The sequence below is a fragment of the Argiope bruennichi genome, chromosome 5, assembly GCF_947563725.1.
Source record: "Argiope bruennichi chromosome 5, qqArgBrue1.1, whole genome shotgun sequence".
Classification (NCBI taxonomy): domain Eukaryota; kingdom Metazoa; phylum Arthropoda; class Arachnida; order Araneae; family Araneidae; genus Argiope; species Argiope bruennichi.
The window spans coordinates 50401057-50545235 of NC_079155.1; positions in this window are offsets into that span (position 1 = coordinate 50401057).

Here is a 144179-nt window from a genome sequence, read left to right on the forward strand (position 1 = left end):
TCAGAACACTCATTTCAAAACGATAAATCTATGTATGTTGTTCTAAAAAAATATTCAAAAACTTTAAGAGTAGGCTTTGCATAGAAAACAAGTCATATTTACAAAAACAATAGTAACAAATTTAACAACAAAGGAATGACAAAGATCAAAAATGCAAATGGCGTCTACAAATTAAGTGAAAGCAAAGAATACACCAAACAAAATGTACATAATGGATTTAAATGAATATAAATTTATGACAGGACATTAACTCAGTTAATAATAACATTACATTATCGTTAATTACATTAATAAGTCATACATGGCACGACAAATGCAATATCAGAGGAAATTGATTTTTTTTTTTCTCAAACAGATTGGGACGAAAGCAATGGTTGAGTCCTAATGGCCATCACCGACTTCGGTACAATCCCTCCCGTAGGTGGTATGTCCTGTCATTGGAGTGAAGGTGACGCGACAAAACATCTTACTTCAATCATCAAGGAAGCGACAACTAATCACCTCCGGAAACTTATCGCCCCATTTTTGGTACCCCCTCCCTTCCGACGGTATATACGATAGCTGTAAGTAAGATTCATCATCAACATCACAGTTTTGGTGTATTTAAATCAAGTATTCAATGGACTTGATTTTAGCAACTGCACAAAATTCTTGCCTTCAGAAACTGTTCAATATTTTCTATAAAGTCTATGATATTTATTTATTTATTTTATACAATTTTATTTATATGGAATAATATAAACTTTTATTTAATTCCACATTAGTGCCTCTCTCCTCTCCTCAGATTTGATTGTAAAAATGAGCAGTTTTTGTATGACTGACCTACCCTAAAAATTTGTAAACGACCTTTTGAGATATCCTTCAGGCTAAAAATAATTGTACTACAAATCTTTTCAACAGATTCATAGATGTTAGCCACTGAATTAGAGAAATTAACATTCATTTTTTTTTCAGAACTCATCTTCTTTATTCTTCTTTTGCATATAAAAATGGAACAAATGAAACCCCATTTATGATCTTATCTTCACACGCACCTTAACCACTAAAATGAACAACTATAATCGCACTTTCGATCTTAAAACTGCGGATCTTCTGATCATCAAAGAGGAATCTTAATTGCGTGTACTTGACCGAGAGTTAGAGAGAGTGTTCATCGGTTATTAGTTCAAGAAATAGACATAAAGAACCTATAGAGAATGCAGGTGGATTTTCAACCATGGGATTAACATCAAAATATTTACGATGGCTTACACGAAACATTGCTTACATTCCTAAGAAAATTTGAGCCTTATAAGATCAACCACCTTATCGTAAATGGGTTGCTCTTTGATCGCAAATAGTATCTGTCAAGTTTTTATGGCATCGGAGATTTTTATGATTTTGGAAAGAAATCTTTTTTATAAATAGACGAAGGAGCAGAGTAGGCGATGATGTCGATAAAAAAGGCTTTTATTGATGGCTCTATTGGTTACTCTTAAAATTACTAGCTTTAAAGAGATTACGATCTTTTTTATGTATGTGGTTGAAAACAAGAAAGGACTCATTTCAAGAATGCTCAATAAAATTGAGCTCTGATTACTGCATTTCAAGAAAGATGTTAACCACTTTTAAGTTATCAGATCCAGATTAAGATATAAAAGTATTATTAGTCATCAAGATACAAAATTATTTTTAATCATATAATTATACCTAAATTGTTTTGCATATACAACGTTTTAATCTAATATGTTTGTTTCAAAATCATTAGACACTAATTAATATCCAATTGTATCCATAAACTGGATACAACCGGATATTAATTGGAATTGTGAATCATATCTATGTATTAAATATGCATAGATGTGATTCACGAATTCTATACATTAAATAAGGAATGATTTAACCCTGTAATTAGGCTTATGTCTATAAGAATATTCTTGCCTTTTTTTTTCTTGTATATGTAGTGTAGAGAAAGTTTAGTAATCGTAAAAAAAAAAAAAAAAAGAAAGAAAGAAAGAAAGAAGAAAAAAAAAAAGAATTCGGGATTTTCACGAATTTTTACGTTTTAGATTTTCCAGAGTTCAAAAAACACATTTTTGGAAAATGTCCATCCGTCTATCTGTCTATGATAAAAATAACTCAAAAAACTTTTAGCTAGATGGTTGAAATTTGGTATTCGGTCTTTACATCAAATTCGCTGGTTTCTGTCAAATTTTGAGTAAAATCTGCTCAGAGGAAGTCCGTCTGTCTGACTATTCGAATATAAGCTAACACGAAACGAAGGAAGTTACAAACAAAGAAAGTTAAATGAATTCGTGACACAGAATTAGCATTTATAGTTCAGGCACCTGTCAAATTTTGAGCCGAATACAACAACAGGTTGACTGTCTGTCGGTCTGTACTTTCAGAAATATGTAAATGCGATCATTCAAAAACGCACTGACTTAAACATATCACATTTGGTATGGGAGTTTATGACTGTAAGTACAGTTTTATATCCAAAACTTTTTTTAATTGGTTGCGAACAGAAATTCGCCTTTTGTAGTTGTTTCTTATAACAATTGTGGGCCGCGGTGGCCCGGTGGTAAGGTCTCGGCTTCGGAACCGGAGGGTTTCAGGTTCGTGACCCGATTCCACCGAAGAACCGTCGTGTAAGGGGGGCTGTTGCACGTTAAATCCGTCATGCCAAACGTCCTCCCGTTGGTGTGGTGTGGTGTGGTGTGGAGAGGGGGGTGCCAGCTCAGGTGTCGTCCTCGTCATCTGACCGGGGTTCAAAATTACGAGGTCCGTCCCAAAATAGCCCTAGTGTTGCTTCAAACGGGACGTTAATATAACCAAACCAAACAAACTTATAACAATTGTCATAAACAAGCCCACTGACGCAGTCAGTGATTTTAAGCCGAGAGAGCGTCTCTTGCTTTTCAGTAGCACCATCTAGGACCAAGAGTACGTCTTAGCTACTCATGCGTCATATTCGTTTGCACAACCCCTTTTTACAGGGGGGGGGGACATTGACAAATCTGACAGATAGAACACAGATGAACAACAACCATGCCCGAACCGGGATTCGAACCCGTGACGCCCAGATCACGAGGAAGACGCGCTACCCCTATGCCCCTGGACAAATTCAACTTTTGGATGCTATTAATACCCAGCAATGATTTAATGGCCAAATAAATCGCCAATAATAGCATGATAAATTCAGTAAAAATACTAAATTCACGCCAAAAGTTAATAATTTGAACCTATTGAACGCCAATGCCTTGTAAAATGTTCTCTGGCATAGTAAGAGTAAGCGAGAACGTTTTGGGGAGACTACGTTCCCCCGGTCTGTAAATACTTTTACTGAGAGAAAGATTTTTGCTATCCGGTTTTCACCTACAAAAATCCTGCTATCTTCAGGAGCAAAAAGAATTGATAATTAATAACGAAATAACAAGCCCATTTATATCAAATATATGCCATTTCTTTAACCATTTGATGAAGTTAGACAATTTTTAAATGATAATTCTTACCATTTTTGATCATAAGTATTCAATGTCTGATTTTGTATGTTCGTAATTAATATTTGTTTGCTGGTCAGTTTTATTTGTCGTGGTGTACACGACAATGTTGGCCTGGTAGCAAGATACTGATTTCAGAGCCAAAGTGTTCCAGGTTCGAAACCTGATTTTCATCAAGACCGCCGTGTAACCAGGTATAATGTGCTCTAAACCCTTCCGCTTCCATACATTCCGCATAAGCCTTGTTATATGACCACGGTTCAGAATTATATAGTACGTTTCAAATTATATCTAGTGTTCGTTCAACATCAGGCATTTACAGTCGCTACAAGCAAAATTCGGACACCGTAGGAAAAAAACTTGCTCTGTCAAAACATTTTAATTAAAGGAAATTAGAAAAAAACGTGAAAAAGTTTTTTTTTAACAGGGAATTTATTGTATTTATAAAAACAAAATCAAATAGTGCCAATTTATAAATTATAATTAAAAATGTAGACATAAAAGTAAAATTTGTGAAAAAGAGTCAAAAAGCCAAACTCGGACATCTCACCATTAAGCACCAAATAATTGCAACCCTGTGTAAAAATTGTTGCCATCTTTATGGTAAACATTATAATTGTTCATTGGAATTTCTTACTTGAGTTATTTTCATTTACTGTGGAATTAAATATCAATTTAATGAAAATATCAAGGCAGACGAGCCAAACGAGCATTGAGATAAGAAAATTGGTTATTAAGCATGCTGACGATGGAAAGTATGCCCCAGAAATATCAGAGACTGTCCACAAAAGTCATTCAACGGTTAATGACATCATAAAATGCTTCAAAACCAATAATCAGGTGGAAAATAAGCTTAAGACAAGCCAAAATAAGATTTTAAAAGAAGCAGATGATCGATATTTAATCAGAAAAGTAAAAGCAAATCCGTTCCTCAGAACACTAAACATATCTATTATTGCTGAAAGGGAATTAGGAAAAAAATTTAGCCCATCAACAACAAAAACAAAATGTGCTCCATAAAGCAGATATTAATGGAGGAAAAGCCGGATAAAAGCCTTTCATAAGTAAGAGAAATCATGCTAAGACTTAAATTCGCAAAATCAAGACTTTAATTCGCAAGAACGCGAAATCAATAATTTTTCTTTTTAGAAAAATGTCTTATTTACTGATGAGAACAAATTCGACATTTTTGGAACCGATGGCAAGCCTTACGTCTGGAGAAAATCAAAAAACGAATTTCATACAAAAAAAAAAAAAAAATGAAAGTAATTGTGAAGCATATAGGTGGATCAGTAATGACCAGTGGCTCTTTTTCAGTTATTGGCCCAAGAACCCTGCAATTTGTTGAAGGGAGAATGGATCAGAATGTATATATACCTCGACATCTTAAAGAAAAATTTTAAATAATGTGCGCTGAAACTTTCTCTTGGCAACAACAGACGATTTTATCTCGACAATGTTCCAGAAACAAAAAGTTTATCGAGTGCGCTCCTGACTTCTATATAATTGTCCTCACCTTATGGACACTCCAGCCAAAAGCCCTGATATAAATTCCATGGGAAATTTATTGGAATACCTTAAGGAAAAAGTCCGGGAATACGCCATTTCCTGTAAAGAATTTAAAAGAGTATTGTTGCAGGAATAAGAAAATATTCAAATTAATTTTTGTGAAAAATTTGTGCAATATATGCCTAAACGTCTTAAAATGGTTAAAAAAACAAGGACTTTCATACAAAATAATAATTCATTTAAAATATTACGTAGTTTTCAAAATCTTATTCGTCTGAATTTGGTTTGTGCAGTATTTTTTGTTTTGTTTTGTTCTTTGCCATAATTTCTGGTTAAAATGAAATAATTTATAATTTTTTGGTATTTGTTTTTATAATTTCAATAAATATACTATTGGAAATTCATTTAAGTATGTTTCTTATCATTTTTAGTTAACAAATTTTGACTATATTAGTATTCTTTTCTTTGGTGTCTCAGTTTGGCTTGGAGCGACTATATATAAGTAAACTAAATTAAACTTGGTATTGTGATCAGTCTTGCAAAGTATCTGGTTTAGTTTTTTTTAAATATGAATGAAATCATAATAAATTCTTAAAAGCTCTATAATTGTTTTTTATGCTTTTGTGATGCATATATGCATTATCTTTTCATTTCCTTCAAGCAATGAAATTTTTAAATTAATCTTTGACTGTTTACTTATTTTTTAATTTGTGTGTATGATAGTGCATTTTTTTAATATATGCATGAGATGCCAGAATGTAAGAAAAAAATTTAATAAAATTTCAATGAATGCAAAGGATTTAAAACAATTCCCTTTATTTAGTGTTCTTTCCAAAATATTACAAAGTCAATGACACCCGATTCCTGAGAATTCAACTACTTCAATACATAAAACTCTAGGGGGGGGAACTGTTTACGGACCAGAAACTACTTATTTGAGCCAATATAAGCAGAAGAGATTTGTGGAAATCCAATCGGCATTTTGTAAACAGCTATTTGTTATCGAGAAGTTCAACAGTCCACCATCAATTAAGTAAATTCGTTAATACATATTTAGTACCCTGATAATAACGAAAACTGCGAACACGAATTCAGTTGTTTCTCACATTCTTTGAAGTCAGTACCTCCTGAGTCAAAGAACTCTTGCTTTATTGATTTACCTAATCATCAGGCAAGTCGCCTCTGCCCCAAACACACTGACATACCGACATGGGTGTTCTATTCACCCTTCGATCATTGTTTTTCGAACTCATTAGCATTTTTTCGCCTCCTTTTTTTTTTTTTTTTTTTTTTTTTTTTTGCGTTATAAGCAGAGCAAAAGATGATTGAGGGTGAAGTGGAAAACAAGCGATTTTTGCCTCTGATGAAGCGTGCAGGGACAGCAGGGTCGATCGTCTGACCGCGTGGGGTGGACAAGAGGCGTGGGCCGCCTCGGTGGGAAGGAGATCAGCAACGTAGGCGCGGAAGTAAAAGAGCGTTGGACTTTACCCCTTGATGAATCTTCAGGAATCACCATCTACTCTGTTGATCGCGATTGCATAAACAATTTTAGATTTTGCTTTTTTTTTTTTTTTTTTCGGAACAGAATGCCAAAGATACCATTATCTAACTTAAGTGGGCATGCTTGTCTGAGAGAAATCGTAAAATAAATACCAAAAAAGATAGAATTTTTTAAAAAAATATTTGAGAACGCGGGATATATTTTGACAAGAAGAGAAAAGCTTAGCAAAGTTTAGTTATAAATATGGCCATTTATTGAACAAATTAAAGATATTGTCTTTAAATATAATCCATTATAATATAATCCATTTAATAATAATCCATTATATATAAATATGTCTATTATAATATAGACATCACAGTTTAAACACACAAAGTATGAATTCAATGCATGAATGCTATCAATAAATTCATAAAATCTACATGGGTTTTATATATTGCTTGGTGATATCATTATCCATATTTCTCTCTGATTTTGCCAACAAAATATTTTATGTCAAACGTTTCGAAAATATCTACAATTTCGTAAGATTTGAAGGAACATTTTACTGTATTAATTTTAATCATTATCTTTTTTGATGAAATTTCAAACACCTTGCTACTGACATATGATAACGGATGTTACAAACGCTTTTAAGCTTTATTCCATAGTCATCAGATAATAATTATTTTACATTGACAGAAAAACCTTCGCAAAGATTTTAGTAAAATATTCTGAATTATTGAAGTCCATAGATAAAGTCAGAATATCTACACAAAGTAATCAATGCAACTAACTACTCTCTAAAGGAAATGTTTTCCTCTCTATAGAATGATTATATTGGTAACATATTTTGGTACCATTCATTAACTAATGACATAGAATTTTAATGAGTTTTTTTCATAAAAGACATTAAGCCTTTTCTGAATGTCTTTTATTGAATACAGAAAAACCGTTGCAAAGATCTTAATAAAACATTCTGAAATCTTTAAAACCATAAATAAAGTCTTGAAATCTCAAACACAAATTAATCAATATAGCTAACTATTCTATAAAGGAAATGTTTCCCTCTCTATAAAATTATGATATTGGTAACATATTTGGTACCATTCATTAATTACTGACATAGAATTTTAAAATTCTATAATGGCTTTATTAATGGATTTTTTTCACAAATGACATTAAGCAGAATGTCTTTTATTGAATTCAGTCGCTAGAATTTGAAGATAAGTGAATTCCATTAGATTTTTTTAGGAATTCATTATTCTTATTTATATGCTAATGGCATATTAAAAATTATGAAGCATCAAGTTCAAAACAATACCAATACGAATATATTGTCTAAATATTAATATTGTAATATTCCAAACATTGCAATTACCATTAAACAATTTGTCATTTTAGTCTACATTAATAATGCATTAATGCAAGATGTGATTGCTTTTCTACTTAAAAAGTTACCACCATAGATATGGCATCTTATTGATTTAATTTGGCATTTGTCAACGAGGCATTTAAATACAACACAACCTTTAATCATAAGAATTGCCAATCACACTTTTCTGAGAATGAATGGCTAAAGAGTTTATGAAGAATATTAATTAATTCTATTGCAGTGTGAAACCAGATGAGCAGGTAGAATGAAAAACAAGTGACTAAAAGGAAGATAACATCCATCATGTTTGCTGATGCTTGGGGTCTCATTTCAAATATTTCAGCTAATAAATGAAGCTCTATTTAAAAAGAAAATAATTCTCAAAAATTCAAGTACCCGTTGATGCTTGTCGAGTAGATTTTTAATTGATGATATTAGGCTGGAAAAATATCGTTTGGTGAAAATTTTATATATTTAATAATCGTCTTTGTCATTCTTGGAATTCCTGCAAATGATGCATTCGATTTATTCTCGAACAGGGAATTTTTAATATTAACTTTCCATCTATTTAAAGATAATGGTTACCTAATGTAAAGGAAGCGATTTCATCATTAATCAAGTTTCATGTGAATCGGCCAATTTTGTTAGGCTTGTCTAATCCTTCAGCTACAATTATTTATTATAAAATAGTTTTAAAAGATCAATCTTACATTGACAGTGATTTATATTATCATTATCTTTTTCTAAAAAAAATGTTAAGCAATTTAGCAATTGATAAATGAAATTACTTACTTACTGTGTTTCAAGTTTAAATGAATAAAAGTACCTAAAAATAGAATTTTAATTCATTAATTAACTTTAATTAATTAATTTTATTTGAATATTAACTTCAAAAGCAAATTTCATAATTATTCTGTGTATTATTTACCTGCTGTGTGAATGTACGCATCTTTGTTGAAAAATTTAAACCTTTACTATCAGGTGAAAGGTGAAATTGGCTGGCTTGAAATTAAAGTTACCATGTAATTGCATGAATTGTGTTGAAAACATATTTTAGTTAAAATTTTGTTTACAACCCACGACGATTTCAAAATGTGGTATGAAACATAATTAATGAATTGTAATGAAACATGTCTTTATAAAGATATTTTAAGGTTTCGGGGTTTTTTTATCAAAGATAAAATACTTTTGTATAATTAATTACCTTACTTACGGATAATTACCTTACGAAATTACTTTTTTTATAAGGTAATGATCCGCAGGAAACACCTTCTCAAGTATCTTTAGTCATGTTAACTTTTTTATATATTTTTTTATTTGAAAATTACATCGAAGATTGTTTAGTACATTATGTAAAAGTGGACTTATAAAAAGCACATTTTCAAATTATTTTAAGGCATTATGATTATCAAAGCAATCTTATCTAATGGGCTAATTGGGCTGCAGCTCATTAGTGCTTCAAATCTTACAAATTTAAAAAAATTATTTTATTTTAACTTTGAACGGAAAAATTTATTTCATTATAAGTTTAAATACATTAAAAGTAAAAACATGATTAAGGTTTGGAATTAGAACATCAACAGGCACTTCGAACGTTAGGTTTGTTGTTTGTTTATTTAGTTAGTTATATTAACATCCCGTTTTAAAACAACACAGAGCTATTTTGGGACGGACCTCGTAATTTTGAACCACGGTCTGATGACGAGGACGACACCTGAGCTAGCATCCCCCTCTCGAACGTTAGGTAGACAAAAGAGTTATTAAAATCATCATTACAGCGATCTAAATTCAATGTTTTACGTATTTTATCAATAAAAAATAGCATTTAAGAAAATACAGATCAGGCAATTTTTACAGGCAGCTTTTCCACAAATAAATGCCATAAAACATTTAGAAATATCAATAAATTACTGATAAATCAACCAAATAAATAATTGGAAAAGTTTAACCTTGTTTTAAGATTCACATTTTTACATCCATAGATGAACTAATTATTATTTTAATTCATAATTTATATTATTGAAATATAAAAAAAATACTTTTATTTGAGTTATATTTTCCTAATGATGTAAACTGAAATGCATATCTTTGTATCAGTTAAATCGTTAATTTTAAAAATATTATTTAAAAATACAAAGTTCTTATATATATAATATTACATTAATTTAAATATTAAGTACTTTATTTTTTATATAAATTAAATATACCATGTAAAACCGAAAAAATATTTTTATAATGCTACATATATCGCATATACGATTAAGGATGACCGAAGTTGAATTGCAAAATCCAGTTTTGAGAGGATGTCTATATGTGAAATTATAAAGTTTTATTCAGTGAATATATGATTTTTTTTCGCTCTTGAATTATTTTGCTATTATGAAGGTATTTTCGTTTGGCTATAGGTCCTCAAATTCCCAGTTAGATTTTAATACTGTGCTAAGTTATTTCACTGCAGAGTACTCATTTTTTAAAAATAGAATTAAAAATAGAATTGAATGTTACAATGAAATTAAAATGCTAAATTAAGGTGTACGTACACACCAGAAGATTTTTTTTTTAAATTTTAACTTTAAAAATCCAGTTTTTTCACAGTAGGTCATTAATATATGTTTAAACTCATTGCAGTGAGAAAAAAAACCATACTATACTAATTATTAATTAATTAAATAATATTTAATGAGCTAATTAGCATAATTTTTTAAACAAGATATCTTAAATTCTAATTTCTACAGTCATACAATTCTAGTTGGAAATGATGCCTAATATTAGTCTTCATGTTGTCTGCCTCAATCAAGTTACAAAAATATATAGTTTTTTTAAAAAATAATTTTTTCATCAATGATGAATAGACAAAGCAAGATTTGTTTGGTAATTTTTACTTTTAAATAGCTATTAAAAATTTGTTTCTATAAATATAACTTTGATTGAGTCACAAAACATCTGCTATTTCATACATATTATTTTGATGCATAAATAATTGTATTTGGTTAATTCTTTGTTGAGTTATGATTGTTTGAATGATGCAACATAGTGGGAAAATATCATTCTTCATAAAATGAATTTTAAAAAATCCGTAACTAGAGTTTTTAATGAAAACACCTCAAGAAAAATAATTATAACTCGAGACATATTTCGAATATTGACAACATCTTGGCATCGTTTGAAAGCTAAAGGATCAGAGAACATTATTAAGCAATAAAAAAAAATATTCGATATTTTGAACGATTTTTGAAGTTTCAAGTGTGTACATACACCTTAAATAAATTTGAATCAATCAAAACAAAACTAAACATTCCCAATCCATATTTGGCATTCATGTGTTTTTCGTGTTAAAAAAAAATCTTTCAGAATCTGGCTTAAATAAAATCAGTGAAAACAGTGGATCTATTTTAAAAGAATTTCAAAATATTTCTCGTAACAAAAAATATCTTAAAAAAATATTTTTATCAAATAAAAACGAAAAATAAAAGCAGTTAGTAAACAACCTGAATAATTTAGTTTAGTTATATTAAAGTCCCGTTGTAAAGCAACACGAGGGCTATTTTGGGACGGACCTCGTCATTTTGAACCATGGTCAGATGACGAGGACGCCACTTGAGCTGGCACCCCCCTCTCCACACCACACCAGCGGGAGGACGTTTGGCATGACGGATTTAACGTGCCACAGACCCCCTTACACCACGGTTCTTCGGTCGAATCGGGTCTCGAACCTGAAACCCTACGGTTCACAAGCCGAGACCTTACCACCAGGCCACCGCGGCCCAAACAACCTGAATAAAACAAACTTTAAAAAAGATTTATGACATCATTTCTTGTTGGCGATCATTTTTACCCACATTGAAACCGTCGACCGTACTTGGAAATTAATGGCAGGTTTGCACTTAATAAAACAAAGATAGATTAAAAAATATATGTAAGAATGACAATGGCAGCTTTATCAAGCTGTATAAAAGCTAAGGCGACATGAAAGATCACAAATAACTTTCGGTTTGACATTTTTAAATTCAGAGACAGTTCATCTATCCTCCTCCACATAATTCTATTGTTTGCAATTGCCGATTTGTTTCTTGTTTCACTTCCAAATCTTTCCTCATAGAATGCTGAGCGGGAAGATGTCCTTTCTTTTATCTTCCGAGGTCTTTCGTGGGTCGCTCGACCCCGGCCCACCTCAATCTAAATCAAGTTAAAAGGGGAAAAAGTTATGGCATATCCGTGACCGCGACGCTTTGTCATAGGCAAGATTGTATAATATGAGTGTTACGTAATGGCTGGAATTAATTAAATGTAACGCACCATGGAATGTAGGGTCGTTTAGGGTGTTGCAAAGGGAAAAGGTGTGTTCGAATGGTGCCAAGATTACTGTTCGGGGAGGCCTTTTACTACCTGTTGTAGAAAACGAAAGTCTGCTTTCCTCAAGCAAAGGGAGTTGACGATGTAAAGAATATAACTGAAAAGAACAAAAAAGATTATAGAAAAAAAAATCCAGGGATATTTTGAAAATTTCGAATTAAAGTATTGGCTTCCTCTGTAATTTTATTCTTTTTCAAGATTTTTTTAATTATTATTTGATTAATAGGATTAAAATAAATTATTTTATACGATTTTTCAAAAAAAGTTAATTTATTAAATGAACAATTTTTTTTTTCAAGTTTCAAATATTTTTTTCAAGTTTCAAATATTTTTTTCAGTTTTGCAGAACGCGGATTAACAGTCAAGTTTATATTGGGCAATCAAAGTGAAACAAAGCTGTTTTCACGAAATTCTTAAAAAATTACAATTGAATGTGTAAGAAAATGAATGAAAAAGTAAAAAAAAAAAAAAAAAATTGATACACATACAAATCAATACCATCTGTATAGTCAATGTTTCCAACGTCTTTAAGCGCAGATAAAGCAATGAAGTTATTACCAACTATATTAGCCAATTTAAAAAAACAGAAACTAATAGATGTTTTTAGAGATAACCATGGTTAATCCTAATGCAAAAAGTATCCATATTAGATTGATTCTAAATTCCTTAAAATTCTTAAACGCTTTTTAAATAGAATTTAATATTATTTCTTTAATATTTACAACTAAGTTGATAAATATTAAATACGGAATTTAGAATTCTCTTGATTGTATTCCCGAATTGGTCTCCAAATTGGTGGCGAAATAAAGATAATACATGAAGATGGCGACCGTTTACTAAACGTTATAACTTTTCGTTAGATATCGATGATTTGGTTTGAAGCTTTTTGGCTCAAAAAATGGTCTCCAAATTGGAGGTCAAATAAAGATAATAATATCTGAAGATGACGACCGTTTGGTGAGCATTATAACTTTTTGTTAGATTATCGATGGTTTGGTTTGAGGATTTTTGGTGCAAGAGCCAACTTTAACGAAATTGAACCATAGGTTATTGATTATACCATAAAGTAATCTAAATCTTATCAATCATTGCGACATCAATAATTAGTTGAAAAATTTAAACAACTGGGCAAGAACTGACCGAGGGAGTCCTTAACAATAAAAACAGCGGGCGTCTTTGTCCTTCATATCACTAGCATATTTATCGATTTAGGCAAATTCTGTATTAATTTACAATAAAATGACAAAAAAGTTTAAAATCGTATACGAATTTTACATTTCTTTCTTTTAATCAGTTGGAAATTTATTATAGATCAACAAATTGGTCGTCAAGATAAATATCAAACTATTTATGTGGTCTTTTAAGTTTTGTTTCTTATGGCATTTGTCATAGACAAGCCCGCTGACGAAATCAGCGATTTTAAGCCAAGAGAGCGTCTTTTGTTTTCAGTAGCGCCATCTAGGGCCAAGAGTACGTCTTAGCTACTCATATGTCATAACCTTTTTTACGAGGCAGACTTGATTCCTGCATTTCATTCACTCATCCACAGGAAGATGACACACACACACACACACACACACATTCCCTTGCACAACCTCTTTTTATAGGGGGGGGGCTCTTTCACACACCTCACAGATAGAACACAGGGGAAGAACAACCATGCCCGAACCAGGATTCAATTCCGGGACGTCTAAATCACCGGGAAGACGCGCTACCCCTAGCCAGGAAGCCTTCTAAGTTTTAAAAGAGTTTATTAAATTCACACGCACACGAAGATAGGGAATCAGTCTTTCTTTCAGGATTTTAATTGGAATTTGTAATGCATTTACAATCGTTTATTAACATTTATTACAGGTTGATAAGACGTATGCCAAATTTCAGCCAGATTGCTCAATGCACTGTTGAAATATTGTGTTATCATATTCATGGGTAGAATTACAGAACAGAATTTCTGTAGATGGGTTTATTACAAAAATTGATTCAGGCTTACAGATTTCAGTGTTAAAACCTTAACCCGACTCAAACTATTTTCTATTATTTAGTTTGTCTAGTTAGACACACACATACACACACGCATATATAATTTCAAAAATTGTTTTTTTTTTTTTTCCCGGGGAGGTTTAAAATGTGAAGATTTATTAAGATCATGAGACTGAAATTTTTATGTCTTCAAAATTTGTTTCTTATATTCTTTGCATAAGTGAAAGAAAAGTGCCTGTAGCAAGAAGCGTAATTAGTTTGCAAATACAATTATATTACTATTACAGGACACACGTTTTAAGTATTGCCATTGAACTCGTGCAGACATGGCTTACGTGCATCTCTAATTTATACATTATAATATCTACAAGCTAGATTAAACGGCTTTCTAAATTATCGATACACATATAAATGGGATTATTGCATACAAAATGAACACGCATTTCAAAGATGCGAATCACAGAGCAGTCAGGAAGCGCAATTAAGTATAATGAGTCAAAGTTCACACTTGAATGGGAAGAAAGAAAAAAAAATGAAAATTTTCATCCCGCCATTTTTATTTCACTGCAGACCACACACATGAAACATTGTTGTAGACCGAAAAGCGAAAGGAATCATTTTGTTTTTTGATACATTGAAGTAGATATAGAAAAATTCATGCAAGACAATAATTCCAAATGTCTTTCCGCATTCAATTCCGAAAGAATAAATTGGGTAAATTTTTTGAGATTTTATTTATTATTTTTTTCGCATAATTATAAGCAGCCGCCTGCCCACCCAAGAATCTGCTATGGCAGTAAACAGTTTCGTCTTTTAATCTAGCTGCAGAAAACAATACTCGAGAATGAATGAATAAATGATTGAAAAAGGAAACAATGGCTTCTTCTGCCAGAGGATGGATTTCAATTTCAATTTCAAATTAACTCGGTAATGTCTCCCAAATAAACTTGACATTTTGCATCGCCTGCAGTAGTTCCCATCGAGCTATTGTACTCAAAACTGGAAAAACAGAGAAAAAATGTTGCAGCTCTTTTTGATAGCCGAGTTGGGAGTCTGGGACACAAATATTAATTATTATTTGGTAGATGAAATAAAATATTAAAAAAAATACGGGGTTCACGAACTGTAGAATATTTCTGATTCATTTGTATCTTTTGAATTTCAACATTTCATTGTTTGTAGCTTTGAAATAACATTATTAACATAATAATAAACATTATTAGATAATTTGTTTTAACGTGTTATATATATATATATATATATATATATATATCTATATATATATATAATAAGCTCCTAAGATGCTATATCATCTTAGCAATTCTTACAAACCTGGCTTTCTTTTTTATAAATATTAAGTATTGCAAATTCGTATGTTATATTTTTCAATTTATGATTGTACACAGTGGATATTTATTATATAATAGTTAGAGGATATCCTGTATATCTGTAGCTTTTAGAGAGAAATGTTTTGATAGATGTAATTTTTTTCTATGAAGACTGTTTTTTTTTTTGTTTTTTTTTTACTATTTTGAATGTATTTATATGTTTTGAAATGTTAATCAAATGCGAATTTTTTTTCTTTCATCATAAATTTCGACATATTATAGAATAAAAATAAGTTTCACATCATTTTGAATTATACATAATTATTTCTTTGTAAAAGCTTTTCCTATCCGATCAATTTCGAAGAAAAAATCCTTTAAATGACTGATGGAAAAATAACATTCTTTCTGAGGATATAAATATACGTTCAAACCAGCTGTAGTGATCTTCCCACAACTTTCTCTCATACTCTTTATTAAATATACAATCCCTGAGAACGCCTTGAGTGGTATTGACGTTCAATGCTTACGAAATATAACCTTTGGAATTAATTTAACAATTTTACTGAATCTATCGTGTCATCCTTGGCGAGTTATTTGGCGATTAATTTCTGTCATGTTATTAATAGTACCCAAAATTCGAATTTGTGTTTTAGATGCGTTTTTCCCAACTGATTGAAATAAAATTTTACACAGACCTACACTTGTAGTCACTAAATTAGATGCTAAATTAGATATATTTAAATCATTGCGACTTTGAGTTGCATATTTCTGAAAGTACAGACCGATAGACGGTCAATCCCTTGCTGGATTTGGCTCAAAATTTGTAAAATGTCAACACGATAGATATTAAATCGGTATGCCAAATTTTATTTATCTAATTCTCTTCATTTTGTAATTATCATGCTAAATTATATTCGAACAGCCAGACAGAAGACGGATTTCCTTTGAACGGATTTTATTCAAAATTTGATAGAAATCTACATATTTGACTTGGATAAAGATCATATACCAAATTTCATCCGTCTAGCTGAAAGCGCTTTTGAGTTATCGTTGTCACAGATCGACATTTTCCAAAAATATGTTTCCGAACTCAGGAAGGTCTAAAATGTGGAGATTCGTTAAATTTTTGACGATTACTACGTATACAAGAAATTAAAAATGCCTACATTGAGAATTTGCAGTAACATCGGCAAACTTATCATAATAATAAATGAATGAATAGATAAAATATAAATAAAGATAACAGATTCAAAAGGCTAAATTATAGATGAAAAGAAGAATATAGTGAGAAATTCTCAATTTTTTTAGAACACTTAGAATGCGTTGTCCAGATACAAAGCCTACAAAAGGCACGTGTGGTTCGAATGATATCAGATATACGACAACTACAAAATGGTTTGGACAAGCAACAATCACAATAATTTTTTTATTTAAAGAAGTATAGTTTAATTTAGTTGTATTAACGTCCCGTTTGTAGCAACACTAGGGCTATTTTGGGACGGACCTCGTAATTTTGAACTGCGGTCAGATGACGAGGACAAAATCTGAGCTGGAACCCCCCTCTCCACACCACATCACACCAACGAGAGGACGTTTGGTCTTGACGGACTTAACGTGCAACAGACCCCCTTACACGACGGTTCTTCGGTGGAATCGGGTCTCGAACCTGAAACCCTCCGGTTCCGAAGCCGAGACCTTACCACCGGGCCACCGCGGCCCCTTTATTTAAAGAAATATTACATTTACCTCAAAAAATTACTTTTCTTCCATCATCTCAAATTTTATAACATACACTGTTTTGATCTTAATGAAATCAAAATATTAAATAAGTATTCTACAGAATTAACCTTTAGATTTAACATTAAGAAGTATTGAAGATTTAATATTAACTGGCAACTGAACATTCTTCGCAAACGCTACTGTTTAGTAGATTTGTTGTAGGCAAGGTATCAATTAGATGGAATAAATCTAGCACTTTTAAGCCAAGATGAAAATCTACTTGCCTTTCCAAGCACGTGCATTCACACTGCGTTTAAAAAAAAGGGATAGCTTTAAAATTTATCTTTTGTTATACGATTGCATTTTCAACAACTTCTTTGGAAATATTTCTTTTTTTTTTTTTTGTCAGAAGCCCTTATAAATTGTTTATTTTTTTATCTTCATTCTAGAATGGATCTTGGACCTCCACGCTCTTGAACTATTTTATTTATAGCGATTTGTGACGATTGTTAAACTGCCTTTTATGTGCCGAAGAACCTCGACCCTCACTTCCGTAAATTTTCTTGGCGAAATTGCATCATATCGCCAAAACACTCGGTTTCCGTTAACACTTGCTGAGTCCATCAAGCCATCGTTAATCGCCATTGTGAAACCCTTTCAACGACAGCTGCATCACGCTCGGGCTTGCCACTGATTTACAAGGTTACTTACCCCTCTGACTCGGATCAATCCGAATGCGTCAATAGATGTCGTGAACTTGTAGAGTTAAGGCCAGAATTAATTGGGATTTTCTTCGGATTCTTATCTTCTAAATTAATAAACGTGATAGCTATACCGGGCTGCAGATTTAAAGTGCCGAATTTTATAGTAGTGAGTGGATATCAAGTGAGGAATAAAATAACAGAAAACTGATGCAACACCAAGTTATTTTTATGTTTCTAAGAATGAATTATAGAATTGCGGGTGTCCTTTATTATTGAAAAATAAAAATTCTTGCGTATTTGTATTTTGCAACAGAACTGAACTCGGAGTTTATGAACAAACCTAATGAATGTTGGATGAAATTCATTTAACCATGGATTATCGATGTTTAGCAAGCATATGACTAGTATCTCCTCCAGGGTTTTTTTTTTTTTTTTGCTACAGCGGGAAAATTTTCGGTATTGAAAAGGTCTAACAAAATTTGATTTCATAGGAACTAATATGTTAACCTTAAAAGATAAAGTTTTTACTGTACCAACAATTTTACACTTATAACCTTAAATTGACTACTCCAACCCACCTGAAGGCACACCTGAACTATGGTTGAGTCCTAAGGGCCGTCACCGGCCACGGTACTATCCTTCCCTAAGGAAATATATCCCGTCATCGATGGAAGGAGCCAGACCCAAACATTTTCAGCACCTACCAGAGTGGCGAGAAGCAACCATCATACCAGGACACCTCTCCATGCCCCTGCGACTATAATTTTTTTGATTATTTAAACAGTTGGGTGGAACAACCACCATACCAAAAGCTTCTCGTCCTCAATTATGAGGTGCCCCGCGGCGGAATTTTACACTTATAAAGTATTTAAATATTTTGGATCAGCTGTGACCGTCCCAATTTTAAATCTTTATTTCATTTTCAACTATGAACGATATTTTGATCCTTGACAATTTTGAAAAAAATAAAGCTTCTTTTTATGTAGATTCATATTAATTAAAGTAATAATGGAATTAATTTAATTTAATTTTGAAAATTAATTTCTGAAGAATTTTTCTTTTCAGTTTTCATGATATGTAAAAAATATAACCATCTTGCATTTGAACCTCACTCCCCCAAACCCCCATCCCAATTGCAATTCCTTCGATTATTATTATTAAATTCTACATAATATTAGTATCACCATTAAGGCAAACAGTAAAATAATAAGACCTCCCACTGTCTACATTGTCATAAACTAAAGTTCTCAAAATCTGGTCACTTTAAATAAGAAATTATTATTTTCATGTTTTTTGTCTTTAATTTATCAGATTATTGGACACATTTCTGGTAAAAAAACACCAAACAAAACTGTAAGATAAATGACAAAAAAAGTCTAGTTTACAACATTTAATTACAGGAAAAAATAAACAATTTTTCCGGGAAAAAAAAGATAACATTATAATAGCCATGAAGAATCGTAATTTGAATACAAAAAAGTTTCACTACTAATATTCCAGTACATGCGCAATTATTAAAATTTATTCAATTATCGTAAAATAGTAGGTCTAAATGAATTTGAATCACTATTAAAGGCAAATAGATCTTTCGATCAATATATTAAATTGAATATTTTGATGCGTGTCAAAATTTTTATTATGTAACAGCATATCAAGTATAGCAGATCTGAATATATACGTTTCCTTTTAAATAACTATATCTGCATATCTTTCATGCTATGCGTCAGTTATTAAAATGGCAATCATTAAAGTATTCATTTTAGTCGAAAGTATTGCGTTGATTAATTAGAAATACTTGTTATTCTTAAATTATGCAATCAGGCAGTAAAAATATACTTCTTACAACCGCACAATATTTACATTATGCATGGATCTTGAAGACCAAACCAAGAATACTTGGGAAATAGGAGATGATTCGAGAAATTCTCGGAATAATGCACAGCATTATTAGATGTTTTTGACTTCGCCTTATTAAGTTCAAAATCAGCTTCCTTGTTTTGTCGATTCTTAACAGATTTTCGTAATCTTGAAGGAAGTAAATTTCGGGAAACGTGACAAATCCATGTTACTACATCCTTTTTTTTTTTTTTTTTTACTTGCTTTAAGTATTTTTACGACTCTCAAACCCAATGACATCCGCAGCTATTTCCAAGAAACAAACTACATTTTAGGCACAATTTCTCTGTCGCCTGCGGGTTCTCTCCCATAAACACGAAACTCACTTTCAAAAACAAGCCAAGTCATTTTGTCCGAGATCCACAAACTTTTTATTAAAGGCAGGCACCCATGAGCAAAAAAAAAGAAAAAGGTGTGTTCACTTTCTCCGGACAGCCGTGAGGCGCGAATCATCTCACGTAGCCAATTTGGCGACATTTGAGAAGAAAAATGGCAAAAAGAATTCGCTGATTAAGCTTAAGTGACCAGGCCCATGTTCCCGGAAGGGATTCATGGCCAAGGTAATCGTTTTTTTTTAAAATGAGAAAAGCGCGCGTAAACGGCTTCTGTTCAAGGAGCAGAGGAATTCGACAGAACAATGAAGGTGGGTGCTGGCGAAACGCACGAGATTTCACGGTTGGCCAGATACTCATGACGGTAAACATTGTTGCAGAATCCTTTCTCCCCGTGCTCAGGAAAGGATAACACAGCCCCGAGTCTTTGTCGAGCGCAGGATTTCGACTTCAGAGTTATTTTAATTCTTCTGGGCAATGAACAAAGCAAGACTTTAAGAGAAAATGTTTAATTGGACAGGGATTAACTCTTAAACGAGGAATGGAATGCGAAGTAAAAAATTTGTTTCAGCTAAAGCAGCTGGATCTGGTTAACCCAAGACTAAGAGTCAGAAACTCGGATTATCCGGGTTCATTCATGATAGCTAAATTCTCTAAAATCAATTTTATTGAAACTCATAAGGAGGAAAAGGAATAGTAATTAACAGATTAATTTTGCAAAACTACAATCATTTCTTTAAAAAAAAAAGGGATTCTTGTGTAGTTTAGAAGGCGTATCAGATTTCTACAGTAATTTTTTTTAATAAATGTATTCTTATATTTCATTAAAATAAAATGATCAGGAGCCACGGAATAGCAAGAGCTGTTTTAATTCTGCCAGTCATTCCCTGTCCTATGAATTTTTATTAAAATTCCCATCTTGGTGAAATTTTACTTCAAATAATCAAGCCGACATTAACTAATATCAACTAAATTTAATTCTAAAAAAATTGGATGAAAAAACATAGATTTCAATTCCTAAAGTTTATTATGGGTTTAAACTGAGCAAATGTCTTGGACTGGTAGGGGACTAATATGCTGATGCTGATTTCGGCCTTTCGCCTTGCACTGGAATTTATTACGAGGGTTGCCATTTAAGTTTTTACAAAAAGATGGGAGAAAAAGAATTTTGGGGGAACAAACGTTTTATTGCTTTTCAAAATTTTTGCCTTTAAGATTTATACACTTTTTCATACATTCAAACCAATTCTTGAAACAGTTTTTCCACTCTGAAGTTGATATCTCAGAAACATGGTTTTGGAAGGCATCAACAGCTTCTTAAGGTGATGAAAATCGCTGCTCACAATTTTTTTGTTTGACAAAAGGGAACAAGAAAAAGTCGCTAGACGACAAATCAGGAGAATATGGGCTATGAGACATTCATTCGATATTTTTATCTTTCAAATAATCAGTTGTTTCACGTGCTGTGTGGGAGCTGGTGTTGTCGTGATGAAGTATGATGCGGCGATTTTTGTTGTTTTCCCTGATTTCGTTTTAGCAACCACCACCAACTGAAATGTGGTTATTAAGAATCATCATTAGTATAAAGTGCTTAAAAACTGCAGATTTCAGCTCTTTAACCTTTGCTAGAATCCAGCATTTGAAATGATAAATAAAATGTGAAGTTTACGATTCAATACTAATTTTTATTTATGTTTAATTTTATTCGCACATCCATATAACAGTCAATTTAAAAATATGACTATCTTAGTAGCTAGAAGCCGAAACAAAAATTGGAATTTCCCTTCCGATAACAACGCAAAACTAAAGGATGGGGGTATTTTTATCCCCCCCAGCATCACAAACAACGATTTCATATACAGACAATTTATACTAAAAATTTGGGGGGGGGGACTGTTCTCTTCTCGACATTCTCGTATGCTTAAATATTATATTATATTCATTTCAGTTCTCTTTATTAAAACCTGAATCCTCTGAATATATTGCGGAGATTTGAGAAGGCGGTAGTAAACCATCGAAAGTTGCAACAAGTTTCCAAATAAGAGTTGTCCCCCTTCCGACTTAGATTATACGCAATATATAGCATTTTATTTTGTAAGAAAAGGGGAGGGGCTGATCTATTATGAATTTAAATGTCTTCCCTCGGTACTTTTTTATTTTTATAGCCACCGGGTGTACTTAGCGATTTTCAGATTAAGCTGAGAACTTTTAAGATAATGGGTTTACGGAACGATTTTCAGATTACACCAAAATTGGCGAGTTCCATAATACATAAAACGCCGAGATGGCTGTGAACCGGGTTTACTTTGCGATTTTTAGTTTACGCCTAGAACGCCAATATTCCATTATATGTAAGATGGCAAGATTTCGCCAAAATAGTTATATTCTCTGGTTTATTTGGTGATATTTAGATAATGCCGAAATCGCCAAAGCCTTATCAATCACCAATCACTAAATTGACTTCACACACGCATATATATAAATTCATTAAAATGTCAAGGTCGAATTTTTCGATAATAGTTTATTTATATCGTATGCGAAGAAAATAAAATATAAACTCAATCAATTTTCTAAAAATTAGCTTCTAAAGAATTGTTGTTCTCACTATATAAATAATATGACTATTTCTATATGCACAGTGTAGGTGAATTAGCGACATTTACGTAGAAAAATATAAAAGCAATAGCAAGATATACTATTTAAGCTTTTTTTTAAAAAAATTCTATTCCTGTTTTTACGTTTTTTAATTACTTCATCGATTTATTAACTATTTTATTTTTTATTCAACTTTATTTTTATTCTCAGTTTATTAGTTTTTATTCTTGTATTTTATGAATTCTCTTATATTTTGAGTTTTGCTATTATCTCTTATACCACACTTTGGCCAGGGTTCCGGATTGAACTCCCAGATTTCAGAGACTTCCGTAAGAGCTTCAGAATACCCATTCACACTAGTTAAAATGCTCGTGTTATATATGTTATTATGTTTAAAAATATGACTAAACGGTAAATTTTATCCAATTCCAGAGGGGTGATGCTCTTTGTGTAAATCTTAGAAAATGCAGTGGGTGCGAAGCATTGGTGCATTTTTGCTGCTTTTTTATGTAAATTAGGATGGGGGGGGATATAAAAATAATACTGGGAGATGAAAAAATGATATATTCCCAGTAAACATTTACGATAGTTGAAATACTGATGGCGAATATGGGGGTAAAAATTATATGTCCTGGATGCCAATTTTCATCACTACGCCTCTGGTTAAAATTGGGACAACTTTTCAATCTTAGATGGACAAAATTCAAGATTGTCCAACACCCCCACATAAAATGGACAATTTATTTAAAAATTTTCTTCACATTCGTCTTTAAAATACATTTTCTTAAAAAGAAAACACTAAACGGATATCAACTAAAGCCATTTTGAGCATCGCGATGTGGGCGCCAGTGTATTTCCCAGTAAGTCGTTGCAATACAAGAACATTAAACACGATTATATCTTATCTCTTCCAAAAAATATGACATGCACTTTCTACAAAGGTATGCCGGGACCCGCCCACCACCTACTTCTCAAACAATCTGTTGGAAGTGAAAGTGAAAGTTATGAAAAGAGCTGCTCACAAAACGATGCGGCTTAAAATCACGATCATCATTTGGGGAAAACGAAAGTGGCAGAATAAATTGTTTCCAAAAGACGATCTTCAAACCTCTTCAATGGCGGAGTTGTCCATTTTTTTACATCAATTTTTTTTTCGTGAAAGTCATAAAGGGCTTATGGTGGCACATTAAATATCTATCTGCGAAGTCCAGCATATCTCATTTAAAGCTCGTGTGAGATAAGTGAATTCCAGCATATTTTCCCGCCAATGTGCAGTCATAATGCTCGGACTAAAGACACGTTTTACAGCAGATGTATCTCGAAAAAGACTTGGGAAAACGATAAGATTGAAATAAAAAGAATTAAAATTGTATCAGAAGTCTATTTCGAAGAGTATAAATGAAATAAAATGTTGATCGATGTGAAGAAATGGAAATATTCTTTATAAATCATCTGACATTTTGGATTAGATTTTTTTTGAATATTAAGGCGTTCTGTAAGATAAAAACAAGATTTTAATCTAACTACAGTTTAAACAAAATCACAGTCCTTTTTGATGTTAGACAGAACAACAAAGAATAATTCACAAAAGAGCAATGAACTAAATTTCTATTAATATTAAAAGCGAATGATCAACCTAAAATAGGACACAAATGTATTTTGGATGATGAAAATGCGTATCTCATAGCGATTCGTTTACAATTTTAATTAAAAATAAATGGAATTTATAAGTTTTCTGTGATAATTCACGACTACGCTGATTATTACATTCTTTTAAAATTTAAAAACTGTTCTTTTAATTATCAAGCTACTTTCCGTTCAGTTTCCTCCTTGTTTCTTTTTCTCCGATAAATTCAATAAAAGTAATTTTTTTAATAAAATTCAACCCCCTTTTTTGCATCAACAAATATTTAATCGCCGTATTTTCTTTCATTGTTGAGAGCTAAGAAATATTTGTGCTAAATACCTGCATAGTTTACATGAAGAATTATAAAATGAAGTTAGGTTACCGAAAGAGAAAACACGAGTTTGAAAACGATTACATAGTTACTTACGTTTCTAATAGCAATATGATTTCTCAGGATTCCATTGGGAAGATTCATGCATACAATAAATAAAGCATGCGTAAGTCCATTAAAATAACATGGCTTTAATGGCTATTACAATTTGATGTCAAAAATATTTTGCGGAGAAAATCCTGAACATTGAGTTATTTATAAGAGATTTAAGTGAAACTAAAAGCAACAATTTTATTGCACAAAAATAAATTATGCACCGGTTCAAAATTTTTAAAAATGAGTTTTTAATGCCCTAAATTTAATAATCTTGAAATTTTTATCTGAAATTAGGCAATTTTTTAAAAACATTTTTCTCTTAATTTAGAACAATAGATTACATTGTTGCCCCGAAATTGAAACCATTTTCACTGTTTCATCAAATATTTAATCATGTAATTTTCTTAAATTGTTGAAAGTTAAAGAACAAGTTTTCTCTTTAATACCTGTGTAGTTCACTAGACAAATAAGAAATTAATTTACAATACCGCAAAATTTAGATGAACCGGACATTTAAGTTTGTAATAGTGTTATGATGTCATGGGATCGATCTCCATTAGAAAGGTTCATGTACACAATAAACGGAGCATATGTTAGGTAATTGACTTTAATGTCGAATAATTAAGTGGAATCATAAATATAAAAAAATTTTTCTATACGAGTAAACTGAAATTAAATACAATCAATATTACCGGTGACACAGATGGTAGCCTAAGGCAACTAGTATATTTATAAAAAAAGAAACTCCATGAGTTATAAAATATTAGAATAATATTAATATTTTGTCAAATATAATTGTTTAGGACTCTATATATCCCATTACATTCACTTAATTGTTTTGATAAGCATTGAGATTCTTCTTCAAATATATTATGTAGAAAATTGATGCCAGGAAATCTGGAGGGATTATAGATAAATAAAAACTAATAAATTTTCACAAAATTAAGGGGACAGTGAACTTTAAAATAACCAAAAATGGACGAAAAAGTGAAATTTTATTTTTATCGTTTCGTTATCCAAATATATGTTTATATTAAACTAAAATAATATTATAAAATTTATTGTTAAATAAAATGAATATTTAAAGGGTTAAGAGGAGAAAAAAACTACACCTTAATGACTTCTCTCAAAGTGATATTGTAATTCGATTTAAATATCTTTGAAACGTTCCAGGTGTCTTAATTTGTAAAGAAATTAAATGAAGCGGATAATACAGATTTCGGTCAAACATTAAAAGAAAATAGGGTATGCATTTTATGTTTCGAGGCTTTTTAGATAGTTAAAAGTCAACTTTAGTTCAGAAAAACATAAAATTCCTAAGAAAACTCAGTTGACGTGCATAAAAATATTTCTAAAAAATTAGCATGTAATTGGAATTACAAAATCATATGTGACTTTGTTCCAGATAAAATTACACTGGTTAGTAATAAAAAAAAAGAAAAGAAAAAATTATGTCGCCTGGAATATTTTAAAATTTTTGAAAGTTATATATATAAGTTTAATTTTTTAAAAAATAATATATTTCATTTTAAATTTTCTTAAAAAATAAATTGGAATTATTTATGTTTTAATGCATATGCATAAAAAATTTCATAATCCTAAGTGAACAATTCGCATAAGTGTCTAATAGAGTCCACAGTTCCTCTTAATAAAATAAAAATAATTAATATTTAATTAATCATTAACATATTAAAAATGTTATGAAACTAAATTGTCTAAAATATTAAAAGAGGGGCCCTATAATATATATTTATAAAAGTGCCTAAGGCCACAAAATGCCTAATCCGTCGCTGGTAATGATAAACATTCCTACCGCAAAGAAGTTGTAATTTTTTTTTCACTAAACGTTCATTTTGTGGAGCAATTTCGGAATAATCTTAACTGAAGCTTGTTGCATTCGCTTCTCATCACTAAGGCATTCAACAATGGCGAGCGTGCGTGTCTCCTTAACAAAACCCTATTTTAAGAACCCTAATTTTGTTAAATCAGCCAAGAGAGGGAAACAACAGAAAGCGTGCGTGCTGCCTTCAGTTAGCACATTTCAATTTTACCATTCCATTTCTCAAAAACGCCACATTTAGCACGTTCTTAAGATAGCACCGGAGATATGCCTTTTGGAATGGAAAGAGAACGATGCTTGCAGATGCCACCCAACCGTGCTCCAAGAAAATTTGACAAGTACATCCGAAAAGTCATCGAACAGCCGTCACGAAAGGGAAACGCATCTTCCGTGCCCACCACAGGATTCTCACCCCTGTTTTGTGTCAAACCAAGGATGATGGATAAGCAAGGCAGTTACTTTGTTTCCTGATGATGGAAGAACAGAGGACCATGAAAATGCTCGCATTTCCAGAGTCATTTTTTTTTTCTCCTTCAGTCCATTTCAAGTGGACAGAAAAATTACACTTATCCATGCTGCAAGATGATGGTAAAAACAAAGAAAATATACGTTTTGGATCTGAAAAAGATTGGTTGAGGGTTGGAAAGGGGGCGGGAGGGAGAATCTCGTTAAAGCCTAGTGATCGGTCAGAAATGATCGATGAAGAAAACGATGCTATTCATTTCAGATCAAATTCTCGTGCACATGCGATCCTTTCTCGAATTTGACAATATAGATTTGAAAGGATGACAGCAAAGAAACAAAAACCCAAGATTATATTTTTTTGGTTCTGCAGGCGAAATTTTATTTCGCAGCCGACATATTTAATAAACAGCAATATGTCTAAAGAAGACGTTTGTTTCGAGATTTCTCTAATAAACTTGTCATACCAGAGATCGCCTTGCATGGCACTGGCGGGTAATAATTACGAAATATAAACCGATGGTGTGAATTTAGCATTCTTACCGAATCTTGCGTGATCCTTGGTGAGGTTTTGGCAATTAATCCATGGCATGTTGTCAATAGTATCCGAAAATCAATTTTATGTTTTAGATACGTTTTTCTTAACCGATTGGAACAAAGATTTGAAATAAAACTGCGCTTGTTGTCACAAATTCCCATACCAAATTTGATACATTTAAGCCATTGCATTTTTGAAATATTAAGTTTCTGAAAGTACAGATTGACAGACAATCAACCCGTTGTGGGATTTGGCTTAAAATTTGACAGGTGTCTACAGTATAGATGTTAAAAATGTGTACCGAATCTTATTTATCTAGCTGTCTTCGTTATTCAAATGAACAGATTTTACTCAAAATTTGATTGAAATCTGGAAATTTGGAGAAACATGCGTGTAAGGAATTTCATCAGTCTAGCTCAAAACGTTTCTGAGTTATCTTTGTGACAGACAGACGACGGACGGGCATTTTCCAAAAATGTTTTTTGAAGTTGTAGTTTCGTCAAAAGTACGCGTTCGAATTTTTTGACGATTACTGTATTTTCTCTATACTATGTACACGAGAAAGTGACAAAAAATTTAAAAAATTTGTCATATCCCCCTCAAAAATCTTTATAATATAAAAATAGAAGTAATGCAAAATAATACAGAAACGTAAAACAAAATGGCGTAGAGAAAGAAGTCAATTTTATTTGGTTCATTGAAGTTATATCTTAAAAATTATTTGGAAATTAAATTTCGTAGTTTTACACATTATAAAAGTTTTTTTTTTTTTTTTTTTTTTTTTTGGCGAAAAAAGAAAAGAAAGTTAAAAAGTTTACGAACTTTCTATGAGAAAGTTGTTTCAATGATTATTAAAAAAACATTGGTTTGCAATTCTTGATGGTAATGATGGAAAAGGTTCGATTTCTCGCGCTTCTGTTGCTTATATTTTTGATTTATTTCGTTCAATTATTTTTGCTGCTAATTTTTCTTGAAATTGTAAAGAGCTTTATCTTTATGAATAGTTTTGAAAATAACATAATTGCTCAAAACATTTAAAAATATTTTTTATGAATGTTTTTTCTGAGGGGGGGGGGAATGGAATTTACTAAGAATCTGATCTCACTTTGCATTTACTGTGTGCATGCGTGTTGTAGTTATGAGCACTAGTGTTTTGTAAAGTTAAAGTTAACTACATGTATTTTAGTGAGGATTTTGTTTAAATTTTTAATAAAAAAATGTTTGATTTATATTATTTGAATGATAAAAATTATTAGTTGTGTTTGAATTCCAAAAAGTTCATGCAACTTTAGTGAGTCTATTTTATACTTACTTATAAAACTATTGCAGGCCAAACTGTCAGGCATCCTTTTAACAGAAAATAATAATGTATTATAAACTTCTATCAAACATCAGAAAATTAATCAGAATTTCGGTGCTAAAAAGGCCGATCAAATCATTTAAAGTCAACATTCAAAACTATTGTTTAAAAAAATAACTAGAAACAGACGACAAATTTTAGAAAAATGTTTTAAAAAAATAAACATTTTATTTTTCTGAATGTAAATTTTGTAAATATGTCATTTGATAATACAATAATTTTTTATACATTTCATAGTCACGCTATTTAGAGCAAAAATTTATTTTTAGATTTTTTTTTTAAGGATGCGTGTGGAAAAACAGTAAAAATTTTATTCCTTCTTAGTCTAAAAGCATTAAAGTGTATCATTCAAGAAATGAACAAGTTTTTGTATATTTAATAGTCACGTGATTTTAAATAAAAGATTTTAAAATTGTTTCAAGATGAGCGATTTTAAAAGATGATTATTACAACTTCAGTCTAGCAAAAGAATTAAAAACTGAACGAAAAATTAGCTCTCAAATCGTTTCTGGCTTTTCTCTTGCTTTTAAGTTTTCAAATAACAAAATGCGAAACAGTTACCCATTTAAAATAACGCTGCGTTTTTGAAATAAGGTATCTTTGAAGATAGCTTATTTTAATTTCTGTTCAAATCGTAGACCGGGAAGACAATTGTATTAAATGAAGTCAATCTCTCCAAATCTTTCTTGTATACTCTTTGATAAATGTACTATAAATCATTAAAATTACTCCATTGGTGAGCAAAAACAATAATTCTAAACAAAGTGGTAAATTGTAAGGATCTGAACTAACTACCATTTAATTACAAAATCACATATTTTTTTACTTTTTTTGCATACGAAGTACAGAAGAAATATAATCGTCAAAAAAATTCGAACTCGGGATTTTCACTAATCTTCAAATTTCAGAGCTCCAAAAAACACGTTTCTCGCTTCGTTTTTCTGTGATGATTTCAGATGATTGAATATTGCTTTGAACAAGATGGTTAAAATTTGGTGCACGGAATTATGATGAAATTTGTAGATGTCTTTCAATTTTTTTACGAATCCATTCACATGAAGTTTGTCAGTCTGGCTGTTTGAATAAAAGTACTCTTCAGATTTCAGAGCTTCACAAAACACGTTTTTGGCTTCGTTTCTCTGTGAACACGATAACTGAATATTGCTTTGAACAAGATGGTTAAAATTTGGTACATGGAATTATAATGAAATTTGTAGATATCTTTCAATCGTTTTACGAATCCATTCACATGAAGTTTGTCCGTCTGGCTGTTTGAATAAAAGTACTCTTCAGATTTCAGAGCTTCACAAAACACATTTTTGGCTTCCTCTTTCTGTGAACACGATAACTGAATATTGCTTTGAATAAGATGGTTAAAATTTGGTACCTGGAATTATGAAGAAATTTGTAGATATCTTTCAATCGTTTTACGAATCCATTCACATGAAGTTTGCCTTCTGGCTGTTTGAATAAAAGTACTCTTCAGATTTCAGAGCTTCACAAAACACATTTTTGGCTTCGTTTCTCTGTGAACACGATAACTGAATATTGCTTTGAACAAGATGGTTAAAATTTGATGCACGGAATTATGATGAAATTTGTAGATATCTTCCAAATTTTTTACGAATCCATTCACATGAAGTTTGTCCGTCTTTTTTTTTTAATAAAACTGAACTCAATAATTATGAAAAGCAAAGAGCTAGGTAGAAAAAATTTAGCACCAAGTTACAGCATCTAAAATAGAATTACTTATGAAATTTTGAATCAGATTCGTCAAACGGTTGATGGTTTGTAATTTTGCATGCATGTAAACGAAATAATTCATAAATAATTCTTAAATCAATAAAATTCCGTTTGTTATCCTATGACTGCAACTTGTTACCTTACGATTAAATTTTCTATTAAATTTTGATGCCATTCGGCCGGTATAAAGTGTACAAAATACATATTCTCGCGACAGATTCTGAAAAAATGCTGGGTTCAAGCCAAAAAGTCTATGATTTTGTAACTATCATTCATCAGTGTCATGTACTGGCGAACAATAAACCGCTTTACATTTCGAGGTTTTTTTAAAGTTACGAAGTAGAAGAAGGATAAGATCTTCGTTAGAGAATATGCGAGAAAGTTTCCAGGAGATCACTCTCACGGATTTTAAATTATAAAGGAAAATTTCTTACAGATATTAAGCGATAAAATAGAAAATTTCTTAAAGAAAATCAATTAGGAATATTAAAATAATGCTCTAAAATTTAAATTTAATTCATTTAAACGACACTTGGTCTTGATCTTAAGGTTCGAATGCACGACCCTTGTAAACTGAGAGCATGAAATTAATATACTCAGAAAATATCATAACAAAAATATATCGAAATTTCGAATCCCCCTCATGTTACGTGCCACTTTCAGCAATTCCCTACTTTGCCGATTTTATAATCCGCTTCTAGGAATCAAATGATCTGTCAGAAGGGGAAAAATTACCTATTTGGGACACGCAGCTGTAACAACATTCATAGAAGCTTTTACGGAATAAACCAGTGGACTTATCGAAAAAACCACTTGAATAGATTCCCTCGTCTTCAAAGCTCTGATTTGGAAAGTATTTTCAAATATCTTTCAGCTGACAGCTGTCATAGCATCATCCTCTTAGAAAAAGAAATTGATTCAAATATCCATTCAACATTCCAACTTTACTTTTAGGTTGCGTAAGGGCATCTGATGAGATCCATGGAGAATTCTTCAATCAATGATATTGCGGCTGGAGATATTAATACAATATTCCATGTTGAAGAGCTTTTTTGACTATAATGACAAATTCGGGCCCACCGAGAGGGGAAGGGCAAAATCATAATGTGGAAGCACATTGTTCCGGGATACTTTGAGGTTGCGTAAGGGCATCTGATGAGATCCATGGAGAATCCTTCAATCAATGATATTGCGGCTGGAGATATTAATACAATATTCCATGTTGAAGAGCTTTTTTGACTATAATGACAAATTCGGGCCCACCGAGAGGGGAAGGGCAAAATCATAATGTGGAAGCACATTGTTCCGGGATACTTTGAGGTTGCGTAATGGCATCTGATGAAATCCATGGAAAATCCTTCTATGAATGGTATTGCGACTAGTGACATGTATACAATATTCCATGTTGAAGAGCTTTTCTGACTATAATGGCAAACTGGGCTTGCTGAGTGGGGGTGGGGGGGCAAGTCCAGAGGTGGAGACTCGTTGTTCAGGATTAAGTAGGGGGGGGGGGGAGACAGGACACATGCCAGTCAGTAATTCTCCCTGGATCTATTTCATCTTTCGATGTCCCAGCACAAACTAACCACTTATGATAAACGAATAGAAAGAAAATAACATTCAACATAACCCTGGTACGCTCAAGTGCACAAAAGTTTTTTGAATACTAAGTGGGATTGCACAGTGATTCGGTAGACAAGTATTTCTTGGTACATACTATCAGTAAACTTACCATTATAAAAACTTCCGCGTACTATGGATCTCCTGCGGAACATCCGTATAATCCTAAGCAGTGATGGTTTAGTTTAGTTTAGTTATATAACATCCCGTTATAAAGCAACACTAGGGCTATTTTGGGACGGACCTCGTCATTTTGAACCGCGGTCAGATGACGAGGACGACACCTGAGTTGGCACCCCCCCCTCTCCACACCACACCAGCGGGAGGACGTTTGGCATGACGGATTTAACGTGCAACAGACCCCCTTACACGACGGTTCTTCGGCGGAATCGGGTCTCGAACCTGAAACCCTACAGCTCACAAGCCGAGACCTTACCGTCAGGCCACCGCGGCCTTAAGCAGCGATGGAGTTAAGCATTTCGATATCCTATTTCCAAGATTTTACATGGATCTACACTTTAGATATACTAAAACAATGTATCAAATTTTATTCATCTAAAACCCTTGTGTTTTGTTGTTATTAGGTTCACTGAATATATTTTTTCCCCTTAAAATTTCCCAAAAGCCATCAAATTGGTTGAGAACCATATATGAACTTCCATCTTTCAAGTTCAAATTATTTTTCAGTTATTGTTTTCGCAAACAAAACTAATCGCAAAAAGTTATTTTTTCGATTCAGGAAGGCCTAGAACGTGGCAATTCATCAAAACCTCAAATTTGATTTTTTTTTTTTTTTACGATTAAAATACTTTCTCTTTATATATCTCGTATATCAGGAATATAAACCAGACAATGGAAACAAGATTTATCAAGTAAATATTGAAATTCCTTAACATGAATAAGGCAGCGATGCAGACAGCGACAAACAAATTCTAATCAGTCTAGACAGTCAACGTTCCGTCCTCACACCATCACTGACGCCTTTAAAATCAATTCGTGGAAACAAACGAAACATTCAATAACTGTATCATTGTTATTTACAGCAACTACCAGCCGAATATGTTACAATAAAACGTGACACATTTTCTCTTATTAATGTACACTGCTGTATAAATAATTTCTCGTGGCATAAATAAATAATTTAATATTTTATATCTATATACAATTCGAATTACGATGTCTCTATCAAGTTTGTTTGGCATTTCAATTCCAGGCTGTTCTCGGGGTGGTATTATTAAACAGGTAATTGCTTAGAGGTTGTATAACGTTAGTGTGTACCGAGTCCTCGAAATTTCTTTTACTGTATTTTTGAAGATATTTAATTTTATGCTTTTATTTAAACATAAAAGCCGTGCAATAGAACTTATTCAAATTAAAATCAAATATTAATGAAAATTTGGAACATAATTTTAGAATCATTTTCAATTAATTACCATTTCTAAGTTTTATGTTATTTTATAATTCTAAATAAAATATGATGCTTTATATTTTTAAAAAAAGTCAGATCGAACAATTAAATATTATTTCGATAATGTTAAAAAGAGTTTTGTCATTCTTTTACGGTTTTGTATAAATTACTTTTATATTTTAATGAAGTATTATTAATACATGATTTGCTCTAGCCAATTCTTTTGGAAGTGATCCAAAATCAAATACTTTGCTATCTCAATATGTCAAAATTCTGTATTTAAGTCCATTCATATAATTAAATAAAAATCAGTTAAAACCAGGAGTGGTCTCTCCAAAATTTTCTCGCATGTTTTCTAATAAATTTATCAAGCCAGAGAACGCCTTGCATGTCATTAGCGTACAATAGTTACGAAATATAGTTCAGAAAATTTTGGCTTAAATTAAGCATTTCTACTGAATCTATCATGTATCTTGGGGAGTTTTTTGGCGACTAATCTCTGGCATGCAGTTAATAGTATCCGGAAAATCGAATATGTGCTTTAGACACGTTTTCTCAATCGATTGTAACAGAAATTTGAGAGAAAACTGCACTTGCTGTCACAAAATCCCAGATCTAATTTGGTATTTGTAAATCAATGCGCTTTTGAATTATCGCGTTTAGCATGTTTTTGAAAGTAACCAGACAGTTAACCCAGTATTGGTTTTATTTCAATCTTCGATTGGTGTCTACGCTACAGATGTTAAATCTGTGTACTGAATCTTATCTATCTAGTTCACTAAGTTTTGTAATTAACTTATATTCGAACGGAGACGGACAGAGACGAACTTCCTCTAAACAGACTGTATTCAAAAATTGGATAAAATTCTACAAATTTGATGTTAAGACCGTATACCAAATTTCAACTGTCTATCTCAAAGCGTTTTTGAATGATCTTCGTCACAGGCAGACAAACGGACATTTTTCCAAGCATATATAAATTCTGGAAGGACTAAAATGGGGAGAATTCGTCAAAATCTCGAGTTGGAATTTTTTGACGGTTATTATATTTTCTGTATACTACATATATGAGAAAGTAACAAATTGGTTTTAAACGCCGGGAGGATAAAAGGGGTTCCTAGAATGCTTAATTCTATCTAGGACGTTCTAAAGAAATATTTCTAATTTCAAATTCAGCACTATCTCATTTCAAAGTATCTTTCGTTGAATTAAAAATAACTATATTTAAATAATTTCTGTACATGTATCTTTCATAAGTTTCGGAAAAATTTATTCTGCTACTTTTCAATAACTTCTGTTGCAAAATACAGATGTGTGTCTTACTCATATTTAAGAGAACCAGTTTCTTCCAGGCGAGATATAATTTAGTTTAATTAGGCTTCATTTTGGAGGGATATTTCGACCTAAAATTGATTCAATAAAGATTTATCGCTGTTGATTTAAAAATTTCATTATTTTATCTTTACTATTGATGATTTTCCTTATGTTATCCTTTTTCTATTTCTTTCCTGAAAAAATCAATTACTCACTTCTCAAAAATTTCTCAAAACAGATAAAAAATATTGATACATTTTTATCGGCATGATTTTTTGCTCATAAATCTATAAATTGATTTAGCCGGCGTCCTGGCATAGGGATAGCGCATGTTCCCCGTGATCAGGCCGTCCCGGGTTCGAGTCCCGGTTTGGGCATGGTTGTTCTTCCTGTTCTATCTGTGAGATGTGTGAATGTTCCCTCCTGTAAAAAGGGGTTGTGCAAGCGAATGAGTGATGCGTGAGTAGTCAAGCCGTACTCTTGGCCCAAGTTGACTCTACGATAAAAACAAGAGGCGCTCCCCCTTAGGCTTAAATCGGCTGTCTTTGAACAGCAGGCTTGTCCGTGGCAAGTGCCATAAGAAACAAAAACATAAACTGATTTAGTTTCACTAGATATATAAATATTAGGATAGTAAGGATTAGAAACAATCATTGAAATCATGATATACAAATGCAGTTCACAATATAAGCAAATTGATTTATTATCGTTTATTTATTGTAAGGGATTTGAATAAAATCCAAGACTTGATCTGTATAAGACTAGACCAAGACATTTGCCTACAACTTTGAAACATGTGTATATTTTTTACCGATTATTTAAAATAAGAAGAGCATATTGTTAAAAGCAGGATCGAAATTGAATAGAGCAAATTTCGGGTTTCTACCTAACTTTCTGGCAGAAATTTAAAAGCATTTTTTTTTATTTTGTTTACCATATTTCGCTCACTCAACCAATAATTCTGAAAATCCATCATAACAGACAATCTATGATCTACTTATGACAATAAAACTGTTGAAATAATAAAAATGTTACAAATTTATCCATACGTCATCTTTTCTAAACATCATCACGATGTGTTCTGATTTTCAATCTCTGTTGTTTTCCTATTTCAGAATCTTTATTTGAATGCAAGTATATCATAAATATAACGAGGTAATAGTGTCAATATGCAACACGAATTTTTCAAACCGAGTTATCATCTGTTTTGTTACAAGCGTAAACAGAACTTGGGGTATGTGTAAACAGAACTATTTTTCGCTCGCCTTAGGTATTCCTCTTTAAAAAGGACAAAAACACGTCAATATATTGTTTCCCACAGTACTCTCCCTCCCCTTTCTAAGATGTGCGGGCCATCTATCTTATGATGGTCTTATCTTATGTCATCTATCTTATGCATCATATATTCACCTTACCCTCGGTCACTGAACCAAATACACGAGGTTTCCAGAAAAAATGTGAAGATCTTATATTATCATGGCATTATCTTTTTTTAAAAAATTCTCATCAGTTATTAAATTAACTAAAACAATGTAACGTCTTTATTTTGAAGAGAATTTGAAAAAGGTAACCTTCGTATGTTTTAACACTTCTTACTACAAAATGAAATGTCACTTAATTTATTTAGAAATTAAAATCGATCTCCATTCTCCTTAATTTTCCAGTTAGGAAGTATGTCAGTGTAACCCTAACTTAAAGACATGAAAGTTCCTTATTTGGTAACTCTCCCCTCCAACATTTTTGCCGGCATCATCAATCCTGTAAATAAAACATGTTCGTACATCGTAAAAAAAATATATATATTAATTTTTCAATGTGTACTTCCTGTACATTTCATGGTACATCAGTATTCCGGTATACTATTTGATTCTTCGGTTTTGAAGGCATCACTGTTTTTCTATATAAAACATTGTACCGTTTTAAGACACGATGAATTTTTGAATAACTACACTTTAAGTCAGTGGCATTTCATACAGTGAATTCATTTCGTCTTATCATTAGATTCTTTATTTTTTTTGAAGACGCCATTGGTTGGTTATATAAAGAAAATGTGCTGGAACATTCAGTGCAAGAAACGATCAATTTTTCAATAATTACATTCTTTTTTTTCCCGTCAAAGATATTTCATGATGAGCAAATATTCCGATTTATTATTAAATTCTTTATTTTTGTACATACCAGTGATTTCCTGTACAAAACATTATAATGACCTATCATAAGAAACAATCCATTTTTAACGCTATTTACAATTTGTGTTTGTAATATTTCTTTCTGCATAAACATTTTAATTGCCTAATGAGTTTGACTCTTTCCGAGTTAATGAAGCCTTTTGACATCTTAGTATTTTCTTTATTCTTATAATCAGCGGTAATATTCTTTTTATGCGTGTTGCACTTATATGCTCATAAATGGATTAAATCCAACATGATATGGAACAGAAATGAAAAATGAATGATCCATTTTAATCAATTAATCCGGATAAAATTAATTAGTTAATATGAATAAAATAAATAAATTTTAAAAAATGAATTATTTCCATGTTGTTGTTTATCAGTGTTTAAATTTTAATAACAAATTAAAATTCAGTTTACATGCTCATAGATGAATAAAATTAATCCTTATATAGAATAGAAATGAAAAATGAATGTGCAATTTTAATCAATTAATCCGGATAAAATTAGTCAATATAAATAAAATAAACAATTTCTTAAAAATGAAGTATTTCTATGTTATTGCTTATAAAAGTTTAATTTTTTAATAACAAATTATAATTCTTTTTACATGCTCATACATGAATGAAATCCAACATGATGTGGATAAAAATGAAAAAAATGAATGAATAATTTTAATCAATCTGGATAAAATTAATTATTTAATATGAATAAAATAATGAATTTTTAAAAATGAAGTATTTCTATGTTATTGTTTATCAGTATTTAATTTTTTAATAAATTATAATTTGTTATTAAAAGCAGAACGAGAAGAGTTGGAAAGAAAAAAAAATAATTTTTCTAGGTGTCACTGATTCTATATGAAAAAACAACGTCATACTGACATATCAGTTAAAAAAATTCAAAATCTTCTGAGAAATAATTTTAATTTATAAAAGGGATAAATTTGTCACATGTTCAGGCAGATATCCTTGTCCAATCAGTCTGCAAAACATCCTGGGAGTGATCCGGGAAATTAAAAATAATTTGAATTCAAAATACTAAAAAAGGCACAGCAAAAATCTTCGAAATCCCACGAGGCATGTCCATCACATCCTGAAGACATTTTTATTTATTTGTGAGCGGAAAAAGACAACAATGCATCACGTGATCCAGCGAGCCGTGCAGACTCTCACGTGAGGGAAATGTGAGGGAGGGAGGGTAGTTTTTTTTTTATCGAGGAATTCAGGTGCAAAATTCTTCCTCGTCAGAAATTCGTTTTGCACAAAGTTTTTTTTTCTTTTTCTTACTTGCCTTCGGTTTAAGGTAAATATAGCAGCATTTTTGAGTTCTTGTATGGTATGTTTGTTTTTCAACCTGCCGACTCTCTGACAGAGAATACCCGAGTCACGGATGCGATTGTACGAAAAAGAACTTGATATAGAGAAAGTGGAAAAGAGAAACTTACTTATACAAACAGCAAACTATTTCATATTAGCAAGGATTGTTATAATATATTATATATGTGTAAAACATGCTCTGAAAAAACTGTGGTGAAATTCTTTAACGATTTTTTTTGCTTCATAATTTCAAGGAAATAGTCCAATTTTATTTTTTCCTCAGGAATTCTTCGCCTAAATCATGGCGTAGCGTACCGAATATGAAAGTAGACAGGTCGGAGAAACTGAGAAGGTATTTTGAACTTATGTAGTCTTTAGAAAGAATTTGCAGACACAGCATTTTGATTCCATGTGAAAAATAATAATCCTAACAACTCAAAAATTAAAGTTACAGTGAAGCCAGAGTTTGCATAATTACAAAATTATTTTTGGAGGCTAGTTTAATCAGTGTATATATACTATTTACATGATTCGTATTGTCTGACATCTGATAGGATTATAGATGTAGAATATTTAACACTCATCAGCTTTAATCAATTTATTAAATCAACTCATCTGCTTTAGAATCTTGATAATCAATTTTAGCGATGGAGAAACATGCATAGGGTTGGAAAGGTCTGTAAAGTTTTTTTTTTTTTTTTTTTTTTTTTTTTTTTGCGACAAATTATGGCGATTGACCAGATTTGCAGGTCTTTCCTTGAAAAGGTAACTTCACCATGTCTGTTCAGTGATGTCGTTATATATTTGTGTTCTATAAGCCTTCAAACAGAACCCGGATGCTAGGACTTCACCATGATTATCTTTCAATATTACATATGTAAATCTATTTTAGAAGTTGCGTGGCCGTATAGAAGAAATTTTTGAAATTTTAAATCTTTGATTTATTTCACCACGGGAGACATAATTTACTTATAAAGAATAAGTGGTAAGAAATACGTCTGTCTATATTACGATAAAAGTGCAGAAGAGACCAAAATTTTCCCCTCAGTGTTTTTATAATGAGATTTTGATAAGAATTTCTTTAACGTGTGTAGACTTATAAAAAGGAAATTTAGATATCTTTAAAAGAATGTTGCAAACATTAAAGATTTTTATCCCTTTACTCGAAACCTGCCTGCTAAAAAAAACTGAAAACCTGCTGAATTCATCAGTTTTCTAGACATGTAGTAAAAGTAATTAAATAAAAAATTAGGAATTGGATCAGGAAATAAGAGAGCATTATAGAATAAAGTTAATATGAGTTAAATTAAGATTTAAAAAATAGAAATTAATTAAGATTAAATTAGATTAAAAGATACAATTACGCACAAATCGGCTAGTAAAACAAATAATCATAATCAAATCGATATTATGAAGAGCAAAATATTGAAATAACAAAGCCAGTCAGGTCTAACTTTATTTTTCATGCGCCTGTATTATTGTGAACTGGTTTACTATTAAACTTGCACTGTTATATTATCTGCTATATCCTTTTCGTTTATTTAAAATTTTAATATAAACCCTATCCTCTTTTATAATGGAGAACCTACGTTTATATTGGGGGGGGGAGGAGTCATGTTCCGCTGATTAAAATTTGTAAATGACGTTTAGGTTCAACCTGTAATCTAAAGTAATGTTTACGAAGCCAATTTCTTTAAATATTTTATAACTTTTTTTCTATTTTCTATATTATATTAAAGAAAAAAAAAGTTATAATTTTCCCCAATTATGTTAAAGAAATAGCTCACAAATAACTAGTTTGGAAGATTTCAATATAGGTACTTAATACCCTTGAATACTCAAGGCAACTTATATCAATATTATTCTCGAAATTCAACAATTGGCTACTTGGAAATCAGATCTCCTCTCTACGATTTTCGCAGAAAACAGAGCTTTGCAGAAAAATGCAAATATGCAGAGAATACTCATTATATTACTTGCAGATTTCTAACAAACGATATCTGGAAAATCCTGCAGATAAACAATGATGCCGACAAATACAAAAAATAAAATGGATCGAATGATACGCATCATTTCTCCCGCAAAATGCTTGCTGCAGCTAAATAGATAAACAATTGTCCGCCATTAATGCAATTTTATGTTTATCATTATATAATCACGTCATTAAATTTATGGATGGCGATCATCAAAAGCATCAATAAAATACTACAATAGTTATTGTCATGATAACTTCTGAAGTTTTCTTCTATAACCATTCTAATTTTTCTCATTAAAAATCTCCTGGAGATATATAAAGGAATAGTAAATGCAAACTAGCATTATATTTTCAAAGGAATTAGAAATAGTGCATTTAAGATATAAACAATGTCATTTTCACAGAAAATAGTTATATGTTATCTCAGCCAATGAAAGTAAACTTTTTATCAGAATCAGAACTTGAGATGAAAATGCACCATGCGAGTTTATATGAAAGCGAAAAATGCAAGATATTCCTAATTTAATAATCAAGCAATCGTAAATTATAATACATTTCGGAGTACTTCGCCTTCACGGTTTCAGAATTTGATAATTATATTATATATATATATATATCGACCTTTGATTCAACGAACAAAAATGTAAATCCCAGTTAAAAGCTTTCTGGATTTCTTAATTTCTGAACGCTAATAAGTATGGGATTTAAAAGCTTTATCTTTAAATTTAAGTTGTTAAGTGCTATACTTTGGAAGCTTTTATAGCTGTTTATTCGAAGAACTATCCTTGTTGTGTCGAATAAGAGTCATTTAACCTAGAACTCATTTAACCTAGATGATGAACTGTAATTTTGTGTAAATAAAGAATCTGATCATAACGCTACCTTTTATTGGATCGAGACTTTACACTGGCCTTTTGTTTTTTCTCTCTTTTTTAAGTCACTGAGTAAAATTTCGATCGGCTTGCTTTAAGTTGACTTTTTTTTTAGTCACCAAATAAGTGAAACGAAATTATAGGCATGAAATCAGAGAGTGTTCTCATTAAATCTAATGCTAATTTATACTTGTTAAACTGAGATTTACGCTTGTTAATTTCAAATTCTTATTTATTGTTAAATGTTCTTATATGAATCAATTTTAAAGCTCAATTTTCTTTATCTAGACTGTTACGCATAGTCTTTTTAGAATGTTTAAAGGAATGGTGGACTCTGTTGGATATTTTTACTAATTATTCGCATAGGATTATGAGATGTTTTGAGTATATGCATTAAAATATAAATAAGTCACATTCTTTTAAAAATTCTGAAATGAAATGTATTATTTTTTAAAAAAATTAAAAGGTATATAATTTTTAGAAATTCCAAAATATTCCAGGCGGCTTAATTTTTAATATTTCATGTTATTTTCGCCTTATTAACCGGTAATAATTTATTTGGAATAAAACTGTGTATGATTTTATAATTCCAATTAAAGTTTAATTTTTTAGAAGTATTTTTATGCACATTTGAATTTTCAAAAAATCCTAAAATTTCTATGAACTAAAATTGACTTTTAACTATCTATAAAAACTCGAGATATAAAACGCATACTCTGTTTTCTTTTAATGTTTAACCGAAATTTTTATCATCAATTCTATATAATTTCTTCAAAAATTAAGGCGCATTGAACATTTCAAAGATATTTAAAAAACTAATTACAATATCATCTCGAGAAAAGTCATTAAAATGTACTTTTTACCACCAAGCCTTTTAAAATTTTATTTTAATTAATAATACATTTTATAACATTGTTTTAGTTGAAATATAAATATATATTTTGGTTATGAAACGATAAAAATAAAATTTCATGTTTTTGTACATTTTTGCTTATTTTAAAGTCCACTGTCCTCTTAAGAATTAAGGATCCCCCGCTTCTTTTTCCAATATAAATTTTGAAATTGGAAAAACAATCATTTTTACTAGTATGACTAATATATATAAAAAAAAATATATTATAGCAAACGTCTCCCTAGGACGTACGTAACAATCAAAATAGAAATAACTGCTGTTCAAAGCAATAAAAGACGCCGATGGGGGAAAAAAAGAGAGAGAAAGAGGGAGGGAGGGAGAGAGAGAGTAATTTTTTAAGAGACTGATCGAGTTCCGTTGCCTAACAACAGTTGAATGAACCTGTAATTATAAAAGAAAGTACTCAACCACAAAAATTACCGAGCACTTCCACTTGTGTTTTCACCATAAAGACTTGGTGTCACTTTCATGTCAGAAAAGAGTCACGAGAAAATTTAATGCAGTCGAGACCTGCACCGATTTCTTGATTTTTATCAGCTACTGTTGGAATTCTATTATTCAACACGAAGAAAGCATGAGACTATTCAACTTTTGCTATAAGCAGCTGTTCGCTGCATATGTATTTACAATATAAGATCTTTTTTTCACAGAACACTGAATTTTCACTGATTGATTATAAATTGTTTACGCAGGAAAAAATAGTATCTTCTTTTGCCCGAGGTGGTATTACATGCCTGGCTAATTCTCATTATCATCACTATGTTTTTGTGCAAACGCAATTCGTTTTATTCAAAAAGTTTTCGCTTTCTTTTTGACACGTGAATGCATCACCCCAGTCCCCACCCCGTTCATCTTCTTGCAAAATCCCCTCCCCCCGTCCCGATTGCAAAAGATACATAATAATGTGGGACCCATTTATTTCACTTATGTATTATGCAAAAAACCGGAAAATAAACGATATTTTAGTAGTTTTCAGAATTTTTAGAAGATAGCAGTAATCTCAGAAATTCTGTACAGCATGACCCGCATCCTGATATGTTTTTCCTAGGACAATTCTATTCGTAGTTGTTTAAGAAGATGGTGATTGATAAGGATTAAAAGATTCTCGCTTTGTTTGTATTTGGAGAGCTTTTGTAGCTTTAATATTTTTCTTCACCGGGTTATTGTCCGAACAATATTTGAACTATTAAGATTTCGGAATTTTCAATGGAATTTGTTTTTTGCGGGGATAAAAAAAAGGTAGATATATATTATAAGCAACTGAAACCGGTTAAATACTGTTTACAAAATATTTCCGAAAAAAACAGAAACGTTTCATACAAAAGAAGAAGAAAAAAAGAAGAAAGGTAAAATGAAATCAAAATGTTATCAGACGATAATGAAAAACAGCTGTTTCGAAGAAAAGATTGTTTCTGTTTACGCTAAGCTAGCTCAGTTACAAAAAAAAAAAAAAAAAAAAAAAAAGGGGGGGGGGGAGGAGGGAAGAGAAAATTGAAGATTTTTTTTTTTTTTTTAAAAAGAAATTGTTTGGTTGAATTCTACAGAATAGAAAAAGATAATTCTATTTTAATTCTTTTAATAAAAAAAAATTATTTTTATTATTAAATCTTGTAAGTTTTAAATTAACTGCAGTACTATTTTGCTTTTTTTCAGTCCAAATTCGAAATGGGAAAATTTTATTTATTCCCTAAAAAGGATTCCCTCAAAAATTTTGGCAACTGTAAAAGAAGAATTGTTAAAACTGATAACTATGAACAAAATTTATATTTTCTGATCGTAATTGAGAGAAATATGAATCACATAGAAATCAATTTTTCTCTTTTTAAGAACCAATTTTTTTCCCTCGCTTGCAGGTAACATTTATTCTTTACACGAAAAAAAACTTCATATTTATAAAATAAATTTTAAAAAGTATACATTTTATAAAAAGAAAAATACAAAACTTTAAAACTTTTTAATTCCTAAAGGATGGGAAAGTTACTTTTTTTTCAAATTAATTATAATTTAAAAAGATTTCGCTTTAAAGGTAAATCCAATGCATTTGATTACCAATTAAGAGACACCAGGTCTCTTTAAAATAAATATTTCTTTTTAAAAAAATTGTAAAATTTACAATTAAATAATAATTAGATCAAAAAGAGGCAACATTTATTCAAAATAATGAATATAGTATAACACATTATGTTATAAAAATATATTTAAATATAGAAAATAAATAAATATAAAAATTAAACATTATGTTTCGTGATATTGAATAGCAAGTACGATCGTGCAAAAGGATTAAATTTACCCTCTTTTTCTGACGTATGCTTTAACTCAATGCCAGAAATTAATTGCCAATATCGCACATTAATGGATTCTTATGCCATTAATATTCGGTAGTGGCATGCAACTAATGCTAACATTTGCCAACGGCATGTCGTTAATACACAAACGCTTTTCATACCAAATTAAGATTATCATATCTTTCATGTACAAAATACAGCTTTAACTTTATATAATAACAATAAATGAGAGGTAATTTTTTTTATCTGGAAATAAGCAACTTTTTTATGATATAGATTAACAAATGGGATCATGGGTAAAGCAGAATTCTAACTTTTTCCGCTGACCGCTTCTAAATAGAGTAAATACTAGGAAGGAAAATATTCTCCAGAAATTAATACTTTTATGTAATAAAAATAATTATCCCACCTACAATATGATTTTTTACATGCAGGAAAAATAGTGATGGTCTGGAAGTATTCCAATTTTATATGAAACCAGTCAAAAATTCTGGTCCTAGGTAATCTGAAAAATCTGGTGACTTTGGTAAAACATAATAAAAAAGGCGAAAGTGATATCCCTGAAAATTTCTCAAATTCTTTCTAATAAAGCATGTTATTCTCCTTTCCCCTGTCATTCCTATAGAGAAAGAACTTTGGGTAAGGTCTTGAACGTTTTGAGTGCTCAGATATTTATTTTCAGAGTCATGTATATGAGAGAGAGGTGCATACATCGTAAAACAGTAAAGAAAACCGATACTTGTGTATTATTAAACGCATACCATTGGTGAACAATAGTTATGAAAGATCCATTAGGTGATTAATCACTGAGATGCGGTTAATACACAAACAACAGAAAATCGAGTGTGCATTTTGGACGTTCTTTTAGACTGGCTGAAACCAAAATTTGATACATAATTAAAATTTCAGTGATAAAATCAAATAATAAAATTCACATTTTTACTTTATTACTCATTTAAAGGCTTGTGAATATACAAATCGTCAATCTCTTGATAAATTTGTTCCAAATTTGATATTACAGTTTAATTGTTAAATCTCTGTATCAAATTTTAGCCATTAGCCAAACTGCGCTCTGCGTTTTCTATTTATCGTGTTGACTTATATTCGGACAACCTTCCTCGAAATGGATTTTGTTCAAAATTGGATAGAAATCTACACTTTTTTTTTTTTTTTTTGTAAATTTCATATATTAAACTGCATTAGTCAAACTCAAAGCGTTGTTAAGAATTCAGTTAACCACGTGATCTTCCTGTGCGGAACTAGCTGCCAATCATGTATCACGTGGTCTCCCTGTTGTTGTTTAGTATATTTTTTTCTAGCAGAAGCGAACTCGACTCCTGTACTAGGGGGGACTCCTGTACTGTTATCTCGGATCTCTCTCTCTCTCTCTCTCTCTCTCTCTCTCTCTCTCTCTCATGAGAGTTTTATGTGTAGTTCTCTAGGCCTTCTACACTTTGGCGTATTCATGTGCCTTTTGTCGTTGATGTTACCAATAAACCCCATAAAAGACAATATATGTCTTGAAGTTATTTCCCCCAGACCACAATCTTCACTATCAAATGAATTATTGTGCAATCAAGAAACGCAGCGATAATTTATTTATAAGTGTGTTTGAATTATCGTGTTCCCAAACAGACAGATATACAGACATAATTCCAAAAATATGTTTTTTGGACTCAAAGAAGTCTCTGAAATTTAGAGATTGTTGGAGATTTGTCAACGTCTCGATTTCAAATTCTTTGCTGACTAAAATCATTTCTCTTTGTATTCTTTGTATATGAGATAATAATATATCTTTGTATATGAGAGTTAACATTCTTAATTAATTGAAGCGAAAGTCCCAAAGATATGATCCAAAATATATCCATAAAATTTAGATTTCGAAATATATGTTCTCAGTGTAAAGAAATAAAAAGAATATGGATTCTATTAACCTCTTCATCGTCTGTAATGCGTCTAACACGTTCAAGTGAAACTTCTGCAGGCCTGACATAACATGCTTCAAGCGCTCTTCTACATTTGTTGTTGTTGTTTCTTATGGCACTTGTCATGGACAAGCCCGCTGTTCGAAAACAGCCGATTCAAGAAGCCTGAGGGGGACCGCCTCTTGTTTCTATAGTAGCGCCAACTAGGACCAAGAGAACGACTTAGCTACACACACGTCACAACCCTTTTTACGGGGCGGACTTCATTCACGCATTTCATTCACTCAACCACAGATCGTAATTTAGACCTGAATCAGAGAACGATCACCCCTGATCCAGTACCCCCAGCGGTATTACTCTCGACATGGAGGACTTTGTGACCACGACAGATTTAACGCGCGTCAGCCACCAAAGCACGCGGGGAATCTTCGGCCGGCGGGGTTCGAACTCGCAACCTAAGGGACGCGAATCCGACGCTCTACCAATCAGGCTATCCCGGCCTTTCTTCTACATTTAAAAGTTTTAAACGTTTAAAGTGCTTTGTAAATGTTTACTTGTTTGAGTATTTATTTTTGTTTATTCTAATGCGGCGAAAAACAGAAATTTTTGTGGACAGGAGAGGACAGCGAAAGGATTAAGAACTATTTTAGAAGCCTTAGTCGACATCCCTAAAAGAGCGGGAGTCATTACCTTCGTTTAGAAAAGCGCAACATTTTATTAGCATGGGCAGAATTTTATTTGTAAAAATTTAGTTTCCTGACGACATTTCAGTTTTTACAGATAGAGATGTTCTTTTAAATGTTTCCTTGAACTTGATAAATGCTATAAAAAGTTGTACATTAGTATCCGGGGGCCACTAGTTACCACCTGTGTACCCATGTTCACTTCCGCATCATTGGAAGGCTGCTGTTTTAATGGTTCCTATTGTGCTTTGTTCCCGCCATTGTCTATCGGCGAGGAACGTAACAATTAGAAGGTTTTTACTGCCCATCAAAATCGGCTAATCATTCCTTTTGCTCATAAAATCTTTCCTTTCCGGCGGAAGAAAAAAAAAGTTATAAATCTTTCTTTCAGTAGAAAGAGAAACTTTGTTGTCGGAGAGCCCCTTCAATATAAACAAGCACTCCAGCTTCTGTTCGAGAGGAATTTTTATGGCATTCCCTTCATTTAAGTATCCACTCGAAGTTAAGACAATGACAGTAAGAAGATAAAAAAAGAAATACCTTGTCAAGCTTTTTCTCTCTTACTTGCAAAGTGTTAAGTCAATGTTCTCTTTAGTGACCATCTTTTACAAAAACAGTTATGGTTCTCAGACAGTAGAATATGTCTCTTATTTCAAAACAACGGATTTATTTGGGATTCTAATTTTTCTTTCCAACCATAAAATGATGCTTTGAAAAAAAATGGCTGCAATTTCTGAAAACTCTTCTAATGAATAGGTGAATAATAAAGAATGTTTTATAGAACATTGTTTATATTTTGACTAAATTGAAACAAAATTACATTCAGAAATCTTGTCTGGTCTGTAATCTTAAGTAATGTTTATGAAGTTAATTTCTTAAAATATTTTATAATTTTTTTTTCTATTTTCTATATTATATTAAAGAATAAAGTTATAATTTTTCCCAATTATGTTAAAGAAATAGCTCACAAATAACTAGTTTGGAAGATTTGAATATAGGTACCTAATACCCTTGAATACTCAAGGTAACTTATATTATTTTCAAAATTCAACTATTGGCGACTTGAAAATCAGATCTCCCCTCTCCAATTTTCGCGGAAAACAAAGCTTTGCAGAAAAATGCAAATACGCAGAGAATACTCATTATATTTCTGGATATATATACTATATATATATATCGATTGTAAAGAAATAAATCGATAGAAAAAAACGCATTTTCAACATTTAAAATAATTTTTCATACAATGCTCAGATACTCAAATCATTCTAATAGTCAATTATTTCCCGTATCTTATTGATATGAATCCACTTGTTTCATCAGTTACTTTATTCCTTTTTACTTTCTTGTATTACAATTATACAATTGCATAAAAATTATTGTCAAAAAATTCGAATTCCGGTTTTGATGGAACTACGCATTTCAAATCAGTAGATATATATGAATAATATTAGTCAAAAAGCTTTGAGCCAAACGAATGAAATCTGCTATAAGATCTCTACTTCAAATTTACAGATTTCTGTCAAATCTGAACCCTTAACTGGGGAGGTGAAATTTTAGGACTACGGGTGCGGTCTACGAGACCGCATTTCATTTACACTCAAATTAAATTTTCTAACGAATGTATTAGTATGAAAAACTGTCAATATATTTTGCAGATATTTTTCTTGATATATAGATATGTTTTAGAAATTTTCCAAAATATATTATCGTTGAAGAAAGTAAATGCCTTGGAACAAACATTTTATTCTCAAATTACATGTTACAATAAATAATATTCTTGAAAAGGCATACTAAAAACTAGTACTAGTATTACTTTTTACTTTTTAAATCATATTTATTTTTACAATATATGAAGGTTTATAGAAGACAATAGACAAGAAGACAATATAATGTAAAATTCAATATTTATATGAAAAATAAAAAAAATGACAATGGGTAAAAATTGGCCCTTTTTTTATCGGCTTGTGTGACTTTCATAGCACGGTTTTCTAGGGCATTTTAAACATACAGGTAAAGAACTAGTATAAAAATCAACCTATAAATTCTGTATATATATATATATATATATATCTTGGTATATTAATATATTTTATAAAATTTTTCAAAATACATTATCACTAGAAAAATTAATTAGGTTTGAACATACGTATCAAAATCAGTTGAATGTGTACTTTAATCGAAAAACTCTTCTGTATAATTATCCTTATTACTAAAATCACTTTATGCTTCATTTAAAAGTGTCTGGAGCATTACTTCATAATAGGACCAGTAAACTGGATGATATTTCGGGGCCCAAGTTTTAGCGCCATCTGCTGAGCTTTGTTTATCCGTGGGACACTAACAGGGAGATGCGGTCTTAGAGACCGCGCTCGAAGAGATAACTGATTTATTTTAAAAAGCATCTGCTGAAATCGGTTGAAAAAGTGCACGTGTATTGAAGGTCACAAAATAGGAAGCTACAGGATCAATCCATTCAATTGAGCTGAAAATAGAATAGGGGTGACAGAAAATCCATTGCTAGCGGTCTCACAGACCGCACGTCCAAAGTTAAGGGTTAGAGAAAATTCATTCATAGAAAGTCTGTCTATGCAGCTGTTCGAAAATAATATAACACGATAACTATAAAACAAAGTGAGCAGATTAATGAAATTTGGTACATTAAATTAATATATAAAGCGTAGCTATGCATCGAATTCGTAACCAAATCCATCAAAGGGTTGTCAATCTGTACTTTCACAATTTTGTAAAGCAATGGCTTAAATATATGAAATTGCAGAGAATATACGAGAAATTTCGAAGAGACCACTCACGCTGGTTTTAAATATAATAATAGGGTTACTTGACGACAAATTTATCATTCCCTAATACCAATAAATCACAATGAATGCTTATTTTAAATCACAATGAATGCTTATTTTAAAACTTCAATGTTTAAAGAAAAGCTTGCAAATGACATTTATTAGAAACAATCATTTCTTAGAGCAAAACTTTAAAAGACGGCATTGATTCCTGATTTTAAGATGAAGCTTTTTCCATAGGTTTTCTTAGAGGTTTAGGTATTTTAAATAGTGTTAAAATTATAATCAATTTCATTTTGTTGATTAGTAGAAAGGCAATATGAACTGTTACTTGAAAGGCATTACGAATACCCATCCTAGTAATTAGATACTTATTATATCTATTTTTAAACCATAAAGTGAGGAATAAAATGGAAAGAATATCCTTTCGAGTTTCTTTTATATTCTTTGTTTTAATAAGTTTGGCACATATTTTAAAGTAATGTGGAAAAGTAATAAATAAACAGAAGAACTTGAAATTTGTTTTTCTGGGAAATGGCGAAAAAAAAAGCATCTCCTAATGAAATACACTGTTGAAGTTGAAGATCTTGAAGTGCTTCAATGAATACAAAGGAATTTAAAAATTTGCTTTGCTTGCCGTCATTTAAGCCAATAAAGCATTTTTAAAAAAATGATTTTTTTTCGCTTTTCGATTTAAAGCTTACACTAAAGTCTATTCCTGTAGGAGGAATTCTTTTGCAATATATATATATGTAATTATATCTCTTAATCTAATTTAATTCTTAATTTTCTAATTTTTCTCTTTAACGCAAACTAACATCATTTTAAAATGTTTTCTTATTTCCTGATCCAGTTCTCCCTTTTTTTATTCAATTAATTTTTAACGAGCTCTATAAAACTGCGGAATTCAGCAGGTTCTCACAGTCTGAGAGAAGGGATAAAAATCCATAATACTTAAAACATTTAAAGATACCTAAATTTCCCTTTCGTAAGACTACACTTTTCACACTACACTTCACTTTCAAAGAAATCCCTATCAAAATCTCATAGTAAAACCGCCGAGGGGAAACTTTTGGTCTCTTCTGCTCTTGTGTCCCGATGAAGACTGACGTATTTCTTTCCGCTTATTCTTTGTACATCAAATGCCTCCTGTGATGAAATAAATGGAAGTTATATTCTTAATGTCTTTGATAATCGTTATTGCTACAAGACTGCATATAGGACCATATGATAATTGAAGTAATTGAGAAATTCCGACTTGCAATCAGTTAAATCAACAGTATCTACAATAAGATCTCTCCAACTCCTGGTTCAATATGACATTGCATCCGAAACTGGAATATCTTTTACTGATGCGAAGTATTTTCGATTTCTAAACTTATTTATCGTGGTCTGGTGCATTTTTTTTCAGGTTTTCACAAACAAAACTTAGAATTGACCAGAATATTTTTAAAATACAAATATTACCACACCTAAAAGAAATCAAACTTCGTTTATTTCCTTTTCTGATCTTGAAAGTGCAAAATTAGATGCACATAGAACAAAAATTTCTGCTCCTTTAATCTTTTTCAGCTATCAAATAGTGAGTATAAAACTATCCAATTAATGTAAAAATTCCAGAAACTTTTTAGTGATGTATAAATTTAAGCGCTAGCTTTAGTTCTTTTGGATATGTTTTCTTATGATCTTTATTTTTAAGAAAGTGCATGAGCGTTTTTATTATTTCTTTATTTGACATTTTGAAATGGAAAGTTCTGTAAAATTGACTTTTCTTCGTGACAATATTCCCAAAAAAATAACTAACAGATAGAAAAGTAATTGGATCATGAGAGTAATTTATGTTTTAAGTGAAATTATCGATAAGACAAATGAGGTGTTCTAAACGCTTACACTCTTTTGTGTGTTTTCTTCAGAATTCTGGTAGAAGATCTTCGTTTATAATTTTGTTGCTTTTTTAAGGGTTCGTGTGCTTGCACGTGCATGTGGTTATTAGAAATTTTATTTAAACTCTGTGTGTGTTTACGAACAAGCTAATTTTATTATCGCACCTGGCGATAATTATGACCATTTGAGAGAAACGAAAGTGTGCAAATTTCACAAATAGAGTTTTAAAGCAAACGAAAACCGTTGGTAACGCAATCTAATCTTTTATACATAACAAACGAGAATTTTCTAGGGTGAAAAAACATAATTTGACATTTCTTTAAGGCTTATGAAATCCACGGAATACTACAAATCAATATCAGTTGCTCAAAATTTTGGCAATTAGATTATGAAAATTTTCGGAAAAAAAAAGAACCGGTCGAGTCCTAAGTCATGGGAAAAATCAAATCATTGTATTTCATGTTAAATATGCATATATGTTCATACATATTTCACATTAATATGTTTCTTGTATTCCATGTTAAAATAATGCAAAAATTCGAATTTGTTTCGCTTAATTCAAAATTATAGATAAAAAATATAAAAAGTTTTTAATTTTTAATTTTTTTTACTTGTAAAATATATCTGTAATTAAAAAAATGTAAGATAAAATACCATTTCTATTTTCTTTTATGCGGCGGTATTAATTCAATAAAGAAATACATATTTTCTTTTTTAAAAAACTAGGTCTGTATTACAATTTATTTTGAAAGTTGAATACGACTATTTTATTCAAAGCATTATATAATATTTATGTATTTCAGTTAATATCATACTTATTAAATTTAATATTTTAAAAATTATTAAATTTTAAACACATAACTAAAAATATTTTTATTAAATTTATTTATTATTTAATTATCAAGTATTGCATATTAAAAAAATTGATCTTAATAATGTAATCAATAATTTCTTTAAAATTTGAAACTACCCTTTTACCTGACTGTAGTCATATTCAGTCCCCTATTCTGCGAATTCGAATAATTAAATCAATTGAATTCGAATTCTGGTCCCATGATCTACGAATTTTCCACCGCCACTCTGAAGCTGGTATGAAGAATACCTATTGTTACGATAAATTCAGTCAAAAATTCTTTTTCGGCAATGCATTGAAAGCGGAGACGAATTATTATTATAATCTCCTTTCTTCATAAAATATTAACATTTAATACAAAATGGGAAGACATATAGTCCTTAAAGATACCTCTTAATGTTTCCAAGAAAGGCAAGCCATTTCGGCGGATCAATTTTTATTCCTCCCATAGAAGAACCTATCATTTACTACTTCTTTTAATTAATATCTTACGAAGAGTACCGAAAACAATCTCCGGAATTAATTTTACGGTCTTCCCAAACCGAACACTCACAACATTCCAATGCAAGTGATACTCTTGAAATGATTGTTTCAGTTTCTTTTATATCTTGAAGCACTAAATCAAAAAAGGATTCGTAGATTTAAGTCCATCTTCTGTATAAGGTTCTAATTCTTATTTTTTTTTATCATTATTGTAACAAAATGGTTCGTTCACCTTAAGTCTATCCTCTCACACAGTAAAAGCGACATGGAAGCGAAAGTTAGATTTAATAAATTCAATTATAAGACGAACTTGAAGGAATAAACACAAGAAAAAAAAAGAGAAAGAAAACGATAAATTCTTTTAGAGAAAAGCCTCCTTTTGTTCAGTTACTGTGTTATTAAATCTGGACTACAGGTGCCAAATGCAAATGACGAGATTATTTGCGGTCCTGGCCTTTCTTTTATCCCGTGGAACGACATGGATTAATTAAGAACATGGAACTTTAATGAGAGGAATTAAACCCTCCCTCCGTCAAGAATTCGAATAAGACAAGGAAGGTCTTTTTCGAAAGTATGTGAAAAGTCAAAATAAAGCTCAACGACCTGCAGGGGAAAGCGAAAGTTGTTGATGATAGGAATCTGACGATTGAGGATTATACCACTTAAGATCTTTTAATATCACTTGATGAGAACATTTGTCTGAAGTGAATAACTTTTGATTAGATTTCCTCAAACTATAAGAACAATGACATCTAATTAAAACGATAAGGCATTTTTAATACAAACATAAAAATAAAGTAATTTTAAAAAAGATTTTAAGTAAGGGATTTTATTTACATTTTTTTCTCACGTGATTTCTATAAGAGAAGTAGAAATTTATATCTTTAGGAACGTGAAAATGATTAAGAAATTTGATCGGAATAACTAAAGAAGAAATTGAATTTAATACACTTATTTATAGAGTTTAAAAGAAATGTTTTAAATTAGGTGACAATGTTACTAATAATATTACAATGTTAAACTAAATATTTTTTATTTTATTTGTTATTTTCATTTTTTTAGTAATTTTATTTTTATACGTATTAACTTTTTAATAGCACTATTGTAGGTAGAAATAAGTCAACAAACTGAAGAAAAATATTAAAATTGTAAACGAGCAATTCTTTTATATATATATAAAAAAAGAATTGCTCGTTTACAATTTTATTTATATATATATATATATAATCTCCTGGAATAGGGGTAGCGCGTCTTCTCCGTGAACTGGGCATCTAGGGTTCGAGTTCCGGTTCGGGCATGGTTCTGTCCATGGTTCTTCATCTGTTCCATCTATGAGATGCCCCCCTATGAAAAGGGATTGTACAAGCGAATGTGATGTGTGAGTAGCTAAAACGTACTCTTGGCCCTAGTTGGCGCTACTAAAACAAGAGACACTCCCTTGGCTTAAAATAGCTGACTTGTCCGTGGCAAGTGCCATTATAAACAACAACAACAAATTTATTTATATAGTTGTCTTTCCTAAAAAATCAGATTTTACACACACACACACACACAAAAAAAAAACATTTTTTTTCTATAAATAATTATTAGAGCCTTTTTTCTATCTGCTCTCATGCTGACAATGCCATAAAATGCATCTCTGAAATGTTTGTGGTAATTGGATAATTGCCATAGGATGATGACCTACCAGTACCACAAAATTTTGTGAGATGGCGCTATATGGCATTATTCGAATACGAATACATTCGGCTCACATCCAATAGCAACAATGCAAATATTGTACTACCCAATTCTAATAACATGTTAAACTAAGTACATTCATGGGTTTTTTTAATTTATTTAAATGACCAGTTTATATGTAGGTAAGATTGAAAAGTATTCATATGTAATCCTATATGATTCATACATGATTTTAGAAAAACATGCTGAATGAAGTTCGGTTTCTGAGATACGGAAAACCTTACATTAATTAGCAAATAGCTAAAAAAATTAAGGTACAGATGATTATTATGCAACTAACAATTTTCAGTTTGAAATCGAAGTACAGATAGAAGACTGCATATAGCTAGTACTTACGATAGATCACTTCCTTCATTTCTTCCAAATATTGAAGAATCTAAACCCTCCTACGACGTCGGTATTATTTTACAAAATGCTTGCTTGCATTGCGATCATGTTAAAAATCCTTTGAGAAATAAGCATTTTTCGTGAAATATCAGGAAGATACAGAGGTACAATCGTTTCGAGAGACTTTAAAAATAATAATGCTTTGATTTGCAAACCTCTTGATTTGAGAAGCGAACTTTCTTTTGTGATGTTAAACATACATTTGAATTGAGAATACAAATGAATTTGGAGAAAAGAAATTTCCTACCAATGTTTGGATATTTTTCACGAAACAGTAAATTATCAAAGGTGCATATTTGTAAGACATAGCAACATTATTGCTTTGACGAAAATTATGTATTTTAAAAAATGTTATTATCCTACATATTTCTAAAAAAACCATATTCCACTTTTTTTTTTCTGAAAATGGTGGGGAGGAATAAAGGTGGGCCTTGTTTATTATTAATATTTTATTTCCTACTAAAATAGCATAATTATCAATTTAATTATTTAAATTACGAGCTCTGAAATTGTTTACAAATTATGAGTAATATTGCTACATAACTTCAATAATTGTAACCGGCCATAATAAGTTTAAAGGATTTAAATTACGGTTTGAATTTTTAAAAGGTGTTTGTCAGGTATTTTCAAAGCCTTTTGGAAATTTATTACATCTAAGAGATGAAATTGTGTAAAATTTATTTTAGTTTTTGTTCGTTTCTGAGAAAAAGACTAGATAATTCCTTCTAGACTTCGGGAGAAAAAGACTAGATAATTCCTAGAAGCATAAGTAAGGTCAAATGTAACATTTATATTGTCACGAAGATGTAAAGTACTACGTCGTTAGTGTAAACAAACAATTATATTTATTAGAACGAAGCAATTCACAATAGCACGAAAATGAAAACTTACCCATCACTGATGGGGCTCAGCTTTTATACATATATAGAATGTTCCAAACGATCCAACGAATATTTTAAGAATGATCTAGAATCTTCCAGATCTTAGATAAACAATTGATTACAATTTAAGTAAAAGCATTCCGGCTTTTGAATAAAATACCGCTGCTAGAATTCGAACCACGGATCAACCAATCTTAAATGAGGTGTTTTGATGCTAAGCCACGGCGATTGCTAATTATTCCGGTTTATACGGCAATATAAATATTTCACTTAACTTCAAAAGAGCTTAACAGTGGGGACCCTATTAGCACAGAATGTCCAACAGCATTATTACAATGTCTTCACAATATTGTTCGACATTTAGAATATCGAACAATCACCTAAGAATATCGCAGAATATCTCGTGCTAATACAGGAAGATGATATTTTTTAATGATACCTTCAACTAATTTCGCTTCCAGCAAGACAAAAAATTTTAACTTAATGCCTTTAAATTTGTTTTGCGAAATTTAACTCGAGGCAGTCTGTTAACTTCCATTATTCTTTATTAGTTAAACAATTATCGTTTTTTTTTAATTCTCTAAAAATAAATTTCTAATTCCAATTTTTATTTCGGCAAAAAGTCAAATGCACAAAAGATGATAATTTTTAATGAAACCTTAACGCTTTTCAAAAATGATACGCGACATTTAACGTGAGGAAAATGACTTTCCACCATTTTTTTTAAAATCATTTCACATCTTAACTCTACTCACCAAGTCTCATAACCAATAACTATATCCATAAATGCCAAACTAATATCCTTTTGACAGTTGAAATAAATAAAAAAAAAATAGTTTAGACCAGATTAATTTTTTTACCACACAAGAAGATTCAGCAAACTAGATTTGACATGAGATAACCGTTTGTCACACGCTGGGCTGTCTTCTGAATCGCTTGCTCTCCTCAAATTGCCACCTCCGCGTAAAACGCTGATGTGGTAATGGGGGCCCTTCGGCTGACATGCAGATCCAGGAATTCGGTTTGCTTTTTCACGCTTAATTAGATCCACTTACCTTTTACTCCACGGAAAATCTTTGGCTTGAAGATATTCGTATTGTCATATTTAAGCCTAAATGCGTGCATATTTTTTAAAACCATTGTCAACCAGACAATTTTAAATGCCTTTTTAAATTGAGGTAAAAAAGTGCAGGCTTTTGCAATATTGAAGGGCAATTGAGCGGAAATGTGTAATTTAACCTTAAATTGTCTTTTCGGGTCTTTAACTTGATGAGATTTTGGATGAAGACGCGTTAGTTCTAGACTTTTACATTGTGTTGTTATTTCTTCTGAGTCACATTGAATTCGATTCGCCTGACGTCAAAGCCATGTGACCAGAATGATTGCGCATATTTTCTATTATCTGTTAAATGTTTACTTGCATTGCACTGTAGATACTAGCATTTCATTTGAATCTATGAGGTATTCCTTTTCTAGTTTGTGAATTTGACTGTTATTTCATAAACATAAATAATATTATATAAATAAATGAAAAATACAATATTCCTCAATACATATTAACTAAAAGGCATTGAATAATGTCATTTGTAATAGTAATATTTATATTATTCAATAGCTCATTTCACGGTATTTCTGACTAACATAGCATTACCAATTTTCTGTAAGTATGTAAAGGAATTTAAAATAAATAATCGAAAATTTTCTTTTCTTAAATACAATTTTCAGTCAAGCTTCGTTATGTATTTTTTTTTTAAAGATGGTTAATTATGGTGCTTTATTCAAGGAGAAAATCCGGTTTTGCAATTATGCTTAAACTTCCAACTACAATTTTTAAAAAAATCGCTAATTAAATACAAATTTAGTAAATAAGTTCAAATAATATAAAAAAGAACCGAATATGTTACCTATGTATAAACATTATAGCATTATTATGAATACAATTAATATATTAGCAACTCATAATACTCAATACCTTGCATAATCCACTGGAATAGATACTACAGAAACAGAAGTAACTTTTAATCCACGTTAATCGGAGAATGTGCAATTCATGGATCAAATAGGGAGAGAAAGAAATTACTATAGTTGACGATACCAAAGAAGCTACATATGTTTGGATACAAAGTTATTCAAAAGAAAGTAGCAATTTTAAAATATTTATTAAAATATTATCACTGGAAAGAGGAAAATCAAAGTTTTGTTTTATATATTCACCCTCGTGCACCTCTTGCTCACCATTCAAGATGGTGCATCATTTTGTAGTTTTATTTATTTATTTTTCAATTTTGATTGTTAAAAAGATGTAGATTAATTTTTCAAAGAAATTCTACTTAAAACGATTATGGATATTTATTTTGTGGAGCAATAAGCAAATCTTTGTGTTAGGTGAGTAATTATGCATCGAATTACTTTTCCGTGTGCAAAGGTTAAACGTGGGATCTGTTTGTTATGCGACGTCGAATCTTTTTTCATTTTTTGCCGTTCATGAAATAATTATCCCCAAGTTATTGACTTCACTATTATAATTATTCGATCTTTCAAATTTTGAAGAGTAGCGAGCATGGGTGTACATACACGCTATCTTTTATGTACTTCTAGAATTAAAAATCACAAGTGATAATTTCCTAGGTCTGCAATCAAAAGCCATTCAGATATTTTCAATATTTTCATCTAGCGAATAAGGACGGCCAGTGCTTTACATCGAACATTGAACAGTTTCTTATACCATTTGTAAATCTGTTTACGATGAGACGACTCTTTGCTTAATTTACAAAAACTCTTTTCATTGCAACAATCAATTCACAGTTTGATACTGTAGTACACAAAACGACATTTCTTGAAGAATTACCAGTTGCTCGTTAAAAAACAATCGAGTTACTTTTACCAGATTATCCGGATGCTTAAAATAAAATTTTGAACATTTTTCTCTGTCCAATGATGTAATTTATGTGTCCCTATCACATGCCATTCATTAGAAATAAATATATTAAATCTACCACTTCTTCTTAAACAATCATGTATAAGAATTTTCGGACTTTCAAACTCCAAAAACACTTTCGAAAGTATACGTTACGTCATGTTTTCTGTTCCCTGGACCTTTAACCTTTCTACTGGCAAAGAAAAAATAGCAGATGGGCATGCCAAAACAGTCTTTGTGATTCGCAGCGAGGCAATATAAAGCATCCGATACTTTAGAGAAATCGAAAAAATAAAAAAAAAGAATTATCTTTTAAGTAAATTAATTTTTAATCTAGAACTGTATTCTTGTAAAATAATCTGGAAAATAATCTCAATAGACAGATCGCAAACATCGCTTTTACTTCTGTGATAATTGCCCGCGGACATGTATAATACATGTTTGGCGATTTTGTGATAAAAGCATTTCGACGTAAGTGGGACATCTTTCCAACGCAATTGATCAGTTAGCAAGTTCTGATGTTTCCATCAATTATTTTATTTATACTGATTTTGTCATAAAAACATATTTTTTTCATACTCTTCCCGAGTCATAAAGTGCAATTTATATCTTTGTTCAGTTTCAATAATTATCTTCGTTAGCTTCATGTTTTTGAGTTTTCCTAATCATGATATGGAATTTCGAATAATTCGGTGAGTAAGAAGAAATAAACGATAAAATTAAGTAGATATTTTAATTGACACTATGTATTATTAGATACTGCAGCAAAGGAACTTTAACTCCAGCTGATACATTTTTTTTTTTTTTTTTGTTTAACTGGATACCAAAATCAAGTGCAAATTCCTCAAATCTACTTTTCCACAGAAACTTTTGCCCAACTTTTTAAAATATTCTCTAACTGATGCAAGATCAATCTCAGCATAACTTTTCATATATTATATTATATAGAGTTATTTAAATGAATTTAGATCAGGATATAGATTCAACAATTATTAACCACAATCGATACTTCAGAGGTAAATAATACACTCTTAATACTTAATATTCATTAATTCATTGGATCTAAATTCTTGCAAAATGAAGATCTGAATCAATGATTACCCCCCCCCCTCCTTTTTTTCTTCTTTTAACTTCTTGACCTGTTAAATTTAAAGAGCACTGTACCAGTGTACAAGACCGAGGGGAGGAAAGACTACAATAAAGATGACTGGGCTTGCCTGTATTTTTTCGCTATTCTTCTCGAGTCACAGGGAACAGCTGCTCAAATACCCCCAATTAATTCCCTCAACAGGTGGAACACCCCTTTTCACTCAATGCGTGCTATGCGGTACTCCAAAAGGAGGGAAAAGGGATGGGCTAAGCCAGACTAATTCGACGAAATATTTTGTACTTGGGCAGCAAATCACTGGGATCTGGGGAGCTATTTCATGGTTGAGGGGGTGGGTGCTTGTTTTTGTCTCTTCTGGGAAATACGACAATAATTGTGGCAAAACTGCGTGTCTAATGATCGACTGATGGATCGTCGAGGTATCATTGGACACACATCGACATCCCCGGTTAACGAAATTGAAATGAAATGATTTTGTGGAAGGGGCTTTAACCTCTCATGTGTTTTCAATGAAATACTTAAGGAAATGCTCAGAAATTTGATAATAAATAAAATGTTGCTCGCTGATGAACATTTATATCCCGGCACCACTGAGTACGAACTAGATAAGATATGGCTGAAAAAGCCTGTTAAAATTTAATTCGTCCATTAAAAAAAAAACAGTTACCATAAGAATTTAAAATTTTAAAAAAAAAAAAATTGCGGAATTGATTGATAATGAAATATTTACCATGAAAATCATCGATTTCTTTTTCTATTACAGGTTGAGCAAGACATTTGGTAACCTCAAATGGGGTCTCTAAGTAAGAAACTGCAGAAGGCATAATACTCCAATGAATTTTGTTTCATATATTTTATCATCTATACGCAAAAATAGAAAAATTATTCATCATGATGCAACCATTCCATTAAAAATTTTTAGTTAGCTATTTTAAATTGCATTATTTTTTTCCTTCTTATGTTTAAATTTTTTATAATTTATTATCCAAGGCTAGGATTCTCTGTAAAATTTTTCAAGTGCAGTCGTAATCACTAAATCACCCAATAAGTTCTAGAATCTCAGAAACCCTGAACTGAAGTAGGATATCTTAAGCTATGCGTATGGGCTAAATAATATTTCGCGGTCCGTAAAAAGTATCGCCAATGAAAGTGCTTTGGCTAGATTCTTCAATATTAGCAGGCAAAATCAATATATATATTTACTTTATTGTTAAATCTATTTGGCGCTGCATAATAGTTTAATTGATTTATGCCATATTTTATAATGGTGTTTTGATGAATGGTAATATTTAGATAGATCTTGTACTATTGAACCACAATTAGCAGTGAAGATGGTACCTGAATCCCCATTCCATTTTCATATCCCTACAAGCATGAGAGTGTTTGACCTCAACTGATTCGAAACGAATTTGGGTCTCGACACCCCACCTGAACCATAGGGGGACAGTGATCCAATAAAAGGAAACTATAATCTGAGAATCTATAGAGTTTTAAACATCATACTTGCAAAACATTGTTGTCCATCAGGTGTGACCAAAATAAATGACCATTATTTTTACTTCAATGTATAACTTTTCATTTGCTGAACTTTAAAAATAGTACAATGCAAACCAAGTTTTCGCGGGGCACTTGTTACAATTACGGAATCAATGAGTCGAGAGAGAGCATGAGGAACACATTTGGGTAGACTATGTTATAATCAAAATGAAAAAAGGTCAGAAATTCCAGGTTTCCTTTTCATATAAGGAAGCGGAGCATCTCTTGGCGGAAGCATCCGAAGAAGCAGGGGATCTGCCCTCGCTGCTGAATCTTTTACAAGGAAAGAAAATGCAAGAAGACCAACGGCCACCAACAGTGCCGAGCATTTAACTAAATGCTTCTCCCAAGTTCGGCTTCCGACTCTAATTAACGAATATTTTCCCAAAGCGCTCGCGTGCAAGTTCGATAACCTTGTGCACTTTGCATCGATTAAAACTGTTAGTGTTCCTTTTCCCTCTCTTCTTTTATTTTTTTTATTTTATATTATTTGTTTGTTTTCAGTGAAAAGAAAGTTGAGAGTCGTGCACAGCGGATGGAAGGTCGTCGTTTCGAATGCGGGTAGCATGGAAGATTTGTCTGTTGGAATGCAGAAACTATTGTTACAAAAAGTGGAAAACTTATGTTAAAGTACGGAGGAATGTCAAAAAAAGTCCTAACAGGTCGAAAAGCTACTTATTTAACAGAGGAACTACCAACACTTGGTTTGTTCTAAAGTGATTGATTTCCGGGGACAAACCAAAATTATGACTGTTCATTTGGAAAAAGTCCTCCGGTAGTGTTCCACATTTGAATTAAATTTTGTCATGTTTTCCAATATAGAAGGTACAGTGAAATAGTGTTTTTGAGAATTAACTCAAATATTAAGGGCGATATACAAACTACATTGTAAAATGCAATGTAAAAAAAAAAAAAAAACTAATTTTTATTGGTATGTCAATGCCAATTAAATGACATGCCTAAATGGCACAATGGCATGTCTAAATTCTGCATCAAACCAAGGAATTCTTAAACTTAAATCGATCATTTAGTCTACTTCGTAATAAATTTAAATTACAAAGAATCATTAGAATAATATAAGTATTTCAAATGTCCTTAAAGTTTTTATACAGTTTAAAATAACAATAAATGTTTTAAATAGATGTGTTATCTAATAAGGCTAAAAAAATTTTTAAGAATGGAGGTTAATTTTCCTTGAACAAAAATATCACATGGTAAAAAGATCTATTTTCGGAGAATAGTGACTGATCGTCACTTCTGAAATTAATTATAATCTATATTATTAATAAATTTGATCATCAAAAGAAAATTTTGATCCTATCCTCTATCCTTTCTTTTTAATGAAATAAATTCCACATCTCCATTTACTGGCGAATTATTGAGTTCTAAACTTTTTTACCTGCCTCTGGACCATTCATAATGCATATATTTTTTTGTGTTGTGACTTATGGCACTTTACAAACCGGCTGACAGTTATCTATCAGCGATTTAAACCGAGTGAGCGTCTCTTGTTTTTTTCAGTAGCGTCAACTAGAGCCAAGAGTATGACGTAGCTACTTCATGCGTCACATTCGCTTGCACAGCCCTTTTTTATAGGGGGGGGGGGCACATTCTCACACCCCACAGATAGAACGTAGAAGAGGAACAACCTTGCTCGAATCAGGACTCGAACCCGGGACGCCCAGATCACGGGGAAGACGAGCTATCCCTATGCCAGGACGCCAGAATATATATTTTACTACACTTTACTACAATTATTATAAATTGCACATGAATGTCATTGTCACCTCCACCCCCGTATATCTCCCCTTATATTAAACGTGTGTGCGCGAGTTTCGACGCTCTACAGGCCAGACCTTTTGACCAAGAGATACCAAATTAACTACATATAAACTTTGAAGGATAGGAATGCATATTTATCTTAAAGGGGCGATGTTTTTAATTTTCATTAACTAAAAATTAAACCGAAACTGAATGTTTTTCCGCAATAATTTTCGTAAATATTATTGCACAAAAATATTTACTCAGTTTGAAATTGAAAAAATAATGTTTTTTTTTTAATAATTTCTATTTAATAATTGTGCAATATTTTCCTGAATTTTAGAATTTTTTACATTTTTATTTAGTTATTATTTTTAATTTTTACCTACTTTTTTATTTTTTATTTTTATTTATTTATTAATTTTTCATTTTTACTTTTTACTTATTTATTTTTTTAGCCAATTTCCAACAATATATAACATTTCTATTTCAAATTCAAACCTGATGTTTCATCAAATATTTTATCGCGCAACCATTGGTGAAAGATAAGGAAGAAACTTTCTGTTTAATATCTACATAATTTTCATGAAAAATAAGAAAATGTAATTATAATTATGTGAAAGTTCGAAAATAGTGCGTCTTGAAAGTTACAATTTTAATAGCAATTTGATGTCATGGGACTTTTTTATAATGTCTTTGATGTACTATAACTTATCACAAAAAGATACTATATTATTTTATATTACATATTAGCATTAGATAGAGTATTCTAAATATTTACCTATACTTCAAAGTGGCAAAATTAATTGGTGGCGAAAATTGGCGAAACCTTTGTAAGTCAACAACTTAGCTCAATACATTTACTTCGTTCATTTTTGTTGAATCTTCTGTTGAATGATTTTTAGTTTACTTTTTCGCGCTCTCAATGATTTCGCCATTTTTTTCCCCGAATAATTCAACATTCAACTAAAAGAAAAGAAAAATGCTGTTTCAGATTTTTCGCCTAGTAAAGCATGTAAACAATCTGAAGCTGTTGCCAAATGGCGATTAACAAACTTCACCTGATATTGAGTCCACTTAAGCTATAATATATATATATATATATATATATATATATATATATATATATATATATATATATATATATATATATATATATATATATATATATATTGAGCTGTTCGTGGCCGAAGAGAGAGAAGACAGTATTAATTTTTAAACTTCGCTTTTATTCCATCCCGGGAGGCATAATTAATGTACAAGTAGAAGCGACGAGGCACGTCAGCACAGAACGATGCAAAAGCTAAAAGAGCGAACGAAATATTTATCCCCATGATTATATACTGTGAGATTCTGATAAGGATTTCTTTACACGTGTCGATTTAGGTAAGGGAATTATAGGAATCTTTTAAAAGAATGTGTTTAGATCGACAAATTTTTATCTCCCTTCACTCGGAGTGTAAGAACTTGTTGATTTCAGCAATTTTACAGAATTTCTGTTGCATTAATTAAATAAAAAAGGTGGAATTGGATCTGAAAATAAAAGAACATTTTAGAATAAATATAGGTTGAATTGATAAAAAATTAGGAAATTTATTAGGATTTAATTTATGTTTAGAGATATCATCTACACATAATATAAAATGAAGTCTCCTGAAAGCATCTGTATGTTTGAAAGAAAAAAAAAACTCCTAATTAATTAAAATCTAAATATCTCCAATATAACTGATATTGGAGATATTTGTACCATTTTGTAGGACACTTATTGGGGAAGGTTATAGTACATTAAAGTCATATCAAAATAAAAAAAGAGTTTTATAATTGCGATTTTAATTATTTTCCTATTACGATTCGTGCATGCGTTAAACAGCAGTATCTGTTCTTTGCACTTATCCGCGTATGTGCGAAAACCTTAAACTGCGCATGCGCAAATAGCAAGAGCTATGGTATGCATATGCGATACATTTCTTTGTTTACATCCTGATTTTAAACAGCGATTCAAAACTTGTTATGCCTCCCCCCCCCAAAAAAAAAGGAAATCCAACCTTGGTCGGAACACATTAAATGCCAAAACGCTTCGTTTGTTACGCGATGATGAAGATGTAGAGGAAAGAAACGCTCGGTTAGCAAATATCAGAGAAAGAATGTCCGCACTTAGGGAAAGAGAATCTTCTGTTGAGCGAGGTAACCATCTGTCTTTAAATCACACTGCAATTGAATTGCACAGACAGAATGAATCTTATGAGGAGCGAAGTGATTGCCCAGACAATATAATTTATAAAGAAATATTATGAAGCAAGCTGAATTTTATTTTCAAATCAGATTATACAGAATTGATAAACAAGTGTGAAACAGCGGGTACAATGACTTATTTGTATATTTTTCAATTTTAAAACAACTTTTCTATTGTATATTTTTAGGAATTGTTTTGCCTATGAACGTATTATATTTTTACCTTTTTAACAGTCTAAATATTTCTGAATGTATATTATAAAAATTGTTTTGTAATTATTTTTGAAGATTTCTAAATATATTTTTAAGTTTGTTTGAGGTTGTTTGACATGCCATATCGGGTGAAGGCTATTTAAGTTTATTAGATTGACAGATAGCTAAAAATCTGCAATGAAAGTTCTGTTTACTTTGCTACATAAAAAGATCCCTGGAATGTTGCACAATTATTTACTTCTCCAGGCAACACAAAGCTCGACAGCACTAAAACTGTTTCTATTACCTGATTCTGCAGTTTTGATTCGCTGTTCGGCACCGCTGAAGCGGGCAGCAATTAGAATCTTTCTCATCCTGTTTGGAATTCAATCCGTATACCTTAGATTCAAAAAAAAAAAAAAATCCACCTTCGAAAGTGACATCAGTTTCTGATCAATTTAAAGCTGTTGATGGCAAATACTGACATCACACGAGCCTCGCGGAGTTCTTGGCGCATGTGAGCACATAAAATGATCCTGAATCGACTAAAATTATTTTCTTCGGGGCTAAATAGGGAAGGAAGGAGATTTAAAAATGGAATCATTCGTGCGCGCACTTAATTGGTCAGACTGCAGCACAAATTCAATAGAATACCCACCATTTACAGGATTTTTGAAGCGAAAAAAAATGCGGAATAAGAGATGACGGTTCAGTACCTTCGCAGCAAATGACGGGTTTCAGCTCTGCTGTGGTTACATAATGCTTTTGTTTAATGTAATAAATTGAATATCATCCCCATACCTTTCCATTTAATTCTCTTATGGAGGATCTAATCCGATGGCATCAAATGTGTATTTTTTGATCAGAAAAGATTTCAAAAAAATTTAGAATATACTAAATAGACTATACTAAATATCACAAATGCTTGTTCTGAGGTATCGATAGAATCTTTTTGTCTCTAAGGTACTATTAAGTCACTGCATCATTGACAATCCGTGAATCTCCCAGCTAGGAAACGGTGACTCCAGTTTTACAGTAAACTCAGTGGTCTTTTTGCATATTCCATTTTTATCGATTCCATTTTCCAAGGTCTTAAATTTTCCTAACTTTTTAATATTTTCGCTATTCTATCTTTGTCACTATTAATAAGAAAGGAAATCCCCCCTCTCCCTCTCTGCGTATGCGCATTGGCACTTTTCATAACAATTCATGAGGTTCAGAGCTATCAAATTTAACGCAGTATTCGTTGTAAGAAGAGATATACACGTATTGGAGATATATTTTTAAATATTAATTTGGAATTTTAATTTACCAAAAAGATTAAACGAGATTTAAGTTTCCCCAGACGATAATTTAAGAAAATATTACTAAAAAACTAACTTTTACACCATTTTAAAATTTAAAAAATTGCCTTTTCAATCATACTCTTTAGGTATCAAGCAAATTTTCCCCGAATTTTGGCGAATTTTGCATAATTTAAAAAAAAAAAGGTTTCATTTTTGCAATGTAATTCAAATTGGTTTTTCATTGATCCATTAAATATTTAATCACGTGATTGTCTTCATTGTTTAAAGTTAACGAAGAAAAATTATTATCTTCTGAATTACCTTGAAGAGTCGGAAAATAAAGTTAATTACCACAGTAAACAATGTACTATTATATTATATTGACACTTAAGTTTCTAATAGTACTGTGATGTCATGGGACTTGACTCCATTAAAAAGATTCATATCCGCAATAAACAGAACAGGTGTATGAGTATGAAAATAACTCGACTTTAATGATGTGATTGCTTAAAAATACTTCGGTAAAGAAATTTTTAATATCATGTAAAAGAATTTTAATCAAAATTAAATACCGTCATCATTCCAGTGAACCAAATGTTTTCCAAAAGTGGCTGGAAAATGAATAAAATTTTGCTCTTTCTTAATTAAATACACAAAAGAGAAGCTACAATGGCCTACTGTCAGAAACGAAACTTAGATTCAGAGGATTGCAGGTTCTTGTCCCAATTCCATAATAATCTGCCGTGTGAAATTACCTGGCTCGAGTTAAATCCATTGAGAATAAAACTCCCACCAGTTAATGTGAAAATTTTTGTCATTTTCATCATCCAATCACGGTTCAAAGGAACGAGATCCCCTTCAAATTAACCCTCATGAGATTTCCAAATGGGACGTCAATTTAAATAAACTAAACAAAAATATAAAATTAAATAAATAGAAAGTGTTCTCTATACGTAAAGGCAGTTCCATGGACCGTGTTGAATCTGGCAGTTGCGTATAAAAACTGAGGATAAACTTGGTTATTTCGAAGTTTAGTAGTGGAGACTTGGTGCATGTTATACCTGCTTTCTAGAGTCAGATGTCCTCTGAATTAATTGCAATGAAATTTCATTCAGATGATCTGTAATCATCCTTGTCATCTGAATACAGTTCGCATTTTGAAAATCCACCTCATCTACAAGACGATCCATTGATACTATGACCTTTTATTTATCCACATTTTTCACCATCAAGGAACCTATCATTTATAAGCTTAATCCCTTCAGGTAGAAAACGTCATATGTAAATTTAATGCTCCGGCTACCTCGTAAAAAAAAATTCATCCACCTCTCTCGGATCAGCCTCAAGTCCACCGTTCTCACTTGAAATTTCACAATTCTGACTAGGGTTGGATGATTCTGTATCAACCTGATTCTTTTTATCAAGTATACAAAACTGATACAAACTAATAGTATTAAGTACTTAATATATGTTTATGAGTTTGATTGGCACCGACTGATCCGGCCTCGTCGATGCTAAGCAAAATATTTTTTTAACTGTAATGAGCATGCATAATGGTTTTTTTAACTATGATGTTTCATTTCAAAGCCATTGCTACTTTCCTAATCCTACTCCTACACTAAGTTTTTAATTCCCTCTTCTCATCCATCCATCAATCACAGTCAAAATCAAGGTCACTGGAACATAATCATTAATCTCTTCTGAAGAATAGAAATTCATATATATTCGTATTAGTTACCATTTTAGCTTAAGTGAGAGAACCGATACCTACTGAATACCCCGTTTCATTCCGATGTGAAGAAAAAAAATAGTTACTAACTGTATCAAATACAAAAGTATCAAGTTCAAAAATATTAAAAAAATATTATTACCCGATAGTAAAAGTATGTTGTACAATCGAGTAACAGTATAAGACCGTACTGAATACTGCATTGCTAGGTATCAAACTAATTCTAGCTCTGGCATAATTTCTCCCGGAAGAAACTTCTCTTTCTCTGTGAAATCATAGATGGATGTTCAAGTTGCTGATATCAAATTTTGTTGCATATTGTTATTATTTGAAGTTCAATATTATATCTTGTTAAATTGAATAATTTTATAATAATAACAGAAAAGAAGAAACCATACTGTCTAAGTATACAAAAAGTAAGGTGACGAATCTTCCCATGCTCTTATTTCAGATATCCGAGACACATTTTCAAACAAGAATGGTAAAAATGTTTAGTAAAAATGTTAATAATAGCAAGCAATATGTGAAAATAATTCAAACTAGTTATTGATAAGCATTATTTTAATTAAATTTTTTAATTAAATTCTTTTAAACAATTTTATATAACAGTGTCTTTATTCCCTAATATTAACTGTTATGCAAGATCTATTTTGACAGATATAAAAAAAAATGGATTTGTTGTTAAAAAAATTTATTCAAATTGGAAATAGTCTATAAAAAATAATCATTCAAGAAACGTTTTAATGCATTGCATATAAACATAAACTGAAATTTTGTTATTACTGATTCCCTACATGCATTGATTAGTAATAAAAATTGCTCTTTAATCTATAGCTACTTAATTTTGCTGATCCATTAACTTTCATTTAGAAAATAAAATTTCGTGGTGTATTTATTCAAATAACTAAGCATTTGTTTAGAAAATATGTTGCCATTGGCTTTTCATAAATTCGAATGTAAACATTTTCCTAAGCCTGTTTGCGCTTCTAGGCTCTGAGTGTTTGTTTATGCAAAATGAAAATAAACGTTTGAATATCGCTTTTATAAATAACAAAAATTTTCTAAAAGCGTTATAATGTATCGATCAACCATGTTTAAAAACAGTAGCAACAAAAGCTCGAAAAAAACGGAATGCTCATATTTTGACGATAGACTTGCTACAGTTCTGTCTCTGTGAATCTGGTTATGACTATCTTGAAACAAAGTATTGCTGTCTTAAATATGATTTGTCAATTTATTGACTGGAAAAACCATGATTTTAGTCAATGATTTATTTTGTTGTTATGTTTCGTTTTGGAAAGAAAATATATTTTTGAAAAATGTTTATTCGATAGTTTTTGGTTTAAAAAGTCGCCTGAGATTTTGCATTGTTTTATATTGCAAATCAGTCGAACTTTTTTTTTTTTTTTTTTTTGTTTCTCTGTTTATCATTAAATACATATACACGGGAGATTGAAATTTGAAATCTTAAAAGTTTTTATTTCATTTTTTCCCTGAAATTCTTAATTTTTTCAAGGGTCAAAATGTCAAATGGAAGACGATGGTTCTAATGTTGCACTGTTTAAATGAGTCTCTGGGTCTCATAGAACAATGGATCGATTGCTGGCTTTTTTTTTCTTTTTAGTTTGTTTATTTGCCTGTTTGTTACGTTTTTTTTATAGAAATTATTCTTCAAAAATAAGATAGAACAATTCCATACTAACAATATTTTAAGGCAAGGAAAAGTCCTGATTAAAACACATCTATATCATTTTTATTTATTAATCCAATCGAAAGCCTTTAAGTAACTTATCTGAAATTTTAGAAAAAAAATTAATCTCATTTATTACTTAATAATTCCGTTTAATTTGTAATTTGTGATTTACAATAAATTATGTCCAATTCACACAATTTCTGAATTATTTAATTATACTTGAGAGTGGTACCTAGAACTGATAAAAGAATTTTCAACTGTAAGCAAATTTTATGGCAAATGAGAATGACTGAGATATTTTATTTTTCAATAAATTATTATAATTAAATAATCGAGTTTGATTATAATTTATTTAATTTTAGTCTTTGCTTATACAAGATGTTTAAAAAGAATGAGAAGAAAAAAAATCTTATCAAAAAATTCCTCATCTGAACAAGCAAACAGGTTTCATCTATTCATAAATCGAAATTCTGTTGATTATTTTCAGAAAGGTTGAACAGTTTTATTTGCAAAGCTAATCTTCTTATAGAATTGTTCTTCTACAAGGACATATCGTCATGCATGGTTTCCAATGAATGTGTTCAATATTCGATGTAAAAGGATGAATAATTATGTATCCTCAAATGGCAACAATAAAATGATGAGAATTTTTATTTAACATGTAGCAGCTAACACACACACACACACAAAAAGAAGAAGAAGAAAGATTTTCTTTCAAGCAGAACTCGATCTGAAGATTGTGTTTTTTCTTTCCATCAGTGATAAATTCTTGATACTCAGCTGAGCGGGTAATAATCGGGCCATTCATAAAGAACTATTTTCTCAAAAGAAATTTTGATTAAATTAATGGGTGTTCGATATTTGTAATTCAAATTCTTATTTGAAGCTGGTTGACAAATGAATTTCAGACTTTTCCAAACAACTGCTTTAAATTTTTCCTGTTTAAAAATTTTCTTCGATAATGTCTTTTTTCTGCATATAACTCAGACTGTTATGTCAAAACAAAAGCTCAAAATCGATTGCTTCGCTCTTTCTGAAACAATGCTTCGAATTACCAAACATATTTGAGCATACATGAATGGAATGACGCTATATTTTTCAGTTTTTATTGTTCCTCAATTGAAAAGCTGAATTTTTTGGAAAATATAAAGACAAAAATCTTCAACTTATCATCTCAGTTTTTTTTTTTTTTTTTTTTAAATATTGCATTTGAGGTCATTATCTAAAATTGAATGAATTTTAAACCATATAAAAAGTTGGAAAAATCACCTACATTTGCAATTTCGTAGTACATAATTTTGTAAACTTGCAGGGCATCTCATTATATATATATATATATATATATATATATATATATATATATATATATATATATACAGCATAGACAGAATATGACAGGAAATTTCCTTCTCGTTTAAAATATTTTTTTTATTAAAATCAGAATATTTATTGAACCACCAGACGATTTTTAAAAACTGTCGATAGATAATTTTTTTCAATATGAATAAAACTTATCAAAAACTTTTCATTTATAAATTTTCCATCTACTTTTAAATCTTTCCTTAGTGTTCTTTCAGAATTCTATTTACTCTGACCACTACAACTTTCTTTATATTTTTGTTCTTCAACATCAAATATCATCGGTATGCAAAAAAAAGTAGAAATTATTTTTAAATCTAATAAAAAAGTTATCAAAAATATGTAAAAAAAATAAATATCAAAATATAAAGATTGCCTTGTTATGGAACATTTATAAATACCTCATTTCAAAATCGTTTGCATTTATTCAATTATTATTTCTTAAATTTTGAAAAATTAATAAAAATTTGTACGGGAAAGAAATTAGTGTCATAGAAAAGAAGAAATTTTGAATTTTACGTTGGCATTAAAATATTTTGATGGCATTAATTTGCTCTGATATTATTGTAGAAAACGGAAAAATTTCGGTTAACTCCTAAATAATTAACATTGAATTAATAATTCATTTTTAAAATTTGACAATATTCTTTCTCTTGTCTTTAATAATAAATGCGCAAGGATTGACTGAGTGCGGCAGAATTATTTAGGAGGAACTTACGTGTATAACCACAATGACTTATTTGTATTCTCTTATCAAAACAATATGAATTTCGCCTTTTCGTAAAAGAATTCTGAATAACTCGATGAATAAATAAATAATGCATTAAAGATTGAAAATCGTCAGATCCGTTTTATTGGATTTTTTATTATATTATATATTACTAACAAAAAATTATAAATTAATGAAATCAATGAAATATATATGACATAAAATAGCTAACATTATATTTTTTTATTAATTATTCTGAATTAAAGTCATTAAAAAAAAACAATTTCAAACTAAAATTACTGAGATACTAAGACAAATAGATTGTTGTTTACGCAAGAAAAGATAAAATACATTTGAAAAACTGATTGATACAAACACAAACTAAATGATCTACTTCACTCTTTACAGCTGTATTTTCTGCCTTCGCTGCAATTGTGAAACCAATATAAAGAGAATAACCAGCTTTGTAACCGCCGACACGTTGCGAACGGGAAACGATTCTTCAAAAATTAGTAAAAAAGCATAGGATTCATTTAAAATTACAACATTTGAAACACAATTTTTTGCAATTTAAAATGTTTGCTGTCATATAATAATTCTTTCATAAATTATTGAAGGAAATGTGCACAAAAATATTTTAAAATTTGAATTTGAATTTAGGGAAAAAATACTGTGGGAGTGATTACGTCAAGACTTTCTTAACGGTATTATCCATTCTCTCTTCACATAAAAATTGTCAAATCTGTTCAAAACCAAGGACGCTTTTAATGGTCAAATATTCATTTTCAGATCCCGCATGTGCAGTGGAATACCGACAGGAGGATAGGGACCTTTAGATAAGCCTGGCGCCAGTTTTAAGGGACTCTGTGGAGGCGAAACAATAGTACACTTATGGAACTTCTTAAAGTCAAATATGATGGAATAAGGACAAAAAAAAACACCTATTATATTTCGTTTTATTAGCTCAAATTACCCAATAACATTTCTGAAATATTTTCAAGATGTTATCTGACCCTCAGAATATTGAATAATTCCGAAAAGATATCGCACAATAATTACAAGATGGAAGTCATTTACACTTTTTAAGACACTGATGATGATGGGGAGGGGGAAGAAATATCAAATAATACAGCTCGCATCACTTACCTTAACTATGCCACTACGAGCAAAAGCATTTTGTGCTTCTTAGTATATTAAAGGAAAAAGAGAATGCATTTTGGGCATTTTTTCCAATGGATTGAAATAAGAAATAACACAGAACTCATATTTTAGTCCCACAATGGCATACCAAATTTCATTTATAAAAGCCACTGCATTCTTGAGTTATCGCATTTAAATGTAAATTTACAGACCGATGGACAATAAACTCCATGAAGGCTAAAAATCAGATCTGTATTTTAAATATTAAATCAATGTACCAAATTTTATCCATCCAGCTCTTTTCTTTTTATAGTTATTGTATTCACGTGTATAGGGACAAACACACGAACTTCCTGAATGAATTTCGTTTAAAATTTGATATACAAATTTGGTGTAAGAACTGCATTCCAAATTTACATGCATATACCTCTTTGAGTTCTTTGAGTTATGGTGTTCTCGGAGGGACAGACAGACAGATGTAATTCGAAGAATCGGCTTTTCGGTCTGAGGGAGTTCTGAAATGTGAAAATTTATCGAATGTTCTGACAATTACAATATTTTCAATTTACTTATATGAAAGTAAAAATGGGTTTGAGATGTATATTTCCAAACTTACAAATTATATTTTACGAAAACATAGTAGCTTTTTATCCCAATAAACAGCCTCCAGACATAAATATAGATACTTCCCTTTTTAATTATTACGTTATTATCGATTTTTATTTACTTTTTAATCGAACTCATTGTTCGTATGATCTTCATAAATAAAACTGGTCAGAAGACTCATTTCATAGCATGAATATTCTTAGATCCTTTAATCTCATTTGCGTAAAAAATGAGATATTATGCCCAGATTATTTTTCATTAATAACGTGATGCTGATTAATTAATATTTTAAAATAAACAGCAATAGAGGAGTGTCAAACAAAGGTAAGCTACGAAGGTTGCTTAGAGTAATGCAAGGAGCCACCTGAATGCAAGGGGCCAAGAAGCCTCATTGGTGATTAATTCCTATCTGTACTGCCTCTCTCATGGACTGCTCAGGTCTCCTGATATGATTTATTGTTATAAATTTGGCCCGGGACCTTTCTGGGAGTATTTGATTCAGTTCGTGTGAAGTCAATTTTTGTTTCGGTATTAGTAGCATATTAGAATTTCTTTCATCCTTAGTAAATTGGAACATATTTTGATTCCTGTGCTTTATATTCAATAACCATTCAAGTTGATAAAAAGAAGGGAACTATATAAATCGTGAGATATATCAGTAGACGCAATAAAATAGTTCTTAGTGGGATAGAGTTTCGATTAATTTTGTTTTAGGGTTGAATTTGATTTTAAACACTAATAATCAATTTTTTTGATTTCTGAAACTCTATATTGTAAGTGATGGATTTAGGCATTTTACATTCCCTAGTAGTGTACATTATGAGGCCCATCTTTTAAAAACTTGTTAATGATAGCATCACATTAGAATAAATTTTTAACTTAATGCCCAAGTTTTATTTTAACTATCAAATTTCTATAATTTTATAAAAAAATATTTATATCTTGATTTTTTTAAACATGAATATCAAAACAAATGACCATATTAATCAGGTGTCGTCCTCATTATCTGACTACAGTTCAAAATTACGAGGTCCGTCCCAAAATAACCCTAGTGTTGCTTTAAAATGGGACTTTAATATAACTAAACTAAACTATTCATGAAAAAAGAATTATCTTCTAATATTCATCCAATATCTAATATGGATTGTTCGTTAATTCTGATTAATAATTTATAACCCGCTGGATAATAGATAATAATAGATGATAATTTCAAATCAGAGGCTAAACATTCAATAGTGAATTTCTAAAATTTATCTGGTGAATGTGGTTTGATATCTGTCGATTACGGAGAATCTATTGTGCTCAGATTTATTCTTAAAACAAGATACATCCCCTAAAATACATCCGATATCTGGAATATGTATTATTTTTTAATTCTGATCACTTAATGATAACCTGATAGATAATGAATGATAACTAGATGATAATTTCAAATCATTGATCAACATTCAATAGCGAAATCAAATTTATCAGGTAAATGTATGCAACATTGCAAAAATATTCACTTTAAATTAAACGTTTTATGTTTGCAAGTAATAATCTTGAATTTCATTTTTTCAATTTCTTTTGCTTTATATATTACATTAAAAGCAATACTTTAGTCTAGTTTCGCTATATTCACTTCCTGCTTCAAAGCAATGCTAAGTTTATTTTGGGACGGACCTCGTAATTCTGAACCGCTGTCAGATGACGAAGACGATACCTGAAGTGCATCCCCTCCTCCCCAAAAAATAATTTCCATGCACCAGCAGACATTACATTGTAAATTGTTCACTAATCTAAACAGTGCAATTGTCATTTCCTTATTTAAAGATTTTAACTGTTTCATGTGTATTTATATAACGTTAAAACGACCGAGAATCATTAATACATAATCTTATGGTTTATATTCACGGAATTAAAATCATAACATCATTTTCTTTAATAAGAATTCGGTTTTATAAATCGAAAAACGATTTAGCATGCTGAATTATAACTTGATTATCTTACTTAATGGCAGATTTCTTCATTGATCAGTTCGATGTATACAATATAACGAACTCCATATCTAAATTGTGTACTCACCAAACACTATGTTATCAAATAATTTACTATAAATCATTTACCAAACAAATTATTGCTATTATACTAGACATTCATTACTATAAATCATTGCTTTTATAGTATACAAAATACTATGCGTTTTTTTTTTTTTCATATATTATTTTCCTTATTTTCCTCTCGAAACAATCATTCCTCGTCCAATTCCATGCATGCTTAGATAAAGTGAAAAAGATTTAAAAACATTGATTCAAATCTTCTAGTTATTATTTTAGAAATAGAATACAATAAGATACATCCATTTTCAGAAATTCGAGAGCATTTTATCCCAAATATCAATTACAATAAATTTGAGATAAAAAGAAAATATTCATATACAAACCAGTAATCGGTGTGAGTGACCCTTTCGTTCAAATTAGCTTCCTGGTCAAGAAACTGTGACCTGGGAAAATTCGAATTCTGTGCCAAAAATACAAGAGCGCATCTGTCCTCAGCACTTTGGGGGGTTTCAAAGTCGTTGTGTACTTTCGCGTTCTTCTCAACAGGTGTTGTCTGTTAACTGTTATGTCGCAATGATCTTGCACAAATAGCCGATATCCTCTTCTTAAGCATGTTACATAGGCATGTTTTTCATGGTAGGAGAAGGTTAAATTATCCCTACTTTTTCATATATTCATTCAAATCGGCTGTTGTTTTTTAGAGACATCTTTTTATTTTATTATTTTCTTTTTATTTATTTATTTTTTTAAGTAAAGAAAAATCAAGGTTTCCATGATAACGGTTCACTCTTTTATCTAATGGTTGCTAATTATTTCAAATACGAACAAAACTACCGAAAGGGCTTAATATCTCAAGGGTTAAATCTACACATGCCGTAAAAGATGTCTTTTATTTTTCAATAAATAACATTTTAATAAAATTTTCACTACAACTTGCAGTTTTATAGCTTTTTTGTGTACTAGATTTCTGCTGTCTACATTTAAATAAGCAATTTTCTGAATTATTATTTAGTGAGGCAGGGAATATTGGAAGGGGCTGGGCAAAGGTAGGAACATAAAACGATGGCCATTCTTAGGTCCCTCAATGCTATATCAAGCTCAGCCTTATTTACTTACTTATGACCAGAGCTAAATTGTGCTCTGGTCATACTTCGTGACCAGAGCTAGGTAAAGCCTTCAAAAGGCCCTTTGCAATTCTTAGAGCTTCGTTTCCCCTAAAAGCCTCATTTTTTTATCGACTTTTAATTTAATCTGTACCTTAATAGTTTTAAGTAGCAACTTTTGGCAAATTGAAACATGTAAACCGCTTGTTTATAGATAACTTTTTAAAAAATGGTTTCAGCATATCTCATACAATATATATCTATAAAAGTAAGTCAAAAATATTTTTTTTTAAGAAAAAGCGATTTTTTTTATACAATCTAAATGATGTTTAATAATATCATTAAACATTTTTTTAATTACATTTTTAAACATTTTTTAATTTAATTAAAATATAAAAATGCAATTAATTAAAAAATTTGCTAAAACAATGATCCAAAATTCATTTTAAAAAATACTTGTATTTAATTTAAATAAGTTTGATTGCATGGTTCTTTATAATTAAATGACAGCACAAAATCAAATAGCTTTCAAGATACTGCGAAAGAAAATCTTTAAGGTTTGAGGCGCTCTAAAGGCATACTTTTGTCTATTTAATAATCCGGTCCTGATCATAACAAACGGATATAAAAAGAAACAATTTTACTTCACTTTTATCCATTACGCAACTAATATTATTATGTTTAAAAAAATAGAGTATTAAGAACTGCTCTCTTCATAAAAATAAACAAAAATGCAAGTATTTACGATATTGCTTATAAATAAATATAAATATAATGGTATGGTTAAAATAATGACATTAAGAAAATTCTTTTTCATAAATTATTTAGATCTCCAACACAATTCGTACAAATGCGTGTTAAAATTCATGGTAAATCAATGAGTAGTTAAAGAATAATTTGAATAACAAACATTGCCCTCGAATACCCAAACAGTAATAGTAGATTGGTAGTGTAGAGGTTTTTAGACGAATATAGATAAGATGTCTTCCGGCGTCTTAGAAGGCGCATGCAAACAAATCGTTTATGTATTTAGTCATTTTTTTCAAAGCCAAATTTGATATGGTGGCGTATTGTTACGCTAAGACACCATACACATTTGCTATCCAATCCAATGATAGGAAATAGGGTAAAATCAAGTTTCCTATTATTTTATTGTATAACAAATTAAATATCAGTAAATGTAACTTATATCTCAAACACCATTTACGATTAATATTCCACTGCAACTGATCATCCACACTATGTTAAAAAGATCTGGTTTCCTTAATTTAATTAATAGATGAAAAGTAAAAGTCTTTCTGGATTATCTGAAGGAGTTTTGAATTTTGATATTTCTCTCAATATTGGTCATAGTGAATATTGCACTTCATTATGAATATTGCAAATAAATCAAGGAAAATATAATTAAGATATGATTAAAACCTCTTTATATCGTTCAGAAATTTTTAAATTTTTCTAAATGCTTTATTCTTTTACTGTCCTTGGGTTTTATCTCTCTAGTTGCACCCATGATATTAATGAATTCTAATTTGAAGTATAATAAATGCCTATGTTCATAGTCACTTCTTCTGTTCTACTCTCTAAGGCTTAAAGTTTGGTCCCATCCAAAACGTTTGTCGAGATACCCATATTGTCTATTTGAGGAGTCGTTTGTCTATTTGAGGAGTTTTTTAGTTTAAATAGAAAAAAATTATTTAAATATCACTAAAATATATAAATAAATTTATTTTATATATTTTGGATACATCAATATCTTTTACTTTCTATCCAAGTAATCCCATCTGGATTCTAAAGAGGCCAACATTAAAATGTCAGAAAATTCAGTGACTATAAATTATTTGATAATAATCTTGCTCACACCTCAGCATTCTTTTTCTAACTTCCAAATCCTTTTCCTGCACTTCAAAATAGAACATTTGTTTAGAAGTTCATTGTTTACAACTTAAACTGTTTATCTATGCTTCGTTGTCTAAGCCTATTTGTTAGGGTTTTTTCCCTTTTCTATTTCTTTTTATAATAATTTAGAATGATTTGAGTAGACTCACACCCTTTTGGGTAGACGAAACTTACGAGAGCTAATGTTTATTGCTTACAATTTTTCTTTATTTTAATTATATATATTGCTTGCTTTTTTTCAGATTTTGTACAATATCATCCAATTTTTACAATCTCATCTACTATCTCATTTAAGAAGCCAGAATTCTAGGGTGTCTTCGGTTAAAGCTTGAAAAAATCTACTCTCTTTAATTTAAATCTTGATAATGTGGCCTATTTTCCCCCTTTTTTTCATTTCAAAACTGAAAGGTTGCACGACAATTCTAGTTAACCCTCTGACTGTGTAATTCTTTAAAATCATCATTTAAATGTAATGTTTGCAAATAAATTTAAATATTTTTCAAAGGAAGTGAACTGATACTATATGTTTCAAGATAATAATATAATATAATAAAAATCTGCAATTGTAAAAATAAACACTCTAAATTGCGAAAAACACGGGGTGGAACAGAAAATGGATTGATTGCCAACCCTCGCAAATACGCCGTTGGAGGCTTAATACCTAAAAAATTAAATAAACTTCTTGAACCCGTAACCAGTACGCATCGTTTTGAATAAATGAGATCTTCCTTACTGAAGATTCAGTTAAAGAATAATCAATTTTGTTATTGTACATTTTTAATATTTTTACTTATTTTTTAATTTTTGTTTTTTTATCTAAAATATACTCCTATGTGCTCCTCATGCCACACTCAATTGACAGTTCATCCTATTTTGATTGAATGCCCAGCTTTTGACTCCCGTCACCACCATTTTTTTCATTTATCATATATAACTGTCCCAGAATAGCTGGGAAAGAATTACCAACCAAACATTTTTAAATTTTTAATTGCTACACACCCTATACCATCTATTTAACTTAAATAATTTCAATTTTTTAATTGTTATTTTAAAACAAAGATGTCATAGTTCGTTTCCATCTGTATTTTAGCTACTTTATATTAGTTTATATGTTACCGTTAAAGTATGAAATCCGTTATTTTATAGAATACCTAGTTATGCCATGAAATAACTGATCGTGTCCGTTAAAGTGTAAAACTCTCTTGTATTTCATGGTTTAACTAGTTATTTCATAGAATAACGATCTGCAGCCCGTTAAAGTGTAAAATAATCTATATCATATATCTCGCACGACAAATACATTTACCTTCCACCCCTACTGCATTTATGTTTTTGTTTGTTTGTTTTAGAAATAAAAAATGTTTTTGTTTTTGAAATAAGGTTCTTTGTAATTCCAAGTGTCATTTTAGTAATCCTTGTTGTAACAAATGATTTTATGGTACGTTTCCATAAATACCATTTATACGCTGCATTAATTAGATAAATTGCTTCTTTTTCATTTTAATTGTCTATCATTAGTTTAATTTCATTTTAGATAAATTGCTTATTTTACACTTTAACTGTCTCTCATTAGTTCATTTATAGAATACCTAGTTATTTCATAGAATAACTAGTTAAAGTGTCAAATTAATAACATATTACACACTTTAACGGACACGATCAGTTATTTCATGGAATAACTAGGTATTCTATGAAATAACTGCATTATATACATTGACGGTCACATATACATAGACATACTTGATTTTATATCAAGTTTCAAAAATCAAGAATTATCTACTTTTTACCTTGTGGGTGGCGCAGTATGGCCAAGAATGGCTCTTGTGCCAAAAAACCCAAATCAACCAATTAACCTAACAAAAAAACCCGAATCAACAAGAAATCCGGAGCCCCTTTAAATCACACGTACCATTTTTTATATCATATCCGTTTGAACAGAGACCAATGCCCGCAATATGAAGGTCAAATTTTGTACAGTTCAAATGTAGTACGATTCAAGTATCCGTCATGGCAAACAAAATAAAACTGATAAAAAAACATACAGAATACTACATAGCGAACCCGAAATTGCAAACGGCAAATCTATTCCTACATAAACCAACAAGCATTTCACACTTTTCCCATTCATTCAAAATATAAACAAAAACCCAGAGCAATATAAATCATGGCCCTTTAACATTCTTTTGCAACATTTTTTTCTGCTTCCTTTATTTCAAAATTGGACGCTGTTCGACAGTTTCTCAGTTTATGCCTTAAACCTTTAATAAACCCCGTGAGCGCAACAGGTGATCTGGTCAGCACGAAACCAGAAGTGAAAAGCTATTCCATTCTGCTCTCCATAATCCTTTACTTCCTATTTACTGATCCAAGGTATCAAATAGGCATCGGTCCGCGCTCGAAATCCGCCTTCGAAATTCCGGCGAGGCGACCTTGAAGAGGAGCGGGGAGGGAGAAAGTGTTCGCAGCGAGGGGTGCTCGTGAAAGTGAGCGATGACCCCGACGAAGGTCAGTGAACTTATTTCGGCAGAGCTGGGAAGCCACCCGATCTCTCGGACGGACTTGTCGATCATCCAGAACGGTAGCGATCGAACGCAGCAGCGAACAAAAGCGAGGTGCTCCTCCAAATGAGGGATCGTTCCTAATCGCAGACGATATTTTCGGATCATCGCCGTAGAGGGTAGACTTCCAAACGAACAACCCCCTACCCTTCGAAATGAAGGTTTCTTTTATTTTTTGACTACCGTAGATTGTTTTCGTGAGGGTGTCCAGTTATGCGCATCGGAAAAAACAATTTTTTTTCTTTCGATTTTGGTTTAACGCATGGTATGCATGATTGGTAAAGGTTAAGTGGGTACTGCCAAGTTAACCCTCCCTCAACCCTAAGTTTTTCAATACGGTCCAACAACGCTCTTACAGCTGATGAAAACCACAAAGTGAGATTATTTGTTTCTTGAAGCACTTGAACACTGTTGTTTATTATCTTCTATCTTAGTGTTAATTAAAAATAAGTGACACTATTGACCTGTGACTCACACATGTGGTGTGTTTGTTAATTCCATTAAAAAAAGAAAAGAAAAGCAATAAATTGTTAGTTCCTTGCTCTTGTAGAAACAACAAATAAAAATAGATTCAAAAAATAAAATATTGATAAATTAGATGAATTTTTCTTAGTTCTTCATTATTTCTTAAATCGTAGTAATTTATTATCAGTATTTTCAACATATATATTTAATAAAGGCGATTGATTGGGAACTAATGTAGTCTGTACAAGCCAGAATGTTGCAGTTTCTCAGCTATACTATTAAATTATTTTTTCCGGTATCTCGAGTCAAATCGAAAATAATATTGGCTGTGTTTTAAAGGTTAAGATTTATCATCGGCCATTCTCAATTAAAAATCAATTGGTACATTATAATTTTCAAAAAAAAAAAAATGTTACATCACCATTTTGTCCAAAATTGTAATAAAGACTACTTTGTGTCCAAAATAATTTTCTCAGTTCAGCTTATTAGTTCGAAAAATCTGAATGGGGATAAAATTTGTAAAATTAAAAATCTGATCTAAATGTAAATAAAAGTGTTTTTCTGCTATGAAAGTTAGACTAACTGAAAGCTTTCCATTGACATAAATGTATTAATATCTTTTATATCGTAACATAGTATTTCTAGATTTCTTATTTAATAAAAACTTCTTTTATGGAATATTTATAAGTATATGTCTCTATATCATCGTGGGATATCCTCTTTCTCAATCCTTTTTCAATTTGAAAAGTTTATCCTGAAATACGACCGCATTTTCAGCTCTTATGAGAAAAGATAAAATGCTTCTTAGTATGTTTCATTTCAAAATATTATATTATTATGGATTAGAACTTGGTGAAGCTGAGTGATGTAAAAATTGAATGTCGTAAAGAATTTACAAAAGATTCAGTAGCATGTTTTAACACATTAATAGCAACTTAAGTACCAATATAAATAAATTAGTGTGTTAGTAGGGCTGCATTTTTATATAAAATTACTATTTCTTTATTGATACCTACACATTCATCTTGGCATCGCTGATCCTGATACAAAATATCTTACTGGCACATCTCAAAAGTTAAATATTTCTATAGTTAAAATAATTCTCTTACTTCAATATTACCTGAATGTTCTATACTTTTTTTTTAAATTAGATTATGTATGGTTTTTAAAGTTAGATTAAAAAAACGTCATTTATTTATTTATTTTTATTGTTTCGTATATAAAGTATATAGAAAATATTATAAGTATCAAAAAATTAGAAATCGAGATTTTGATTATTCCCTGAGTATTTATTATATATAATATTACTATACTATAATACTATATATAATACTAATAATACTATATATAATAATATTATATATAGTATTATATTAAATATTATTCCCTGAAAAATATTTTTGGCATTATGTCTGTCTAACTGTGACAAAAATCATTCAAAAATGCTTTGAGCCAGAGGAATGAAATTTCGTATATGGTCTTTATATCAAATCTGTACATTTCTATCAAGTTTTAAGCGAAATACATTAGTAAGAAGTCTGTCTATCCGGCTTTTCGGATATAAGTTAGAACTATAACTACTAAACGAAGATAACTTGATGGATAAAATTCAGTATACAGATTTAACATTTATAATGTAGACGCTTTTCAAAATTTGAGTTAAATCCAACAAAGCAAAAGTTACAATATAATTATTACTTATAATAAATTATTATATTAAATATTATAAATTATTAATTATAAATATTATTAAAAATTTACAATTATAAAACTGTATAATTATATCCTTATATTATAAAATATATAATGATAAAAAATATATATAAATTATATATATTTATATTATATTACTAAAATTGTAGTTCTATGCCAAATTTTGCTTTTAATCGGTTGGGAAAAAAAGCATCTAAAATAAAATTTGATTTTCGGATTTTAATATGTTCATACCAGAAATTCTTCGCCAATGATCACCCGATAGATTCAATAGAAATTCTGAATTCCTCCCAAATGTTAATATTTCATAACTATTGTAAGCCAATACTATGCAAGGCATTCTTGAAGCCCATATATCTATACTTATAAATAAAGCTCAATGTGTGTGTGTGTTGGCGCTCTACAGGCCAGGTCATTTGACCTATAGCTACCAAATTTGGTACATGCATACCTTAGAGGTCGGAAATGTGCACCTGAGGTCCCTTTTCTTTGAATTTTTAATTAGAATTTTAATTATTAATTAAAAACTATCTTTCCGCCAAAAAAATCTTCCATTTTCCCCACCGCCAAATGAGTAAGGCTTCAGTTTTTTTTTGTTTTTTTTTTTCCCTAACAGTAATGAGACTAAGGTTAACATTTTTCGGCCGATTATTTCAAACGATTCTGTTTATTTTCTTGATGTTTTATGCATTTAAAATTAAACATTGTTAATTAATCCATCTTTCAGATTCATTCTGAAATACTTTTGAATTAAAATAACACAGAATAAAGGAAATTAAAAATTTCTAATTTGCATAGCGTTACCCCAACTGGCGTAGAAAAATTCACTCATTTGCGTTATCGTAACTGGCGTTGAAAATTCATGCATGCGCATTGTGTTCTGATTGTTGACATGACAACCATTATCAACGGATGATTTAAATTATTTTTAGGTTAGTTGCATGCTTTTGTAATTAAATTGTATTTATGTTATATATATATATATATATATATATATATATATATATATATATATATATATATATATATATATATATATATTGTATATGCTTATAGTTTTAAGTACGTCGTTTTTTAAGTAGTTTTTTTAAACCTGTTTTCGACTGATTATTTTAAACGATTTATTTTATTTTCTTAGTGTTTGATGCATTTAAAATTAAACATTGTTTATTAATCGATCTGTTCATGATGAATCTGATAAAATTTTGTTGACAATTTCTTGAGATATTACATAAATTAAGAGAGATATTCTTTAGTGCTCATAAAGTTTAAACGCTCAGTGACTCTGTTATCAGTAATCATATTATAAAAAAATGCTTTGTTTCAGTAAAAATTATTATTATATTAATTGCAGATTAATTCTTTCCACTTTAATTTAAAGCATAAATTCTACGAGAGGTAACAGAAAATTAGAGCGATACATATTACGTTATGACTGAAGACCTTTATAATATTATGAGTGAATTATATGACTATTAAAATTTGAAGTTTTAAAATATTTTGATGAAGAATCTATTAAAGTTGGAATTACGTAAAATATTTAATCATTAAAATTTAAACGAACATTAAGATTGGCGAACCGGCTGGTCGCCAAATGCGGCTAGTATATATACATATATACACATATATATTGCAAGGGTTGGAGGAAAATGCCTTTATTATAGACTATTCGAGAATGTTTTGGGAAGATCACTCCTGTAAACTACTAAGAGCTTCAAAGCATCGCTTGAACGGACTGCGGATAGCAAAGAGCAAAAAAAGTCAGAAGATTACGTATTTAAGCATTTTTTTCCCCATCAGTCAGCGGCACTTCTTTTCTGTAAAACTATTTTGTTTGCCGAGCCCCGCGGGCAGTATGCCGCTTTGCTTTATGTTGTTCGTCAAACTTTTTGAATGTTTTGTACACGAATACCAATATAATAATACATATATTTTCAATTTTACGTTTCGCAGATTCAAATAAGTACGGACATTTCCAGTGCAAAATATAGATTGCAAAAGTTTTAATAAAAAAAAAAAAATCAAACACATTATATAATGATAAAAATAAAAGAGAAATGGTTCCGCGTTGAAACAGTTTTGAAGAACAAATAGATCTAAATTTTTTCCGTGGTTTGCTTCACTCAAGACTTGTGATTGTCAAGATTTTTAAATATTTAAAATGAAAACTAAATAGAATGTAGAAATAAGTGATTAGTAAGATCATATAATATATGTATTTTGGCAGTACCTTCGCTTCAGTGTTACATATATAATAATTCCCCTATTTTTTGAAAAGATACATGAAATTACTTTTTGAAAGGTTTATCATATAGAAACGTTGTGTAAAAATCAGAGAATTTTTGTTGCCAATCCCTTTTTTTCAACATCTGAGTTGTAAAAAAAGAAATGCTCGTAGTATGCTGAAAATATAAGCACATGTAGCGGAAAAAAAACCCATTTCATCTCATTATTTTTACATTTGTTATACTGATTGAAAAGTTTATCTACTCATTTTGGAGCTAATACAAATGAATCTTGTCTTTTCCAAACGACTGAGAAAGAATTCCATTGTCTAGTTCCGTTATTGTTAACATTACACAAGCAGATTTAGTTAGCCTTGTTCTGCAAAGTCATCGAATCGCTCGTCAAACGTTTTGAGATTTAAATTGGAAGCTCCTCAACCTTGAAATTAATCATCCAGTCACGATAAGATAATGTAAATTGTTAATCCTTTACTGTAATTTATATCAAATTTAGTATATAATTTATTCTTCATGTTGATAATGATAGAATTTTTTTATAATAGAGGTGCTTTTAGACTTTTTAAAATAGAAATGAAGAATTGATTTGAGAATCACAAGAAGAACTGCTAGAATATAATTATTCTAAAAAATAAGAATAAGAAGTTTCTATAACAGAATTTTTTTGTTCATTTTTAGTTATAAGTATATTTCCTAAAATCATTTCTTTTTATTTTGAAATTTTTTCAAAAAAATTGTTCATTAAAGAATTCAGAATTATTTTTTTTAACCATTTTTTTTTTTTTTTTTTCGTTTCACGTCTTAGCAAATAAAACCCTCCCCCCCAAAAAAATCATTGAAATAATTTAGCGTTAACTTACTATGAAAATTAACAATTACTTAGTGTGGTCATAGGCGAATACAATGGGGGCATGGAAATCATACCCCCACACACACCATAGACAGTCTAGAAGGGAAGCTCCCGTAACCTTGATTGCATTTATGCAATTAATTGGGCTATATATGATTGCTTAATAAAAGATAAATCTCTGATCGAAACAGGCTAGGTAAAAGAATTAAATAAATTGGTTTATTTTTACAAATCAGCTTTTTGTACGTACCCAATCTTCTTAAAAAAGTAAAAGCTTCAACAATAAACAGCCAATCGGGAACTCCCGTGTTAAGTCACTGCTAGGAACAATAGGTGTAATAAGTTCTATAGAGTCAAGACGACTTTCTATAAAAGAGTGCTACATGTTATACATTATCAAAGAAGTTTTAATATAATCTATATAATACATATAATTATATGGTCAAAGCTTGGAGGAAATTAAATCTTGTCGGTCAGTAACCAGGAAAATTTTAAGTAACCATTTGCAATAATATTTCCTTCCATTTCCAGCGAAATTAATTAACTAAAGTTGAAAATATTAGATTTAAACTAATATTGTATTTAAAATAGTCGCACGGCACATAACAACACAGTTTAGATCAAAACGTCTCATTCCCAGCCGTTTCAGCTCGTTTTATTACCCCCCCCCCACATAGAATTTCCGTAGCCAAGACTACATTGATGAGCATCCCCCCCCCCCTAAATATTAATTTGTATCTGTCTATGATCGGGATAATCAGCTGTTTAAAAGGAAGACTATTTTACTGCGATCCTGACGTTTATGGAGCAAAGATTTATTGAAGTATCCATGTGAAGACAAATAAAATCTCGCAACTGGAGCTGTGCTAAACTGATAAGTATACTTTTGTCAAATATATTAACTATAAAAAGATCAGTATGTTTTTACCAAAACTTTTCCCTTCCTTGAATGTATTAAATATTTTAATAATAACCCAGTAGATTTTCGGGCATTAATAATTTCATTTTTTATAACTTGCCGAAACATAATTATGCAATTTTTTAAAATTTTTTATTTCTTATCTTCTCTATTTTACACCATTGTTAAAAAAAATTTTCCACCATACCCTTAATAGATCTACCATCTACCTCCAGGGATAGGCAGGCTGGGAATCTCTAATATATATATAAATATAATTTAAATCTTGATATATGAAAGCACCAATACATGTATAAAAAATTAACATATTTACATAAAAATTTAAAACGGAAATTTGCTACCATTGCGATCTAATCGGTATGCAATTTTCAGTAATCGTAACTTTATGGACATTCAGATGTAAAAGTTCCTTCTCCATTTAACACTTTAATGCGAATTTCATTAAAGTGTTAAATAGAGACGGATCTTTTACATCCTTCGATTAAGATTTTTAAATAATTAAGAATCGATATTAGCTTCAGCCGAATATAGATAATGCATTGTTGGTTAACGAAGCTCTAATTTAATTACAGCCTGTATTAACGATCTTCTTTTGACTTTTTGTTGCTTCTATGGCAAGGAGAATTTATACCTACCCTTGCTGCACATTAAAGATAATTAGTTATGACTTTTCGAACAATATTTTTTTCGTAATTCGATGAGGTCCAAAAGGTGACATTGATTATTGATTCTGCTATTAAGATCGTATATTAAAATTTATGCCTGTCTCTCTGTTACAAAAGAAAACAATATTGCAATCTTCAAAAAAGTCTAATTCGAAATTTTGACGCATTTCCTCCTTTCAAATCTCTCAGTGTCCGAAAAACACATTTTTGCAATTATTTCTGTCTGTTTGTGAACACTATAACTCTGTAGTGAAAGCTTTAAAGCCAGTTAACAGCTACGCTGCCAGAGCAATTGCTTTTGTATCGTGATCATGTTACTGGGCTGCGAACCACAAGGTCTCAGGTTCTATCCTCACTCGTAACAATTCGCCACATTGGTGACCTTGGACGATGACCTTTCAACCTTCGTACAGCTGTTGTGGCGCCATCTACCCGCAACCAAAGTCGTCAGATTCATTTGACGCAGCAACCCAAAGTCGTCAGGCTCACTTGACAGCATCAGCAACCACTCACCCACGCACGCTCACCATAACACTTGGCGCTACTCAAATGGGTACAGGCACATTAGACTCAACAGCCAGAATGTGGAATGTGAATGTTGTCTATGAACTCACTCGTAACAATTCGCCACAACTCAAAAAGTTGTGATCTTAGCATAAAATTTGCTGATTTCTAATGAATTTTGAACGAAATGCATTTAGAAGAAGCCTGTCTCTTTGGCTGTTGAACTGCATTTGAACTCGATAACTACAAGATCTAGGAAGATAAAAATGGTATATTGATTTAGAATCTAAAATACAGATTCTTATCATATTTTGTATTAAAACTGTCAATGAGTTGACCTCCTGTCAGTCAACACTTTCGTATGCATACAAACACAATAACTCATGAAAGAAATGGCTTAAATCAATGAAATTCTGTACATATCTTGTTACTACAACTAATGTTCAGTCGGTTGGCAAAAAAGTCATCCAAAATACATATTCATGCGATAGATTCTGAAAAAATGCCAGAGTACAAAATATTGACAAATCAATATTTCGTAAGTGCGATTCGTCAACGCCATTCAAGGCCTTCCTGAGGAGAAGGGGGGGGGGGAGACGACTTTTATTGGAGAGAATGCTCGAAAGTTTTTAGAAAGCCACTTCCGTACTTTTCCGTTAGACGGGCGCAAATGTCACCAATTATAAGCCAAACGCGAATTTGGCGTTAAAAATTTGTCGAAATTCTACATCATTTGGCGATTTTTCGCTTGCGCCCGGCTAAAATATTTTGAACCAAACGCGAATTTGGCGGAAGAAATTTGGCGGAATTCTACATTATTTGACGATTTTTCGCTTGCGCCCGGCTAACGGAAAAGTACCCCAAAGTATAGATCAATATCAAATTTTGAACAAATTCCGTCGAGAGGTTGAACATCTGTAAGTCTATACTTTTGAATGTAAGCACGATAGCTGAAGTAAATAGAATTTGGCACGTGATCTAGTGATTATAGTTGATAATATTTGAAACATTTTGTTTTATAAGTCGGAAAAAAAGGCGTCCAAAATTTACAGGTAGTTTCTGACGCCTGTGTATTAACATAACCCACGATTAACCACTAAACATCAAACACTAATAAACTCTTTCAAAACTATTATTCGCCAATAACACGTGGTGAATAATACAATGTGGTTACAAATACATTTTGTCAATCGATACAATTTTTTGTATCGATCAAACTCACATATAAGCGAATAGTAGAAAAACAACCTTTCATGGATTTTTTAAAAAAAATTTTCATCATTAACGATTTAGCCAATAAAATTAGTTGTCATATGCGATCCGTTTAGATGATTTCGTTTTGAAGTTATTGTGTTTTTGTATGTATGAACAGATGGCCATGCAGAATTCATGTTCATTGGTCTTCGTTTAAAATTTGATAAAAATGTATATTTTTGGTGCCAAGACCATTAATTGAATTTCATCAGTGTAGCTTTTTGCTTTATCATTTTGTTAGAGATATGATCAACACAAGAAATTCTGTTTTGGACTCATAATATATTGGAACTTGGAAATTCATCAATTTCGTGATGTTTACAATATTTTATGTTTCGTATAAAAGGCAAATAAAAATGCGGAAAATCAAAAAACAGGATTACATTTAAATGAAATTCTTCTTCAAAGTTTTCATTAGAATTCGGAATTTGCTATTTTTAGTACCTATTTATTCTTATGACATTTTTATGCTGTTGTTAAAATATCAGAGATTCATCGTTTTCTTCTTCAAATTGTTCGCATGTCCCCTTCCCACAAATATGTATCTGGCTCTTCAGGATATGAATTTTTCATTTTTGTTCTCCATGGTAAATGAAACATTTCGAACGGTAAGGGATGTTTGTGCCTTGAGCATCAAGGCACACAGTTGCTCTAAAATTATTTTGCAAGAGCAATTTCACAGTTAATGCAGGGAAATTTCTTTAACCTCAGCAAATCATGCACGAGTTACATTTGTGCCAAAATCGGAAGAAAATTGTTTTTCCCGATTCACTTAACTCACTCGCTTATGAAAAACAGTTTTTTTTAATAACTAAGAGCAAAAGAAGAACTCGTTTCTAAAGATAGGGGGTCATTTGATCGAAGATCTCTACGACCGAGTTTCCGATATATTGCAAATTATTATTCTGGAACTTTCTTGAAAGCTGTAGTTGGTATTATTTTGTTAATTTCAACTAGCCGTTACCGAATTATCAAATAAATCAAAGGGAGTGGTCTGCCAGAACTGCCATGCATAGTCTCCAATTAAAGTCTTGTCACCCCTCCCCCTTGTCCCGGACAAAATTGTGGACTTTGGGTAAGGCCGTGGATATCTTGCGTGGAATAGGTGAACATTAATAATGAAATGTTTTGCATTAATCTAGTGTTTTTATTGAATTTATTGCACGAATATGTATTTTAGAAACCGTTTTGCTAACTGATGAAACCAAAATCATCAGGCATGGAACCATTGTTGTAATCAAAAAATAACTGACCGAATTTCATTACATTTATGAGTTATTGCAAACACATACATGCGAAGTACAGACCGACAGACTGTCAACGATTTAACAAATTTACTTCGAATTTTGATAATAATCTAAATATTAGATCCTAAATCTATGTACCAAATTTAATCTACCAAACTCTTCATGTTTTATATAAATCAAGTTCAACTGCAGTCGAACGATCAGATAGACAGGGTTTCTCTAAATAGATTTCCTTTAAAACTCTGTAGAAATCTGCAAATTTCGTGTTGAGACCACATATCAAATTTCTTTTATTTTGCTCAAAGCGTTTTTAAGTTATTCTGTCCGTGGACAGTTAGATAGAAAGTAAGATATAATGCCAAATATGTGTTTTGGATCGGGGAGGTTTAAAGCGTAGAGATTCATTAAAATGTCTGATTTTGATTTTTTTGATCATTACAATACTTTCTCCATATATCGTACACTAGAAAGTCATAACAAATAAACAATTATCTAAGCGTGATTGGAAATTAGAATTAAAAATCCTAACAGGAAAATGTTTCATTCAAGTATCTTCCGTACATGGTCTATATAATATGTAAGTATATATATAAATATAAATCAGCATCCATCAGTATAAATAAGTATTATTTCAGTATCGATTAAATTTGACAGCATGATTAAGGCGATAGGTTCTATAATTATATTAAATAGCCCTGAACATGATATTAAAGCACTTAAAAATAATTTTGATATAGCATAATAGAATTCATTTTAAATAGTAGTAATAGATATTTAGTTTAATAAAATATGTATTTATAAGAAAAAATTTTATATCATCAGCATGGAATCCCGTTACATCCGTAATTTGTATTTTTATGGAATTCATATTACAAAGCGGTGAAGAATTTTAATCTGCACCATTCTAAAATATTTAGTTTCATAATACAATGCTCAATCGTTTATTGGCTGCACATTATAAATAGTATTCTTACGTGGTAATAAACGGAAAAATTGAAAGAAGTATACAGAAAATCAAGAAAGAAAAATAAAATTTTAATTTTTAAAACTTTTTTTTTTTTTTTATAATTATTAGCGTAACTTTTTTTTCTATCTCCATTATCTTACAGAAAGAATTTTTCAACTTAAGGTGTATGTACACACTTGAAACTTCGAAATATCGTTCCAAAAAATAAATAGCAAAATTCGTTCAAAATATCGAATATTTTTTTTTATTGCTTAATAATGTTCTCTGAACCTTTAGCTTTCAAACGATACCAAGATGTTGCCAATATTCCAAATATTTCTCGAGTTATAAATATTTTTCTTGAGGTGCATTCATTGAAAACTCTAGTTACGGTGTTTTTAAAACTCATTTTATGAAGAATGATATTTTTCCACTATGTTGCTTCATTCAAACAATCATAACTCAACAAGAAATTAACTAAATGCAGTTATTTATATATCAAAATAATCTGTATGAAATAGCGGATGTTTTGTGCCTCAATCAAAGTTATATTTATAGAAATAAATTTTTAATAGCTGTTTAAAAGTTAAAATTACAGAAAAAATCTCGGTTTTTCTATTCATCATCAAAAATAACTATAGATTTTTATAACTTGATTGAGGCAGACAACATGAAGACTAATATTAGGCATAATTTCCAACTAGAATTGTGTGTCTGTACAAATTAGAATTTAAGATATCATGTTTCAAAAAATAGGCTAATGAGCTCATTAAATATTATTTAATTAATTAATAATTAGAGTAATATGGTTTTTTCTCACTGAAATGAGTTTAAACATATATTAATAACCTACTGTGAAAAAATTGGATTTTTAAAGTTAAAATTAAAAAAAAAAATCTTAAAGTGTGTACGTACACCTTAAAAGTGGACCAGGTGTCTACATCTAAAAGTCAAGACATACAGTCATACATAAAATCATTCTAATTCAATGATCTTTCTTTAATCCGAACCTTCACTATCCGACTCTAACAGTAAACCTGGTTTTCACAAATTTAGTTTTAAAGGAAGCGTTTAAGGAAAAATAAATCATTACATTGAGATGTCAGTAACTATAATGCTGCCTAGATTTTGTAGTCTGCTGCCTAGATTTTGCAATATTTTTTTACATAATTTAATGTATGTTTTTTGTAAAAATATTCTATACATAAATGTCTATTTTTAATGAAAATATTCTAGAGTACTTTCAGCTAACTTCTGAAACTCTTTTAACACTGGTTGATAAAAAAAATACTCTACTTAATCAACTTTTCCACTTTTTAAAATAAAATCCATTGTATTTTGCTCTTTAATTCATTTACATATTTTTTTACTTTTACCATGATTTTTTGCACTATTCAAGCTTTTATTATGTGACCATCTCATCTTGTTTTCACTGCTCCTAAATATAGGCACAATTTATTTTAAACAAAAGTACATTAAATCTTAAGTTTGGTACAGTTTAGTCAAGGAATGACTCTTGCGCTAAAAAACCACAAACTAGTGTCGGAAAGTCACAGGTTGGAGTCACGAACTCTTCGATACTCAAGTGTGTACATGGCTTGGATGTTTAGTAAACATCATTCCAGCGTTTTCGATTGCAACTATGAAATAGTTACCTGCTCAGGTGTAATGTACGTCAATGAATTATTGTTCAAATTGTAAGAATTGCCCTCTCTATTAGTCCATTTTCAGTTTACAAACAAGACAAATCTAACTGTTGAGTTACCAAAGATAAATCTAACCAAATGTATGGCCTCTTTTATTACCATTGTTATGGTATATTGATCGATAATCTATCTAAATTTATATCTAGCAATAGTTGCCAATAAATCTTCAATTTTAAATAATAAAAATAGTAATATTAAATAAATGTGCTCTTTATCAAGTAACAATATTATTTAGTGGTGGAATAAATATTTTAATGTTATTGTAAAGTGATTTATTGTTATTTAAAATAACATATTCTATTCAATGTCATTGAACTTCCTTAATAAATATTTTTTAATTCAATCGATGGGAAACTTTTGAACTGTGAACAAAATATAATATATTTTTTAAATTTCATTAATGCTATTTTAAAAACAGGAAACAACAAAATGGAACCGTCTTGGATTGTGCAAACTAAAGAGATTCCCAAAAAAACTTCTTTGCAAAATCTGCACATGATGAGATAAATATTTACATTAGGGAAGATAAATCAATAATAGAAAGTTAGAAATAGTTAATCGAATAACAACTGAAATTCCGAGTCAGGAATCGGTAAATTGTTTCAGATAATCAATACTTCGGCTCAAATAAATAAATAATGTGATTTTGGGATTTCGATAAAAAATACAGGATTTAATTCTAAATATTTTTCTATTGTGTGTGCGTGTTTTCTATTAAGAGTGTCACTTTAAAAGTTCAACTTATCAATGTAATGCATTTTGTGCTTTATGATATAATGAATAAAATCAAGTTTGTTTTCTGTATATCTTTTCTTTTAATTATTGATCTACTATTTATTTCACATCTAAGTTTTGGTGGCAACAATAAGTATTATTTACCAGAGTCATTGCACTCTTCAGTTTCTGCGTTCACCAACTTGCTGATATTCAGACCAACAGCACACAGTTAAATCCTATTTGCTCAAAAATCTTTTTTATTTTTATTTATTTATTTTGAAATCCATTCGTTGGTACCTTTATATATGCGAATAGGCGACAAATCGTCAATGCCATAGAAAAAAGAAAAGAAAAAAAAAATGACATTGCTAAATCAAACAATACACATATGTACACATATACGAAGATTGATGATTTAATACCAAACAGATATATGAACTAATGGTGGAATTCAATCTAATGACAAGATTCGGAATAGAATTACTGATGTATGACTTTTTGATTCCCGGCGATATGCTAAATTTCATTCATAAACTTCATTGCAAGTTTGCGATATTTTGCTCACAGATGAGCAGACATATTATAGACTGATTTGGTTCAAATTTTATAGAATTCTATTGTAAAATAAAATTCTAATGAAAAAAAATGCCGTTAAACGATTTTCGTAATATTTCACAAAACATATGTACCCATATCTGTCCCAGGAAAATATCCAGGTCAAAATTCTGAAACTTAATATCCACTTGTTTGAGAGAAGAGTAGTGTTGTAATATCGGAGGGAAAAATTTGATCTTCAAAGTGATCATATGAATTTTTTAATAATACATCATGTTTAGTTTACTTATATTAACGTTCCGTTTTAAAGCAAAATTATTGCTATTTTGGGATGGACCTCATGATTTTGAACATCAGTCAGGTGACGAGGACGACACCTGAGCTAGTACCTCCTTTCCAAACTTCCACACCATACCAGAGGGTTATAATACATCAAATAAAACAGGTGAGCGTTCTCTCTTTGTCTTTTTTGCATATTTAGGCAACATAATACCTTCTTTTCGATTTTCTTTATAAGAGTTTCAGTTCGAAGAATGGATCGCAGGGACGAGGAGGGATGCAGCAAATCTCAAAGAATATGGCAAGTACGCAAGAGGAATCTTCTCTTTCTTCCAACCTCTGGGTATAATGCAAAAAATGTCACGTTTATTGATTTTTAGCATAATGAAATATGGACATCTTTCTTTTCATCGATCTACAATTTTGGTCACGATACCACAGACGATTCTATATTTATTTAAGTCGTTGCGTTTTTTAACTATCTCGATTATGCAGATCGGTAGATGATTATCTCATTGACATATTTCGTTCAAAATTTAATTCAGGTCTGACTTATCTAATGATAAAGCTGCTAATATATCTTATAGGCTCAGATCATCGCGTTTTTGTGCCATCGTGGTTGCATGCAGATAGATTTCTTTCAGACATACGTTTTCCAGAATGTGATATCAATCAACAATTCTGGTATGAAGTGTAAAGACCACACACCAAATTCAGTTTTTCTTGCTTTGCTGCATTTTTGTGTTAACGCCTTCACAGAGAGTCGCAATTACAAAAGTGTGTTTTTCGCACCGAGGGAGGTCTCAAACTCGCGCATAAATCAAAATCCCCATGTGGAATTATTTGAAGATTATAATAATTTCTTTTTTGTATACTCCATATAAGAAAAGATAAATAGTATGCTTTGGAAAAAGTTTGTAAAACACGGAGTGGTTCAGTTGCTTTTCATATTTCCGCAGGTATTTAAGAAAATAAATAAAAAGCGCATAGAATTTTTTTTTTTTTGATAATCATTTTTGTGTGAGATTTACAAACTTGTTTGGCTCTGTGTAATCGAAAATGATCTTTTGTGGTCGCACTTGCTCGGAAATGATGGATAATGCTTCATTTGTTTAGAATCAGCTGAAAGGATTATGCCTTTTTAACTTATTCTACATCAACGGTTATGTTTATTTCGTTTCGGGTCTTTGAAGCAATTGCTATCCAAGTAAGTTTATATGCTTTAAAAAATAAATGAATAAATCGATTTCGCCATTTTAATAAAAAAAAAAAAGGTTATGCGCCGTTTTTGTGGCACAATACCAGTGGTTTTTTTCTATTTGAAGTCCAAAAAATAAATAACAAATGTCCATAACATATGCTACCAATCTATTTGTCACCGCTTTCGTAGTGGAGTTTATGTTTATATTTGATCAATTTTAAACAAATGTTTCTGCAGAGTTTTATAGTTAAATATTAATTTATTTTATTTCTTTTCATCAAAAGTGAGAGGATAAGGGTAGGGTAGAATAATCGTTTTCTCTTTCTTATGCAGACGATATCTTGTAACCGGCTAATCAGACAGTCGAAAGAAAAAAATTGTTATGTAATCTATTTTATTCGCACTTTTTTTTTAAACGTAATAATGCTGTAAACTACCTAATGTTAAAGTCGTTCGAAAAGTCCTACAATGCAGACTATTGAACTTGATCTACAAAATTTGGTACATAATTACTTCTCGAGTTATATTAGATACTCAAGAAAAAATTTCTTGAAATTTTTATCAGGTTTTTAATATCTTAAAATTAAGCGGAATCTTAATATTGTAGCGAAAATTGCTGCTTCCGACCAAGCGCCGATGGCTGAGTTGGCTGAACGACGCATTTCATAGCGAAGCGGAAGGTTGCGGGTTCAAATACAAGCGAGGCGAATAGTTAAAAATCGATTTTTGATTTCAGTTTGCTTTATGTCAGACTTATGTTAAATATGCAAATTTATGTTAATTATTCTAATATGTTATTTATGTAAATTCCTAATTTTCTGCGGACCTTCAAATTCTAGAAGGTTCTTGAACTGTATATAAGTTGTTTCCCAATCGGTTAGATTGGTGTTAAAAATCTTCAGTTGATCTTGAGTGTGCTCATTTCTATTGGACTTGCTACATTCACTTCATCTACGTGACAATATTTTTACCTCGAACTATGAGCATATTAACGAGCAAAAAGCGTTAATATGTTCAAAAATCGTTAATATGCTTTTATACCTTTTTAGAATACGAAAAAAAATATAGAATTTTATTGAGAGCCATTTCATTACTAGATATTTTTAATAAACTTAAACTTAAATGATAATTTTAATACACTTTTCTACAATGAAAGAAAATCACAGAATTAAGTATTTGATGAAACAATGAAAACGGTTTAAATTTCAGTACATTAATTAAATGAGGCAAAAAAAAAATTAATTTCTAAAATTTAGGAAAAATTTTCATGTTTATTAAATCGATATCATTAAAAAGACAATTTTTTAAAAACTTTTCTAAAAGCATAATTTTTTTTGTATAATATTGTTGGCAGTTATCGTGGAAAAACAACAAAATTCATTTCAATTTTTAATTAATTAAAGCTAATTCAAATTTAATCGCTTTTTTATCTTTCAAAGATTATCTGAACCGAATTCGATAGCTTCTGTCAAACGGTCTAGCCTGAAGAGCCAATAACATAAACGCTCGTGCTCTCACACATTCAACTTTATTATTAGTGTATGTAAGTATAGATAAAGATCTAAAACGGAAATATATCTTATTTTGAATTATTCTAATATGGCTTTATGAATTACTGTACTTGATTTAAAAAATAACTGGGGGGTGACATCCTGCTCCATCCTCTCGATCGGGAATCACATTGTGATTCTTTGGGATCATTATTTGACCCTAGCTTGTTTCGATCACTCCCCGTGTACAATCACATTTCCACTAGTTTTAAGAAATTAGAATTACATTCATCACTAAAAATAAATTTAAATTATTTCAAATTGCATGAACTATTAGCATGAATTTTTCATCTATTATTAATAAAAAATAGATTAAATTTCCTGGTAGCAGAAAGGTATTATATGCTAATGATATAAATCAAAAATACATAATTCTAAGATTATTTAATTAAATTTAATTTGTCTCTTCTGTGTTTTGATAAAATGCACTTCATCAAAATGGATGGAAATAGTATTAATAACATTGAAATAACCACCGATTAAATTAATAAGATTCATTTTATCATGTCAAATAACTTTGATGGACTATATCATATCACAAAAAAAGATGCCATATTATTTTTATCGCTTTATTTTAAACTAGCCGAATTTGGCGACCAGCCGGTTCGCCAATCTTAATGTTCGTTTAAATTTTAATAATTAAATAGGTTGAACAGGAGTTTAACCCCCTTTCTTCGCCACGTTGCGATAACGCCCCAAAGCTGGCAATCTTTATTATGCACTATAATTGAACATCTGCTCCTTTGCTTTTGAACATTTCGCAAGGCCGTTGTTGGCGATTTTTAAAAATTGCGCAAGCAGGGGGTTAAACTCCGGTCGTACCATTAAATATTTTACGTAATTCCAACTTTAATAGATTCTTCAGCAAAATATTTTAAAACTTCAAATTTTGATAGTCATATAATTCACTCATAATATTATAAAGGCCTTCAGTCATAACGTGATATGTATTTCTCTAATTTTCTGTTACCCCTCGTAGAATTTATGCTTTAAATTAAAGTGTAAATGATTAATCTGCAATGAATATAATAATATTTTTTACTGAAACAAAGCATTTTTTTTTAATAATATGATTACTGATAATAGAGTCACTGAGCGTTTAAACTTTATGGGCACTAAAGAATATCTTTCTTAATTTATGTAATATCTCAAGAATTTGTCAACAAAATTTTCTCAGATTCATCATGAGCATATCGATTAATTAACAATGTTTAATTTTAAATGCATCAAACACTAAGAAAATAAAATGAATCGTTTAAAATAATCGGTCGAAAACAGGTTTAAAAAAACTACTTAAAAAACTATGTACTTAAAACTATAAGCATATACAAAAAATATATAACTACCATAAATACAATTTACTTACAAAAGCATGCAACTAACCTAAAAATAATTTAAATCATCCGTTGATAATGGTTGTCATGTCAACAATCAGAACACAATGCGCATGCGTGAATTTTCTTCGCCAGTTACGGTAACGCAAATGCATGAATTTTTCTACGCCAGTTGGGGTAACGCTATGCAGATTAGAAATTTTTAATTTCCTTTATTCTGTGTTATTTTAATTCAAAAGTACTTCAGAATGAATCTGAAACATGGATTAATTAACAATGCTTAATTTTAAATGCAAAAAACATTAAGAAAATAAACAGAATCGTTTGAAATAATCCGCCGAAAAATGTTGACCCTAGCCTCATTATTGTTGGGAGAAAAAAAAACTGAAGCCTTACTCATTTGGCGGTGGGGAAAATGGAAGATTTTTTTGGCGAAAAAGTTGGCGGTGGGGAAAATGGAAAATTTTTTTGCCGAGAAAATTCGGTTTTAATTAATAATTAATATTCTAATTAAAATTTCAAAAAAGGGACCCCAGGTGCACATTTCCGACCTCTAAGTGCAAATTCCGACCCAAATTTGGTAGCTGTATGTCAAATGACCTGGCCTGTAGAGCGCCAACACACACACACATTGAACTTTATTATAAGTATATAGATTACATTTGAGTAATAATGATAAAGATTTCAAAAAGTTAGTTACATTTCAGAATAGCAAAGGTAATTAGCGATGCTTCTGTAGTTCAAAAAGTTTTATTTAGTTCATTCGACTGAATTATCTTTTGCATAATCCGTTAGTTTGGCTTTTCGACAATTTCGATTTATAATTTAAACTGTTCGTATTATCCAATTCCTTAAAATAAAAATAACAAATAAATAAAATTTTTAAAAAACCTTTGTTTATTCTGACTGAATCTTCTCTTAAATGATACTTTCGTTTAGACTTTCTCGCTTTCAATTTATAATCGAAAATTCTCTACTGAAATTCATTTTTTTGTATTATCCGAATAAAAAAAATTAAATAAAAATGTTGTCTCAGAAATCCTGCCTAGGAAAGCGTGTAAACAATCTGAACGTTCCAGCTGTTGCCAAAGAACGATTAACAAATTCGGCGTGATATTGAGTCCACTTAATTTCGTATTATCATAAAAAATACTATATTATTTTAAATTACATTTGAGCAATCACGATAGAGCATTCTGAGTCATTAGCTACACTTCAAAGTGGCGAAATGAATTGGCGATGCTCTTATAAGTCAAAAACTTAATTCTGTACAAAAACGCTTTATACCTATACTTTGTCATATTCTGAATCATTATTTTTCAATAATAATTGAAATATTATTTATTATTGAATATCCGTTTGAATGATTCTTTCGTTTATACATTCTCGCTTTCGATGATTTTAATTTATAAGCGAAAATGCTTGACTTAAATTATTTTTTTTTGTCTTATCCAAATAATAATAATAATAATTTTAAAAAAAACCGTTATCTCAGAGTTTCCTCCTAGGAAAGCGTATAAACAATCTGAACGTGCGAGCTGTAATCAAATAAATTTTAGCAAATTTGCCCTGCTCTTATTGCGGGACGCGGTGGCCTGGTGGTAAGTTCAGGTTCGAGACCCGAGTCCACCGAAGAACCGTCGTGTAAGGGGGTCTGTTGCAAATTAAATACATACTGACCAAACGTCCTCCCGCTGGTGTGGTGTGGTGTGAAGAGGAGGGTACCAGCTCAGGTGTCGTCCTCGTCGTCTGACCGCGGTTCAAAATTTCGAGGTCCGTAACAAAATAGCCCTGGTGTTGCTTCAAACGGGACGTTAATATAACTAAACTAAATCCTGATTTTATTATCATGTGTACCCCCATGATTGAATACCTTATTATAGTGGTCTACTTTTGTCTTAAAAGATACGAGCTAGGAAACTTGGATATTCTTAATTAGTTGCTTGTGTTATAATTATTTGAAATGTTGATACACTTTTGGAATATCCTGTGCTTCTTTTAATGAGGTTAAATTGCATCTGACAATAGCGAGTTATACCTTTGTTTGATGCTTCGCTTAACTTTTAAGAAAGTTTTTATCTTCTTTTTTTACTGTCTCTTATACGTAGTATAGAGTAATAGTCAAAAAATTGAAACTCGAGATTTTGACGAATCTCCACGTTTTAGATCTCCCTGAGTTCGAAAACCACTTTTTTTGAAAAACATTATTCTCTCTGCCTGCGATAAAGGTAATTCAAACACGCTTTGAGCTAGACGGATGAAAATTTGTATACTATCTTTATAAAAAATTTGGAGAATTCCGTCAAATTTTAAGTACAATATGTTCATAGGAATTGCGTCTCCGTCTGTTCGAATATATGCTAACACGATAATTACGAAACGAAGAGAGCTAGATAGATAAGATTCGGTACACAGATCTAATATCTATAGTGTAGGCACCTGTAAAATTTTGAGCTAAATTCGACAAAGAATCGATTGTCTGTCTGTCTGTACTTTTCAGGAAGGAAAAGGTGTTAGCTGAAAAAATACATTGATTTAAATATATTAAATTTGGTATGGAATTTTATGACCACAAGCGTTCTATATCGAATTTTTGTTTCAATATGTTGGGAAAAATGTATCTAAAATATAAATTCGATTTTCGATTAGCATTAGCTGCATGTCAGGGATTAATCACCAAAAAACGCACCAAGAATGACACGATAGATTCGATAAAAATATTAAATTCCCACCAGAAGTTAATATTTCTTAACTATTGTAAACTATTGCCATACAAGGAATGCTCTGGGTTATCAGCCGTTTTAGAGAGCATACGAGAAAATTTCAGGGTGACAACACTCGCTGGTTCAAGATGGCGAATTATTCCGTAAAAGAAAACAAATTATCAAGGAGCTGATCTAATATATTGTATTTCCTTTGAGAAAATATGTACAAAAATGTGAAGCAGAAAAAATTTGGGTTTTGGAGCAACTTAACCTTTAGGTTTCGAAGTAGATAATAATAATTAATAATTCTTAGCAATTAAAAAAAACTGTATCATAAAAGGAAACGAATAATGAATGGGCTTCAAACATCAGCTTCTATGCTAAAACGTGGGAATTTGTAGTTTGTGTATGTCTTTTTAATCTGTCTAAAAATATCAGTGCTGTTTATTTGTTTTCCTCGGATTCCTCCGCTCCCCCTCCATCAAACAGTTACGCATCCGAGACGATTCTTTTGACCGTTTAATGGGCATTTATTTTGGTATGCGTTTGTTTACATTTTCCGAAGTAATCGGCTGTGCCGTGGGCTTCGTTGGTGGAAATGCGGTACGTAATAAGAGGGAATTGTAAGTCCCTTTCACGATCCAGGATATTATTTGACGCAGAAAATCTTCGCGATCACCGCTTCTTTTTCTTAATCGAATATATTTTTTTTCTTAACTTAAAACTATGCTTAACTTTATAAATTTGTAGTAACAAAAATAGTTATTTGCTGATAAAGATTAGCTAGGCAAGCCAAAACACTATGACTGGAGAACTTCAGAACGAAAGCACAAAAGGAACCCACCGGTCAGGATAAAGAAAAATTTATATATTTATTTATGTCAAATGAGGCCTGATATGCCTTGATCTATATCTTTACAATAACGATTTCTGAATATTATATAATACTTGCACATTCTTATAATCTTAATGTGCATTACAAAAAGTGACTTTATGTCAGATTTTTTTTAAAATTTCATAATGCAATTAGGCAACCTGAACAAGAACGTTCATCCCGTGTATAGTCGTTGTATAGTAAAGAGAAAGGCGAGTAAAGACTGTATTTTAAGTTGTGACATACATTGAAGCCAGCTTAGTTATTAATACTTCACCCAAAAGCTAACTGCCATTGTGGTATGTAATTTTTATATGTACTGTTTCACTTATTGAATCTATTTCCCTCGAAAATGAGGATAAAACGCTTCAGGCATGGTAATTAGTTTTCGATGCTTTGGTGGGTACAGGAAATGGTGAGGGGTTGGTTATCCCTGATATCGATGATGGGACAAGCTTCCTACCGGAGGGATTGTACCATGGCCGACGAAGGTCCTTGAAACTCAACCACAGTTCCTGTCGATTGTGTTGGGTGTGCCGGGCATTCAGATTTTTCCAAATGCTTTCTCGCCGGGGCGGAGCCGTATACATCTGATTTTAATAATCCAGCCTATATATGAAAATTTCCTACTTCAAAATTTTTTTTTGTTGTTTGCAGAAAATTTTGCATTTGAGATACGATTAGAATGAAGATTCAATGCAAAAATCACAATAAATCTTCGATTTCAAGTCAAACATTCATTAAAAGGAAACATTCATTTACAACAGTAAATTTTACTAAACGGCCTTAGCTTATTTACTTTTCACTGTATTTAAGTGGTACTGTGGGTTGTCATACCATTTTAAAAGTAGTTTTTTAGAGGATTATTTCCAAGTTAGCTATGTCCAATAAATATTCATATGTCGGCACTCTCACACCTTCCCCACTCTCATTCTTCACTTAGAGATGATCCATCTTCTCCTGCCAAGGAGGGTAAAACTATTTTGTTATTTTCTTCCGAAAGAAGGGAGGAAGAAGTGTGATAATTAGTGTTTACGCCCGGAGTTCCACCCTAGGATACTTAACTATTTTGTGTTCCCTCCGTTTTCGAACATGCAGCACTCCATTTATCCCCCTGTATCTTCCTAGGGCGGTCACATGAAAGACCACCTGAGGGTCGGAATATGTTTCCCTGCCTTAGATCAATTACGAACTCCTGGCTTTCGCCCCCTAACACATTATAACTCCATCTTTGCGCCTTGAACACATGTTGAACATTCCCTACCGCATCGTTACCAGATTTTAAGATCATTCCTCAGTTAGTCTATATTTTCTCTTAAAATATGGTTGCTACAGAGGGTATTTTCACTATTTTATTAAGATTTTTGAGTCATCTTTAAAATTCAAAGGTTATTCTTTTATATATTCTATCTGCTGACCTTTTTTTCCCCATAAATCGTTATAGTGAATTCTATGAAAGAAAGGTTTTCTGTAAAATTTCCGGCAGATTACTTTCCATTCCTTTTCCACTACTTTTCAAAGTCCATTAGTCATATGGATTAGTTCTTTTCAACGAACCAAATGAATAGTAATAATGAAACACCTGGGGTTTTTGCAAAAATATGTCGAAAAGGTATATATAATGCCTGTATTTGCATTTGTATTTTTTTCTCAAGGAACATTCTGAAGTATGACTTGTAGCTTTGTCTGGATGAAGTTTCACTCTTTAAAAATCATTGGAAAAGAGATTTCTTTTGTAAGTATTGGATTTTTTTCTCAATAATACTTTCAGTTGATTTTCACATTATTTCTCCCACTCTTCTTGTTTTTAATTTACCATTGTAAGAGGACATTGTGTGAATCACAAATTCCCTACTGAAACTTTCTTTACATTGATAGAATCAAGTTTGTGCATTTTATTCTCTTTGTATTTGAAATAAATAGAATTATTATTATGCAGTCATTTAAGTAAGCCCATGCTTCATCAAGGATCACAATGTATTTTCATTTATCTCCTCTTAACTTATTTTCATTTCTAATTTCGCAAACGTTTCTGCGTCGAGCCACATACTTTGGCGAAAATTGATGAACATTATCTTTTTTTAATATTTTAAGCTATAAATTTTGATTTATTATTTAATTAATTGTTCCCGCAGATGTATTTAAAGATTTCACAACTGTTTTCTGCGTCGGCTGATTTTTTTTTTTTCTTGTTGCCAATTTTACTTTAAAAATATTTGAAATAGTACGTACCTTTAAAAATATTTGAAATATTTCGTTCAGAGTTTTCTTTCCAAGTATAAGTCATGACAGACTGTTTTCTACTTCCCGATTAATAATATTGCTTATTTGCACTTGAAATTTTAATATCATGCATTTCGCATTTAATCCAGAAAATGGCCATTAGCGTACGATTTTTGGAGGTTAATTGCTTTAATGCGTTTAATAATTGAAAACCGAAAGTGCGTTTTGACATCTTTTTCAAACTTATTGACTAAAATTTGACACAAAATCATATACGAAATATTGTATATAAATCTTTAGGGGTTATGACGTCCTCGTATTTGTAAATGTGGTAACCCGTAGACGGTGAACTCCTTGATGTCCACATATTTGTAAATGAGGTAACCCGTAGACGGTGCACTCCTTGGCGTCGACATATTTATAAATGTGGTAACCTGTAGACTGTGAACTCCTTGATTTCCACATATTTGTAAATGTGGTAACCTGTAGACGGGGAACTCCTTGACGTCCACATATTTGTAAATGTGGTAACCCTTAGACGGTGAACTCCTTGACGATTTTAACTCCAAAATTTACGTCATTCTATATTTTTGATATTAAATTTGTATACCAAATTTTATTTATCTAGCTCTCTTCGTTTTGTAGTTTTAAGTTAACACGATAACTGAGTTTATTCAGACAAGCGGAGAGATTCTAAATGGATTTCGTTCGAAATTCATCTTACTCTAAATGGATTTCGTTCAAAATTTGAGAACCCACAATTGGTTTGTGGCCTGTTTTACCTATACGAGAGATTGATGTCAAATTGACTCACCTCCGCAAAGGTCACACTCATTTTACTCACCGGCATCTTCTTTTTGGTAATGGAGCACCAATTTGTCCCACCTAGTTTCATGTATTTCAGTATGAAACGCGTTTTTATTGAAAGTCCTTCTTTTAATTCTCCTCATCATTACCACATTTTTTGGCGCAGTTTAACGAAGCTCTTGCGCCAGTAAAACACAAAAAACAAACCAAACCGTTTAAAATTTAATAGAAATCTAGGGATTCGGCACAATGATTATAAATCAAGTTTTGTCTAGTTCAAAGCTTTTTTAAGATATCCTGTTCACATAGAGACATAAATTCAGAAATATTATTTTCGGACTCAGGATGGTCTGAAATGTGAAATATGCAAAATCTGGAATTTGAATTTTTTGAATATATTTCAGTTAGAATATTTTGTGTATGGGAAAAGTAAAAATCGAAATCGAAAATATAGTTTGATACACTCAAAATAAAATTATCTGTTCTCGATTGCCTAGAACATGGCCCACTAGAATTTGATAGAGAACAAGTTTGAGGCTAAGATGTTAATAATGGAATGAGGCATTGATCCTTCTTCCAATGAAATGAACTGCAGTTTTTTACTGATTACATCATTTACTCATTTATTCTTACTCAAAATGCTTTATTGTATTGTCCACTCTAACATAAATTTATTATTTATTAAAATTATTCAATCATATAGCTATGTCGCAAGTTCCAATTAAATTCACCACATTTTCAGGAACTTATCTTCAGACTGCACCATGTTTCCATTTTCGTCAACATTGTATCAAAGATAGCTTAATATTTTTCATTAGAAATTTATACATTCTGGAACTTTAATATTAGCTTATTTTATTGGATTCTTTAAAGCTTGTTCAGTTGGATTAGTTATAACTTGTTAAATCACACTTTCCATCTTCTATTTCCTTGTTGTATTTCGCATATGAGAAAGTCAAAGCAAAGATCTTTTTTCAAACCTTACGTCATCTCTGTTCATTTCTCCAGCTGTTTTGCATGCAAAATGCGAACGAACAGGATGCATTGCCCAGATTTTTTATTCCTGGAGCAAGAAAGTAATATTTATGATACGTGTGTAACCCGTTCCAGTGGGTGATACTTATCAGTTCCTGAGAGAACGTTGTGCCCCTGCAGTCCAACGACGATCTCTTTTGAAGCAGCGTCCGACAAAGACCTGTATATTTAATGTTGTTATGTGAGTGCCAGCATTTAAATGCAGAACACTGTTTTCCTTAAAAAATGTCATTTTTTTTTCTCTAACAACGGTCATTCTCTTAATACAATTATCACGTGCTCTTCATGAAAGAAAACGGAGTAATTGTGATACCATCTCAATAATCATATATATGGAAATGCAAAAATCTGATAAAATGTGAATTATAATGATCTGATAAAATAGAAAATAATGACAATTTGATAAAATATTAAATTTATTCCATTACGAATGTTCATGAACACAAAGAATAGAACAAATGTAAGGCTATAGTAATAACGCTACTTAAGTTTACAACTCGTTTGATGTTTAAAAATATTTTGATGAAAGAATATTAAATATTACATTGTGTGTGTGGGGGGGATCGTTTGGGTTCATTGAACAGTCCGATTAGGGAGACAAATCTTTATTAAAGTTATGCTGAGCGTGGACTAATGTAGAGTATTAATTAAAAAATATATTCAAAAGATGGAATAAATGTTTAATAACAAAATATTGGTTGCTTGCTTGGCTTTCATTAAGCTTACAATACCAGAAGGCACTGTTTGAGATATCTAAGATAATCTAATACACTTTATGTTACCAATGAGATTGCCAACTACCCTCCTGGGCCTTGTTGAATTTCAGTGAGCTTAACTGCTTAAATGCCTTTGTAACTAATTAAGGTTACATAAGGCATAAGATATTCGATTGAAATCAAACAAGTAGTATTTCATATGAATCAGTTACATATCAAAGGAAACTATAAAGAAATAATTTAGGGTTTGTTTGTGATATCTGTATATGAAGTAGAAATCAATGAAAATTAATCACTTAATATATTTATATAAATATGGTATAAAATTTTGTATTGGTCAAATAGTCCTATTGAAAAGAAGACAATTTTGATCGGTTTACAAACGAACACAGATTTCCTGTATCTTTTAAATTGCCATTGTGCCATCTTTTAAATGATTGCATCAACCTTCATGAATGAAATACGACAAAATCCAGAATGTTTTCATTAGTCACTACTATATATTCTGTTGTTGTTGCTGCTGCTTATCCTCAAAAGATCTGTCATATGCCAGAGCATCTCCAGTAGGTTGTTGACCGTTAAGAAATCTAAAATAATAAGGGGATCGAATGTTAAGTCTCCCTTAGAAAGTCCGATGCAATCCAGAAAATGATCCAGTGAAGCTATATGATCACAGCCTTTTTTACAAGCGGAATGGATTTTTCTATCGCTTTCAAAGGAAAGACACTTAAGGTGGCCACTTTTTAGTCTAGTCAGAGCAGTCTGGGAGCCATAGTCATGTTTGATTGCCAGAAAAGTGCCAGGGGTTTTCCCGTTTACCAATGGTGAGCAAATGGAATACTCAATATTAAATTGAGTTTAGGCCTTTCATTTTAGTATAGTTCTTGATAAGTAAGCAAAGAGCCAGTGGCCGTTTCTTTCTCACTACCTTGGCCAATCTATCAGCGACCTCATTACCACTAATATTTACGTGTGATGGGATCCATTGGAGGTGAACGTAGTGGTTCTGAGAGATCTTCCTCAGTTTGAGCAGAATCGATACAATCGTTTCATCTTTTGCAGAGTACCAACCACTGTTTGCAGAGTACCAACCAAAAAGATGTTGTATTGCACTGCGACTGTCCGATAAAATCCATAGCTCTCCAAAATCACAATCATTATGATAGTATCAAGCCCTAAAACTATATATTCTTCCACGCTTATTTTCAAATCCTTTCATTAAAGGAACAAAGAAGCTTTCTTTTCTAACTATTGAAAACACAGTATAACCGTCGGTATATTTTGAAGAAATTAATAATTTTTTTTACAAAATTATTAACTTTATTGGATGTCTAATTTATCAAATAAGACGTTTTAAAATTAATCTAAAAATGTAACCAAAATATTTATTCTTGTATCTTCATTACCCGAAATACATTTTTAAAACGTAATGTAAAGGACGTGATGCTTATTTATTAAGTACTAGCCAGAAAAGTCCAGAGAATAATATTTTTAAAGGATAACTAAGTTAAAAAGTTAATTAAAGTTAATTAAATTCGGTATCTCAATTATATCAGGATAGTGGGTAGGCTCCCTGTCAGAAAAGGATATATATATATATGAATAAAGCAATAATAACTATAGAGCATAATAAGTCACTGAACTTTGAAAATGTTTTTAATAACAATTCTCTAATTTAATTTACGCTTTATAAATAAAATATAGCAGTTTATTTTTGTTGAATAGCAAGGGTGTGTGGCTTATAAAGATTAAATATTCCAGTCAGTAAATAAAAAACATCTATTAGTGTTCTAATTTATTCTGTTTCGAAAACAAAATTAAACGAAATGCAAAATATTTACCAGAATTAATGAGTTTTTTAATAAAATTCATTATTATTGTTTTCAATGACTTAACAATGATCGACGAAATCTATGGTAAATTTCGTATAATGTTTTTACTTTTATTGACTGAAATAATTCTGTTTACTCAACAATATTCTATTTTTGGTCGGAATGTTTACATCTATAATTTTAAAATTAGTTTGCTAAATAAAAATAACTGACATTTTTCTCGCAATGAAAACATATTTTGGAAAACAATGAAATCCATCCTAAATTAAATAACGCAAATGTGTAAAAATTGTACACAATTCTATTTAGTAAAGATAGTGTGGCTCTACGTGTGGTCTAAAATTGTTTTATAAAATTTCTTAAACGAAACTGGTTATTCAACCTCTCATCATCCCATTAAAGAGCCAAATATTATAAATCATCAACCCCCTTCAACAGATCTGAATAGATTGCTGTTTAAGACCAATAGGCTTTAAGGCAGAGTAGGGCAAGCAAGTAGATTTTAAAAAAGTCTTGTTAAACGGTTGGATAAATAAATTTGTAAAGAAAATTCATTGATTTATGATTTTGTTCATTGTTGTTTGTGGCAGTTTGTCGTAGACATGCCAGCTTGACAAAGTCAGCGATTTTAAGTCGAGTTTCATCATCTCTTGTTTCAATAGCGCCATTTAGTGCCAAAAGTACGTCTTAGCTATTCATGCGTCACAGCTCTTGTCACGGGGTGAACTTCATACATACATTTCATTCACAGACAGTAATTTAGACATGAATCAGAGAGCAATTACCTCTGATCCAGTACCCCCAACGGTATTGTCTCGACTTGGAGAACTTTGTGACTACGACAGATTTATACACGCGCCAGCCACCATGTACACGGAGGACCTTCGGCCGGTAGGGTTCGAACTCGCAACCCAAGTGATATGAATCCAAAGTCCTACCAACCAAGACCTCCCCGCCTTTTGATTCACATTAGTTATATTAACATCACCTTTTAAAGCCACGTTAGTTCTATTTTCGGACGGACCTCGACATTTTCAACCGCGGTCAGAATACGAGGACGACATCTAAGCTGGCACCCTTCTCCAAGCTTCTACACCACACTAGCAGGAAGACATTTGAAACCGACTGCTTTGGCGTGCACCACATTCGCTTATACGATGGCTCCTCGGTAGCATTGGGTCTTGAACCTCAAACTCTTCGGTTCGGTAGCCGGGACCTTACCACGAGGCCACCGCTAACCTGCATTGAATTATGAAATGTTAGGAATACTAATACTGTATCTAATATAAATGTCCTTTCGTAGCTTTTTCAATAATTGCATTTAATTATTAGCTTATCTACAAACACCAAATATTTATTTAAATAATATTGCTTAGAAACTTTAATCCTGTCTAGTCGTGAATCATAATAAACAGAAGCACATACATTTTCACAAAGTTAAAAACTTGACATTAAGTACATCACTGTCAGGCTGATTGAATTAAAAATTTGCTGAAATGTTAAATTAAACTGGCCAATTCATAAAATAAAGGGTTAACTCATGATGTGAACTATCAAATATCCAAATCGGCCAATGCATTCAGCCAGTAACAATAAAGGAGGAATCTGACCTTTATGAAAATATTAGGTTCATTGACTCTATTTGTGGTCTAAAAACATTTTTTAAAAATTTCTTAAATAAAAATAATAAACAGAATTGATCATCTTATTCGTAGCTCGATATGGATAAAGGAATAAATAAATAATAGAAATCATTGCCCATTTGGCAGATTTTCTCGTATAGCATTAAAGCAGCAGCTTGGTTTATTTATGTTGGGTAAGCATTCGATAAAAGCGATAATATGTTATTTCATAACCTCAAACCATTCTCACAAAGACCTTGTCCTCTCTATCATTTCCTCCTTCATTTTTTCGTTAAAATGTTTTTCAAGAAATCATAACCTATCTATGCAGATTCGCCACTGACCTATAAGGAATGCCGCGATGCAACCTCTGGCCCGATAATAAAAATCCATTCTGCTCACTTATCCGAGTATCGAGTTACTTATTTAGAAGAGGTAACTCGCGGTTTGCCACATATGTATGATGACCGCAGGCCGGTCAACACTCGCTTTATGGAAGGAAGAGGCTCGCGTTGGGCTTCCCTTCAGGTGTCAATGGGCTCTGAAATATGATCGACGGCCATCATTCGGATTCGTTGAAAACACAAAATCGTTTTGGTGAACCATTTGCCACACGACGTCGCCGTCATCAAAGAATTCGCATCGCTCGTGGCTCTGTTATCAGACATTGTCTACTACTGATGACGGCAAATTCAGTTTCGCGGAAAGAGATATTTATTTCCCTGTATTAAAGTTATTGTGGTTCATGCCGGGATAATTTGGTTACCAGAATGAAATGGCGGGGGAATAGTAGCATTAGAAGAATGCGAAAAGAACATTAGCGTTTGGTTGTAAAGTGGTCAGGATTTCGTTTTGAAAAATGATGGGATCAGAGTATTGTAAATAAATTTTGAAAATATTTTGAAAAATCGAAGATTGTACGGTACAAAAGTTATCCAGCAGAATATCTTTAGTTCAAAACATCATTGAAATTTTCCGATATATAATCAAGGAAATCTGAAAATAATAAGGATTTGTGAAACCCTATTTTTGAATTACTTTTCAAAAATGATAAAAAATATGCTAATGTAATTTCTTGGTTTTTCTTTCTCTTCTTTTCTTTCTCTCTTTCGTTTTTTCTTTGTAAAATAAAAAATAAAAAAATTGTGCATATTTCATGAATACCTTTATTTTTTTTTAAATTCAAAATGACGGATTTGGAAACCGTCAGTTTGTCCCAAAATCTTACAATTTTAAGTTATTTTGAATAAGTGCAATAATATAAGATATAATAATATCTGCATCATTAGATAAGTTATTCGACATTATCGCAAATCATTATAGTCGAAGAAATTTTGATAAAATATTTGTACTTTATAATTAATTGATTTGAGAAAGTATCAGTTGTAGAATTTATTCATTTGTAGCAGTCATTAGAACCTTATTAAATCAAACATTACTTTTAAAATGTTAAAAAAGAGTCGATTACAAGTGTCGCCCAGTCCATTTCGGCATATTTGAAATGATAAGGTCTATCGGTAAGCAGAATTATGTATTTCCTAAATGGGATTTAAAAATTCAAATCTAAATATAGAACTTTCTTATTTTTCCTTTCTTTATATTTAAGAAATTAATTTTAATTTTCGCACAGAAGTATCTCATCTTAATTAAAAGCATCTACAAAATATGCATGAATATTTTAAGCCAAATCTTGGGGATATAAATTTTTTATGAGTATAAAAGGAGAAGCTAAGTTTTTTGAGACTATTTTACAGAAACATAACACACGAAACATTAGTATAGCTTTTGCAATTTTTTTCTTAAATTTGATTTTAATTAAATACTCTAATATGATAAAAATTGAATATCTAAAATAACCTGTTTTAAATTGAGATGAAAATTATGAGTTAGACAATGTAGGAATGAAAGAAAATTCGTTTTTTAATAGCTTAAGAAAATAAAAATTTAATTATTCTAGATTTCTTATAATTATTTTAATGTATAAGGTATGTTCAAATGAAAGGGTCCAAAAAAATACTGTTGGTATAGTCGAAGGCTATATTCACAAGTAATCACCAAAATCCTGAGCACATGTATCCCACTGTTTCGCAAAAGAGAATGATTCCTTGTTCCCAGAATTCTTGTGGTTGTGATAGGCACGAATCACCAACTATGTCTTTCATTTCGTCATTTGAGTTGAAGCATTTTGCTTTGAGAGGATTTTTAAGTGGCCAAACAGATGGACGTTGCAAAATGACATATCGGGGCTGTATGGCGGATGCCTAAATCGTTGTCACTTGAACTTGGCCAGCTCACTTTGTGTGACTTTGGAAAAGTATGGGCAAGTGCTATCGTAGAGTAGAATCACTTCCTTAGTGGGTAGCGTAGATTGTTTGTTCTTGATGAACTTGCGCAGTTTAAGGACTGTCTCACAGTTCACTTTTAGTGCTCGAGAAATTCTTCCATCATGTCCTTGCACGCACAGCTGTGTCAATTGAACAGAATACATAACTGTCTGCTTCTTTTCTGTGTCATGTGTGGACAGAGAGTTCATGGTTATGTGCTTTTATTGAGTTATCATAGATTGACTACTCCGATATGCCAGAAAGCACACAGAAAAACTTGAATGACCGGAACGCCGCGACAGCTACAAAGGCGGGAAATGTGGTTGAGTCCTAAGAACCATCACCGACCACGGTACAACAATTCTCTCAGGAAGTACGTCCCATCGTCGATGGGAGGTAGCCACCCTCACCCTTTCGTATATCCTCAAGGATGGTAAGAACCAGAAGCTTCTCATCCTTAATTAGAAGATGCTCCCCCGAGGGACCTTTCATTGGGTTAAATATACATCTGCTCACACCTCGCCCAGTTTATATGACGAGGTTTAAATTTGCAGGCCTCCACCCGCAACAAATTTGGTATTATTTAATGACGACAAAAAGCAAATCTAATCTGATCTGCCATGAAAATCAAGTAAATATTGCTTAATGCAATAATGTATTCTCCACACTTCAAGTATAATAAATAGAGTGACTGGTGTTCCTTTTTCAAATTTCGTACTTAATAATAACAATATTTCTTAGAGAACTTTATTCTGCTTAGACACCTTAATTCGAATTCTTTCATAATTATCCCTATTACTTCCTAGAATTTGAGTTATGCGTGTGTATGTAAGTCCTAGATTGTTGCATTATAACAGGACAACAAGAAAAAAATATAACAATCCTTCTCTCAATTTAAAAACAATTATCATAAATTTCAATTGTGGTTTCTAAATAAGCTGTCTACCTTATCGTCAAAACTTTCAAAGCAGTGCTTCTTGAAAAGGCGATTAAAATCAAATTCCCGAGGAATTAAAAGACCTCCTAAAAGTGGATTTACAATTAGTCAGAAAAGAGATTGACCTATGGAAGTTCATTTTCTCCCCCCCCCCTCTCTGGCTTGTATGATTGATGAGTGACATTGTTCATTGAGTGTCCAAACACAAACAGGCCTGGCTATTCGTCTCAATAAAGTTGTTGCAATTACTGTTTCTTCAACGCAACGCTCTAGGCGACATATTGGAGTGGTTATTTTCAATCATCGCCAGCTCTTTCTTTTTTCGGCCAAGCTGCGATGGATATTCAATCGGGAAACTTCTTGATGGTCTTCTTTATCCTCATAATGGAAGAGCTGTACGGAGGAATTATAAGTTTCTGATCGAAAATAGGTGGGTCATTAAATAGTTCCGCCATTTATAGCAGCCGTCGATGCTTCGATAGGGTGCTTCGATTTCTGGTTCCCCCTCCTCTCTTCAATTTGCGGCCATGTTTACATCGCACAATGGGTGAGCAATTATAAGTCCGTGACTGACGTGCAAATTACAAACTCTGCTTTTTCAACTCTTAGGGATGTAGACATCGCTGAGAACGAAGGTGAAAAATTTCCTCTGGTAGAATAGCATTATTTCTACCACATTATTTTCTTATTTCTGTACGGGGTGCTTACTCTCACAGTATGAGCAATCAGACAAGCACCTCGAAGCATAATAGACAGGTACTAGAAGCTGTTGCTACTAGATGATTAGAGCAAACTTTAAGAAAAACTAGATAAAATTGAAAAAAGAAAGAAAAAACAAGCTTCAAAAAAACTATTATGGAATAATGGAAGTGTGGCATTACACATCAAAACATTAAATCAAAATATTAATTATAGTAAATTATATTTAGATTACAATACTATGCATTATATGATACCTAATAGAATCTTCAAAATGAGGTGCTCTTTACCAGTTCAGCGTAATTTGCTTTATTTGTAGAGCATCGCAAAAAAAAAAAAAAAAAAAAAAAACTTGTTCGTAGGTACTACACCCAGGAGAGCAATTAACAATTTTTCTCACAATGGGTACAGTGAATAGATCATCAAGGACCTTAATCACTTTCTGCTTACCTCTTGTTCTACAGCCCACACTCACATTATGAGTGTATTTTATAGAACACGTTCTCCAAGATTTCAACAAGGGAGTAAGTATATAAGTAATATACATACATCACAAGTTCAAAACTCATATGATATAACTGTCGCATTTTAAAGGTAACTTTACTTATCATGAAGATTCCAGAACATATTGTCTTATATTGTAATATGATGTCATCTTCTGTGTCTTTCTACAAGATGCATGGTAAATTCCAAATTCAGATTGACGGGACATACTTTGAGTTTCCTTTTAATCAGCAATAAATTTGACGTCACTGCTTGAGTATTAATCCTCACATATAAATTTCTTATGTGCTCTGCTTTGACTAATAAAGTTGCAGTTCTTTTTATATGATGATCAGTAAAGCACTAAGTAGAAATGAAAGGATTAACTTCAAAGTGCTATAAGGATTCTCATAAGCTGAAATAGAAATATTGAGGAACAATTTCGGAATTGGATAAAATATGGCTTTTACTTCGTAAAAGGTAGAAAGCTGCATCACCTTAAATTCTCTAGTGTGACAAAGAATTTCGTGACAATTATTTTTTGCCATGTGATTCGCATTATATTATAGATTTAAAAGCAGTTGTTACTATGATCTGTTACGAATATTTGAATATTTTATATTTTCATACGAAAAATGTTTTATCAATGTTATGCAAAATAATTATAAGAAAAATCAGCATAAATTATACATCAAACTCGTGATTGAGATCTATATTTTAATTTTACAGGAAAATTAATCTGAAAGAAGAAGAATTGCGTTCCAAACCCTTTCTTTAATTTCTAAATTTTTCACCGACTTCGAAAGATAAAAAATAGCAACAATAAGCAGTTATAAGAGTAGTCTTTTGCTAAATAATGAGTAAAAATAATATAATTTACTTAAATTTTTTTATATATTTTAATCTTTATAAAAAGCTCAATTTTTTTAAAAATCATGATTGTATTTTCAATAATAACTCAGTTTTGTCTGATTTCCTTATCTTACATTGTCGTGTTCCTTATCTTACATTGTTTTGAAAGTCTATGCTATGGAACTACATGAAAATGCATGGAAATATTAAAAAACACTTAGACATGTTATTATTATGAAAATATTTTCAAGTGATAACAGAAATAACTTAGATTATAAACCAACAAGCGGTTTCCGCACAATCTTATGCGCCTTTCAAAAGGTAACTGATATTGCGCACAAAATAGAAGTATTCAATATGTAAGTTTCTCATAAATATTTATCTTTGAAATAGCCGTGAATAGCAATGAACTTTTTTAGTAGCGATTTCGAAGGTTCAGGGAAAATTAATATACAGAAAATCTCTTGAATCAGAAGCATTCAAAACGTGTATTTAGGCGATTAAAGGCCATTAAATATTCAGAGAATGAAGTAATCAAAAATATTTAATGTTCCATAACAGAAAGTTAAGCCTATTAAACCACGTGACTGTTTTCCATTATGATGATCGTACCTCGCAGGCAAATCATACAAATCATAAAAGTTGTTTGTAAACAAAGTGCAATAGAATGCCGAATGTTCAAAAATATATATTTACGATAAAAATACTTATAAATGAAAACGAGGGATAGGGAATGAAAATCAGCAATATTTTTGTGTGTGGTAGAAGTATTGCAAGATTTCTTCATGATAGGTTTAGTGGTCAACCAATTTAAGTCTCATTTCTGATGTATAAAACTAATTATTAAAAGTATAAATTAATTATGCCTGGATGATTAAAATCCACGTTAAAAAAATAACACGATATCTCTTAAATTCGGATATGACCAGATGATAAGGGCATATATCAGAACATGGAATATATCCTGAATGCTTTTGCAGATACGGAAGGATGCAAGACAACACATGTTTATGTGGAGAAATAGACAGAATTCAGCACTACATAACAGAAAGTGTCGAACTCAATGAAATTAGAGGAAGACTCATTATGGGTAGGGATAATTTTAACACAATATTACAATATCCCAAAAATTTAAAAGTATTAAAAAATGATGGACAATATCTAGCCTTTTCCCAAAAGTTTGAATTTTTTTGAACTTTTGTTGGCTTTATTCTTTAATTATGCGAAAGTTGGATAATTAATGAGCATAATAGCCAGTCACAATAATCCTTGTTTATACGGCTTAGTTCTGTGGTAACGGCATGACTGGCTATAATTTTTAAAATATATATGACAAGGACAATAAAACTGTTTACGATTCCTTTACCTTTGACAGACACAATCCATGTCGGTCGCCCTATCTCCATTCAAAAACTAGATTAGAAGTGAAATAAATATATCAAATGCATTACATATCTGTAAAAGGACACATCATTTAACGGAAACACTTACACATTCTGACAATAATGGCCCGGACGTTTCAGAAAAGCTTCTTCCGCCTGTGTGAGATTATAAGTTCGAGGCATAATCTTAAATGCGAACACTCACAGAATAATCTTATCTTTCTAGATCTGCATCCCCTTAATTAAAAGCAAATGTTGGCAGGGCAGGAATACGTGAATGCTTAATTGTTGGATCTGGAGACTCGACAGAAACATATGTTTGTTGAAGACAGACTCGTTTAGTTCTTGACACACGACGTGAGTTCTTCATCGTCAGCAAAAACAAAGCTCGAACAAAAGAGGTCAATAACTCAGGGCACTGCGAAAGGGATGCTGAACCGATTCCGCATGCAAATCAAGTAGAGTGACCTTGGACAAGCTGCTTCGAAATTCTGAACGTCTGCCACCAGATAAGACGGACGATGGCGCCGTTTTTATTATTATGATCCAAGAATCACCCCCCCCCCCAACGCCTTCGTTTTCGTGTGACATTTTACCACGCACAAGAGAAGATTTTGCATCGAGTAAAACTGTTTCAGGATATGAATTGACTCACAGGTGACTTTGGAAACATTATATGTTACTATTATATTTTAAAGCATTAGGACAGATGTCCACGCTAGAAAGGATAATCACATCTAACAAAATAACTACCCATTGTAATTCTCCGAACAGTCATTTTTTTTTTTTTTCCAATCGATTTATTGAAAAACAGAAAAAGACTGTCATCTTTTTTTTAGGTCTGAACTTCTTGGAGGTTCGAACCTTAGGGATGCACTCACAATTATAAATTATTAGAAGATATGATCATTTCGACTGGAAAATAACCTGATAACATTTAAGATCGGATTGCTAAAGATTAACTAATGATAACTGTAGTAGAAAATATCGTGCTCATTGATAAAACGCTTTAGCATAAAAAAAAATATATATATATTATAATTTGCAGTACAGTTTAAACGCAAATACCTAATAATATTAGAAGTTTTGTTTCAGTCCAATGTCCTATAATGAATCAGCATAAAAAATAAAAACTGCACACCTCAGCTACTGATTGACCCTTGTTATTTATTCATGCTTAAGTTTTATTCATACACCAATAAATGAGTTAATTTAAATATAAAAAAACTATCGAAGTTGAAGCTGCTCAAATAGAAATTGGGATTCCGCAATTGAGAATGACTCAGACCAAAATGGTGGTGACACTATTAACTCCGTTCAGAATTACGCTTGGAGATGGACAATTGTATTAATTGAATGACAGCTTTACGAACTCTGTCGAACAATATTTAATAGAATTGCTCATTTTGATAACACTGAACATATTGTTGTTGTTCTCAGCAATTAAAGAAAGATTACTTAAGACATGGAAAGAATTTTGCAGATTTTATGTTAAAAAGTAAATACAGTACGCAAAGGTTACATCTAAAAATACATATCTAAGCACCGAACCAATTAATATGGAAATTTTATTTTATTGAATAACAGTACTTATGTATACTTCATTTTTCCTTATAAATCTGCTAATTCATTTTTAAAAGCAATTAACGTGTAACAAGATGCTTCATTTATAATTTTTTTCAAAATCTTGTCAAAAATATGCAATAATGAACCATAAAATCATTTTTAAACTAAGAACATTTCGAGATAGTAAGTGAGACAATAACTAATTTAGTGAAAATTAACATACGAAAATTACTTAGAAAAATTCTTTAAGTTTTTAAACTGATATTAATGATTATGATGTTATTACGAAAATCTATTCACCACAATATACTGTTCGTTTCAGTATCCTAAAACTACCACTTTTCAACGATTCTATCTCATTAAGGGGTGAGAAGCGGAATGATGAGCGCATTTCCGGAATTCTTAGTCATTCTTTGATCTTGATTTCCGTCCTATTGGATATTTTTCCGTTGAATCATTTTCACGTGTATGTCAGTGTCATGTCATTTCTTACCGTATTATTTTATTTTAATTCCAAATTGCATTATTTATTGCTTATATGGCTAATTCAAGTGGCAAAAATAAATATTCTAAAATACAAATTTTTAAGTAAAATAAATCATTAATAATAATATTTTTAAAAAGTATTAAATTATGTATTCAAAAATAATATTTATAATATTTTAAGATGTTTCATATTAACAGCAATTCTTTAAATGTAAATAAAATGTTTTAAATAGAGTAAACTCTCTGTTATTCATCGTTGTTATTCTCAAAATATTGGCAAAAAATTCAATAACATATAAAAACCGAAGTATTTTAACGTAAAAAAATTATCATTATTTTGTAAAAGAGTGAATTATCAAAATTTAGGAACAAAGATTTTCCATTTATTCATCACAATTTAATGTTTATACCTCTTACAGTAAATGAAAATTACTCTGAATTATTTTATTATGAATTAGTATCTTTTTCTGAAGTATTACGAGTTCTTCGCAGTGTTTACGCCTCTTATGTCCGCGAGTAATCCGAGTTTATTGTTAAATGTAAATGTAAACATCTGCTCTCATCTTTCCTCTCAGCCCTAATTTAACTAAATAAACCCGCCCTTACGCATGCGCACAAACACAGAGGGTTTTAGAATCCGTTGGCAAACAATATAAGTTGTGAATTTAGAAATGTAATCCTTACACAAATTTGATGTTTTCATTTAAGATAAGTAACATTTTTAATGAGATGCAGAAATAAAATATGTACCAATTTCAGGATCCAAACAGAAGAACTCATCACATTAACATCAGCATTATTTTGTTAAACTTAAAACTTATTTTCTAAATTTTTGTGAGATCTGCAGGATAATCATCTCGTAACTATGTTCTTTCCAATTATGTTCGGTAAAATCTATTTATTTTAACAAGTTTTGAAGTCGTGTAGGATATTAGGCCAATCATCATTTGTAAAGCGGATGCGAAAAACACTTATTTTCTTAATAGAAACTTAGACTGAATAGAATTGGAACATTAGATTGCATAAAAAGTTTTTGAAAAGAAAAAAAAAATACAGTGGGAGTGATCACTCTATAATTTTCTTCCGCTTTCTCTAATAAAGGTGTTTTTTCTCCTTCATAAAATTGTGGATTTTTTGGAATACTTTGCATGAAATTGGCGAACAGTAGATAAGAAATACTGATCTTTGGCGAGATTTTAATATTTTTAATGAGTATGTTGTGTGATCTTTGGCGATTAATAATAGCCAAAGATTGAACTTGTATTTTAGACACTTTTTTTCAAACTAATTGAAAATAATGTTTGACACAGAATTGCAATTGTTGTCATAAAATCACGTACCATATATATATGATATGTATAAGTCACTACATTTTTGAATTATCACTTTTATATGCTTCTAAAAATAGAAGCAGTCAAACCCTGGACGGATTTGGTTCTCAATTTGATTGATTTCAGCACTTTAAATATTGAATGTACATACAAATTTGTATTTCTCTGCCTCTTTTCGTTTTGGAATTACCTAAAAATTTGGTGTGAAGATCATATGCCAAATTTCATCTGTCTTGCTTAAAATATTTTTGAATTATCGAGTTCTCAGACGTAGTTCTAAAAAGGCGTGTTTTATAATTCAGGGATAATATATAGATTGGAAAAAACTCGAGTTCGATTTTTTTTGTTTATTTGTTTATTGTAATACTTTCTTTTTCTATACTTCGTATAGAAAGTAAAGGAAGCAATGCAAACAGTTTTTAAAGCAAATTTAATTTATCTGAATTATTATATAATCAATATCTTAACTAATTATAATGTGTATTATATTAAATTTTCTTTTTGCAAGATTTTATTTTACATGTTCTAAGCTTGTAAAGATAAAAGTTTCTAACCAACTTTTCACTAATATCCTGATGTATTAGAACTATACATATTTTTACACTTGTGTGTTCTCGATAATAATAAACTAATTTAGTATTGTTAATTTTTGATATTAATAGACTATCTTAATTATAAGTTTTTTTTATTACTTTAATTAAATTTTCATTCCTTATTAATTACATTTTGTGGCACGGAATATTTAAGAAAAGTTGAGTAATAGATTATACATTACTGTACTACCCTTTTTTACGTTATTTTATTTTACATTTTCCCTCCGTTTACTATATATAATACTTGTTGACCCTCTCAGATTTCTTAACGCACACAGAGTATTAAAATCTTCAAGCTTACGTTTATGAATTTTGTATGCTTCCATCGTTGATTCCACACTAGGTAGTTCGAGCATGAAACGAATCGAAGTAAAAATGCTCCGCAAATCAACCATAAACACTTCGAATAAATATGACATCATTCTCTAGAGAGAAAGATAAAAATCATTTCGATAATCTTTATGGATTTGAAACATAAATAGAAAAATTAAAAAGTGTGGAGTTCAAAAAAAAAATATATTTTCGGAAATATTTATTTTTGAGAAGAAGTAGTAAAAGAAATTTTAATAAATAATAGAGTGGGAAAAAACGTTATTGAAATTTAAATGTTACATCTAGAGAAAGAACATTTATTGCATTTTAAATAATTCCATATCCGTTGAATGAAATACGATAAAATAAAATAAAAATATTTCATACAGTATTTTAAATACTTTCCTCCTAACTTATAAAATTACTATCCTCCTAAATACTTTCCTAATAAGTAGTAGCAGAAGCAAATAATTTATTTTGTATATTTGAGGTAAGTAACCAAGAGTATTAGCGAAGTATTCGAGAATATTAATAAATTGCATTTGTGGAGAGTTTCTCATTTTTTTGGGCATTTTTATTTATGTTAGGGCTTTCCCGTGATTTACACCTTCTGATCAATTACATCATAATCCTCTGGTCTTTTGAAAAATGCAAAAGAATCATAATAATGTTTTTTTAAATAATTAATTACAAATTTGTGATTAAAAAGTAGAATTTTTATTAAATTTTACAATAATTAATAACAACAAAAATATTTTTTCCTTAATAATTGCATGTTTTAAAAACAGTTTTCTTTAAATTTATTTGAAAAATGTGTATTTGTGGCTTTAGAATGGTTTTTAAATTACTATTCAGAATTTGAATAATCTTTAAGTCTCAAAAGTTTGCTGATCATTGAATTAAAAACTAGAAATGATATTTGAATGTGTTTAAAGATTTGACTTTGCATCATATGATAACGATGCAAATGATAAGGGACGAAAAGATACAAGGTAATGATTACAAATTGCTTCAATCGCTGAAACATTAAATTAGGCGTACCTTAATAAAATTTTAGTTTAAGCAAGAACGGCATGCGCATATAAAAGAAACATTTAATTAAGGTAATAAAACGATTTATAAATGCGACTGAATTTTAAAAGCAAAATTTCCAAGTTCAATGCGTGGAATTTGTTGCCAAACATTCCGAAAAAGTTCTTAAACTCCTTCTGCTTGAAATAAATCATTTAGAGCACTTATAAAAGAGATTTTGTTGACTAAAGTTGTCTCTAGTCCACTTGTCGCGTGTCGCCAGCATTTACTCATTCACGTATGACAAAGTGCTGCCGCTTAAAGTTTTCTGGTGACAGAGCATAATTCACGAGATCTGCTCAACCCCAAAGCTATAATTCTACAGAGAAAGTGTTTTTTGGGATCTTTTCCGACATGTTTTCTAAAATTTGCATGAGTTATGATTCTCAAAGAAGTGCCTCGGGACAGATATGTCATTTTTATTTATGAAATCCATTCATTCAGCGGATTTTTTTACCCGTGTAGGAACTTAAGAAAGGGTACCTATGAATGAGATTGGATATCTTAAGCATGAAATAAAATATTCACAAGTTTTTGTATTATTTGTTTAATAACAGTTATTATAATGTAATCAAAATTAATTTTTCAAAAAGGTATGTACATGTTGAAATGTGAAAAATTCGGAAATTAATAATGTAGGGAACGAGATTAAACATAATATTTTATTTGTCCAGTTGGCAACACCTGTTTAAAGCTTGTTTGTGTTTTGGCAAGGGACATCCACCTTTTAAGAAATTGTAGTGGTTCAATTTAGTGTTGCGCTGAACTAGATAGTTATAAAGGAAAAAAAAGGTTCACATGTGTTCAACATCTTCACCCATTCTAGAAACAAGAGTCAGACAAAGAATAATGCTGTTCATAATATTAAGAATATTTCCATTCAAATGGGAAACACATGGATACGGACCTGATTTTCCAACTTTACGCATAGCGCGGGTCAGTCGTTGCATATTTCTGACTTCAAGTATTTAATTGTGTTTTGCCAAGGGATGTCCACCTTTTAAGGTTTCTATTTCAGCCGGGAAGCACTGATGCTGCAAGGTTTGGATACAATATTCCTTGGTTTTCCCTGTTTCGTTACACTTCAATTCATAAGTAATATGCACAAAACGTAGAATCCAAGCAATCAAACGAAGAAGTTTCGTGTAAGAACTGTAACGGGATAAAGAAGGCTAAGGAATATTGTCTTTGCTGTTCTATTCTACCGCAATTTAGAAGCACTAAGGCTGTTACAACGGAGTCCTCAAGTAGTTTTAAAATAGGACACTAATTTGATTGAATTAAAAACTTCGATATTTAATTTATATTCTTCGTAAAGCAAAAAAAAAAAAAAAAATACCTTGACTATGATGTATGTAATGAAATATTTTCTATAAAATTGTACCATTATATTAACATTATCATATTTATACAAATATGAAATATATCAATTAATTTTTTTTCCTAAGAAATCAATTTACCATGCAATATTGTATTTACATAAAGAAATTTTGTTTTTTAATTAAAATCTAAAAATATTTGTGCAAAACTTTCACATGAAAACATTTGCTTTTTTACCATAAGAATAAAATATACGAATTTTAAGTTTACCATAGGAATGGAAATACGTCAATTTTATAAATTTAATGTTCTAATAATTAAAAAAAGACAACTTTAAACAGTGCTGCCAACTAGGAAATTAAAATATTATATATAATCTCGTTCCCAACAAATAGTTAGCTTTTAATATTTCAATTTAGTTTTAAAAATTCTCTCTCCTAAAAATCATTGTTGTATTCTGTTTACTTTTTCATAAGAAAGTAGATAATTCAAACTGAAAACTAATACTCTTTTAAGTTACTCTTTTTGAATTGAATTGTCTTGAAGTGGAACTTCACATGATAGTTAAGATAAAAGTAATGATTGTCCTTACAGACAGAGCGATATGATTTTTGGATATGAAATACTGGATGTCAAAAGTATACGACTGACCATCATTATTAGTAAATGGGCAGAATTAATATTTAACTTATGGAACGTGGATTTAAAGTGAATAATGTTACATTTCATTGGTGTACAGTACAGGATGGATATTCCCATCAAAATATATTTTGTTTCTTTAAAATTATTAGTTTTTAAAATTCTATTAACATCTTATTACCTTTTTAAATCTTCACTACTCCTTTTTTTGTCCTTTTATTTATCAATTTTACAATGGAATTTTTTAAATATTGAGAAAATCAGTTTGTTTTTATTCGACTTTTCCTTTTAATTGCTATTCAGTAGATTTTAACTATTTGTCTGGCTCAACTTAGCCAAAACTTGGCGCAAGAGCCAAGTTTTGGCTAAGTTGCCCCAGACAAATGGTTAATCTTGATTAGACAAATTAAGTTGAACCAGAAAAATAGTTAATCTTGATTAGATAAATTAAGTTGAGTCAGACAAATAGTTAATCCAGCAATCAATCAACCAACCTATTGGTGGATGGCGTAAATGATAACCATATATTCCATTTTTACATAATTTATCTCATAATATATACATCTTTTGGTCTAAGCGGAAAATTTTTGTGAGAAAAAGAAAAACGGAAAATCAAAATAACTCCTTCTACTAATAATATGACTGCATTCAATGGATCATAATAATCAACATAGCAAGAGAATATATTTGTTGATAGAAATAGTTTCCCAGTTTTAAAAAAAGTTTTAAACATGCAGGGAAAAGGTCAGATATTTCTGTTAAGTTTCTTATTTTTAAAGCAAATTTACGGTTTTCCCCCATGGGTCGTACTTATTCAGATTAATATTTAAAAAATCCACCCATGGATACTGTTCAATCATTCTGATAAGTTCTCGATATAATTCTAAGAAAAGCCTCCAAAGCATTAGAATTAAGACATCAAACGGGACAGCAACCTGCAATCATTTTCCTGCTCATATCCATTCTTAGGCAAAACCAACGGGTGGAACCGTTAATATGATTTAATTATATTCATATCTTTTGCAATTAATAAAGACGCCCGCTTTAAGCCTTTGGATGTCTGTAAGCTGTTCCGCCTGAGGAAAAAGAATTGCAACACGCTTGCCTTCACCATCATCAAAAAGAATTTTTTTTTTTCTCTCACATGAAGAACTCTCAAAGATGACAGGCCAGAAAATAATATCGGATATTAAGTATCCAAACAAGTTGTGAGTATATTAAGTTTCCAAAGTAAAAGCTAATTCATAAGTCAGGAAAAAATCAATAATTCGTAAACGAATGAGGAGAGAAAGATGCCTTTATTCTAAAGGGTTTAAAATTAATGCAAGATTTGAATTTACAACCATTCGTGTAGTAAAGCGATGATGCGTAGTAATGATGGCAACCATATTAAAAAAAGCCATTGGATATCTGATAGTTTAAGGTTAAAAAAAATAGAGCTAGTTACAAGATAGAACACTGTGTTAACGCAAGATTTAAATTATATAAAAAACACAGTTTTTTCTTTAAATTGTTATATTTTTACTGAATTGTAAATTACACAGGAAAGGTTATGTATAGAATAATATATAAGGCAAATGGCTTTCACGGTTTTGTTGCGGCACACGCACTCTTTTGTCGGATTTTTCCATGATCCTTTTGCTTAAATATGGCTGAATTTCCTTGATGCAGCGTTGAATTTCCTCCATCAATGCATACGTGCATGTGGGCTTTTTGTCACAGATCTTTGATTTCAAATAACCCTATAAAAATATTCAATGGTGTTAAATCACACGATCCAGGGAGCCAATTCTCAAATTTTCGAAATGTGGTAGCAAAACTTTCATTATTATTGAAATGTTCAACAATCAAAACACATTGTTGTATCAAGTAACATGCCATTTTTACTATCACTAAACTATCAGCGGTCAAATGATTTTTTTTAATGGATTGTCAACACTTGATGACAAATTCAAATCTTGTGTTAATTTTGGGACATCCTTAAGAAGGAATGTAACAAAAGACTAATTGTTTCTAATGAATCTCTTTTTCTCTCTATTTATATAGCATTTATTCATATCAGCACGATAGATTACTGTCTGTGTTACTAGATCAGTGAAATAAACTAGACTAGATAGTTATAGAGGAAACTATAACTAAACTAGATGGTTATAGAGGAAAGAAAAGTTTACAAGTATTTAACATCCTCCATTCTAGAAATAGGTGTCAGACAAAGAATAATACTGTAAATAATATTAAAAATGTTTCTATTCAAATGGGAGGCACATAGTTACGGGTCTGAATTTCAACCTTAAGAAAAACACAGGTTAGTCTACAGGTAGCATAGTTTTGACTTTAAGTATTTCGCAGCCAATTATCAAATAGTATCTCTTAAAGAACTGTGTAGTCAAATTATGCAGGGAGAATACATTGTGGACACGCCAGGGGGATATACTGTAGATTTGAATAATTTATAAAAGATGGCAGGAAAATATCGATATGCTGTCAAACAAGTGGCCGGAACAGCTGGGATGAAAGTAACAGCAGCTAAATCGATTTTTTTTAAAATTATTAGTCAAATAAATAAATTTATAAACATTTAAATTCCATGAATTATAAATATTGGAATAAAAATCAAACATTTTTAAGTAAATATTTAAAAATATTAGAAGGAAATCAATCAATATAGTTCATCAGGTTCCTATTTGTTTCATTACTTTCACAAAATGTGTTATAATATTTACAAGCACTAAGCATCTGTTTAAATATAATTGCATATAAAAGCGTATGTGTTTATGAGTCATCATCACTACTAATAAAAAGCAGACCGTTTTACAGCTACCAAATGTGACCCATATATGCCTTGAACATTAGGAAAGTGTCCATGGAAGAGAATTTGAATTTTGAGTTTTTCCGTGATAATGAGATAATTTCTGAAAGCATTATTGCGCAAAAATAAACTTTACACCGTTTCAAAATCTAATAAAGTGTCTTTTTAATGGTATCAATGTAATAGTTGTGCAAATTTTTCATGAACTCTGGCAGTTGCCCTGAAATACAAACCGTTTTCATTGTTTCGTCAAATATTTAATTTCCGCGAAAGTTAGAGAGTGGATGAACCACATATTTAAGTTTATAACAGAACTATGATATCGTGGGAGTAGTCTCCATTTGAAATGAGTATGAAAAGAACATATGTAAGACAATTTAAAAGAAATACGGCTTCAATATCTAATAATATGATGGAATCATGGACATGAAAATATATCTAAACAATGTAACTGGAATTAAATATAACAAATATCACCGCAAAACCAATCAGTCGCCAAAGGCAACTAGAAAATAAATGAAAAAAAAAATACTCATTTTCAAAAGATTGCTATAATAATAAAAAAAATAACCAAAAATAAATCATCAGAATGTTGGTAAGGTTAAAAATGTGTGAAAATAGGAGACTAAATTGACCAGTTTATTGAAAAAGGGTTCACACACCATGTGCACTCTTTAGGATTACAAGATGCCTTAATCCGCTGCTTGCGGTATGAAGTGACTGTTACAAGGAAATTATTTTATGCATTTTCTAGTTACCATCGAGGAATATTAGCACTATGAGTATTACAATGGGCTTAGATAAGCAACGATTACATGCATTACATAATTAGTAATATTAGTACAAATCATTTAATAATTTTAATATATGAGCATAAAAATATTTTAATTTTTACTGAATTGATTTCATATTGAAGATTTATGAAGGATTTTAGGATATTCAGAAAAGCGTCGGAAAGGAAAAGGATACTTTCCGTTTAGCATTAAAGTCTTCTGTGTTTTCTAAGCATTGTATAAAAAAGAGTAATAAAAATACAAATATCAATTTTTTTTCTCTTCGTTTAATGTTCTGTTTTTAAAAGGTCATCAAAAAATCGAGGAAAAACCACACAACTGCAGAAATAAATAAATAAAAAAAGTAAAAATTATGATTTCTTTTCTTCTATTCCAGTAACTAATGCCCATTTTGCGGTCTGGGATTCTCAGATGGATAAAAGAGGGGGTAAAAAAAAGAATTATTGCTAGAATAACTTAACTTTACCAAATGTGCGAAACAAACAATAATCAATCATATAGGCAAAGTGCCCTTTAAATCGTTAGCTGCCGAATCCGAAATGAAAGTGGCTATTGTTCGTGGTCAACGCTGCCGGACTTTCGCCGCCTATCATTGCGGGTGAAAATCACAATGCTTCGCGTGCGACGGGAACTCACGATGGTGGTTAGAACGTAGAAACATTATTCTAAAATCTGTTATTTTTATTTCATTCGAATGTGTGAGTTGTGCACGTGGACATAGAAAGAAAAGATATCTTTCCATTATCGCCAGAGGAGGTCAAGCAACTGCCGGACCAGGAAACGAAGAAATTCGTTTATGCATATGCAACTAGCCCATTGCATCATGTTGTGGCATTGAATGGTTATAGAATAGAAAGCCTCCAAAGAAAGGTCAATTTAGTTAATGTATCGCCACTTTACTGAATAATAAAGAATCTTTTGGAACTGTCAGCATTTTGGCTATTTTGATGTGATCATTTCATGGAGGCCATAAATAGATCTTTATTTATCTATTTACGTTATTATTTTATATATATATATATATAAGACATCTATAGCCACATCCATCAAATGATTATGATAAAATAACCAGTGTATTCCAAGAAAGCTATGTTGAGATTTTCTTTCAATGCTGTTTTCGCAAAGTAGCATAGATCTTTTATAATTCTAAAAGTTTTCTATATTGATCCTGAAGCTCAGTAAACAAGTTAAAGTGTTCAAAATAGAATTTGTTTGTTAGATGAAAAAACGAATGTCATTTTAAAATTAGATTTTCAAAAACTAATTTTTTAATCAGGTTTTTGTATTAAAGGAAATATGATAAAAATGCAATTGCATACCTGAGGTTTTGAATGCAGCGCTAAAATTTATATTAATATAAGTATTGCTCTTACAATGAGCGCCTAATTTTTGAATTTATTTTTATTCTTGTGAAATACTGAATCATACCGTAATTCTAGAAATACTTTACATTTTGGAAAGATTTCCAATTTTTATTCAAGTTTATTTAAGAGGTCGTTGGAATCTATTAGACAATTTTGAGAATTATTCTCTTAGGGTTATGCTATTTTTCGTGCCTGGTATTAAAATATAAATACGTCGAATATCAGTAAAAAAATCTTAAAAAAGAAATGCATTATTTTTAAAAAACTAAAAAATATGTAACTTTGAAAAATTTCAAAATATTCCAGACGACCTGATTTTTAATTTTTTAATAGTTTTTCCTTATTATCCTATATAAATTTATTTGGAACTAAACTATCTATGATTTTATAATTCCAATTAAATCTTAATTTTTTTAGAAATATTTTTATGCAAACGCTCTGATTTTTCGTAAGAATTTAAAATTTTTCTAAATTAAAATTGACTTTAAACTAACAAAAAAATAATTCAAAACAAAAAATACGGACCCTGTCTTCTTTTAATATTTAACAAAATCTATATTATCAATTTAATCTAATTTCTTCAAAAATTAAGACACTTGGAGCATTTCCAAGATATATAAATGTAATTAGAATATAGTTTTAAGAAAAGTCATTAATTAAAATGTGCATTTTTTTCTCAATGCCTTTCAAATATCATTTTTTTTAAATAATACATTTTATTCTGCTATTTTAGGTAAATATAAGCACATATTTTGGTGATTAAACAATAAAAGGAAATTTTCATATTTTCATTCATTTTTGCTTATTTTAAAGCTCACTGTCCCCTTAAACAATAAAACTTGAAATGAAACATTGAATTTAATTGTGTCCATTAAGTTTTTAGCTATTGGCCATCAAAAATAAATTAGAATCACAAGACATATGAAATAAATAAAGCAATTCAAATTTTTCGACTATATAATTTCAGCTACCATGCCAGAACTTTTGAAAAAAAAACTTTAGGACAAGAGAGATTCAATGATCTTCTTTTACTATTATTCACCATAAAGATATCAGTTGTAGCAATGCCTTTCCTACAATTAGTTCCGCTTTCGTTTAAAATCAATAATAAATATTCATATCCGAACATAATTAACTTGGAATAGTCATTACTGTGGATTCAGTGTATATAACTAAGTTCTTTACCTCTCATCAGCCATTCCATGAAGACAACTAACCAAGTATTTCATCGATTAATTAACATCGACGAAATGGAAAGTTAATTCGGCATGAAAGCAATGAAGATACTAATACTAATACATACTAATACCAAAGCTGGTGAAATCAAAGGGTTCGATTTAAGGGTTAAACATTCCGTGAGGGTAGACCGTTGCATTCACGTCACGATTCTAAATACCTTTCTTCACATAGTTGCACGTTAAACAGCCAATAATTGCCCTTAATGGCCATCTAGGTCTTAAATCAAACTCCAACAGCTTCATAAGAGGATTCAGCTCTTTGTCGAATTTTGTAAACAAATTTGACTGATCAACTTATTAGTTGAGGCATGCGTCTAGCATGACCTTGGGGAAGGGTCAAAGAGCCCTACAGGCAGCTAATTGACACCATCGTTGCATTAGACTGAATTAGTGGTTGTCAGTTGCTGAGAGGCGTTCAGGATGTCAATGGGGAAACTTGTGGCTCACGAACGAGAAGCCCCCATTTCGGCTGAGATGTTCCGTGACGGATTGTCAAGTGAAATACAAATTAATTGATGTTGCTGGATAAAGAACTCTGCTACTCGGAAAGCGACAGGAAGGGAGATGCGGGTAAGGAATAAAAAAAAGGGAATGTTCTATTTATTTAAAAAAAAGTGCGTTTTCTGACGAGTAGGCAAAAGATGAAGTAAAAAAATCCTTAGATAAATTGCCTAGAGAAAGACAGAGTTACTCAAGCGATTCTTCCCATTTTAGGATTGGATTAATTAAATTAACAGTAATGTTACTCTTATCTATCCTAATGATTGTTATTATTAAGCGCCTGTGAAAAAACTCTATTTGAGTTTCTTCGCAGTAGTAAGGTACTGTAGTAAAAAAAGTAGAAGCGAGGCTTTAATATCACATTTGATTTAAGAAGATACAAAAATAATTGCATCTTTTTAGTAGTTTTAAGAAATAAATTTGCCTGGATTTACTTTTTTATTATATAATTTCATGTGAATGAATTTTAGTTTATATTAGTTTATAAATATTATTTCGTTTAATTTTTAAATTATGAAATAATTTTATGGTAGTATTTTAAAGCTATTATAAAAAGTGGACAAAAAGACTTTCGAAAATATCATCACCTTCTTTTCTTATGAATACTCAAAGGTTTTTATTGAAATTGTTTAAACTAAAAATTGCAGTATAATACTACTATGGATAAAGACGGAGTTTCGCAGATGTCTTAAAAAGTTTTCCCCGGGAAATTGAATCTACTATATATTTTGAACTTACTTATTCATTATTCGAGTCATTTAAGCACATGAAGTCTGGTGATCGTGTATTTCAAATTATCGGCCTCGAATGAATGAATAATATCGGTATCTGTACCATTTATTTAAACTTAAAAAATAAAAATAAAATTTCATATTTCAGGAAAACAAAATTAAAATTTTAAAAATACATTGCATACTTTTATATAAATATTATTAATTTCTCAGAGTTATAACTTCGATAATTTATTTGCTTTTTATATTGTCACTAGAATTTCAAAAATTCATCATGTATTCACCATACACTGAAATTACTTCACATCCCTTTCTGAACGTCTCTCGAAATGTATATGAACATTTTTCGACATAATTAAGGAAAGTTTAAAATCTTTCATCCGTATTCCTTCACATAACTCTCTTGATCCATGCATCATCTTCAATTTCATTTTCGTTTTTTTGCTCTACCTCATCGTTCTCCTTCCCTAGTATATATGTGATTATTTATGTTGATAAAGATGGCACTGTGTATGACTGACTCCCTGAGTCTGCCAAAATATTTAAAAATCCACTAAATATTTTTATATCTTGTAGACCTAAATCACGGATTAAATTCATAAATTCATACCATCAAAAGTTTCTTTATTTTAATATTGTCAGTTAAATTGGTATCGGTGAGACAGAATTTTTCTGTATGTACTGTTGTTATCTTTCTTTCTCTCTCTCTTATATATATATATATATATATATATATATATATATATATATATATATATATATATATATATATAAAACATTTCAACATCGCATTTACAAGAGTTTTCATTGCCATCGGTATTCTAAAACTGTTGCCCAAGAAATTATTTAGTTTCGTTTTCAACATCATTTCCTAAAAAGGGAAATCCCTTTTCCGAACTGTTAAAACCCCGCAAACTAGGGGGTTTTTTTTGGCTTCTTTGTGCTACATATTCTTACCAGAGAAGATGCACCGCATTTTCTCCTATGGTCATGGGCTCGGAATCGTTGACAATGATAATTGAAAACTGCATATAAATTTCCTCTTTAATTACTCAAGTTAATAATAAATGGAAAATATTTTTCAATTATTACAGATTCTTTTAAGACTTAACAGCAAAAAAAAACTCGTCCAACTACTGTATGTGTGTAAGAGAGAGAGATTCATGTTTTACTTCAAAACAGGAAGCACCAAAGTATACTAAGCTACAAAAATGGCGTGGAGAACAGAATACCATGTCTCATACCACTCGTACCAGTGAACCATCCCGGTCACTGAAAGATTTAATAAGCATGACAAGAGAATTTTATTTTTACTTAATAAAAAAAGATAAAAGCTATAACCAATTAAAGTAATTTTTCTATTTTCTGACAGTGAATGATCAAGAATGATAATGATTATGTATATAATGAATCATAATCTCAGTGCTTTTAAATGATATGTAATGGCAATTTCTGAAATAAGATTAAAAAAATATTTAGAAAAATATATTCTAACTTTTAATTTATGATTGTATGAAGATATCGGAAGTTTTAAATGAAAAAACAAACAAATTAAGTTTTTATTTTGATATCTAAACATGTATCCCCTCCCTAGATGCACCTCGATATTTCCCCGTTAACTCAATACAACTGCGTTTACTGCTTCGACATCTGCTCATTGTCAAAAGTCTACAAAGATACGTGAAAACACTAGTCAAAGGTCAAAGCTCATAAAATATGGAATAAAATCATAAATTTTTATTAGATCCGGACCACCCAAAAGAGAAAAGCATCACTGAATCTCCCCCATTCCCTTTGATCACCTTATCACCAATATTCACACCGATCAGGCATGAGAGCAAAATCCTGAATACTAATGCAATGGAATCAACCGATTTTTTTCAGGTGACGGGCAAAAAGTTTATGTTTAAGATAGGCATTCGAGAAGAGATGAACAAGCCAACTCAAAACGAAATAAATATAAATAGAGGTGGTAACTCTTTCCGAAAGAATTGCCACCTTTCAAGTAAAACGACAGTCATCGAAGATGTACGACTTTCCGGTCTGCATCCACGCACAAGAATTAAAGCTGTCTGCGAGAACGACCATCGAATGGATGGTAGGATTACATAAGCGCTTGAAAGGCAATAATTCTTCATGGGCGCAGTTTGTTGTGCTTGACAATGAAACGTCAAAGCGGTGCATTGCAATCTGAATAAGACAAATTCGAAACAAAACGGAAAATTATATCTTTACTTGAAAAATATAAATCTTAAATTTAATTTCTTATTTCCTTGCGGTTGCATCTTCCTTTTTGTGTTGCTGTTGTCGTAACAAGATGAAGATAACAGTGCTTCTTATATTTGTTGACTTCAAAGCGATGAAAAGAAATTTGCGATTCCATATTCAGCAGAATCGAATCTTTTAGTTATAATATTTCTTATTATCGTTCTATTTATTAAAAAGATTGTCTTAGAAATATTTTAGTCCAAGTTTCAACCAATATATATATATATATATGAATACCGTTTTTAATCCTGATTAATTGCCTATTTTTTGATATTGTCCAAGAAATATTAGAGAAACAAAGAAATTTGTTTACAAACATTCCTATTTTCAAAGCAGTATTCAACGTACCTCTTTTTCATGACCGTAAGAAGAGGGGGAAAGTTTAAAACACTCTTTTAATTAATTAAATTTTTTAACACTGTGGAATTTTTTTAGATCTCAAAAATATTGTGCTATTTACTTCTGTCAAATTTTGGAAAATTTGAATTCATTTTTTTTTAATTATTAGTTCGTGTCTGAACATAAAGAAACTTTTTAAATAAAATTTTCCATTGTTTAAAAAAATGGTTTATAAATATTTAGGGTTAATTTTTAATTTTCGTTTCTGTATATTTACTATCATTTTTAATAATATTCTGGTAAAAAAATATCATGCGATAAAAGGATGAAAAATGAGCTATTAATCATAACCGTGATGCTTATTCGTGTTGCCTAAGAAGTTGTTGACTTTCGCTATTAGTTTGAAGATAGCATATAAGAGCAAGAAACATTGTTGACAAATTTTCATTCCATTTAGCAAAATATTTTTTTCTTTTGCTTTTTTAAATTACCACCGAAAAGAATTTTTCAATGGATTTAAAAGCTCGAAATGGCAACAGAGACAAAAGAAAAATATCCACCCATGAATGTCGCAGCCGTAAATTGAAATGCCTTAAATTTTTACCAGGCAAATTTATAAAATCTCGTCAAACGAAATCCTCGTCATCATTAAAAAAGAAAGAGATTCCATAATAATCCATTCTTACATAACGAGGCATCAAGGGCGACACTGCCATTGTCATTGGAGCGTCCCGAAAGACATGGCACCATATCCTGAGCGGTATTTTACTGAACTTGAACCGCATCAGCTTCTCTACAAGCACCTGCGAGGGGATTATAATAATGCCATGGTAACTACTGTAACGGTAGGAGGAAAACTAATTTAGACTTTTAAAGACTTGGGCGGATTATTTTTTCTTCTTCTTCCTGGCCTATCGTCTCATTGTCTTCATGAGCTCTGAAAAGAACATGCATCATTTGGAATGGAAATAGTCACTGTTCCTGGGCTATGCCTCTTTGCAAATCAAATCTTATGAGGGAAGAGGTGATCATTGTATCAATATAACGGCTTGTTTCTGAGTGGACGAGATTCTTTTTCTAGTCATCCTCAATTACCTGAAGTTTATTTTTTCTCTGGTTTTTTTTTTTTTTTTTTTTTTTTTTGTTGTTGTTGTTGAATTCTCTAATGAAGGGGTAGGATCCATCGTTATTCGGAAGCACTCGAGACAAAGGATGATAACGCTCTTAACTCAGAAGTTTTCTTTTTCTGCACATATGGCGTCTAACGTTTTCGAATGGCGTTATTCCAGATAACTCCGAGGAAATTGCAGTGCTTTTGTTATGGGATCATTTTGAAATTACATGCGAGATTTTTTTTTTTTTCTTCTTCTTTTTCTTCCTTTTCATTCGAATAGCGGGGACCGTAGGCATTTTTGACTGCAGTACATGAAGAAACGGAGAATGGTGGCTTTATTTTGTTGTTATTTAAAATTTTCAGTAATGGGATTTTCTTGGTGCTAATGGTTGTGCCGTATTTCGCCAAATAAAGGAAAGATTCCAGCTTCCCTTTCGGCAGCAGCATTTGAAGAAATAATAAATGTCATAGAAAAACAATGCATAAGTTCATGCATTCTAGCAGGATTTTTTTCGCAAGATTTCTTTTTTCTTTTTTACTTCAGTGAATGTCATGTTTTTACTATCTGCCATATTATGGATAGGAGAAAATTTATCCTAATTTCCTACGTAACTCCACAAAATTATCTACAGTTATATATATATAATCTACAATTACGATTTATTTCGCTGTTAAAACATATAGCATTTATAAAAACAATGGTATTGTGTTATTTATGCCCTTAAAATCTAATAAAAAAGCTTTTCCAAAAGTATAAGGGAATAAAGACTGTTGAACTAAAATTGTTAATTTTCAACATGTTATTTTCATAAAAATCAATTTTATTTGAACCAAATGTTGAATAAATAATTTTAATCATGATTTTTACCTAATTTCATAAAACAAAATAAAAACAAGGCATTTGCAGCTAAAATTTTATGATTTAATTTTTTTATATATAGTTTGAAGCTTAAATATTGATATTAAGGGCATAAGTGGATGCTGGATAATTGATAAAATTATGGAATCATGCAATGGTTACCAAATTCAAAATACCAAAAAAAAAAAACACTCGTTATTATTCAATAGATTTTATATGATATGAGTATGCTACGATTTCACTCCTATTGCACTTTCTTCATTCACGTTTTACTAACAAGCGCTTCCTATTTAGTGTCCGATTCAATTTTTTCATCTCACGAGACTTAATATCGTTCCAAGATAGAGAGAGATGCTTGCTAATCTATTAATATTTTTTTTAAAAAAATAATTTTCATTTTTAATAACATTTAAGTTTACAATATTTTATAATTTATTTAACATGAATCTTATAAATATCAAACTTCAAATCCTGTTTTAACCCAATATATCTTGGAAAATGATCTTCGGTCAGGAAGAATTCATACCCATTTAATTAAAAAAAACTTGTTCCTCTTTTCATTTAAACGCAATAAAATTTTTCCTAATTAGTTATATCCTATCCCAGAGAATCTTTTCTCTCTTTTTAAAACAGAGGTACGAAAATCATGAATCAATCACAATATAAAGGTCCGTTTTTATTTCATTGTGTAGCAAAGCTCTTTAAAAATATTTTTCTTTTAAAAAATTCAATTTCTAACAACTAACTGAAGTCAATTTCAGTACAGTTTAAAATACTGAAATTTACTTTGGCGTTTGGGAGTCATAACAACTGCTGAGATACTGAATATTTCTACTTTTTGAGACAAACAATTTACTGATATATTCAACTCATCAGAATTCTAAAATATATAAAATCTGGAGATGAGTTTGGAAAAATGAATTGCTAATCTTAAAATTAAAGATGATATTTTTAAACAAATTATAAAATTTTAAAATTCTGGCTGAAATGTGAATGAAAGCACACATTATATAATTATCTGGCAAAATTTTTGTTTTTAATTTTTTTTTCTTCAACATTTTTATTTCAATGAAATGCAAACATATTTTTAAAATAGGTAGATAATAATTTTCACATAACGAACTGATCGGGGCAAAATTAAGAAAATGCCACTTTATGGATTGTGAGCTCATTAATTAAAAATTATCTATATCTCTGAATTTATTTTTTGACTTAAAATTGAATTAATTTCAATCTGTTGCAAAATATGTTCTTATATAATGCAGAATTTGCTTTTCTTGAAGTATAATTTTTTTTAAAAAATGAGAATTTTCTGATCTTGTGAACATCTATATCTTTAACGATTTTGTAAACCATTTATTTAAATATATCCAAATATCAAATGGACAAACATAAGTTCAATTTAACTTCAATTAACCTCTATTTTTGATCATGAAACAAGGTCTTTTTGACGTATAATATAAAATATCTGAATATCAAATATAGAAAAAGCGAAATGAAATTTTTAAAAAATTAAGAAGTATATAACAAAGGAAAAATATTAAATAATATTCTTTACATAATTTTTCCTGAAATTCCGGCATTAGCCTTGTATTTGAATTGGCATTTAGTTGATATTTGATAATATTTATATTACTATTATGCATAAATATTACATATAAAAGCATTATCATTAACAAATGTTTATTTTTTGTTAATATCAAAATATAAACCAGTATTATTTCAGGCTCAAACACAATACTTATTAAGATACATATTTAAGTTTTGCCATACTTGTCTGTTACCACAAAGTTTAAAAATTTCTTGGTGGGAAAACTTATTGATTGAAAATAATAATATACAATGCTAACTATATGCAAATATAAAATAAAAGAATAAATGTTAGATAAATCTTAACGAAGTGTTATTTTTCGAAATGCACTTCTTTTTGCTTTTTTTGACCTTCCTTTCTTAAAACCATTGTTACTTTAAAAGAAAGTATCGAATTACAAAAGTTCAATTCATGGAAATTTCCATTCATTCGAACTTTTTTAATTAAAGAGTTCGTTGCCCTTGCAGAGAAAGAGGAAGGTCGTCTCAACATTCTTTTGGTATTCCAGAGAAAGTACATATTTCTTAAGGATAAGTTCGGATAAAACACAATACGAGAGAATTCGATTACTTTCAATTGAATTAAACGCAAAGGTAACGCGTCGGTTCAACAAAAAAGAATTAAAGATTGAAATTGGAAATATTGCATTTAGACAATTCAAAAAGTTTGATTTTCCAGTTTGTCCTTACCCCCTCCCCATGAAACAAGAAAACGCGACTTTCGATTAATTCAACATGCTTTTCATCGTGAAATTGTAATAAAAACAATAAAACGTTTAATTCATGTTTTCTTCGCTGGTGGTTTGAAAAAAAATTCCCTTGACTTCATGGGACATAAGAGACCTTAACCTTCTCTGAATAATGTGTTTTACCTATGTTTTCCCGCCCTTTCCTTTTGAATCGATTCGTGAAAAACAATGCCAGAAGTTTGGAAGACAAGGGCGAAAACCTCTTTTTTCTTTCTAGTGGTAACTGGTATATTAAAAACTCGCTAGTAAATAAATGCAAAGTGTCATATTCATCTAATTTAATTATCGCACCACTGAAATTAGTGATTTCGCTCAGTAAACAATTGGATTTATTATTATGATGATGATGAGGATGGACCTATGGGATGTGGAGGTTAAAGTTTGTAAAAGTGAATGAATAGAAAATTCCATTACATGCATCTCATAAATTTGACTTCCATTTCTGAAATTCTTATTAAAAAAAAAAAAAAAAAACCTCTAAAGTTTCATTATAAGAGCTTTTTTTTAATGTTTTCCTGATTGTTAATAAGTGATAATAATGGATAAAAACTTATCAAACAAAGAGCCAACATTAAATAAAATAATTCGGGCATATATTACGCCGAAATAGACACGATTCTTAATTATCATCAATCTCGACTTTGTTTTGAACAACACATTTTTAAATACCACAAAAACGATTTAAAGCAAGTAAGAAGTATGAAACAGTATAATTCAAACAATTTTCCATTACTTTAAGTATTTAATTATACTGATTTGATAAATTAGCTTTTAGATGAATAAATCGTATTTTGTAAGCTCAATGTTTAAATGATTCAATTTTTTGCAATCGTATCATGAAGCTATATATAGAAGTCGAGTACTAAGCAATTCCTATCTATTTACAGCTGAACAGTCTTTTATGCGAGGTTCCATTCCAGTCTGAACTTATCTGTTTGTAAATGTCTTTAAAAACAATAAATCAATTTCCAACACAATTTTTTAAAAGAAATTTGATGATATTACTGCAAGCAATAGATGTAACCACACCAAAAAATGAACAGAATAAACCTCGGTTTGATGCTTCTTAATATTATCATTATATAGTTTACTACAGTTCACTATTTTGATAAAAGCTACAACTAACAACTTATAGTAGAGAAGAAAATAAATATTATAAAAAACATCAAATTTTGAAATCATATATGAACATAATAATACGAAAAACTATCAAAATGATTCTGAGCAGTTACTAGTCAATATGCTACATAAGAAGAATATCACTTAGAAATTGCTCAGCCTTGTAACCGAAAAGAACGAGCCATTTCCAGCTCTAGTCCAAATGGCATCACATTTCCTTCATTCCAAAGAGATATCTGTTAAAAATGTTCGTACGACATTCAATTATTATTAAATATATTAATAGAACGTGAATTCAAGCTTGGAAAAAGGCATCTTTTATGAAAAAATAAAAACTCTTTAGAATAGTAACTCTGTAATTTTTTTATTTCAAGAATTAGAACATTTTTCTTCAACTAAAACGTGCGCATTCAATTTCAAAATCTTTATCAGAATATTGTTCAAGCATAAATATGACAATATGCGTCTTACAACACATTGGTAAAGTCGTGTAACGCCATTTCCATCTTGGGAACTACAATGGAACAAAATTTCTTCTCAGGATCTTACATAGACTCCATTACTACTTCTAGGGGAGGAGAAATGCTAATAAAGCGTCAGAAATTGACTGACAAGGAATAAAATTCATCTGGGGTGTTATTTATATGTGAAGCCCACAATTAAAACATCAAATGAGATCTATGTTTTTGAATTAATTGCAAAATTATTTGCAAAAAAACAATTAATTTTTTTAAAAAAATTTCTTTTATTTACCCAGATTCATCATCAAATTACTGACACCTGTATTTTCAACATACATTTGTAATATAAATAGAATATATATTTTTTAAACTACTCGTCTTTTTATTATACTCTACCTCAAAAACTGAACATGTTATTAAAAACCTGTTATTAAAACCATACATGTTATTAAATATAAACCTGTTAAAACCATACATGTTATTAAATATAAACTTAAATTTTTCACATAAGTATAAAAAAAATTTGAAAAAGAAATGCTTTAACTCATCCATTAAAAATTATTTTCATCACTTAAAAGAGTTATTTATTCATGCATTGATTAGAATAAAAAAGTATTTTTTTAAAAAGATTAAGAATATATTTTCTTTGCATTCTAAGAACAAATGAAATGTTCCTTTTCAGGTTGGAAGATTTCGCTTTGAATTTGAGAAAATTTTATGAATTATTCCTCTCAACATTTTTTTTTAATTCTATCATAGATTTCTGACAATTATCATTATTATTTTTATTTACAGTCATGAAATTCTATAAGTGTAAGACGGGCTTAGAACGTCATCAATTAGGATGTTAACGAGGTCCTGTTGGGATGATTTCATCTAATCTTTCATTGTACCGCTTTAATCCTCTCTGCTCGTGAACTTCTTCCGGTAGTCCTGTCGAAGAGGTCGTGTGTTGTCCAAACATAGAAACAACGGTATTAACTTTCTCTTACCCTGAGCACCCACCAACCCCGGAAGGGATTTGCCAGGAAATCACGCAAGTCTTCCTACTCTCAAGAATGGACATTGTTTCCCGAGGCAACAAATGCAGAAAACGAGTGAACAGAGCTAAAAAAAAAAAAAAAAAAGGAATGCGAATAAGCGGGCTTGTTACTCCCGAGAAAGTGCTGATGGGTGAACTTGACCAGAGAGAAAGCATTTCCAGAAAGGGGAGGACAATTGAAGCAAGGGTCTAAGTGGCCCTAATCATGGTATATTGGGTGAGGGGATGGTCCTTAATCTCCCAGGAGGATATTTTCTACTTCTCAGTCGTGACCTGGCACAATGTTTATCAGGTTCTCCTTCAGGGTGTTACTGAAGACAGAGGCGTGTGAAGATACGCGCTTGAAATTGTTCAGAGGCACATTCGAGAGGTACTCACATTTGAATTTGAAATTTTATTTGTTCATCATGATTAGTCTCGTCAGCTAAAAATCGAATGTTGCAAAATTTTCTTATATGAAATCAACAGTGAATCCTTTGAAACTGGATAGTAGAAATTGTGCACAGTAGTAGATGTATTTTAATTGCTAAATAATAAAGAGGAAGAGGGTGAAAGTTAAGAATAACTTAACTGGCTATTCTAGACATTAAATATAGAGGTTGATTTTTTTTCTTTCTGAATTTGGCTTTTTGTTCGCCAGTTCTCTTATTTAAGAATGTTCCTAGATTTTTTTTAAAGCCTTCGAAAAATTATTTTTCTACGTACGAGCTTTACGGAATCGAATCATTTTTGGACTGCAACAAAATTTTTATAATTTCAAAGGTTTTTTTTTTTTTTTTTTTTTTAACTCTTTAGAGCAAATGTACTTGTAAATATATTGCAAATAGCCATAAATGTAAAATTACAATATATGAATTAAGTAAAAATTGCAAATCATATTTTGATATGCTGAACAGAAGTAATCAGAACCAGTTGTAACTGCCGAATTTGAAATATTGTGACAACTTTTTTTCGTGATTAAATCACGTCTGTCAATGCAATAAATTACATCACTTTTTTGGTTATAAAAAATGATATTCTGATTTAGTAACATAATTACATTTCCGAATTAGTTTCGTTTGACGATTTTACATTATTTCTTAATATTACGGAATTGCATAAATTAAATGAAATCATTTA